This window comes from Natator depressus, chromosome 4 (genome assembly GCF_965152275.1).
Source record: "Natator depressus isolate rNatDep1 chromosome 4, rNatDep2.hap1, whole genome shotgun sequence".
Lineage (NCBI taxonomy): Eukaryota > Metazoa > Chordata > Testudines > Cheloniidae > Natator > Natator depressus.
The window spans coordinates 52,038,413-52,182,591 of NC_134237.1; the positions used below are offsets into that span (position 1 = coordinate 52,038,413).

At 43.5% G+C, this 144,179-nt stretch overlaps 1 protein-coding gene across 3 annotated transcripts; it reads right to left on the reverse strand.

Annotated features, from left to right (window-relative positions):
* Positions 1 to 24,791: 24,791 nt before the first annotated feature.
* Positions 24,792 to 103,980, reverse strand: TBC1D9 (TBC1 domain family member 9). 3 transcript variants are annotated; one of them, XM_074950901.1, is made up of 21 exons: positions 103,707 to 103,980; positions 86,765 to 86,875; positions 71,096 to 71,214; positions 68,699 to 68,927; positions 67,191 to 67,452; positions 65,984 to 66,191; positions 61,935 to 62,141; positions 58,605 to 58,775; positions 57,875 to 58,025; positions 53,510 to 53,724; positions 46,275 to 46,392; positions 44,913 to 45,198; positions 42,634 to 42,763; positions 38,805 to 38,903; positions 38,617 to 38,685; positions 36,776 to 37,016; positions 35,670 to 35,735; positions 32,494 to 32,580; positions 30,600 to 30,674; positions 30,372 to 30,472; positions 24,792 to 27,017 (listed from the first exon to the last, which is right to left on the reverse strand). In XM_074950901.1, the coding sequence occupies exons 1-21, from the start codon at positions 103,831 to 103,833 to the stop codon at positions 26,307 to 26,309; spliced, it is 3,783 nt and encodes a 1,260-aa protein (XP_074807002.1). In that variant the 5' UTR covers positions 103,834 to 103,980; the 3' UTR covers positions 24,792 to 26,306. The 3 variants fall into 3 exon arrangements, with proteins under 3 accessions (XP_074807002.1, XP_074807004.1, XP_074807003.1); XM_074950903.1 differs by lacking the exon at positions 86,765 to 86,875; XM_074950902.1 differs by lacking the exon at positions 38,617 to 38,685.
* Positions 103,981 to 144,179: the final 40,199 nt, after the last annotated feature.

The following is a 144,179-nucleotide window of genomic DNA, read 5'->3' on the forward strand; positions in this document are numbered from 1 at the left end:
AAGGAAAAAACAATAATCAGGTTTGTGCCCTTTTTTGCTCCTTTATGATGTATCATTTACAAAACATAAAATAAAGGCAGTTCGATTGCTGTTGCACAGCAGTACCTTCAGCTTTCCATACTGTTCTGAATGTGAGATTTCAACAACCTTATACTTTAGCTAAGCATTTCCTGGCTTTCTAGTGTTGAGGACAAGGTCTCCCTTCTCTCCAACATCACTTAATAAAAACAAATCTTGTCACCATCATGTCCAGGACACCTTCTGGCCAACAGTCACCAACAGCCGCCTCAGACATGGGATCCTCCTCAAAAATGGCTACTAAGGAATCTCTTCCTAAAAAAGCCACAAAAAGCGGTCTCACTCTTAACCGCAGCGAGATTCGCCTTAAAAAAAAAATGGCGATCTTTGACTGCAAAGTCTACCCTGGCACCAAGAGCGCCAGACTGCAAGGCACCGAGGACGTCCAGTACAGAAACGTCCTGAGGAGCTAAAGACCCGGTGCGGTCTAGCTCTCAGGGAGGTACCAAAGCCAAGCCTCCTAGCTCAGCATCGGTGGAGCCTAAGAAAACCCAGGCACCAAGCAGCGCCATGGCGCCACCTGCTGCACTGATGCAATGCAGCAAGTCTGCAGCACCAGCAGCCCTCACTCTGATTCCCAGAGGTGGACCTCCTGATTACTTCAACTCCAAGGACTCTGCTTTTCAGCACTGACGGCACCCCAGTCAGACTGGGACCAAGCCTGGCTACTACTTCCATTGGCTCAGCCCCTCCTCTTTCCAGCAATGAGGAGGATGTACACCCCTCTCCAGTCCTCACCCAGACCTGGACCCTTGCAGCACCAACATCTCTGGATGGAAGAGGCTGGCAGGCTCCACAATAAGTGCCACCTCCCATGGCCCTCCCACGGGCATTATACAAGACCCAGAACATCAGCCCCCCCCAACCCACCCAGGTCCAGAACAACACAATCACCTTCACCACCTGCCCCAGCCTCCCCAGGAGGAGGAAGAAGAACCTGAGTATGCACCTGAGGGCAATACCCTCCCACCTACCCACATTTCCTCTTCGTCACCAGAGGAATAAACAATAATGTTGCCACCCCCCACATCTGGAGATGACTTTTAAATCCTTTCAGAATCTGTTTAAATGGGTAGCTAATTCCCTTCACATATCACTGGCAGAGCTACCAGAGACACAGCATAAACTAACAGATATACTCCAAGCTTCTCCATCAGATAAGGTTGCACTACCCATTAATGTAGCCATTATGGAATCTGCAAAAATTGTCTGGCAGACACCAGCCACAGCTCCACCTTCTTGTAAAAGATACGACAAGAAGTACTATGTACCAGCTAAGGGGGCTGAGTTTTTGTTCATCCACCCTACCCCAAACTCAAAGGGGGAAGCAACATCAGTCAAGAACCACCCCTTACAATAAAGACTGGAAAAGGCTAGACCTTTTCGGAAGGAAAGCCTACTCATCGGCTACCCTTCAATTCTGTATAGCCAACTACTTGGCCTTACTAGCCAAATACACGCACATGTTTTTTCAGATGTCAACGTTTATTGAACATCTTCCAGAAGACAAAAAAGAGCACTACAAGGCCAACATTGCAGAAGGTTCCCTCATTGCCAGAACAGCCCTGTAGGCTTCTCTCAATTCTGCTGACACGGTGACATGATCCATCGCTAGTTCCATAGTCGTGTGTAGGGCTTCCTGGCTCCCTCTTTCTGGGTTTCCCAGGGAAGTTCAAGCAATCGTAGAGGACCTACCTTTTGAAGGCCAAAAATTGTTTTCAGAGAGCGCGGACGTGTCCTTGCACACCCTGAAGGACTCCCGGGCGACATTAAAGACACTGCAAACAAAAAGAAACAGGGCAGATTCTATAATCAACAGTTTCAGACTTCTCCATACACCCAGCCTCAAAGACACTACGACCAATGCCGGAAACAGAGGCAGACAAGATGCTGACAAACACAAGATCAGTCATCTATGTCTCAACCATCCACTTTGAGGCAAATGTTTTGAAGTGTTGGTCAAAGACACGAGAACCCCATATTCTCCAATCCCAGAGTTGCATCCAATCTCCAGCCCATTTGGAGACCACCTGTCACCATTCTACCCAGTCTGGAAAACCATCACACAGACAAATGGGTTCTGGAAATTATCCTGAAGCACTACGCCATCCCCTTTGTCTCTGTTCCACCTACCCACCCCCCTTCCCCATCCCTTCTTCAGGGAACCCTCTCACGTCCATCTGCCAGAGCAGGAAATGTACGCTGTCCTACAATTAGGTGCTGTGAAACCTGTACCAGCTCAACACAGGGGAAGACTGTTTTATTCACATTATTTTCTCACTCAGAAGAAAATGGGCAGATGGAGACCCATTCTCGACTTGCAAAAGCTAAACAAGTTTGTGAGAACACAGCGTTTCAAGATGGTGACTCTAACAACCATAATTACAGCATTGGAGATTGGCTCTCGGCCGTCAACCTACAGGACCCTTACTTTCATGTTACCATTCACCTAGCACACAGGCGAATCCTGTGATTCACTCTAGGGAACCTGCATTATCAGTACAGAGTGCTTCCCTTCGGCCTGTCCACTGCCCAAGGGTGTTTTCCAAAGTTCTCGCCGTTGCAGCAGCACACCTTCGCAGACAGGGTGTGATCATCTTTTCCTACTTAGACGACTGCCTTCTAAAAGCACCAAGATACCAGGCAGCAATCGATGCCACTCATACCACCATAACCCTGTTTATGGACTTACGGTTACAGATCAACATTCAGAAATCCACTCTGACACCCACCCAACAGTTGAACTTTATAGGGGCACACCTTGACTGTATCGCAGCAACAGCACGACTACCCCAACAATGCTTTCTTACCTTAACAAATCTAATTGCAACAGTAAAAGACAGCCCACAAACTTCCGCCAGAACATGCCTACAACTCCTGGGGCACATGGTGGCTACAACGTTTGTCATGAAATATGCCAGACTCCACATGAGATGCCTTCAGGCCTGGCTCCTCACTGTCTATATTCCACAGAGGCACTCGCTCAACAGATGTCTTACAATGTCCAGCAGGGTAAAAGACTCGTTCACATGGTGGGCAGAACATACGAATGTTTGCTGAGGTGTCCGCTTCCAACAAAAACCTCCAACTGTAACTATCACCATGGACGCCTCTTTGGTGGGATGAGGGGCATGCTTCTGTGACAATACCATCCAAGGTTGCTGGTCCCCAGCAGAGTCCAATCTCCATATAAATCTGCTGGAGCTATGGACAGTACAAAATGCCTGCCATGACTTTCTCCCTCTAATATGCAACAGGACTGTCCAGATTCTCATGGACAACTTGGCGACTGTTTTATATAAATCGCCAAGGAGGCGTCCGACCTTATCTGCTCTGTGCGGAAGCAGTCCACCTTTGGCAGTGGTGCATCTCCAACAACATGGACATCATGACAACCTACCTGCCCAGACACCAGAATGCCACAGCAGACCAACTAAGCAGGAACTTTTCACAAACCCACAAGTGGGAGATGGATCGCAGAATACTAAAAACTATATTCAAACAATGGGGATTCCCCTCAATAGATATCTTTGCAATGGCCCACAGTGCCAAATACCCTCAATACTGCTTCTGGGCCAGACTGGGGCACAACTCTCTGGGAGATGCCTTCCTTGTGAAATGGGAGGCCTCACTGCTGTATGCCTTCCCCCTCTACTGAGCTGTGTCCTTCACAAGTACAAGCAAGACAAATCCAGGGTCATCCTCGTTGCACCAACGTGGCCCAGACAAACATGGTTTCCATACCTGAAACAGATGGCTGTTCGACCACCACAAACCCTTCCTCTTGTGCCTATCTGCTGACACAGGATGCCTCTGTCACCCCAACATTACAATACTCCATCTCAAGGCTTGACTAATCCATGGATGATAGGACTCAAGACAGACTGTTCCAAGGAAGTACAAGACATACTACTGAACACAAAAGACATACATGCACAAGTGAAAACAATTCTGTACCTGGTGCAGGGACTAGCAGATTATTCCACAATCGTCCCCACTACCATAATCCTTGATTACATATGGACACTCAAAAAATTGTGCCTAGCTACTAGCTCACTCAGAGTGCACCTAGCAGCCATTACCTCCTTCCATTCTAAGGTGGATGGACTCACCATCTTCACTCACCCGCTCACTAAACACTTCCTCAAGGGCACAGAGAACACTTATCCCACACTACGGGATCCAACCCCCTTATGACATCTCAATTTCATTTTCCGTACTCTCATGGGCAAATCCTTTGAAACACTAGTGACCTGCTTGTTGTTGCACATATGTTGCCTTCCTTGTAGCTATCACGTCAGCAAGAAGGGTGGGAGAGCTGGGTGCCCTAATGGCACATCCACCAGTGTTCCCTCTAATTTTTTTTATGTGCGCCAATACAGAGGTGATGTGTGACACATCACCTCTATACTGGTGCACATAAAAAAATTCACGTGGTGGGGCCGGGGATGAGGGGTTTGGAGTGCAGGCTGCCTGGGGAATACGGCACCTCTCTCCTGGCCGCAGCAGGTCCATGCCGGGGCTGGGTTCAGTCTAGGGGAGGGGCACCTGCTCCCGCCATGGCAGGTCCGTGCTGGGACCGATGGGGAGGGGTGCCTGTCCCCACTGTGGCAGGTCTGTGTTGGGGGAGGGGTGCCTCTCCCCGCCACAGCCCTGAGCCCCTGCACAGGGCTTAATAGGGGACCACACAGCTTAGAGGGAATTTAGACACCCACCTTATACCACATTCTCAAAAACAAAGTAATCCTACCACCACATCCTAAGTTCAGACCCAAGGTTGCCCCCGCTTCCATCTCAACAAGCCCATTTACTTATCTGTATTGTTCCCCAAACTGCATGCTGACGAGAGGGAGGCCTCCCTTCACACACTGGACATCTGCAGAGCGCTAGTGTTCTATATAGAAAGAACAAAAACATTTAGAAAATCTAAATGGATATCTACATGTATCCAATTATGTTACACAAACTATACTCTGCAAGCTCCCTCTGGACTTTGCACACACTCCACTAGAGCGCTATCCATATCTGTAGCCTCTCTCAATAACGTACCCATCATGGACATCTGTAAAGCAGCTACTTGGGCATCAGCCCATACCTTTACCAAAGACTATGCATTAGAACAACAATCAGCTGCAGATGCTCAGTTTGGACTCTCAGTGCTCTCCACCATACATAAATCAACTCTGATGCCCCTCCTTTCCATTGAGGGGAACTGCTCTACAGTCACCTAAAGTGGAGCATCCACAGGGACAGTCCTTGAAGAAGAAGAAAAGGTTACTCACCTTATGCAGTAACTGAGGTTCTTCGAGATGGTTGTCCCTGTGGCTGCTCCACTATTCCCCCCCACCCCACCCCGTCCCCACTTTGGAGTTTCACATCGATCCTCTGGGGTAGAGAAGGAACTGGGGGATGGTTGGCTGTACATGCTGGGTAACCGCTCGGAGCAGCATGGCCAACCGGTGCACCACTACTACAAATCTCTGATTAGAAGCGGAGGGCGCCAAGACACCTAAAGTGGAGTACCCACAGGGACAATCATCTCTAAGAACCTGAGTTACTGCACAAGGTGAGTAACCTTCTCTTCCCACATAATTCATCACACAATTAACTCCCTCACCCCCTTTGGGGTACCAGAGTAGGAAGACTAAGTATTCTGCAGGTAATGATATTGGAGATCTGTGTGTCACTTTGCTGGTGGAAGAAGTTGTGCCCCCCTGGACTCGGAAGGAGGTCTAGTCCAAACCCTGAAAACTAGATTAAAGTCCCAGGCTGGAGCGGGTGGTGTCACATGGGGGAAGAGAGTCCCAATGCCCTTAAAGAGTCTACGCATTAGTGGTTGAGCAAACTCCAAGTGGTAAGCCATTTTCGCCAAGAGATGTACCTTAAGGGAGCTGAGTGAGAGTTTAAAATGTAGTGCAAAATCAGAGGGAGGAAAGATGAGGTTGGGTCTGTCTGTTTGGAATGGTACAAACTTGGAGTCATTTCCATTGTGTAGACAGGTATATGGAGTGGTCAGCTTGTGGTTGTGTTGCAACATGTGTTTCAGCTTGTCAGAGCATTCTGCTTCTAAGCCTTGGAACAAAGAAAGATCCAAACCCGGAGGCAGAGGACTCATGGGTTGGGGTGCAGGGTCAGCCCATTGTTTTGAGAGAGCAGGTGAGGAATGGGCTGATATCAGAGAAACAGGAGGGCATATTGCCATCTGCATCAGGTAAGGGAGCCAGACTTGTCATAGTCAAGAGGGGTAATCACAATAACTCTCACTTTATTTAGTTGAATTTTCAACAGAATCTTGGATAGGGTAGGGAACTGGGAAAAGACATACAAGTGGGCCCTGTCCACTGGGAAGATGAGGGCAACTGACAGTGAATGTTTCCCCAAAGGGTGGCTATATCTTGAAGCACCTGTGAATTCAGTATACACTCGTTGTCGTGAGAAAATTCCAACTGAGACTGTTGGTTATCCCGTTCTGTATCCCTTGTAGACAGACAGCTGAGATGAGCACATTGTGATGGGTGCATCAATTCCAAAGTTTGAATGCTGTCTTGCATAGGGAGGGAGATCTGGCAGCTCCTTGGCAGTTTATAAAAAACATACAGGTCACATTAAGTCCATCATAACCTTTGTGTGTTGTTTTTGATGAAAGGCAGAGTTTGTGCACAGGCACTCCTGACAGCCTCTAACCCCAAAACAGTGATATGGAAGGTCATTTCTGTGGAAGGCCATTTGTCCTGAACCTTGTTGTTGTGTAGGTGAGCTCCCCAGCACATTAGGGAGACGTGTCCCAGGGTGGTGAATGTGGGTAGTGAGAGGAGCGCTCTCGCTTGTACTGCATCAGGTTGGTGCTGATAAAGTCCAGTCACTGTACTGGGGCTAGCATGCCACTACAATGAAGTGAACCTTGGAGACTACCCTGCGTGGAGCAGTCTGTACCTATAATGATCCTGCCCCAAAGGTAAGCAGTAGGAAATCTCCTGTACGATGGCTGTATTGAGATATGGAAGTAGGCACCCTGTAAGTTCAGGGTTAGAAATCAATCTCTTTGCTCTAGAGCTGGTCCTAACTACTGTGAAGTAAGGTAAGGTGACTTCTGAGAGGCGTGACAGGTGTATAGATGGCAGCTGATGCTGTAAGGTATCATTGTTCAGGCCCCCGACCAGCTCATCAAAGTGCTTATAAGAGGCAGTTTGAGAGGTCATGGACTGGGGTGCAAATTGTTCTCACTTTTGAGCCCTGGGCCTCTTCCACTGTGGCTCATAACAGCACAGAGACGGTGAGTATTGAGAAGATTGCAATCTGTGGTGTGGCTGAGAGGTAGATCTTCTCTTCTGTTCCACAGTGTAGATTCCTAAGGAGTATAGTGTGGTCCGAGAATCCTTCAGGATGTGGAGAGAAAATCGGTCTTCTCCACAAAGAGTTTGGCCCTTCAAATTGGAAGTCTGTAGCTATTTGGGCAATCTAGAGAGGTGTAGCTAACAAAACAAAAAAAAAAAAAAAAAAGCAACCACCCACCTCAGTACCACTGTCATGGAGACTGGGCGGGCAGCTGTAACAGCTACATCCAGTGGTGTCTCTAGGACCGGTCTGGCTATTAACTGACCTTCTCTAAGAATGGTCTGAATCTGTTCTTTTTGTGTTTCAAAAACATCCTGGGTTTCCCAAGATTAACAAAATTGTTTTGGCCATGACAGTTTGGTAATTTATGACTCTAAACAGTAATGTTGTTGATGAATACGCCATCTTGCGAAGCCTGATCACATGGAATTGACTTGGCATTATGTTGCTTGCTTCATGTATTAACCCCATCCACTATGATGGAGTTGGGTTGCGGATGTTGAAAACAAGGTCTGCCTCTTTGGGTAGAGATGTAGGGTTGTTTTTGTTTACACTCTGTTGCTGGTTGGTGCGATGGAGGCTGGCTCTGCCAGATGATTTTGGTAGGATCTAGAACCGGCTCATTAATTGGGAGGACAGTTCTACATGAGAAGGTAGTGTGCAGAATTTCCACCAACTTGCAATGTGTATCTGCCACCTCCTGTAAGGGAATCTGCAGCTCGTCTGCCACCCTCTTGGTAAGATCCAGAAAGTTCTTAAATCTTCACCTCGTGATGCGGGGTGGGCAGCACAGTCTCAGCTGGGAGAGATGAGGAGAAGTGTGCTGAAGAGGTAGCTTCCTCTTCAGATGTGGATTTTTTTTTTCCCCTTCCCCCTTCTTTCCTGTTCTGAAAAAGCTTTCTCCTGTACTGGCTCAGGTGCTCTCCTGCCCTGGCTCAGGTGCCAGGCTGTAGCAAACCATCTGGTGGACTCCCTAAGAGACACCAGAGACGGTCGCGCCACGTGTGTGTCTATACCTGAAGAGTTACAATATGGCCTTGGGAGAGAGAGGCAGAAAGGCAGGCACGGGCGGTTGGCGTGATGGAATTGGGGGTGACCCTTGTAGTGTGGTGGTGGGCCACCTTGAGGGGCCAGGGAATGATCTTCTCCTGGCCAGTGTCAGATTCATCAGTGGGTAAGGGTGCCGCTGACTGGGGTATTGGCAGTATACAGCCCAGTGCTAAGAGCGATTCTGGGTGCCAGAACGTGCTTGATACCAGGATCCTGGTACCAAGTAATGGGGGTTGTGGTTCTTCCCCAATCATCGGGTCTCCAGGGTACCAGAGCTCATGCAGTACCATGGGTTCATTTGGTACCACAGAGGAGGGTCTGTGTTACATTGTCAGTACTGATAGTTGGGCAGAGTACTCCCTAAATGAGAGTTTTGCCCAGTACAAAAAGTTTGTTGGTGCCACATTTTTAGAGACGGTATGGTAATTGTCTCTCCCTGGGTACTGAGGCCACTGGTCTCCAGAGTATCAGAGTACCTGTGTTACCATGGGCTCATCCGGAACCCCAGAGGAGTGTCTGTAGTCGGTATCAATGGTTGGGAAGGTGCAGAACACTTCCTAGATGGGAGTTTCGTTGCATCTGGTACCAAAGGGTTTCTCTATGCCGCTCTTTTAGAGAGGTAACTGTCCCCTCTCCTTAGGGGACAGTAGAAGCCTCTGGTGTCTGGGTGCGGAAGCAGAGTTGACAGCAGGGCTTCTCTGTGTTGCTCTTTTAGCGATGGTACGGTCTCCGTGCAGTAGTTGCCCAGAGTAGAACTCAGTGCAGCACAGAGCTTACAGAAGCCCCTTGTTGGTGCAGAGCTCAGAGCAGGGCAGAGCTCACAGCAGGAAACCCCTTCTCAGGTTTCAGCTTCCAGAGCTTCGGTGCCCAACCGTGCAGCAGCTGAGCTCGCAGCAGGAGGTTAGAATCATAGAATATCAGGGTTAGAAGGGACCTCAGGAGATCATCTAGTCCAACCCGCTGCTCAAAGCAGGACCAATCCCCAATTTTTGCCCCAATCCTTAAATGGCCCCCTCAAGGATAGAACTCACAACCTTGGTTTTAGCAGGCCAATGCTCAAACCACTGAGCTATGCCTCCCCCAAAGGTTCCTCTGCTGGTATTGTCCTACTGAGATGGCCGCGCTGGGGAACACCCCTCTGGCTGGCCAGCTGCTCGGAGGAGCCTTTCCAGGGGGAGTCTGCTGGTGCCTTCTTTCTCTCTCTTCTCCTCTTCATCACTCGACCCCTTTTGAAGTGAAGGGCTCTGGGGATGATCTGGGGTCAGCACCCACCGGAGTCCCCTGCAGACTGAACTGTTTTCTCAAGAGGGAGGAATTTTTACTTGTGCTCCCAGCTCCTGTGAGGCTGCCATTTTAGGTGTGGCAGCTAACGCACTTCTGTGAGGGTCTCCCAGGCACAGTGAGCGTCTGGCCATGACAGGAACTGACTCCTGGCAGGAGAGGCACCGCTTGGAGCAGAGAAAGCCAGGCAAGCCCCTGGGCAGGGGCGGGGGTCATCCTCTAGCAGGGAGGAATATGCGTAAGAACATCCTCTTTACTTTTTTTTTTTTAACTGAAAAATAAATAATTATGAGTCTACTAGATACCTGGGGCGAGGGGGGGGGGCGGGGAAATGCCTCCAGATAGGGAAGGAAAGTGAAGTTCTTTTCCTTTTTCTCTTTTCTTTTTAAACCAAAGGAATAAAATAAAATGAAACAAAACACTAGTCTGAGTACTTTTAGGGAGAACAAAGATAACAAAACAAACACTACTTATGCTAATGACACAGATAGGGGCAACTGCTCCTTCAGTCAGAGGCCAAAGGCGGTAGAGAAGGAAGTGAGGGGGGTTCCCCGTGCAGTGCTAAATAGCCTGGAGGCAGACCATGAGGGAGGGAGAGTACATGCGCGGGCTCAACAGACACTGCTACCAGAAAGAAAAGGAGTACTTGTGGCACCTTAGAGACCAACCAATTTATTTGAGCATAAGCTTTCGTGAGCTACAGCTTGCTCACGAAAGCTTATGCTCAAATAAATTGGTTCATCTCTAAGGTGCCCCAAGTACTCCTTTTCTTTTTGCGAATACAGACTAACAGGCTGCTACTCTGAAAACTGCTACCAGAAGTCTCCGATTAGAGGTGCAGGGGCCCACAGACACCTAAAGTGGAGCACCCATAGGGACACTACTCGGAGAAGGAAAGGCTCATCCTCATTTTTCACATATTGGAACAACTTACCACAGGTTGTGGTGGATTCTCCATCACTGACAATTTTAAACTCACAATTGGATGTTTTCCTAAAAGCTCTGCTCTAGGAATTATTTTGGGGAAGTTCTAGGGCCTATGTTATACAGGTCAGACTAGATGATCACAATGGTAACTTGTGGCCTTAGAATCTATGAATCTGTACTCAGCACAGGATTGAAATACAAAGATGAGCGACAATTAAAATGATTACTAATGTGAGCCAGTGGATTTTGACCAGTCCCAGTTCGGCAGATGATTACTAATGTGACTTGACCCTCCAGCTAAGCCACAGATCCCACAGCTCCAAATGTCACCATTGCCTGGTGGATCAGGATGACCACCACAGAAAGGGTGACGGGTAGAAAGGGCACCAGAGAAAATGCAGGAGAACCAGAAAAAAAAAAAAAGAAAAGAAAGGGGTTGTATCTAGGGCTGTCAAGCGATTAATCGCGCGGTTAAACAATAATAGAATATCATTTATTTAAATATTTTTGGATGTTTTCTACATTTTCAAATATATTGATTTCAATTACAACACAGAATACAAAAGGTACAGTGCTCACTTTATATTTATTTTGGATTACAAATATTTGCACTGTAAAAAACAAAATAAATAGTATTTTTCAATTCACCTAATAAAGAGATTGCAGTACAGTACTTGTATCATGAAAATTAAACTTACAAATGTAGGATTATGTAAAAAACCAAACAAACCCTGCATTCAAAAACAAAACATTGTAAAACTTTAGAGCTTACAAATCCTCTCAGCCCTACTTCTTATTCAGCCAATCACTCAAACAAGTTTGTTTACATTTGCAGGAGATAATGCTGCCCACTTCTTCTTATTTGCAATGTCACCTGAAAAGTGAGAACTGGTGTTCTCATGGCACTGTTGTAGCTGGCATCACAAGATATTTATGTGCCAGATGTGCTAAAGATTCATATGTACCTTCATGCTTCAACCACCATTCCAGAGGACATGCATCTATGCTGACGACCGGTTCTGCTTGATAACGATCCAAAGCAGTTCAGACGGTCACATGTTCTGACTCAGATGATGAAAATGATGCCACCAGCAGAAGGCTGATTTTCTTTTTTGGTGGTTCGGGTGCTGTAGTTTCCGCTTCAGAATGTTGCTCTTTTAAGACTTTCAAAAGCATGCTCCACACCTCATCCCTCTCAGATTTTGGGAGGCATTTTAGATTTTTAAACCTTGGTTCGAGTGCTGTAGCAATCTTTAGAAATATCACATTGATATCTTCTTTGCATCTTTGCATTTTGTCAAATCTGCAGTGAAAGTGTTCTTAAAACGAACATGTGCTGGTTCATCATCCAAGACTGCTATAACATGAAATGTGGCAGAATGCAGGTAAAACAGAGTAGGGGACATACAATTCTCCCTCAAGGAGTTCAGTCATTAAGTAATTAACACATTTTTTTTAATGAGCATCATCAGCATGGAAGCATGTCCTCTGGAATAATGGCCAGAGCATGAAACAGCATACAAATGTTAGCATATCTGGCACGTAAATACCTTGCAATGCTGACTACAAAAGTGCCATCTGAACATCTCTGCTCACTTTCAGGTGACATTGTAAATAAGCAGTGGGGAACATTATCTCCTGTAAATGTAAACAAACTTGTTTCTCATAGCGATTGGCTGAACAAGAAATACGACTGAGTGGACCTGTAGGTTCTGAAGTTTTACATTATTTTGTTTTTTGAGTTCAGTTATGTAACGAAAAAAATCTATATTTTTAAGTTTCACTTTCACGATAAAGAGATTGCAGTACAGCACCTGTCTGAGGTGAATTGAAAAATGCTATTTCTTCTGTTTCACTTTTACAGTGCAAATATTTGTAATAAAAATAATATAAAGTGAGCACTGTACACTTTGTATTCTGTGTTGTAATTGAAATCAATATATTTAAAAATGTAGAAAAACATCCAAAAATATTTAATAAATGTCAATTGTTTAACAGGGCGATTAAAACTGCAATTAATCACAATTAATTTTTTAATCACAATTAATTTTTTTGAGTTAATCATGTGAGTTAACTGCGATTAACCGACAGCCCTAGTTATATCAGTATTCAGTTTATCATCATCTACAACCAAAAGTCTTTAGTCCAGTTTCCCTATAAGATCTCTTACCTCTCAGGCAAGGCACAGCTCATAGAATAATAAAAAATGTAGGGCCAGAAGGGTCCTTAAGAAGACATCAGCCCAGTCCCCTGCACTGACACAGAACTAAGTAAACCTAACCTGTTCCTAAATACCTCCAGTGATGGGGATTCCACAATCTCCATTGGAACCTGTTCTAGAGCTTAACTACCCTTAGCCCTGGTCTACACTAGGACTTTAGGTTGAATTTAGCAGCGTTAAATCAATGTAAACCTGCACCCGTCCACACGATGAAGCCCTTTTTTCGACTTAAAGGGCTCTTAAAATCGATTTCCTTACTCCACCCCTGACAAGTGGATTAGCGCTTAAATCGGCCTTGCCGGGTCGAATTTGGGGTACTGTGGACACAATTCGACGGTATTGGCCTCCGGGAGCTATCCCAGAGTGCTCTATTGTGACCGCTCTGGACAGCGCTCTCAACTCAGATGCTCTGGCCAGGTAGACAGGAAAAGAACCGCGAACTTTTGAATCTCATTTCCTGTTTGGCCAGCGTGGCAAGCTGCAGGTGACCATGCAGAGCTCATCAGCAGAGGTGACCATGATGGAGTCCCAGAATCGCAAAAGAGCTCCAGCATGGACTGAACGGGAGGTATGGGATCTGATTGCTGTACGGGGAGAGGAATCCGTGCTATCAGAACTCCGTTCCAGTTTTCGAAAAGCCAAAACCTTTGTCAAAATCTCCCAGGGCATGAAGGACAGAGGCCATAACAGGGACCCGAAGCAGTGCCGCGTGAAACTTAAGGAGCTGAGGCAAGCCTACCAGAAAACCAGAGAGGCGAACGGACTCTCCGGGTCAGAGCCCCAAACATGCCGCTTCTATGATGAGCTGCATGCCATTTTATGGGGTTCAGCCACCACTACCCCAGCTGTGTTGTTTGACTCCTTCAATGGAGATGGAGGCAACACGGAAGCAGGTTTTGGGGATGAAGAAGAAAGAAGAAGATGAGGAGGCGGAGGAGGTTGTAGATAGCTCACAGCAAGCAAGCGGAGAAACCGGTTTTCCCGACAACCAGGAACTGTTTCTCACCCTGGACCTGGACCTGGTACCCCCCGAACCCACCCAAGGCTTCCTCCTGGACCCGGAGAAGGGACCTCGGGTGAGTGTACCTTTTAAAACACTATACTTGGTTTAAAAGCAAGCATGTGAAAGGATTAATTTGCCCTGGCATTTGTGGCTCTCCTAGATGTACTCCCGAAGTCTTTGCAAAAGGTTTCTGGGGAGGGCAGCCTTATTGCGTCCTCCATGGTAGGACGCTTTACCACTCCAGGCCAGTAACACGTACTCGGGAATCATTGTACAACAAAGCATTGCAGTGTATGTTTGCTGGTATTCAGACAACATCCGTTCTTTATCTCTCTCTGTGTTATTCTCAGGAGAGTGAGATATCATTCATGGTCACCTGGTTGAAATAGGGTGCTTTTCTTCAGGGGACACTCAGAGATGCCTGTTCCTGCTGGGCTGTTTGCCTGTGGCTGAACAGAAATGTTCCCCGCTGTTAGCCACGGGGATGGGGGAGGGTTGAGGGGGTAGCCACTCGGTGGGGGGAGGCAAAATGCGACCTTGTAACGAAAGCACATGTGCTATGTATGTAATGTTAACAGCAAGGTTTACCCTGAAAGACTGTAGCCACTGTTTTATAAAATGTGTCTTTTTAAATACCGCTGTCCCTTTTTTTTCCCTCCACCAGCTGCATGTGTTTCAAGGATCACAGGATCTTCTCCTTCCCAGAGGCTAGTGAAGATTAGAAAGAAAAAAAAACCGCACTTGTGATGAAATGTTCTCGAAGCTCATGCTGTCCTCCCACACTGACAGAGCACAGACGAATGCGTGGAGGCAAATAATGTCAGAGTGCAGGAAAGCACAAAATGACCGGGAGGAGAGGTGGCAGGCTGAAGAGAGTAAGTGGCGGGCTGAAGCTCAAATGCAGCCGCAGCGTGATGAGAGGAGGCAGAATTCAATGCTGAGGCTGCTGGAGGATCAAACCAATATGCTCCAGTGTATGATGGAGCTGCAGCAAAGGCAGCTGGAGCACAGACTGCCACTACAGCCCCTGTGTAACCAACCACCCTCCTCCCCAAGTTCCATAGCCTCCTCACCCAGACGCCCAAGAACGCGGCGGGGGGGCCTCTGGCCAACCAGCCACTCCACCACAGAGGATTGCCCAAAAAACAGAAGGCTGGCATTCAATAAATTTTAAAGTTGTAAACTTTTAAAGTGCTGTGTGGCATTTTCCTTCCCTCCTCCACCACCCCTCCTGGGCTACCTTGGTAGTCATCCCCCTCTTTGTGTGATGAATGAATAAAGAATGCATGAATGCGAAGCAACAATGACTTTATTGACTCTGCAAGTGGTGATCGAAGGGAGGAGGGGAGGGTGGTTAGCTTACAGGGAAGTAGAGTGAACCAAGGGGTGGGGGGTTTCATCAAGGAGAAACAAACAGAACTTTCACACCGTAGCCTGGCCAGTCATGAAACTGGTTTTCAAAGCTTCTCTGATGCGCACCACGCCCTCCTGTGCTCTTCTAACTGCCCTGGTGTCTGGCTGCGTGTAACCAGCAGCCAGACGATGTGCCTCAACCTCCCACCCCACCATAAACGTCTCCCCCTTACTCTCACAGATATTGTGGAGCGCACAGCAAGCAGTAATAACAGTGGGAATATTGGTTTCGCTGAGGTCTAAGCGAGTCAGTAAACTGCGCCAGCGCGCCTTTAAACGTCCAAATGCACATTCTACCACCATTCTGCACTTGCTCAGCCTGTAGTTGAACAGCTCCTGACTACTGTCCAGGCTGCCTGTGTATGGCTTCATGAGCCATGGCATTAAGGGGTAGGCTGGGTACCCAAGGATAACTATAGGCATTTCAACATCCCCAACAGTTATTTTCTGGTCTGGGAATAAAGTCCCTTCCTGCAGCTTTTGAAACAGACCAGAGTTCCTGAAGATACGAGCGTCATGTACCTTTCCCGGCCATCCCACGTTGATGTTGGTGAAACGTCCCTTGTGATCCACCAGAGCTTGCAGCACTATTGCGGTTTATGTACTCGCCGGCTTGGTGCTCCGGTGCCAAGATAGGGATATGGGTTCCATCTATGGCCCCACCACAGTTAGGGAATCCCATTGCAGCAAAGCTATCCACTATGACCTGCACATTTCCCAGGGTCACTACCCTTGATATCAGCAGATCTTTGATTGCGTGGGCTACTTGCATCACAGCAGCCCCCACAGTAGATTTGCCCACTCCAAATTGATTCCCAACTGACCGGTAGCTGTCTGGCGTTGCAAGCTTCCACAGGGCTATCGCTACTCGCTTCTCAACTGTGAGGGCTGCTCTCATCTTGGTATTCATGCGCTTCAGGGCAGAGGAAAGCAAGTCACAAAGTTCCATGAAAGTGCCCTTATGCATGTGAAAGTTTCGCAGCCACTGGGAATTGTCCCAGACCTGCAACACTATGCGGTCCCAGCAGTCTGTGCTTGTTTCCCGAGCCCAGAATCGGCGTTCCACAGCATGAACCTGCCCCATTAGTACCATGATGCATGCATTGGCAGGGCCCATGCTTTCAGAGAAGTCTGTGTCCATGTCCTGATCACTCACGTGACCGCGCTGACGTCGCCTCCTCGCCCGGTATCGCTCTGCCAGGTTCTGGTGCTGCATATACTGCTGGGTAATGCGTGTGGTGTTTTATGTGCTCCTAATTGCCAAAGTGAGCTGAGTGGTCTCCATGCTTGCCTTGGTATGGCATCCACACAGAAAAAAGGCGTATAACGATTGTCTGCCATTGCTCTGACAGAGGGAGGGGCGACTGACGACATGTCTTACAGGGAATTAAAATCAACAAAGGGGGTGGCTTTACATCAAGGAGTATTTTAGGCAGGACTTCACGGAGGGTTCCAATAAGAAATGGTGCACCTAAGTAATTGTTCTTATTGGAACAAGGAGGTTAGCCTGGCCTCTGATTGATACATGGCTAGATTTACCTCGCTGCACCTTCTCTGTGAGTGACTGCAGTGTGACCTAGAGGAATGAGTCCCCTAGACGGGGGGGGGGGGGAGGAGAAAATGAGTACAAAACAAATCTGGTCTATTTCTTGTTTTGAGCCACTCCATCTATCTTTTACATCTTTGGCTGGCAGCAGACAGTGCAGAAGGACTACATGCCATCCACATCTCATGGCTGCTCGGCAGAAGATGGTACAATAGGACTGCTAGCCATCCTCATCTCTTGCCTGCCCGGCAGAAGATGGTACAATAGGACTGCTAGCAATCCGTATCGCCTGCCTGCTCACCATAAGATGGTTCAATAGGACTGACTGCAGGACTAAAGAGAATGACCTGGTCAAGTCACTTCTAATGTAGTTCCTGCACCCATGTCTGCCCAGGCGCTCCTGGCCGACGTGGCCAGGAGCACCTCGGAGACGACAATGACGGCTACCAGTCCTACTGCACCGTCTGCTGCCACAAGACAAGGGGTTGCTGCTGCTGTGTAGCGATGCAGTACCATGTCTGCCAGCACCCAGGAGACATACGGTGACTGTTACCTGAGTGGGCTCCATGCTTGCCGTGGTATGGCGTCTGCACAAGTAACTCAAGAAAAAAGGCGCGAAACGATTGTCTGCTGCTGCTTTCACGGAGGGAGGGAGGGAACGGGGGCCTGACGATATGTACCCAGAACCACCCGCGACAATGTTTTAGCCTCATCAGGCATTGGGATCTCAACCCAGAATTCCAATGGGCAGCGGAGACTGCGGGAACTGTGGGATAGCTACCCACAGTGCAACACTCCAGAAGTCGACGCTTGCCTCAGTACTGTGGAAGTACTCCACCGAGTTAATGCACTTAGAGCATTTTCTGTGGGGACACACACACTCGAATATATAAAAACGATTTCTAAAAAACTGACTTCTATAAATTCGACCTAATTTCGTAGTGTAGACATACCCTTATAGAGATTGAAGCGTTCGCCACTGAATGCATCCGAAGAAGTGGGCTGTAGCTCACGAAAGCTTATGCTCAAATAAATGTGTTGGTCTCTAAGGTGCCACAAGTCTTCCCTTTCTTTTTGCGGATACAGACTAACACGGTTGCTACTCTGAAACCTTATAGTTAGTTTTTCCTAATATCTAACCTAAATCTCCCTTGCTGCAGATTAATCCCATTGCTTCTTGTCCTATCTTCAGTAGACATGGAGACCAATTTAATTGGTCCTCTTTATAACAGCCCTCAGCATATTTGAAGACTTATGAGGTCCTCCCTCAGTCTTCTTTTCTCAAGACTAAAACATGCAAAGTTTTTTAAACCTTTCCTTTTAGGTCAGGTTTTTCTAAATATTTTATCATTTTTGTTACTCTCCAATTTGTCCACTTCTTTCCTAGAGTGTGGCACCTCAAATTGGACACAGTACTCCAGCTAAGGCTTCACCAATAGCAAGTAGAGTGGGACAGTTACCTTTCATGCCCTACATATGACACTCCTATTAATAATATTAATATTAGCCTTTTTTGCAACTGCATCCATTGTTGACTGGCCATATTCAATTTGGGATCCACTATAACCCTCAGATCTTTTTCAGCACTACCACCACCAAGCCAGTTATTCCCCATTTTGTATTTGTGCATTTGATTTTTCCTTTCTAAGTGAAGTACTTTGCACTTATCTTTATTGAATTTCATGTTGTCGATTTTAGACAAATTCTCTAATTTGTCAAGGTCGTTTTGAGATCTACTCTGACCTGCAGAGTGCTTGCAATCCCTTCCAGCTTATCATATGCAAATTTTATAAGCATGCTCTTTACTCCATTTTCCAAGTCATTAATGAAAATATTGACTAGGACCAGACCCAGGACTGACCACAGTGGGATCGCACTAGGTACACCATCCCAGTTTGACAGTGAACTATTAATAACTATTCTTGGAATATAGTCGTTCAATCAGTTGTGCACCCAATTTATAGTAATTTCATCTAGACTACATTTCCCTGGTTTGTTATGAGAATATCATGTAGGATTGTATCAAAAGCCTTACTAAAAAGCAAGATCTATCACCTCTACTGCTTCCCCTTTATCTACTAGGTCAGTAACCCTGTCAGAGAAGGAAATTAGGTTTGTTTGCCATAATTTGTTCTTGACAAATTAATGCTGCCTATTCCTTATTACTTTATTCTCTTTCAAGTGCTTAAAATTGATTAATTCATTCCAGTATAATTCCAGGTATTGAAGTTAGGGTGACTGAGCTATACTTCCCCGATCCTCTGTTCCCCTTTTTGAAGAAAGAGGATGGCTGAGGTCCCAGAAAACTTGAGAAGGGCAAACGTAAAATCTAAGAGTTGTCCAAAATAATTGCTAATGGTTCCAAGATTGCTTCAGCTAGTTCTTTAAGTACCTTAGGATGAATTTCATGATGCCTTGCTACCCTGAATATATCTGACTTATCTAATGTTCCTTAACCTGGTCTTTCCCTAGTTTGGCTTGCATCCTTTCTCCCTTGCTGTTAATATTAATTGTGTTGAGTATCTAGTCACACCTAATCTTTTTAGTGAAGAATGAAGCAAAATAGAATCATAGGACTGGAAGGGACCTCAAGAGGTCATGTAGGTCAGTCCCCTGTATTCATGGTAGGACTAAGCATTATCTAGACCCTCTCTGACAGGTGTTTGTCTAACCTGCTCTTAAAAATCTCCCATGATGGAGATGATATAACCTCCCTAGGCAATTTATTCCAGTGCTTAACTACCCTGACAGTTAGGAAGTTTTTCCCTCATGTCCAACCTAAACCACTGTTGTTGTAATTTAAGACCATTGCTTCTTGTCTTATTCTCAGAGGTTAAGAAGAACAATTTTTCTCCCTCCTCCTTGTAACAACCTTTAATGTACTTGAAAACTGTTATATCCCCTCTGAGTCTTCTCTACTCCAGACTAAACAAACCCATTTTTTTCAAATCTTCCCTCATGTTTTCTAGAGCTTTAATCATTTTTGTTGCTCTTCTCTTGACTTTCTCCAGTTTTTCCACATTTTTCCTGAAATGTGGTGCCCAGAACTGGACACAGTGCTCTAGTTGAGGCCTAATCAGTGCAGAGTAGAGCAGAAGAATTATCAAAAGCCTTACTACAGTGTAGATATACCATATCTACCACTTCCCACCTATCCACAAGGCTTGCTACCCTGTCAAACAAAGGTATTAGGTTGGTTTGATATGATTTGTTCTTGTCAATTCCACGATGACTGTGGGTCATCACTTGATTATCTTCTAGGTGTTTGCAAATTGATTACTTATTTACTCCATTATCTTTTCGGGTACTGAAGTTAAGCTGCCTGGTTTGTAGTTCTCCAGGTTGTCCTTATTTTCCTTTTTATAGATAAGCAAATATAGTGCCATTTTCTAGTCCTCTAGCATCTTTCCTGTCTTCCATAACTTTTCAGATAATCCTAATGGCTCAGATACCTTCTCAGTCTTTTTGATGTCATCACTTATTAGCTCTCTTTTCCTGCTAAGTAGATGACCTAACTTTCCATAGTCTCTCTCTTGGTCCTAATGTATTTAAAGAAACTCTACTTATTGCCTTTTATGTCCATTGTGAGGTGTAACTCATTTTGTGGCTTAACCTTTCGGATTACATGCTTGTGTTATTCTTTTGTACTTCTCAGCAGTCAGTCCTTATTTCCACTTTTCAAAGGATTCCTTTTTGATTTTCAGGTTATTAAAGAGCTCCTGATGGAGCCATATTGGCCTCTTACTATTCTTCCTATCTTTCCTTCACCCTGGGATAGTTTGCAGTCGTATCTTTAATACTGTCTCCTTGAGAGACTGCCAGTTCTTCTGAACTCCCTTTTCCTCCCCTTAGATTTGCTTTCCATGGGACCTTATCTACAAGTTCTCTTCATTTGCTAAAGTTTGCTTTTTGAATTCCACGGTGCATATTCAGCTGCTTTCTCCTTTGAATAATGAAGCCATCATTTCATGATCACTTTTACCCAAATTGCCTTCCACCTTCAGATTCGCTACCCATTCTTCCCTGTTGGTCAAAAGCAAATCTAAAAAAATGGCTGTCACCCTAGTTACTTCTTCCACTTTCTGAAACAAAAAAATGTCCCCAATACTTTCCAAGAAGTTATTGGAAATTGTGTATTTTGGTGTATTCCTTTTCCAGCAGTTATGTGGGTAAGGCCCCTCATTAATACAAGATCTTCTGTGTTGGATATTTCTGTTACTTGTTCTAGAAAGCCTCATGCACCTACTCTTCCTGATTTGGTAGTTTATAGTAGACCCCTACCATGTTGTCATCCACCATAATCTTTGCCCAGAGACTTTTCACTTGTCTGCCTCTCACCTCCTTCTGGAGCATAGCAAAAGTGTATATATATTCATGTATAATGAAGCACTTCCTTCCTTCTTATACTGCTGGTCCTTGAACTAGAATGCTCTTCACCAATATTGCAGTCACAAGACTTAACCCACCAAGTCTCTGTGATGCCAATTAAGTCATAATTTAGTTTATGTACTAATCCTTTCAGTTCCTCTTGATCTGCATTGCATTTGTATATAACCATCCAAGATGCTGGGCAGATTCCACCATCAATTTCCTTCTTGGTCCTATGTCACTACTGTAATTTTCCATAGTCCCCCTCCCCGCTGCAACATCTAGCTCTCTGTAAGGTTGTCTTTTTTGGGGAAGGGGGGCTTACCTGAAGGCATTTGTCACCTGCCCCCTTTGAACCTAGTTTAAAAGTCTCCTCACAAGGTTCACAAGTCAGTGTGTGACTCCCTTTCTTGGTCAGGTGGACCCCATCTCTTTCCAGCAGACCTTCTTCCCAGAGCAGCATCCCATGTCAAGGAAGTCAAAGCCATCCCATTGACACCATTTGCACAGCCATGCATGCATCTCCAGGATGCACGTGTCCCTGGCTGGGCCCTTACTGGGAGGATGGACAAGAACAACCTGCACCCCAGTTCCTTCCCTCTCACTCCTCGAGCTCTGTAGTAACTCTTAATGAGCTCAGTGTCATACCTGCCCATGTAGATCATCCATGCCCATATGGATGAACGGCATGGGGTAGTGGTCAGAGGGATGAATGATCCTCAGCTTCTTTCTGTAACATCCTGAACACAGGCTCTAGGCAGGCAGCACACCTCTTGAGAGATCATGTCAGGTTGGCACATGGATGTTGCTGTCCCCGAGAAGGGAGTCCCCAACCAGCAGCACCCTATGCCTCCTCTTCTTGGGTGCAGTGGCCATGAGCTTCTGAGCTTTGGAGACAGGTGGCGCCTCCTCAGTTATTGAGATCTGTTCCTCACGTCCTGTTGCCAATACAACATACTGGTTCTTCAGCTTGACAAACGGGAACTGGGTAGGGTGTGGGGCATTGTCTACTTTTCGAGGTGGCCAGCAACCTGACTCCCCCCCTACCCCCATAGAGCCACTGGTTTGCCTTCCTCCTCCTGAGCTGCTGTAATCATCTGTGGTCAGCAAGCATCCTCCATCCCAGATGTTTCCAGGTGCATCCTGTCAATGAAGTCCTTGCACTCCCAGATGCTATGCAAATGAACCACCTCTGCCTGCAGCTCTCTTACCTGCTTACTGAGGGACTTCACCAACAGAAACTTCACACCAGGTGGCTTCCAAGGAAGGCAAACCCAGTCCATGCCCAGCTCTCCCCAAACTCAGTGCCTTTTTCCATGAAGTGATTGCATCCACTCATGCCCCTTTCTGGAGCTATTTTTATCTCCTTAGCACTCCTGCAACATCTGTCTTCTTAGGTGTTGCCTGTCCACTCTCTGGAATGAAATCTGGGGTTTACATAAGCCCAGACCAACATTTCTCTCACTTCCAGCAGCCTCTGGGAGGAGTGGTTAACTGGACTTAGGGTGACCAGATGTCCCAATAAAATTGGGACTGTCCCGATTTTTAGTTCCTTGTCCCATGTCCCAACCGATGCACGGTTGGGGAAGCCATTTGTCCCGATATTGTGGGGTTTTTTTTTTGTGCTTCGGCAACTCCGCTCCAGCCGCTTTTGGTTTTTTTGTTTTGCTTCCCCCATGTGACCCAATATTTTGTCCGTTTCATCTGGCCACCCGAACTGGAGTCAGCTACATCTTCTTATGCCAACTACCAATTACCAGCCAACCTTTCTAACCCACTCTTGGCCCAATTACACAGGAAACCAAGGCCCCCCTCCCCAAACAAAAATAAACACAAAATTTCCTCTTACAGGGAAAAACAGCTCATTAGGTAGGAGAAGCCTTTCCCCCTGCTCACTGCATACAACCTTTCTGCAGCTTGCTTCTCTGCTCTCTTCTCTTTTCTCTCCCATTGGAAAAGGTTTCTAAAGGTCACAGGCTGCCCTTAATTAGACTCAGGTGTCCATAATTAACCTGAGATAACCTCTTTCAGGTCACAGGAAAAAGGGCTTTAACCATCTAAGACTGATACACCTGCCTTCAACCACCCTTCCAGGGCTCCTTCACAGAGCCATAAGCATGGGCATGTACCTGGTGCAGGTTATCCCGTTCCTGATGTGGTGTGCGGGAGACCCTGACGCATGTCTGTCTATAGTGTGCCAGGTTGCAGCCCCTATTCTGGCTCCTCCAGAACCTCATTAAGGTTTTGGCTTCACTTTTCTATATATGCACACCCAATCTGTGGCCCCACAAAGTCATGGGACCACCTCATCAACCTCCTGCTAGCCATGGCCCAAGTGGCCATTAATAACACTAGGGAGAGGTTGGCTGAGGTGGGGGGACCCGCGACTGTGGGACCCGTTTTCATTCTTTCATCTGTTCACTCATCCGGGCACAGGTCCTCTGGGCGGTGTCCGCTGGCTCCTTGGATGCTTTTGAGGAGCAGTGGGCACTGTCTGGGGTTCTCTGCTCAGTGTCCCCTTCTGGTTCCCTAGTTTTGGCCCCTTGACCTCCCACACCTGCTCCTTTCCCCCACCCTTCATTGTCCCCTGACTTTAGTTGAGTTCTGGGCTCAGTAGCTCCTCCCCAGGCTGTGAGTGGGCTTATGCCTGCCCATTTCCCAGCACCCAGTAGAAACACCCTTCCAGGGCTCCTCCATGGAGCCATGAGTACGGGTATATATCTGGTGCAGCTTATCCTGTTCTCTATGCCTGTCTCTTTTGTGTCATGAGGGAGACCCTGGCACACGCCTACCTTGGGTGCGTCAGGTTGCAGACCCTATGCTGGCTCCTCCCGGACCTCCTTTTGTGTGTTTTCGGCTGCACTCCTCCCCCTACATTATACATGGACACCCCATCCGTAGCCCCACAAAGTCACAGGACCTCCTCTTCAATTTCCTCTTAGCGATGGCCAAAGTGGCCATTTCTAACACCAGGGAGAGGATGTTGGCTGTGGGGGTCCTCTGCGACTGTGGGGCCTATTTCCATTCCACTCTCCGCTCACTTATCTGGGCAGAGTTCCTCTGTGCAGTGTCCGCTGGCTCCCTTGATACCTTCGAGGAGCAGTGGGCGCTGTCTGGGGTTCTCTGCTCAGTGTCCCTTTCAGGTTCCTTATTTTTGACCCTCACATCTGTCCTTGTCGTTTTGTCTATTGTCTGCCATATTTGTGTCCTGGGCTCAGTGGATCCTCTCCATAGGCTGTGGGGAGAGTCGTTCAGCTGTGGGTGGGCTTGCGCACACTTCCCGGAACCCAACAGGACCACCCTTCCAGAACTGTCAGGGCTGCCTATTTCACAATGCATATGCATACCTGCTCTACTAACAGTCTGACTTTGTAGACAGGCACCTCAGTTTAGCTGTACCTTTTTAAAAAAACAAACAAACTTCATTTTTGTAATTTAAATAGAAGAAGAGTACATATCAACTTGTGCCTTAGAAATATACAGCAAAAAAATCACGTCTGTAAAATCAATCAGGTTTTTTAAAAAGACACAATAATTCTAGCTTTCTAAATTTAAACACAACAGGGAAAATGTTTAATGAAATTCTGCAATGTGAGAAACTTCCGCTGAAAGATTGTTACATCTGAGCATATTCCTGTTACAAACACACAAATATTGAAAAAAAATGAAGTCCTGAAACAATTGACATTTTGTGTTCTGAAATCAATAGTTGGAGATCCCAAGTCATTTGCTCCACAGAATTTCCACTGCAGAACTGTGTATTAAAATACAATCACCTAATTTCCCATTTAGCATGGGTTTAATAGTTTAAAAAGGAACGAAACTCTTTGTTGAGTGTATTTAATTTGTTCACATATATCCTATCTGTGGTTAAAGATCACATCTGACAGTTTTTAAATGATTCTTTTAAAACAAACAAAAAAAAATTAAACAGCAGCTTTGACTAACAAAATATGGAACAGTTACATGGACATAACGTACAGTGGTATAAAAGAAACCCAACAGTTTTCTGGTGAAAATCTTCTGAAGACGGCAAATAAAACATAGGCCTGTAGGAATGATCCTGAACTAAATAACTGCGAATTAGAAAACATCGAACAACATAAAAAAAAAATCTTGAATATTTGTATAAAAGAAGCAAGGATTCAAAGTGCAGGTGCTCCAGCTTTCATTTTAACATAGTCAGTAAATTGATACAGGATTATATATTATATAGAGTGACAGTGTTCTCAGTAAGACTTTAAAACATTCAGTTACATTATTTTGCAGATTTTTTTCAGTTTACATCATCTCTACTTTCCAGTGCTGTAAATGAAGACATAGGCAATACAGGTTTTTCATTTCTTACACTACTGAAGATATATGATTAGGTTGGTGGTAAAGGTTAGTTTTGCGAGCTGAATAATATTAGCTACGCTGCAGATCCAGCTATAGAAGTACTTTTATACTTAATGTTTAAAAACATCTTTTCCACTTTAAAAAAGGGATACTCCCAATCTGTTGAGAAACCTGTCTGTAACTTCCTTAAGCAAAGAAAGGCAGGTCCCAGGAAATCTCTCTGGAGGATGTCTTTTATATATTTAAAACCACAAAATCAAAGCACTCATTAAAACCATTAGCCTCTTAAAAGAAAAAAAGACAGACATCCCCCAGGGATGCTGCATGGCATTTACTTTTCTTTCAGGTCCTATACAGATTGAGTGTCCCCTTTACATTTTAGAGAGCTCTCGTTTCTTGTCAAGAATCAGGCCTTTTTGATAGGTCTGTTTTAGAAACGTACACAAATATCTGTCATTCCATTTAGGAGTTACAAATTGAGAACTAATCTTTACCATTTTTACACTGACAGCAGGGTTAATAATTCACACATTTCACTGACAACTGTATTTTTTCTGTATGTTGAATAAAAGGTGCATTCCTGTAACATTTCTCACAAAAAGTGATTACAATTCAGGGGAGTTACATCTGCACCCCACCATTTTCACTTTAGTGAAAACTATCATGTTTTAAAATACCAGGACCTGTGTCAGGTACTAATAAATATGTAAAAAAAAATTTAAAACAAGAGACCCCCGACTGCCCTTTCATCCCGACATAGTAGAGATCTCATAGTCACTTGTGGAAGTTATTGGCTTGCCCATCATCCGTATGTTCTTTGCATTAGTAATTCTAGCCATCATGGATGCAGGCTTGTCAAAGTACCTCACCAGCGCTGGTTCAGTCAAGAGGGAGGCTAAAAATTGCTCAAAGGTGATGGCCCAATCTCTGTCAATGCTAGTGCTTCTACGCAGAGAAGTGTTGTGGCTGCTTTGCACCAAAACCGTATCTTCACCGATGTCCTCACAGTGAAGCTTTTCCTCCTCATGCGAGCCTGCACTCAGTACTGAATAGGAGGACATGGAGCTGTCATCTTTAGTATCATCATCAGAAATAAGCATGGAAGAACAAGCTCCATTGTCCCTGGGAGAAGAGTCTTCAAGCTTAATGTCTTCCATCTGTGCACTCAACGCGTTATCAGTGCAAACTGTCTCCTCCTCATTAGCAAAGGATTCATGCTGGTCAAAATCATACTGCTGGCTCCCCTCCTTCTGAAACAACATGCTCTGAATAGCTTTGCTGCAGTTGTCACTGCTACTGTCTGTATTTTTTGTGGGCTGAACAGTGAAGAGCTTACCAACTTCACCAATCTCCAAAAGCAAACTTGTCACAGCAGCAGTGGCATGGTATAGATCTTGTTCATTGGGATCTTCACTGAACATGTTGTACATGGTCTTGCACAGTTCAATAAATTGCCCCTAAGTATAGAGGATAAAATTAATTTTAATTAAAGGAATGGCAGCACATATAGTCTTTGAGATTTGGGTATAAATCAGTTTAAAGAAATGTATGTGACACACTGGAGATCAAGTAATTCATATGATGAAGTAAAAGTTAGAAGTAGTCTAGGTATTTTAGAATATTTTCTAGTATTCAAGAAAATTATGTATTTCTCCAAGACATTTCCATCAAATTGCTGGATTGAATTATTCTCCACCTCCCAAGCTAGTACAGTTTCCCCTGCCTTAGCCTCAGGCAACAGTGGAGGAGAGTCAGTGCTTCTGGTTGCTCATTCAGCATTACCCTTCTGACCAGAAGAATAGTGGCACCAATCTTAGTTCTCACCAAGCCATAAAGGAGAGAATTAAAAATGGAGCATTTGTCCTACAGGACTCCCAACAACATGGAGGTGTAGAGGACCACCAGGCACCATTGAGTGTCAGGGTAGCTAAAAATCAATAATTATAAATATTAATTTAAAAAAATCTGATTTTTTAAATTTAAATTAAATAAATCTTTTTTTTTAAAAATAGTCAAACCACTGAGCTGGTGGAAGTCCTTGACTAACCACCCGGAACTAGAATTTGCTGAAGTGCTAAACCAGTTTTGACTGCAGTAGCCTTTTCTGCAGATGCAGAGAGAGTATTTTCTTCATTTTAATTTATTCAAGTAGTTCAATTCAATGTCTAGTCCACTGGAAGTTCAGAAATTGATTCTGAGTTGGTAAGGCAGGATTATTTTCCCTTTACCAATCTATAAATAAAAACAAGGTGTGAGAGGACGACATCTACTAGTTCTAAAAATCTTAAAGGACACTGACCAGAAACTTCAGTTCAATCACTAACTAGAGATAAAACTTTGTTTTCATTAATTAATTAAAACTATCTTAATATAGTGGATACATAAGGATAGAAAAGTAAGTTTATCAAAACATGCTTTTGCATTTAAAACTAACTGGTTTATTAAACAATTTTAAAATGCTGTTTTAGGGCATTTTTAATTCAATTCCAATTTCCATCCAAATGCAGCTTGACATAACTCATGAGTAAAAAATTAACCATCTAGTAAATAAGAAAAGCATCATTCACCATTTTGTAACATAAAAAAAGTAAAAATTAAGAATCTGATTTAAATGTGTTTCCAGGGTTTTCAGAACCCACAGCAGGGGTAACTTAACTGTTTCACTCCATGTGGTGTCAGGAATAAATCAAGGGGAACACAGCAATTCTGTCTGATAAATGATTAATGCAAGTAAGCGTGCTTTATCTAAAACTGCAGTTTGAGATTTAAGCACACACAAACATAAGCAATAGGTTTAGAACATCCCAGATATTTACCTAAAATCTGGAACAGTATTGAGTAATCAACAATAGGTATGCAGTGGCCAGTTGCTCACCCGCTGGGGAGGAAAGGTGTTACGAAAAATGTCTCTCAAGATGACTTCAGAGGACCGTTCCAAAATACACCATATTAGCTAGTCTTTTATAACTTCTACAAAACACATGGGTCATTATGACCCCTACTAAATCATCACTTTTCCTAACTTTTAATAAACTTCTATATCAAAGGCGCTCTGACTCAAGGTCTTCCATCCACCAAGGTTTTCAGTCTCACTTGTTGACTTGATTTTCCCCTCCTCCCATTTTGATTAGCAGAAATTGCAAGCTAGTTTTGACCTTGCCTCTAAAAGCCTGCTTTCCAATTAAACCTTAACTATGTGGTGTTCTATTTTATTAATTCATGGTGGCTGAATGCACATAATATGGTTGCAGTTGGCTTGATCACATTCTGGGGTGTACACACCCCTCAAATCCAGGGTAACAGTGTGTTAGGCCACATAAGAGCTTAAATAAATGAGTATGGATATAGAATATTCTTCTGGTTAGCAAAAGGAATCACCAAATTTAGTGTAAAGACCATATTTAATTGCAAATCAACATATTTTAATAGTTACCAACCAATGAGAATCATCTTTTCTTTAGGAAAATAACTAAAAAAAAATATCAGGTTTCCTGCTTGCTGGTTTAAATCATGATTTAAATTGGTGATTTTAATCACTTTGATTTGAAATTTAAATCAATCTTCCCTATTGATTGAAAATGGTAATCCAGATAAACAGTGGCGTTTCAGTCTTTAAAACAAAGTAATCAGATATGGAGGAAATATATTGCATAAGTCCGAAGAGGGAATAATTAGAATTAATGGGATGAAAAGAATTGTTTAGGCTCTATGAGTGTGTGTACCCTGCAGCTGGGAGCATGCTTCCCACTGTGGGTCGACAGACATGCGCTAGCTCTGCTTGAGCTAGTCTGCTAGCAGCAGCAAAGCAGGTAATGCAGTCGCCCAGGTGGTGGCTCGGTGAATCCGTACCCAAGGCATTGGGCAGGCTTGTACTTGGGTAGCTAGCCCAAGTCGCTGCCCGTGCTGCTGAGGCCACACTAGCTCAATCAGAGCTAGCGCGTGTCTGTCTGTCCGCACGGGGGAGCGCGCCCCTCCAGGTGCACTGTAGACATACCTTTAGACTGTGGAATCCTCTCCCAATGGAAATGGCAGAAGTCTCATCTCTTCAAAAAATTAAACATGGATTGGACAAACTACAGGACAATTTACTGTAGGGAATAATCCTTCACTTCCCCCTAGTGAAAGGAATAGCTGCCCAACAAGGTTATGTCTCTACATGTAAAACACTACAGCGGCACAGCTGTGCCCTGTAGCGCTTCAGTGTGGACACTACCTGCAGCGATGGGAGGGCTTCACCCATTGGTGTAGGTAATCCACCTCTTTCGTAGACCTACTGCTGTGTACACTGTGGATTAGGTCACCTTAACTGCACCACTCAGGGTGGGGATTTTTCATACACCTGAGCGACACAGATAACTTAATTTTCTAGTGCAGACCAGGCCATAGTCTTTACAATCTCAAACTTTAGTGGGTCTAAGGAATGAAACAGTCAATCAGTTTTTCCCCTCACAAGAATTTGTCAATAGAACACAGGGGATCATTATTTTTGAATTTCTGGGATTGGTACTCTCCTTCCAAAGCATCTTTTTTTAAAAATTCCACAGACATACATGAATGATATACCATTTATTTTTATCTTGTAACAGAAGTTTGGATGGCCTGATATTGAATATTACCAATCTGCACCCTTTGTTCCCACCATTCCTCACCCCCAAATAGCCATTCTAATATTTGCAATATTTTTAAATCAAGTTGTCATATGAACCTGCAATTTGAATACTAACATTTGCTCAATCTACTATATATTCATTTTGGCATGTGACCAAACTTCTAGTGTTTATGAAAAATAACTAAATGTCGACAGAATTTACCTGATTCAGTTTGGGTAAATCCTTTGCATTCTTTGCTTTGGATTTATTCTCTTGACTCCATATTCTCAGGTAGTTTCGATTTTCTTGTGAGTTTTTCTTACCTAATGTCAGTGAAATTGGCCAGAAAAGAGGAAGACAAAGTCCATCATGAGGTCCTGCATTAGCATTTTTTCTTTCTTCAAAAGAATTAATCTTTCAAGCAGTAAAATATACAGAGAAAATATGTACCTTTGTCTGGTTTCAGGCTCACTGTAACAAACCCATCGTCTGCCCCTTGTTTGTTCCTGCTGTCAAGGCCAACAACTATTGGAAAATATTTACAAAACGAGAGATTTATTGTAGATTCAAATACGCATGTGAACTGTATTCATGTTTACAGAGCAAAACAAAGTAGAATAAGCAAAGTTTTACATTTGAAAGGACACAGTCAAGAACGATAGGACTAAACCATGACCATTTTTGCTTATTTTTACATCCACTTACAACTTCCATGTAATTAATAAAATAAAGACATGTACAAGGACCATCTTTGTGTACAATACAATGCCCAGGGCCATGATTAAAGATTCCACCAAATAAATATCACCACCATCTGCTTACAGTGATAGCCATATGATAACTTGAATTTATAATGTACATCTAATTGCTTCTCATACACTCTGTCCACTAAGCGATCTCCCAGGAGACCACTTCTAATATTCCAGTCAATCATCAGCTATAGTTTCAAACAACCTTCAGAAAAAAATGTTTTCTTCTTTTCCCAAAAATTAGAGAGGCCCAATGTGCATGAGGGGCAATATTCAATCCTCAGACAGTGACAGGCACTTCAGGGTTGGAACCAGGAGCTTTAAACCACTGGAAAGGAGAGATTTCCCCGCTTCCTAATGGGGGACACAGCAAGTTTCAGACTTCAGAAGTTGTTGTATTATAATGTATTAAAAATATATTTTAAGTAGAGTTAAGAGGTTTCTTATTATAGCTTCTCTCTTCATCCAAGCTCTGTACAGGGATACACATGATATTTCCTAGATTCCAAGGCCAAAAGGGACCATTGTGATCACCGAATCTGACCTCTTGTGTAACACAAGACAGAGGACTTCCCCAAAATAAATTCCTAGAGCACATCTGTTAGAAACAAACATCCAATCTTGATTTAAAAATGGTCAGTGATCTAGAATCCACCACAACCCTTGGTGAATTATTCCTGTGGTTAATTGCTCTCATTGATAAAAATGTACGCCTTATTTCTGGTCTGAAATGGTCTAGCTTCGACTTCCAGCCATTTTATAAGCTGGTTTTTTAGGCAGAAGGATCTAAAATTTAATAGCAACAAAGGATGAACTTTTAAAGGGTCTCAGCATTGGCCTAAGTCAGCTCCTATTGACTTCACTGAAATGTCCACTCAAAGCATCTAAAGACCCATTAAAACACTGCCAAAATGGTTTATCTTTAAAATATGACACACATGCAGATTAAAGAATGCATTCTATGTTATGAAATTTCAGAGACCCTAATTTCTGCAGCTGCTGTTCCATCTTCAGCCCCACTCTTCCAATAGCATTGGATGCTGAAGCCACTGGAACCAAGTAAATAAGATCTGCAGGCTGGCAGTGAAACCTCTTCCGCAGCACACAGGGGATGCACAGGCACTATGCTCATGTCTATCCCCAGTCAGCCCCTGTGAAGGTTCTGCACACCATGGAGAGATTATACCTTATAGCCAGATACAGCCTCTCACTCTCTCAGGGTACTGTCCACATGCATCAACACATTTAAACAAGATTCTACTCCCTTCACAGCCTAACGTACTAATTTTGATCCTTCACAAAGTCAGACATGCTGAACCTGTGACTACCACCACCACCACTGATGGCATTATCCTCAAGAGTAATTCTTCATTACAGCCTTGAAGGGATGCCTTATTGAAAACACAGACATCTTCAGATATCACAGAGAACAAACACTAGTCATATACATTTCTTTTTGCATAGAATATTTTATTTCTTCATTTTAATCCAATGAGAAAGTAGCCATTTAAAAGTAAGGTTATTAGTTAACAAGTATTTAGGGTCTTGAACACTGAAAAGACAAGATAATGCTCTTGCAGAGAAAAGTCACCTACCATGTGTATACTCTGGTGTGATGTCTTCAAAAAAGTACTGAGTTGCTTCAAAAGCAGAGTCTGGCTCTTCTTGCTCAGGAGATGGATCTGTGTGATGAGAGAGAGAGAGAGAGAGAGAGAGAAATTACTGCACTGTTTAATTAGAAAAACAAAGTAGATTTGTGTCAGTGTAGAGTTTCACATTTTAGAAGCATAGTACCACATAATGAGGCTAACCCCACTTAGATAGGATAGTAAAAAAGGCAAATAACCCCTCATGTTTCAGAGAGAAGCCAACCACTACCTGATGTAGTTAGGAAGAAGCTACTTCTGTGGGCAGATTATTTCATAATTGTCCACTAAATGGATTTCTTGTACCTTCTTCTGAAGATTCTGGTACTGGTCACTCACTGGGAGAGACATGCACTAAATGCATCATTGGCCTGAGTCACTAGGACATTTCCGACCTATGTACCCTCAAAGTCAAAGCACTGGTCTGCTGTGCAAAGTGCAAGTAAATGGGTCTTACACAGGAGATCCCTGTGGTCTTAGGGAAAGGAATTGTCTGCTTCTTTAGGGTGCAAAGCAGTTTCTCTGAGCAGGTACTTCAGCCCATAGGTGCTATGAGTGGCTGCTGTGGCTCCCTGCCCCCTATGGGGGAATTGGCCCATTGATCCAGAGTATTGGGTCTTTGCCCCTCCCCTTCCTGCACTACATAGCTGTCATGAGAGAGCTATTCCAAAACACTACTCTGTGACTCTCAAATGGTATGGATTCCTTGCACCCAACCCCACCTCCCCACCGCAGAATAGAACTGTGGCAGTTCTGTTGTGTTTAAGGGATTCCATCTTTCGTTCTAATAAGTTCTTCCTGGGAGAAAAACTGAATGCTTTGCTCATTAATAGAGAGGCACTGAATATCCTAACTTGTGTTGTGCACCTGAAACTATTTCTGCATCAAAGGTTTGGCTTGTGTGCCTGTGTAATTGAGCTTCTCAACTCTAGAGCAGTTGGGATATGAGCTAGGTACCTTAATGAGGGATAAGACACCTATCAGTTCATCACTTGGATAGAGGGCAGTTCCCTCTCTTCAGTGGATACATGTTACTCGCACCGAGCCAGACTGCCTGCCCTTAGTTTGGGCCTGGCATGTGTATTAGGAAAATTGAGAGATATGTAAGTTTGACTCCCACACCCACAAACTCTTTTAGACTTACACTCACACTACTGATGCATCTAAACTGGTGTCGCTTACAACTCCAAGAGATGGCTCAATTGGGTATAGTGCTCTATCTTCTTAAAGGACTCACCTCTACTCCCACCCCTCCTGACCAGACATGCCAAACCCGCAAAACAAAAAAAAAACCCACAGAAATTGGGCTTGTTTTTGGCTTAATTGGCTTGTGAGTTGCTTGTTGGCTAGTTTTTGGCTTCTTTTTTTTGATCTGCTCCCAGCAAGCAGGGGTAAAGGGGGGGCAAGCAAGCAGGGGCAAGGAGGGGGGAAGAGAGTCAGGGGTGCACAGCGGGCCCACCACAGTCCCAGACTGCAAGCCAGGGGGGGATCTAGTCACAGAGTGTTGGGGTTCTTAGGGATTGGCTTGTTTTGGCCTTGTTTTGAAATGGGATTAGCTTGATTTTTGGCTTATTGTGAACGTCGGGGTGCTTATTTACCCCATGAAAGTTGGCAACTGTGCTCCTGACTAGTAAACAGCTGTTTATTTAGACTTTCCTGTATTCTCTTAGAGCCTTACTTGGCCTTTCATCCCTAAACTTTTCTTACTCTATTCATAGAATCAGAACTGGAAGGAACCTTGAGAGGTCATCTAGTCCAGTCTCCTGCACTCTGTGGCAGGACTAAGTATTATCTAGTCCATTCCAGGTGTTTGTCTAACCTGCTCTTAATCTCCGATGGTGGAGATTCCACAACCTCCCTAGGCAATTTATTCCAGTGCTTAACCACCCTGACAGTTAGGAATTTTTTCCTAATGTCCAACCTAAATCTCCCTTGCTGCAATTTAAGCCCATTGCTTCTTGTCCTATCCTCAGAACTTAAGAAAAACAATTTTTCTTCCTCCTTCTTGTACAACCTTTTACATACTTGAAAACAGTTATCATGTCGCCTCTCAGTCTTCTCTTTTACAGACTAAACAAACCCAATTTTTTCAATCTTCCCTCATAGATCATGTCTTCTAGACCTTTAATCATTTTTGTCCCTCTTCTCTGGGCTATCTCCAATTTCTTCACATCCTTCCTGAAATGTGGCCCCCAGAACTGGATACAATACTCCAGTTGAGGCCTAATCAGCGTGGAGTAGAGTGGAAGAATTACTTTTTGTGTCTTGCTTACAACACTCCTGCTAATACATCCCAGAAGGATGTTTGCTTTTTTTGAACAACGTTACACTGTTGACTCAGATTCTGTACATCTGTGTGAATTCTAAACAAAGAGTTTACTCCTTGCTTGCTGGAAACAAAGTAGGCCCTCCATAGCCTATCACAGGCTGGAAGGGCAAACCAAGTGCTCTCATTTTCACAGCTACCAGGACTTTCAGCTCTGTGGTTAGTTTTATTTGACTTGTTTATTTTGACTTGACTATTCAATAAAATTGTGTCCTAAATAATTTGAGCAACTAATGGAGTATCTTCATTCAAGCTTGCCCCAGAGGCAGTACATATTAGAGACGAGGGGCTCCTTACGTATCTTCCAGCACTCAGGCATCTTCAGCAAGGTACTTAAGCAGGTGTGTAACTTTAACCACATGCAGCCAGTGGGACTACGCACATGCTTAAACTTATGCACAGGCTTAGGTACCTTGCTGACCTGGCTTCAGACAGGACTAGTTTCTTCGATGTGATACCCACAGTGAGTCAGTGGAATTATACTACCCAATTTGATGGGCACAACAGCAGCTACTAACACCCAGGAAAACAAGCAAATGTCTATAAAAATGGCCCATTTATGATGAGCAGAGCAGAAGACTGAAGTATGCATGAAGATCCCCTGGACTCATGGTGAGGTGAGGACAGAAGCTCTTCTGTTTGACTGCTTCATGAACTTACTATCGAAAGGAAATTTCACTCTCCCATTTTTTAGCTGGGAAACTAGGGTTTTTTAATTAGGAAAAGAGAGATTAAGGAACTATATTCCAATTTTCTATTTTGACTGAGAAATCAGCTATTTTAAATGTCTTTTACTCACCAGGCAATACATGCATTTTATAGAGCAGCTTCAGTTTCTCTGTAAGATCTCCATGACATGCTGTACCTAAACAATATCCCATTGAACATATTAGTGTTATTAGCAGCTTCTATCAGAAGAGTTCTTAGAGATTTACAAACATTTATGAATTAATCCTCAATTATCCTGTGAGGTAGGAAAGTATCTCCATTTTACACAGGAAAGCTGAAACAGAGAAGTTAAGTGACTTGCTTAAGATCACACAGTAAATCTAGTCTGTGGTAGAACTAGGAATAGAACACAGACCACCTGACTCTGAGTTTTGTGGTTTAAACACTAACTCACTTCTTTACTAGAAGAGTGTTTACATTTGCAGCTCTCAAAAATAGTCATCATCACATTACTACATTGATGGCCATAGGGTTTTCGGTTTAAGAACAACTTTTTTGTGTGAGCCCCAACTGCACCCACCCACAGTGACCAAACAAGGGCATCCTAGGACTTGGCTCAATTAGATGTTTGCTAGAAAAGACCCAGGAAAACAAGACTGTGATCAAAGAGTAACCAAGGGATAAACTATTCTCTGCTATTATGTTAGCCTCAATCGAAATGTTATTTGGCTTGTGGAAAAATGAGTAAAATGAAATTCAAGTACTTTACGGCAATTCACTAGATGTTGGAATTATTTTATTAGAAAAATATTTAGATATTCAATATTATGTATTTCTAGAAAATTAGATAATTTCAGTTAGGTGGAGATTTATTTTACATTACAGTTGACTATGAAAACCTAATGCCATTAAGTAGAATTAAAACAGCAAATATTTCTTGGGAAATATCAACGAGTGCAATCTACTGGAAGCATAAAACCAAAAATGCAGAAAGATTTTAGGCCAGAATACCAAGCCAGCCTTAACCTTTTCCTCTTTGGAAACCAATGTTAGTGACATCATAATGTTATTATAACTATAATTTTAATGTTTGTAACTCTAAATTCCGTCTGTTTATATTAAACTAGTGCCAGTCACAGTCAGAATAATATCAGGGTTTCTGACAGACTGGTTCACCCTGAGTAATGGACTGTACTGCTCAGGTTAATTCACTACTATTGTATAAATTCTCCTTACTTAGCCCAGAGACAAATTCACGGAAGTTGATTAGAGAATCTCCATTGTCATCCAGCAGTCTGAATAAGCGTGCAGCTAGCACATCGGAGTGAGTCCCACATGCCCAAGGAAAGAGGAGAGCAAACATCCCCTTGAACTGCTCAAAATCAATACGGTACTGTTCCAGATATGGCAGGCTGGGGTCATGACGGTCAAAAGCATTGCTGTTCCCTCCCCAGTAGCAGCTAGTCAGATGTTCTGCCTGAACAGAAGGCAAATGCTGTAAGATTACCATTGTTTCTGTAAACAGCTCAACAATATCACCAACACTAAAAATAAATACATTTAAAATAACATTAGCATTTGAGTTTAGCAGATTCATTTCTGACCAGCATTGACATTTCTTAAAAAAAAAAAAGAAAAAAGAAAAAAAGAAAAAAAGAAAAAAAAAAGACTTCCCCTTACACAGTGCAATGTCAAATTCCTTTATGAAGCAGAAAAGAATCCAGCTCTGCTCCCCAGAAAAACATAGTAGTAAAGATTTTTTGGTCAAAGAAGCGAGATGTGACTATATATATACACACACACACACACACACACACACACACACAGAGATGTGATACGCTCAATCTTGTTTTTTCACAGCTACATATTGTTTCAAGTTAGGAAAGTAGCTGATTACAAGATACTTGTAAAACAGAATTTTGCTGTCTTTAGTTTAAAGATTTCCTTGGCATTTGCAGAAATACTTGCTTTGTCTTAGCGCCTAATCCTGCTCCTATTGTAGTCAATAAGGGCTTTAAAATTGATTTCAATGGAGGCAGAAGCAGGGAAATAGGCCCTGATCATGCAGTGTGATCCTGGATTCCTTCACTCTTTCACACAGTCTCACCAATTTCACAGTCCTGAGTATACTTGGGTGCAGGGATCCAGTCTAGAGACTCATATTGCAGGACCGGGACTGTAGTAAGTATGGAGACTAGTTATAGGAGATTCACGAGAAAATATGTTCTCTTTACCAGAATATTCAAGAAACTCAATCTTGACCAACCTACTGCAGTGTGTGTCACCCACGGACTGAGCAAGGGTAAGGATTAACTGTGAGGATAATTAACAATTGAAACATACATCGAGATATGGAGGATTCCCTTGAAGTCTGTAGATCAAGACTGAATGTCTTTCTAAAGGATATACTCTAATTTAACCAAACTTTATGGACTTGAGGCAGGAATTACTGGGTGAAATTCTATGGCCTGTGGTATGCAGGAGATCAGATTAGATGATCATAATGGTCCCTTCTGGCTTTGAAATCTATGACTATTTTTACTCCTCCCCAGCTTTTACTTACTATTAGAACACTACTTCAAGAGAGCCTCTGGACAGGAAATTAAACTGCAGAAGGTTCAGTATCAATTAAAACTATCAATTGTAGCATGTAGCAAGTACCATGCAACGTAAAGTTACAGGCTGTCCAATTTAGCTTAAAGAAGATATTTTGGGGTCAGATTTTCAGAACTATGCCCACAAATCAGGTAGACAGACAAAGAAGTTTTTGGAGGCTGGCTGAAACCATGACCCAGGATGTCGGTCTTTCCCTTACTTTTCTACTAACTGATGTCCTCAGGATAATACATTTTTCTAATCAAATTAGTTTGAAAAATAATTATTTCTTTCGTTTTAAAAAATGGCTCTTTTGTATTTCAATTATATCTAGTTGCAAATTCCAGTTTGTGTCTGGGCACACGACAACACCGAATAACTCACAAATTTAGATCAATTCATTAGCAGACAGAGTTTTCATGTCAAATCTAAATGTTTATTTTTCCTGTATGCACGTGATCTTATCTTGACTACAGCTTTACCTTGAAAAGAGCATAGAGTTCCTCCAGTTCATCAATAGTAAAAGAAGTCTCAGTCACAATGGTTCGCACCTTTGGAAATGTAACATTAACAATTAAAAGCTTCCTATATATGTGCCATTTGAAAGATATTTTTATTTCAGAAATCAATTGACCTTAATCTTAGCAAGAATGTTTTTCCAAGGACCTACCACATTGCGCTTAGTGGTGTCTTCAAGAGTCTGGATCACCTTCAGTCTTTGTTTAAATCTCATCTGTTCAATGAGATCTGCTCGTATACTTCCAAATTTCTAAAAAGGAAGACAAAATGGATCCTTTCAATTGTGTGCTAGTACCTGGAATACTTTGATTTCCTTTTATGCATAAAAAAATAAAAAACCAAACAATTCATTCTGTAAGCGTTCAGAAATTATGTAAGATGAATATCTCGGACAAACATTGTGTGACATTAAAGACATTTTTCTAAACATACAACTTATAAACAACTGAGTTTTCAGGAATTTGTCATTAGATTTTCTTTTCCTCCACCATTTCATTTCCATTTGCCTCCCAAGCATTTCAGAAGGGATATAAACCCTCATGTTTTAGGGCATAATGCTCATCAGTTAGAAGTTCGCTTAGGAAGAAACTTCCCCTATAGGCAAGTTACTCCAGAGCTATTAATGCAGAATTACTTTCAATTTCCTCTAAAATATTTCTTATTTGCCACTGTTGGAGACAGGATATAGGGCTACATGGATCATTGGGTTGATCTGATATAGCAGTTCCTATATTACCAAACAACTGTCCAAATCCAAATATGAGGAATGAAATTCAAATTATGGGTAAAAATTTCAAGAGTGCTTAAATGACTTAAAAGCTTAAGTGTCATTTTCAAAAGTTACCTACTTACCTTTTTTATAGGACTTTTCATCTGAAGAGATCAACGTGCTCCAGAAAGGAGGTCAGTTTCATTATATTCCCGTTTGACAGGTAGGGAAACTGAGGCACAGACCGGTGAAGTGACTTGCCCAAGGTCACTCAGCTGGTCAGTGGCAGAGAAAGGATAGAACCAAGGTCTCCTAGTCCAGGGCTCTATCCACTAGACCAAAGTTCTCTCCTCAATGTATGCACAACTTCCAAAGAACATTAATATGCTACACCTGCATGCCAGGTGAAAGAGAGTGAGGGCAAAAATATAATACTGAGAACAGTACTCATCACTCAATGGACCTACAGCACTGGCTCATGCTCTCACATCCATGAAACTCTGTCCCATAGATTTGTTTCTATGCACTATCAATAGAGATTTCCCCCAACACGAACATCTCTGTAATATGGCCTTTGAAGAAACCCAGGGACAGCTTTTAGCACAAGAAATAACACCAGCCACCTAGGGTGCCACATATAAAAGTCATGGAGAAGCCTGCTGCTGCTAGTGCATCAGATTGTGATATGCATTCCAGAGTGAGGAATTGGGGGGTATCATCTTAAGTACATCAGGATCGGTTAATATATTCTTAGGCAATCAAATAATGTTCAAGCTGTGACGTTCCTATATCATCTGTACGTCTACAAATCACATGAGAAGTAGCAGGATGTTTTCCCTGCTTTATTTGTTAATTTTCCAATTAAAATTGGAAAGCTTTTGAAAGACAGACAGTTAAGGAGCCCGGTTAAATAGTTACACGTATTTTTAAACACAAAAGTGCAGGCGAAAGTATGGAAAATCTTTTAAAAAAAAAAGTCAAGAGTGAAATTTTCAAAAGCAACCAATGACTTTGGAGCCTAGGTCCCATTTTAAAAAATGACAGGCACTTAGGAGATAAAGTCCCAGTTTAAGTTAATGAGTCCTAGAAAATGGGACTTTAAGCGATTTTGGAAATGTTACCCCAGCTCTTTAATTGTGCAACAAGTTTGCAGGATTGCAATTACTTTTATAGTAATACAGAGTAATACCAATCACTGTGGATTGTGACTTTATTACAGGATCAGATAAAACGAGATGTTTTGCATTTTAATAAATCCAGCATCTTCGATAATAGCAAAGAAAGTCATTAGCAAAACAAATGCATTTGTTGATATGTTAAGTGGAAAGTCCCTCTTCCTCTGTAAAAAAAAATTCAACCCCTCCTCCCAGACCTACAGCTACAATGTTCTATTCCTGCCTCATACACCATGCTAGGGCATTGGTTCAATACTGACTCTGAGAAGGAGTTCTACCCACTGAATTGCCAGCACTATTTTCTGAAGCACCTGAGTTTTCAGTAGAGGTTTCTCATCCAAGTGTCCAACCCTCCTTAGCTTATGAGATTGGACAGGATCACAGCAGTGTGGTAAATGGCTAAATATTATGCTTCAGTTAATAGCACTCCCTCACTGAGTTCTCAGATTCATCGTTTCCCTCCTCCCTTCCCCCAAGGCAAGTGTCATGGGATAGTTGGTCAGATAGAGTCTGCCTTCCTTCTGGAACAAAAAGCATATTATATCCCTTACTCCAAAGGAAAAACAGTCACCTTTCACTGTACATCTTGCTATTTTTATACAGCTTTTAATAAAAGGGCAAGTGACAAGGGTTACATTGTTATCCATGTGCCTCTGACAAGCTAAAATACTAAAAATACAATAAATAAATGTTAGCTCAATGGCAGCTGGAGATTTCCTGATATTTACAACACATTTGTCTCTCTTGTATGTTTATACCAAGCCCAACACAATGGGTCCCCAATCCCAATTGGGTACAACAAACTAAAGGCCAGGTACGTAAGGGTCACTGAACAACAGAGGGCCTTCATTGTCTCTTGAAAATTTTGGCCATTTAATACCAGGAAACACCACCACCAATACATATATACTGCAAGCTGATTTAACAGCCTACATTCAAATAGAGTACAAGTAAAAAGATATAATTCCATTGACTTCAGTGCCATTACACTAGGGATACATTTGGCCTTTTTTCTGTAAGTTTCTATTCAACTAGAAAGAGCTATGAACTTTTGTACTACATATGTCCACAAAAGACAGATTGTGGCTCTGCATGAGGCCAGTTTATTCATCTAAATATAGTCAAGGCCACAGAAGCTCTCTTAAATGGTGTGGGATTCAAAACAAGGCAAAATGGGATGGCAGCTTTATATAAATGTCTGCCCCTCCACTGCCAGTTTGTATTCTTACATCACTAGAGAGGGGGGAAATCCTCACACCCTCAGATTTAATTCACCCTCAATGTGGAATTCACTATTGCTAAAGCCTGCAGCAGATTACTGGTGCCTTTTACACAGCTCAAAAATAATTCTTTTTTCTGAGACGTGGAGGACATAGGGAAGGTATCTGAAATACCTGTCAGGGTTTTAGATGGCTAGGATCATTCTACATTTTGATTTAAAATATTCATTAGTTCTACATGGCACAGGAAAGAAAAGAACCAATGAATTTCCCATAAAGGAGAATTTGCGCTCCTGTTGTTGGTCCTGAGTTAGAAATCAGCATTTAAAAATTAAGTGTCAGCGATATTTTCTGAAAGTTTTATTGTGTAAAAAATTTAATTTAAAGATTAGACAAAAATCCTTACTCTTTTGATGTTCAAAGTTTTAGTCCATTTTTCCTTGGACTTTACTATGCACTTTATGAACATTAACTAGTTATTCTGGTATTGGGGCTTTTGCCAGGAGTTTTCCAACTCTGAGTTATTTCTGCCTTTGTCAAAATTAGAACTGGTTGGAAAAACTGACAGAACCATTTTCTGTTGGAAAATTCTGTTTCAACATTTTGGGAACATAAACATTGATTATTTGTTCTGAAGCAATTTTGTATTATATTACATGCTATAATATAATATAATGTAATATAAAATAAGTCTACATCAAAATGAAACATTTTGATTGATCCAAAACAATAGTGTTCAGAATACTCCTTTGGAGAACTTTGAAATGTTCAGGTTTTGCTCTCATTCAAAATAAAACCAAAATTTCAATATCTCAAAATCCTTCATGAAACTGAATTGTTGTCCTCAAGCCAGTTCTAGTCAAAATCCTAAATTACCTCATAGGAAGTTCTGATGAGTCTGAAGATATCCACCTCAGGATAAGGCTCTACATCATCGCTGAGGAGTGAGTGAAGGTGAGGGATTGGTGGCAAAGTACTGTCCTTATTAGTCACACTGTCCAAATACCTGATTGGGAGAGAAGAAAAAAACCTAACTGAGAAAACTTGGGACACATTTTTCCTGAGGATCAATAGCATCAGGATTACATATAGACTGACTTTACATAAGTACGATCAAACCACTCAATTATTCTGTGATTTGGACAAAGATACCTATTTTGCCAACTCGTAACACTCCATTTCTCCCCAGACCTGCATTAGTTGTTTACCTAAACCACATTTACCAAGAAATATATAAAATCCATCTGATCACAATAAGATGTCCACAATCTGCCAGTGATTCCCTCAATAGAATTTTGAAATATTTTTGTTTGAGTGGTCTTACACAAATAAAGATGTGTGGGGCACTATCCACCTCATTCCTGTTGGAACAGGGGATGGTGTACTTGATTCTCAGTACCCCCTGCCTCTCTCATCCCCTAAAACCTAGCTGTAAAGAGTATCTTCTTGCCAGTGTAGCTTACAGCTACAAAAAACTTCCTTTCATAACTTCTCAGCAACGGTTGGGGCTTAGTTCTGAGAGGAGAGATGAGATGACCAGGGCTTTTTTTTTTTTTTTAAATAATACTAAGTAAATTATAAAAAACCAACACACATCACATCAGCACTTATGCTTGCCTATAAATTACCCTGAGCCTCACTTTAAAAAAATTAAAGAACCTGATTCAGCAGCACCTTGAAATCTAAACATTGACACAAAATGTCAGGAAATCAAATGTGTCATTCAAGGTTACATAAAGTGGTCTTAGTTCAGAATGAATGACTCATCCAGGTTTACTAACCTGCCTCACGTTTTTATCCCTTCATGAGCCTTTCTAGATCTATTGCATTCTCTGGAAAGTTTATTTCCAACAATAGTTACCCCTGAATTCAGGTATTTTTCCTACTTGCACTTAAAAGTTAACAGTCAGAAGGATGAAGTAACAGATTCCAGATATCTAACCAAGACCTGCTGAAGATCCCTACAAGACAGGTTCAGAAGAATATTCTAGAAACTACAAAGGAAAAAAAATGGTTTTGTTGAGCCCGGCTAATAGGAGCAGTTGTGCATAATTCCTTTGTAGGCTTTTAAGGTGGCTGTAATTTTCTGAAACTTTGTCCCCCTAGCGCGGTGGTTCCCAAACGTTAACCACCTGCGAACCCCTTTCACGAAAATATTTAATCTTGCAAACCCCCTCCTAAAAATTAATATTTCTAGGGATTTTCTCCTTAACCTGAGCATAAATGATAGAAGCAGTGATCTTGAAAATAATTTGGTTTTTTTATGACATGTTTATTACACATTATTTATTATTACATTATCATCTATCATTATATTAGTAATTTTATTGCATTATGAAAACAGCAACACTCTTCCAAGATTTCACTTTTGTACCTCGTATCACTTCGATTAAGCCTCCTACATGTTTCATCAAGGAGTACCAGACATGAAACAGCATGGAAGTATTTAAGATGACAACTCAATTAAAGAGTTCCTCCCACAAGCATTCGGGTCTTGAGCAGTCCAGACAAACAACGCAAGACTACAACGAAGCTTAAACTTGTTCTGCCAGGAAGTCATGGTCACGGGGCTCGGGCTGCCGGCTCCCAAGCCTGGGTGCCTAGGGACAGCTCTGTCCACCATTAGAGAATTTTTTCCGAGAACCCCCTGATACATATCACAAACCCCCAAGGGTTCATGAACCCCAGTTTGGGAACCACTGCCCTAGGGGTTTGTCTACACTACAGCGGCACAGGTACAATGCTGCAGCTGCATCTGTAGTGTCATCATATAGATGCTTCCTACATCAATGGAAGGGGTTTTTCCATCAATGTAGTTAATCCACATCTCGATGAGGTGGTAGAGCTTCCATTGATCTAGCCGAGTCTACAGTGGGGAATTAGGTCAACCTAAATACATCACACAAGGCGCAAAATTTTTCATAGCCCTGAGTGATGTAGCTAGGTTGATCTACTTCTTAGGTGAATACCAGGCCTAGATAAGGAGATATGGTCACTCAGAAATATATGAAAAGTCTTTTTTGACAAAGGAACACATAGCTCCTATTACAGACAAAAAAGGATTTCAAGCATCTAAAAGACATCATCAGCTTCTTGGTAAATAAGTTACATGCACCAAAACCGGAAGCAGAGCTTTGGTTTTGTTCAATAAATACCTTCCCAGGACTGTCATTGCTTCTCCATCATCTTTACAGTTCAGCAGCTTGTCCACATTAGCATCCAGCACAGCAAGAGCTAACTGGAATATCACCTTTATTCCTTCATAGAAGAAACAATCCACAACCACCACAGCACTTTCAAATGGCATTACACTGAGGAAAAGCGTGAGGAACCAGGACAGTGAAATTGTGGAGATAACACCCAAGTCCTGCATGCAGTCATAAAGCTGTGGAACACAGTCCCGGGCCAGCTCTTCAAAAACACCTTGATCCACCAGAGCTCCTGTTGGAAATAAGTAACATTGGGCACGCACGAATTTAGGATCAAATGAATGCACATTTATACCCATCCGGGAAAAATATTAGAAGAACATTCTCCAAGATGCTTATATACATTTCCTTACCACCAGAGAAAGGATAGATCCTTCTCTGTTATTAAATTGTGATACTCACCAAAAAAAACCAAAAAACACTATTATACAGAAAACAAATGTAATAAACACAGAGCCTAGAAAAAGGAAACAGGGTTTTTTCTTGTTCCGAAACCCGTTCTTTGGCACCTGTAGATAAGGCACCCACCATTAATGGATGAATTCTACTTCTCAGCATCGCAGGAGTGGTGGTGGGAGAGGCAAGATAGGGGGAGGAAGGAGAAGAGTTTGTTAGTTTTTTTCATTTTTAAGGAAAATGTAGTGGTTGTAAAAAGTTCCCTGTGGTGGCACAAAGCTGAAGAGCTTCTACAGAACATGCACACCACACAGGCAACAGCAAACACAAGTATCTCCACACCACTACCTCTGGGATTGAGTGGGTAAGCTCAGTCATTGGTGCCTTTGCTAGGTAAGTAACAATGATTTTTGTGATGGAAGTGGATTGAAAGCATCAACTCATTTCATGCAAGCCAAAAGCCAGTCATATGACAGTAAAGGCTTTCAGTTATTAATGTCCTTTCAAACCAACAACCTAGAGGTGAGTGGTAATACAACCTTCTCCTGTAAACTACCCAACCCTGCCCCTCACCAACATTCATTTGGTAATTATATCATATCCTCTGTTCTCTACACTTAAAATTCTAGCCTCCAACCTCCTTCTGATCTCTTTAACCTAAATCAAGTCAAGTCGAGTCCATTGTAGAATTCTGTTTTACCTCAAGCAGGTGAAGAACTAACACAAGCAGAATATCTACTTAGGTAGCTGCTTCCAAACTTCTGAACTAGCTATTTCATTCTCTCATCTGTTTGCAACAGTTCATATATCATCAGTGCTGACCATCCGATTATTTCAAAATAAAAAAAATTAACAGAACAGGCTTCTGGATATTTAAGGACTTTTTGGAAAAAAACAATCCCCTTAACATACCAACAACTCTTGTATTGTAGTAGTCTGGCAGCATGCGTTCACACAAAGCCACAAGCAGCCAGAAAGCTTCCTCCTCTTTTGCATACAAAAGAAGTACTGAAGTGACAATATTCATGGCCTACAAGAATGAAAAAATAAATCACTAGATGTAATTTCTAAATTCTCTTGCCATATCTAGTGCTACAAAGTCTGAACAGATAAGAATTTATGCAAGGTCAGAAATTAGCCATGGATCTACTCTGAAGAAATTTCACTTAAAAATTACTATATATTCTGCTATATTCAGCAGTCCAAATTCTTTTGGAAGTACAGCACTAGGTCTGTGAAAGAATAAAACGAATAAAATCCATGACCCAGGATTACTAATAATTTCACTCCTGACTGTGAGGGCCAGGGTTACAAGTGTGCTCCTGTTGCTACTATTCCGGTGTTCATTGTCCTACCATTCCCTTTTTTTTTATTATTATTATTATTATTATTAACAAAAGATACTTCAAGTAATGTTGAGTGATTTATTCTTTATGAATTAATGATGATGATGGTTAGAATACTTTGCATCTCCCTCTGTATTTTTCATTCAGGGATACTGAAGTGCTTTACAGTTAGTGATTAAATTAGGCCTCACAACACTCTTAAAAAATCAACAAGTATTATTCCCATTTTGCAATCAGGGAAGCTAAGGCACAGAGATATACAAAAGGAGACTACAGTCTTGTACGCTCACAGTTGTGACCAGATGATGCTTCCAGACTTTGAAGAGAAACTGCTGCTCAATCTTAGCTACAGCAGAGCTGGCACTCTGCTATAATAGCTTATGTGATACCTTGTTGTTTTCCCTTAACACTGCTTGCAACTATGGCAAAAAGAAAGTTTTGGAAGGTTTTGAAGCAACTAAGATATGAAGGAACATTTGAAATACAAGGAGCTTTTTCTTGAAATGGAACGCAAAGTTTCTTACCTGATCATTTTCTGTTAGCAGCTTCTCTCTGAATTCATTACTCATGGGCCAATGCCCCCTAAATGTGGCATTTGGAGGCAGTCCAATGTTGTGCTGGAGGCTCCAAGACTAAGCTCTGCCCTTCTGCTCAAGCTACCAAAAGAGCTCCTCCACAGCTGCAGATAACACTAACAATTGGTTGCTGGAATGTAAGATAACTTGATACACTATATTAATTTAACCTTAAGACAATATATGTATGAATCTCCCTTTGGAGAAAATGTTCAGTTTATATTTTTATTTACAAGACCACCAGGGTGGGTTGAATTCAGGGAGAAGCTGCTAACAAGGAAAATTATAATGTAAAAATTTTTTCATTTTGTTGCACACGCAGCTTCTCTCCTCATTCATTACCCATAGGAAGTAGTGAACAGTGAATCCCAGAAATAGGGACAGAGTTTAATTATTATAGTAGCATAATAGCCAGGAATTGCAGTACCCCGCCCACAAAAAGCAAGAGTTAAACTAAGAAGTTATGTGGAAACCAACCCAGTAGCACCTTTGCAAATCTTCCCCAGGCTCATACACTTCCCCCCCGAGGGCCTCTAGGAATTTCTGTTAATAGTTTCCTAGATGCGTAGCACACTAACGGATGCAGAATTTTTACATCTTGGCTGCAGCAACCTGAGTCCCTAAGGCCTTGGCATTTTGGACAGAGTAAGATGAACAGGGTACAACTGGCATATGTAATCTATACACCAGAGATGAATCTTCAGAGCTCTAGGAACGCCCATTTATGTCACAATCTTCCGAAGGGTAGAACCAAATGACGGGAGACCTATTTCTCAGGAATTGTGGAAAGAGGAGTTCACCTTGAGCAGAAAGGTTTCTGGAGCTGTAAGAATATTTTTTTCCTTATGACAAAGGCATATCTTGTATGGATGTGGGAATTAATTCCAGAACTTGCCTTTTTCAGGTAATGGTGACTAGAAAGGCCAGCCACAGGCTTGTCTAAACTGGTCAGTGTAATTAAACTTGGCAACTGATATTCAAATGGAGGATCCAATGTGGTTGGCTACAAGGCTGGTATCCACATCTCTATGGTGTTTGGTTGCAGGACTCCAAACAAATCTCCTGGAAAAACTCTAGTGTAGCTGAGATCACCAGACCTTTGGGATTATGATCATATTGGTATTACAGAAGCCTCTAGAGGTCAGGGTCTATTGTGCTGGGCAGTAGAGGTACAAAGAGGCAGTCCCTGCCCCAAAGAGCTTCCTGTTTCCCCTCACACCTGAAATGTAAATTTGACCAGATCAATGAATGAAATATCCTGGTTGAGTTCTCTGAATACCAAACTGTATCAGAGGTCAAAGGAGAATCCATGCTGAACTACACTTCTCTTCTGATGCTCAGGCTATTAGCTGTAGATGTTCCCAGTCTGAATGAAGGAGTCCCAGCTTCACGAGGTCTGGTGTTTTCTATAGGTACAATGTGGGGGTCTTGGCTATCTGGCAAGTCCAAAGTGCCTTCTTATGAGGAGGACTTAAACTCTCCCTTTTCCTCTTTTCTGTATGTGTTATGTACGTGGTGTGGAAAGGCAGCAGATTCTTCTCTTCCCAGGCCTTTATTTCCATTGCCAAGGAGCAGCTTTGTTCCGTGGTTTCAGAAAGGATATAAACACTTATGACTCAATTCCAAGCCAACCCCTGATGGGAAGTAAGAGGAGACTTTCTCTGTGAATACTATAATTGCCTGCTATGTGGTTTCTTGCACCTTACTGGTCACTGTCACAGACAGGATACTGGACTTGATGGATTACTGGTCTGACCCCATATGTCCACATGGCCATGTTTGTGGGTTTTGCCTTGTCTTTTTAATTTAAAAAGACACACCCTGATAGAGATGTCAAAATGAACTGAAAGGATACATCTGATAAGATTTTGGAAATCTGTCTTCCAAGTATGCTTGCTTCCATATGAGTACACAAGGGTCTAGAGTTGGGTTGGCTTTCAGCACGTTGTTTGAAATTACCTGCCCACAAAGAGGCACTGGATGTTATCTGAGAATGACAGAACCATGCACTTGAGGCAATGCGAAGTTAAGTAAGTCCTCAGAAGGAATTTAACTAGGTGCATTTTGAGAAATCCTGCTCAGGGGATGAAGCTGATGCATAGCACCCTAACATTTGGAAACAATTGGCTACTGATGACCCCTCAGGAAATGATGGATGCAATGAAGTTTTGGATCTTTGCAAATCTTTACCATTATGATAAAATTACAACCAGGACCAGGACCTCTTGGAGAGCAGTTCTCTGCATTGGGATCAAAAGTTCCTCTGGATTTTCAAGAGCTAATGGCAGTTCTTCCTTTAGGAACAGGTCTGTTTCTCTGGATGTGATACTGATTGGTATGCTGCCTATGCCTGGGTATAGATGCATTACATACAACCTGTGCCTACCACCAGCCACTTATGATTCTGGGTGCAGAAGGTGGATCAGAAGGAAGAGTCCTCCACAGGAATTCTGAACTCTCGCACACAAATGCTCTGTGTCATACTGAAGGAAAATTGATCTAGGTTTCTTTGAAAGCATCTTCTCCAGATTCTTCCCTCTCCCAGGGTAACAATCCTTTCTTGGATACCCTTGGTGTTAGAAGCAACCAATAGCTGCTAATGCTGCTTTCAACAGTGTGGGCTGAGGCCCGTCCGCAATCTCAGACAGAAATTTCTCTACCGTTTCCCCCAATAGCTCCTCTGCACAACATATCCATTTAGGACAAGCAACGGCAATCCAAGGATGTAACAAGGCTTTCTTGTAGCCACCAAGTGAAAATCCACTGCTTGGCACAAATCACAGGACAGAACCTGAGACGTCTTACTCCAAGAAAGGCTCATACCTCTAGACATTTAGCCTCCTGTTTTCCACAAAGTAGGCATTCTTTATTAAACATATGAAAAATCTGTGTTCTGAAAGACTACAGCTGAGGCTTTGAAACTGCTGTGCAATGTATCATCAGTACTATGGTCCATGGAGTCTTTCGGAAGGAAGTCCCCTTATGCAAGTGTGACTATGTCTTTGACTGGTGGACCTACTGCTGCAACAACCTTAGACTCCCCAAATTTATATAAAACAAAGAAATTTCATAAAACATTTTAGTTTAATCAGATATCCTCATTTCAATCTTATCAACAGGAAATGTGTCTAATAATGCTTGAAGAGGAAGATATTTTAATAACATTAATGAGTTCCTTGCAAGCTACTGCCAGACATCCTTGTAGGTTTTTGTGTTTTGTTTTGGTTGGGTTTTTGTGTGTCCAATACATGTGGTACTTCTTCCTTGGCTGTTTATAGGGAGGAGGTAGTACACTATTTATCCTGGCACGGTGACCACACAATAGAGCAGGGGTGGGCAAACTTTTTGGCCCGAGGGCCACATTGAGGTGCAAAACTGTATGGAGGGCCAGGTAGGGAAGGCTGTGCCCCCCAAACAGCCTGGTCCCTGCCCCCTATTTGCCCCTCCCACTTCCCGCCCCCCTCAGAACCCCCGACTCATCCAACCCCCCCCTTGTCACTTGACTGCTCCCTCCTGAGAACCCCCCACCCCAAACCGCCCCCTGGGGCCCCACCCCCTATCTAACCCCCCTGCTCCCGGTCCCCTGACCTATCCACACCCCCACCCCCTGACAGCCCCCCAACCCAGGATTCCCACGCCTATCCAACACCCCCTGTTCCCCGTTCCCTGACTGCCCCCCACAGAACCTCCGCCCCATCCAACCACCCACTGCTCCCTGTCCCCTGACTGCCCCCCGGGACCCCTTACCCAACCCCCCCACCACTGCGCATGCCACCGCCACCCCCTTACCATGCCCCTCAGAGTGGCAGGAGCTCGCAGCCCCGCTGCCCGCGCGGTGACATATCCACATGGCAGGGGGAACAGCGGGGGAGGGGCCGGCAGTGAGCCTCCCGGGCCAGGAGCTCAGGGGCCGGGCAGCAGCGTCCCGCCGGCCAGATGTGGCCCGCGGGCCGTAGTTTGCCCACCTCTGCAATAGAGGAAGGGATACTGTTGATACCGATACCTCAATTGTGGAGGTAGCTTGCTAGACGTCTCCAGGGAACATGAAAGGCTGCCTTGCCTGCTCCCCCAGGCTGCAAAACGTCCAAGTAAGTGCAGTAGGTGCAACTTAGTACAAACTCAGGACTTTACACAGGAAAACAGACTCCCTTTGAACATGGGAAGGGATTTCTCACTTACCCCTCTGTAATCCCCTTGTGGTGCAAGAGGGATGTGGAATCCTCATGTGCCTCTGTTCTGGTCACAGACTGAGTGACCTCCTAAGGCTTTAATGTGGAGCCAGCTCGGGGAGCAGGGGAGAGAGAGAGACAGAGACACACACACCCCTTTCCCTGGCAGAGCAAGGAGTTATTGCTGATGATCAGAAGGCACAACTCCCATTCTGCTGCTGTCTGAAATCTGAGCTCATCCCCTGGCACAGTGCGGGTTCTTGGGCTGAAAGTCAGAAAGCCCCAGGCACACTTTCCATTCGTCTGCAGCTGGAGGCAGAGCTGCACAGGAGGAACAGGCTCCTCTGCAAGCCTCGACATGCTGAAGCGTGTGGGAGAGGCAATGGGAATGATACAGAGCACTATGATCCTAGAAAACAAGCCCTAGCAAACACTCCCTTGGGGACAAGGCCAAGGAGGAGGTGTCTTACCCCTGATTTTCACCTCATTTGTTCATTAACAGTACTTGCAAAGACACACTTGCTTTTGCTTCTTGGAAGTTTCTGGTGTTTGCAAGACTTACCCCAGAGTTAATCCCAATTCACAGTGGGAGGAAGAGCCTCTGCTTCTTTCCCCAGGGAGCTGCAGGGGTGCGGGAAACTCTGGATCCTTTCAGGGTTTTTACCCCTTCCAGCGCAGATCTGTTCTGCGACCAACCCCCTGAGCTGGCCAGATAGCTTCCTCCTTGTCCTCAGATGCTCTCCCCGAAAATTCAGAAGCAAATGATTGGTCTTTTCTGCACTGGAGTCATGGCTTCTCAGGACAAGGTGGGAACCTGACATGCCAGTCTGATTCTGAGCCCCATGCCCTAGCAGTGCAAAGGTAGGCTGGCTGGTCACAGGCAGGGCATCATTCACCCTCTGTAGAACCTGTAAGTGCTGCCTCACAAAGGGAACACGGATTAGATTTAAGGCAGGTGTTTGCAAGACAGCTTTGCCATGCTTGAGTGGGGGCAGAGGAGTCCAGCAGGGAGGTGCTGCAATGGCAGATCCAGGTGGTAGGAACCACCATGCTGCTATTTATCTAATCTGGGGGAAGAGGAGGAGGAAGGTTATAAATCACAACTGCCTGAAAACAAAATAAAGGAAAGGTTTTAAAACGAAATGGTCTGGAGAAACTGAACCACCAATTTGTTCCACTTTTGAAAGGAGAAAATCGGTTGCTTGTCCTGAGCTGAAGGGCAGAGTTTAATCCTGGAGCCTCCAGCAACAACACTGGGCTGCCACTGAATTCCACAGGTGGGAGCAATAGCCCATGAGTAATGAACGAGGAGAGAAGCTGTGCAACAGGCAAAAATGTTACTAAAAGGACTTTCAGGGTCATTCACAGAACATCCCTTATTAAGAGTTCATTCTGACACTTTTTGATTATTATTTTAATTAGATGCACTTGGGGACAGATCCTTAGTCATCCTTACACTGGCCACTATATTTATGGGCACACAAATCTGCATATACAAACCAGTATGCACAACCAGTTAGTGCCTCTGGAACCTGAGCTTGCAAACAGTTATGCTAGCATAGACTCCTGTGCAGAGTCCAACTGAAGCGAAGAGGACTCTGTGTAGATCCAGGGTTCTCAAACTGGGGGTCCTGACCCCTCAGGGGGTCGCAAGGTTATTATATGGGGGAGTCACAACCTGTCAGCCTCCACTCCTAAACCCTGCTTCTCCTCCAGCATTTATAATAGAGTTAAATATAAAAATGTGTTTTAATTTATAAGCGGGGGGGTCACACTCAGATACTTGCTGTGTGAAAGGGGTCACCAGTGCAAAAGTTTGGGAACTTATAGATGTTTGGATATAGTTTGCATTTATAGATGCAGGAGTCTGTACTAATGCAACTCTTTGCAGGATCAGGGCTTTGTGCAAACAAATCGGGAACCTAAATGTTCATGTGCATGATCAAATATATCAACTGTGTACATTAGCATGCAGCCACTGATTGAAAAACCAACAAAATAAATAGACAGGAATGGGAATTCTAGATCTTGAAAAGATGGCAAGACATTTCAATTACCTGACAATATCCTATGTTTGGATTTCTGAAAGCATAAGCTGTTAATACTCTCCTCAGGGCAGCAATACCCATCTCATTCTGGAATGCAGGGTGCTCTGGGAGAGAGCGGTGCAAATCTCTCTCAATCTCTTCTGTGGCAAGGTTATACTTCCCCATAGATTTCTCCACGAGGTCCTCATAATAGCCAGGGTGGGTGGCCATCTCATTAATGGCTCCTAGGAGCAGGAGAGAGCAACAACAATGAAGTAGGATAATTAAGTAAGGGCTAACAGACATAGTATAGTCACATCATTTTCTTTTGTTCCCTTAGTTCAGACATCTTGAATGGAAATTTTAAAATAGAAACAAAGTTTGAAAATACATTTAAAATGTTATAATTTTAAAGAGGATAAATTTGGCCTGGCACTCATAAAAACACCAGCTGGTTGCCTTTTCCTTTGGGTACATTTTAAAAAGCAGTTTCACATAATGATAAAAGACAGAAATAAACCCTTTCCTTCTGCAGGGCAGAAACGCTGAGCATGCTGAACATCAGTGGAGCTTTAACAGCTGCCACCACCACAGTGTCCTTCCCCAGACTGGAACGATCTGTATACTACTGGTAGCACTCCTAGCCTATTGGCTGGCACCCTGTTCACATGCAGACTACCACGAGACCACCACCCACATCTATCTCTAAGTCATTTACAAAATAGCTGCTGGTTCTATAGAGCTTTTCATCTTCAGAGCAATTTTTAAAACATCGTTCAGTCAATTCTCACAGCATCCCTGTGAGCACATAGTATTATCCTTATTTTGAAGAGAAAAAAAGAAGCAGGGAAGTTAACTGACTTTCCCACAGCTACAGAAAGAGTCAGTGCTGGAGCCAGGATTAGAACTCCGGAGATCCAGATTTGCAGCCCTGTGTTCAAACCATTAGACCACACCTTCCTCAACCAAAAAGTCTCTATTTAAAATAACACCAACCTTTTTTCTGTCCAGTATACCTGCTCCCTATCCATGACAAATATCTCCACCTATAGGTCAGTTTTAATTTAGTTATGAAACATGGTTAAGGTTTGACTTACTTCAAAAACTAGAACCATATCTGAAATGAGTTTAGAGGACAACTGTGTTGGTACCAGGAGACCAGGTATAGATGTATTATATTGCACTCTCAGCAAATTTGCAGATGATACTAAACTGGGAGGAGTGGTAGATACGCTGGAGGGGAGGGATAGGATACAGAAGGACCTAGACAAATTGGAGGATTGGGCCAAAAGAAATCTGATGAGGTTCAATAAGGATAAGTGCAGGGTCCTGCACTTAGGATGGAAGAATCCAATGCACCGCTACAGACTAGGGACCGAATGGCTAGGCAGCAGTTCTGCGGAAAAGGACCTAGGGGTGACAGTGGACGAGAAGCTGGATATGAGTCAACAGTGTGCCCTTGTTGCCAAGAAGGCCAATGGCATTTTGGGATGTATAAGTAGGGGCATAGCGAGCAGATCGAGGGATGTGATCGTTCCCCTCTATTCGACACTGGTGAGGCCTCATCTGGAGTACTGTGTCCAGTTTTGGGCCCCACACTACAAGAAGGATGTGGATAAATTGGAGAGAGTCCAGCGAAGGGCAACAAAAATGATTAGGGGTCTAGAGCACATGACTTATGAAGAGAGGCTGAGGGAGCTGGGATTGTTTAGTCTGCAGAAGAGAAGAATGAGGGGGGATTTGATAGCTGCTTTCAACTACCTGAAAGGGGGTTCCAAAGAGGATGGCTCTAGACTGTTCTCAATGGTAGCAGATGACAGAACGAGGAGTAATGGTCTCAAGTTGCAATGGGGGAGGTTTAGATTGGATATTAGGAAAAACTTTTTCACTAAGAGGGTGGTGAAACACTGGAATGCGTTACCTAGGGAGGTGGTAGAATCTCCTTCCTTAGAGGTTTTTAAGGTCAGGCTTGACAAAGCCCTGGCTGGGATGATTTAACTGGGAATTGGTCCTGCTTCGAGCAGGGGGTTGGACTAGATGACCTTCTGGGGTCCCTTCCAACCCTGATATTCTATGATTCTATGTATCTGTAGCATATACAGGGACTTATTGTCCAGAGTTTTTCCCTTAATGTGAATTATTTCCCCTTTTCATTTTAACCCATTTAAACTGTTTTAACTCTGGTAACTAGTGCATGTTAGGCTAACTATCTTCCTCCAGTTGATTTGTTCCCCAGACACTAATGGACATCTTTGCTCATCCACGGGCTATGCTGTCAATCCGTCAAGACACAGAGGGATGCATCACATTTATATAAAATTGAGCAAATTGTAGCTATCCTATCTACAGAGGTCAAATCTGTACAGACTGTATCAACCAGCTCTTTCTGACCTCACTTTAGTTATGATGCAAATGATCATCCCCTCTTACACTGTAATAGCTGTTTAATATATGTTTGAGGGGGTTCTATATTTTAAACCATTAATTCATTTTACACAAGCAAAGTATAAACTTGAATAACTGACAGATAACAAGCAATTACCAAAGGATAAAAGGTCAAGTGGCTGACTGATGTTCAAACTACATGTCGAAGTCTGAATAGGGAAGTCTGCTTTAACTGTCTATGCAAATTGGAACAGCCATCTAGAAGCCAAGATAGCTGAACATAAGAACAGCCATATTGGGTCAGACCAAAGGTCCAGCGAGCCCAAAATCCTGTCTTCCGACAGTGGCTAATGCCAGGTATTCCAGAGGGAATGAACAGAACAGGTAATCATCAAGTGATCCGTAGACTAGGGACACCATCCCTGCCCATCTTGGGCTGAGAGCCATTGAACCAAACTGCAAACCCTGTATATAATGGAAACCACTTCAAGCCAAGGGTGCGACAGCAGCACCAATGGCTCTGCTACGTTTGATCCTCCACCTGCAGGAGTAAGGTTCCTTCTGAGGGACCTTATGTTAGTGGTGTAAGTCAGAGATGCCCCTGTGCAGCCCTAGCTTCACTTGACCATACAGCCCTGAGTTAAGGAGCTGCAACTGGCTCACTGCAGCACTCTCTCCCATCCCTTCCATCTAACTGCAGCTCAGACAGAATGGAGAATCAAGCCATTGACATAGAGTGGTTTAATAATTTAAAGGATCATCCATTTTCTAAGTGCATAAAGATAGTCTGGCTTACAAGACAGAACAAAGGGCCTGGAGCTTGGAATTCCTGAGTTCCAATCTTTGCTCTGCCAACGACTCATTGAGAGACCTTGAGCAAATTATTTAACCTCTTCATATTGGTTTCCCTATCTGTAAAGTGGGAACAATACTTGCCAGCCACACAAAGGTGCTAAGGAACAGAGTTATTATATAGCATGTTCCAGCTGCAAAGCACAAAATATTACTACTCATTATTAAGGAGAAACTTTTGTCACGGAGATCACAGAAGTCATGGATTCCATGACTTTCAGAGACCTCTGAGACATTTTTTGCCTCAGCCCCAGGCCCTGGGGCAGTGAAGCTGAAGCTGTTAGCTGCTGTGAGCCCGGGACCTCTGAACTGTCCTAGGTGACAGGGGCCCTGGAGTTTGAGCTGCTGTGGGTAGTGGAGGTCTTGCAGCTCTCAGCCACCACAGCCAGTGGGAGCCCTGGAGCTCCAAGCTACCTGCCCTGGAGTTATCAGCTGCTGGGTGCGATGGGGCTGCAGAACTGTCAGCTGCCACCACGGGTGGCGGGGGCTGGAGCTTTTAGTCTCTCCCTCCCCCCACCTATTTTTAGTAAAAGTCACAGACAGGTCACAGGCTTCTGTGAATTTTTGTTTATTGCCTGCAACCTGTCCATTACTTTTATCAAAAATAACCATGACAAAATCTTAACCACACTCATTATATATGAGTGACAGAATCAAGACACCCTCACAAGTTAACCTGGTCAAAACGTACAAACAACTTGGCAGTTTCAGTGGGTCCAGACTCAGTGAATACCTTGTTTATAACATTGCTCTGAAGAGACCTGTAACTTCATTGTTTTGACCTGCTCCTCTACTTGCCGAGGGATTTTTAGTTTTCACTTCTGAGGCCTCAAACCACTGTAAATTCTGCTAGGCATGGACTGGTATCATTTTGTGTAGCACTGGGTACACTGGGCCAGATTTTCAAAGGTATTTAGGTGCCTATAGATGCAGGTAGGCACCTCTGGGATTTTCAAAAGCACCTAAATCAGATTAGGAACGTAACTCCCACTGACTTCAATGAGAGTTAGCCACCTAACCTGCTTTAGGTGGTTTTGAAAATCCTACTAGGTGCCTCCCTGCACCTTTCGGAGCCTAAATACATTTGAAAATTCAGCCCAGTGCCATCTCTCATACTATAGCTCATGACCTATGACAAGGTTCTAAACTGGAACCTACCTGAAAGCAGCAGCCAAAGTTCCCCTCTCATGATTTCTGGAATGCCTTTCAGCACAAGGTCTCTTGTTTTCTCTGTCCGATACATGCAGAGACCCTGACCATACTCAGCAAAGTGAATCTTCCAGGCTTGTTCTTTCAAAAACTCTTTTGCCTAAAAATAAATAAGTTCTGAGAAGGTGTAGTAGCATTTTGGATGCATTAACTGTTAGAAGATAAAAGAAAAGTGCCCAAGCCCCATAACTAGCTTTAATTATTAGGGATAGGAGGGAGGAAGTAGTCTAGCTATAACCTGATTCTCTAATTTCATGTTGCTCTCTCCCATTTCTTATTTCTTCCCAGCACATCTTGCTATAATGAATCTTGAAAATAGGTACGAAAGACATAGGAAAAATACTGTATAACAAACTACACAACATACTATTAGTTCTTTAACAGTTACGGAAAGGATGCCCTGAAGTTGTCCCCAAATCTTAACTACATTATCATGTTGCACGAAATGCTTTTGAGTTTTGGCATGCAATATGGGGAAATTCTGCTACTAAAGTACTAGGAGTTTATTTTCTGAAAGATACCATCTCTGCAGGTGGTTAGCAGTGCAAACTCTTTTTGGCCAGCAACAGGGAAAAGTTAAACAACTCATTCTGGAATGTTAACTTTTAAAAAACTTCATTTAAAAACCAAAACACTTTTCTAATCTGGCACAGTTTACAAAAACAGCAGCGAGATCTACCAATTTTGGGTTGAACTCCTCAGGCGACTTCCGTCGATACATCGTCATTAAGGCCTGCGTTGCTGTTGGAATACTGTTACCATTGAGATTGAACTGTCGCTCTCCATCTGCTTCAGAGCTGAGACTTCTTTGAGGGCTGGAGGAAACTATACTACTTGGTCTCGAATACACCTGTAAAAACCAACAGCCACAAGCTGTTCATGGATGAGAGATTGAGAATTTTGCTTATACTGCACCGAAATTATGGAATCCTAAGAGCCAACTCAGTTTGAGCAAATCAAACCTCCAAGGTGCAGCTAAGGGGTAAGCATCTGGCAGCAGCAATTAAACTAATTTCAAACAATGAAATGAATTTTTAGTTTTCCAATCAAATCAGTTCTAAGCATTTACTTCACCACACCAAAAATCTAACCATACTCTTGAGCTGGTTTTAATTTTTCAGTGACTAAGATTATATATTTGAAGTTGCAGAGGCAAGGTTGTTAAAAATTATGCACCCAAAAGACATTCTACGTTAATTTCTACAGACAATAAAATGACTCATCTAACAGGATGTTTTGCACCACTGTATAGAAATACCAAATTACAACAGAATTTTTTTCTCTCTTTCTCTCTCTTTTTCTTCCTTGTTTTTATTAAAAAAGCAGAGGAATTTCACAATGGCCAAGATTTTGAAATGTTATTAGTAACTTTGAATGACCAACCTGAGGCACCTTAAAAAGGAAGTTTTCCAACACAAAATGGTAATTTGACAGAATAAAGATGTTTGGCGGTTTCCTGCCAGCCCACTAGTGGGCATGCAGCTTGACTTCCCAGATGGCCATCTCCCTGCCCAGAATTTTTCAAAAAATTCTGTTTCAGTTCTCTCAAAATAGAATTTTTCAATATTCCATTCCATGGAAAATTTTGCATTTCCAACTCTTTGATCTGATCTGGAATGAAAATTTTTTTTAAATGAAAAATTTCTGCAGAATATAAATTCCAGTTCTGGCACAGCTCTACTGAAAACCTTTACTCTTAAAATCAGCCCCCTTTAAGGGGCCTCATGTTGAACACCTCAAAACGGAGGTATCCATGATCACTAGTCACCTTTTAAAATCTTGGCTAATAACAATGGTATCTTTTCCACAGTATTTGACTCAATGAAAATGTTTACAGAAAACAAGTGTGGTTTAGAATGAATTCCTGCAATCATGCCATTGAAATTCTCAATCATTTAATTAAATCTTAGAAGGTAATTTGATAAAAATATGAAAAATTTGAAATGCTCATAATACACATAGTACTTATCTAGCTTTTACACTGAAAGAGTTTAATATTAAACTCAAAAGCCAACAAAAAACATACAAAGACCTTAAAATTATTATTATTTATATTACAGTGGCCCTTGCATGCCCCAGCCAGGATTGGCATCCCACTATGCAAGGTGCACAAATAGGTTCCAATTAATGTTTTGGTTAGAATAAGTGGAATCATTTGTGATGAAAGGGACTCCATAACTGTCAGCATTCTACAAACTTTACAAAGCTGATTTCATATATACATATACACTAATATATACACACACATATACACTTACACACACTAATATATATATATATACACACACAAAATATATTTATAGGTGTATTACAATTACATATGCACTTAAATTACTTTATATCGATTACTATATATTACTGAAAAGCAGTCTTTAATCAACCAAATATTTTATACAACAGCAAAAAACAAAAAATATATTGGTCAATTGATACTACCTGTGCAGGAGAAATTTTAGATAGAAAGTAATTATCCAGTGGGGACTTGGCCAGGACACTAAAGTTAACAAATCTCCTCTTACCAAAAAAAAAAAAGTTAAATGGGATTTTTAACAAATGACTTTGGTTTTAAGACCTAGACAATAAGCAGCACAGAGCCACTCAGCATCATGTTGTGCCAAGGGTTTAGTATGGATTCAGAGCAAGAGCTCTACATAATTACCAATATCACTTCCTGCAAAGCCCTGTTTTTGTTTCGGAACATTGTGATCTCATCAGATCTGTCAAACCAATCAATCCGAGGCAGTATGGCAGACTCATTTCACATGACGCTAATACTCTGGGTGCTTAGTTTCTGCCTCATTTCACCTTTGATAAAAACTAAAATCTGTATGCTTAAAGTGGCTTACATATCTTTTTAATAAACAATGACTACCTTTACACCAGTAAAAAAGGGAGACAGTTCATAATTGGACCATATGATTTTAGAGCGTTATTTTCTGTTAAAATGTTTAAAAAAGTCTAGTGGCAATGGAGCAGCAATTTAAGATTGCTCAGGTTAAAAATCCTTATTTTCAGAATTAAAATTTAATCTTGGGCAAGTGAGGAGTTATACAGAAGGTGACAGTTTTAGGCAACACCTGTTTATTTCTTCCAGGTGCTACAACAGTTAGAATTCATTTGGAACTCACATAAGTTGACAGTTGTCGTATTTTTACTGAATGTTCCACCACAGTAATTTTAAAACATGGAAGGAGGAATTTGAGCTGCTCTTCTGTACAGATGATGGTAGATACTCAGTGGCCAGTTAAAGGTCTTATTTACAAACTGTATTCAGTATAGTTATAGCTGTGTCGGTCCCAGGATATTAGAGAGACAAGGCGGGTGAGGAAATATCTTCTATGGGACCAACCTCTGTTGGAGGGAGGGAGGGAGGGAGGGAGAGAGAGAAAAAAAAAAAAAAAAAGCCTTCAAGCCACACACTTACTGGACTGGAAAAGAGCTCTCTGTGGCTTGAAGGCTTGTCTCTCTTACTAACAGAAGTTGATCCAGTAAAAGATATTACTTCATCCACCTTGTCTCTCTTATTTACAAGCTTGCAAAACACCCAGCACTAAAAATTGGAGCCTCTAATCATAGAATATCAGGGTTAGAAGGGACCTCAGGAGATCATCTAGTCCAACCCCCTGCTCAAAGCAGGACCAATCCCCAATTTTTGCCCCAGATCCCTAAATGGCCCCCTCAAGGATTGAACTCACAACCCTGGGTTTAGCAGGCCAATGCTCAAACCACTGAACTATCCCTCCCCCACCACACAGCAGCTAACGCCATTGTCAAGGAGAGTTGGCAAGTTGGGAATTTTTTTTCCAGGTTTAACCCTAAAAATAGATTCCAGAGTCATAATATTTCAATCTGTAAGATGAAGATATGAGGGTCTTAGCAGAAATGACTTAAGTTTTTATAAGCGTTAGTCTTTACACAGAAATCTCAAGAAAATGTCTCACACATGGACAAAGAAACTACAGTTAAATTCTCTTCTGTCAGTGAAATGAATTACATTTTTTCCACACACCTCATCATCCGAACTGTTGTAACTTCCAGCAATCTCTTTTTCAGAATATGTTTTTGGAGTAGTTTGTAGAAGGAAGTCAGAGATCCTTTGCACAAGAAAGTCTCTATCCTTCAAGTTGGCAAAGAGAAATGTCATTTTGTTTTTAGTGCTGATGGATAATGGGCTGGGCAACACACTAGAGCTGTCTGCCTTTTCCACTACTGACACCTAGGGAGAAACAATAACCACTGGTCATGGCTTTTCAACAGTTACCTTGATAAGCACCATTTTCAAAGTTGAATCTTATAGATCATCTTTGCAACCAATGCAGCAGTTTCTAGTACACTTTTCTTTCTTTCTTTTCTTTTTTTTGCATTTTTTATAGACAAAATTGGCATCATCATGCATCACTACTCCTACTGGAAAAAACAGCATCTGTAGTGAAACAAAGATCTCTGCACTGAAAACAGAAATTGATGAGAAGCCCTGGTGTAGGTGAACAGTCTTTTCCAACACAAGCCCCTTGCTTTCATGAAACAACTTTGTGGGCTCTAGATCGTCACACATTACTTAGTTTGTTATATATACTTTATCTTTAATAGGTTTTCAGTACAACCGCCACATTTCCACAGTATGTGTCCTATGAGCTCGCTAGAGGCCACACAGTGCTCTCCTACTCAGAGTTACAAAGTGAAGTACAGAATGTGCCCCTCAAGTGCTATTTTTTCCTTACTACTAGACTCAGCAAGATTTCAGAGGATCACAGCCTCATAAGGTAAGCTGTACCTTTGATATTTCAGCCAGGGCCTCAGCTGATGCTGCTTTATTATGCTAGCTCTGTGCAGAAGTGCATTTGGTGGATTTTGTTATATTAAACTAAAAAATGGAAACTTGTTTTGGCTTTAATGGTGAATAAACATGTCTTAGAATCGACCTCTAATTTACTGCTGACAATAAATGCAAAGAACTATTTACAATTTTTAAACACTAAATCACTGGACCAGATACTCCAACCCACTATGAATACAGACATCTATTCCAAGGACTTCTTTCCACAAGATCAAGGAACCTGCATTAAGTAGGGAACTTTCCCCATCTCGTCCTCTCCCCCCAGGAATCTCTTCAAAATCTGGAGAAGGGCAAGATCCTTTTTCTTGTAAGGATTTTGTCTGGCTTTCTGTTGTTAATTATATATTCACTAATCAAACTCCACCCTGTATGCAGTATTCAGAGCAAAACCTACAAAGCGCAGCTCAATATTTCCATCAAGCTTCCGGAAAGGTAAATCGCAACATAGAACTCCCACTGATCAATTATACACAAACTATAAATGTGTGATGTATGTTCTATGCTCGACTGATTATGCAGTTAAAAAAACAAAATCAATCAAGTTCACAGAAAGACCGCTTCTCCAGAGCATACAGCACAGCTGCAAGTGCTTTTAACCATCACTTTTATACATGGATCAGAATCTTCTAGGTAATAAAAACTGCATTAGGCATTTCAAGATAAGAGAGAGCACATTTTGGTTTACCAAGCTTTTTTTTTTAAGTAGCAATCCATGATCAGACATTAGCATAATACCTTAATGTTTCATTAGTTAAAAGGACTAGATAATTTTTTTTCATTTAACATCTCTTCTGAAGTTGTATTCAAAGACTGCAATACATAGCTCAGTCTCAAAATATTTCCCATTCTCCTCCCCAACCAACTTCCTTCTCTTTTTCAATGAGCTATAAATCAGCTCTTTATTAATGCAAAAGAGCCTCATTAACAATATATTTAAGTTAACTAAAGAGAAATATTCCTATATTAGGTTTCAGAGTAGCAGCCGTGTTAGTCTGTATCCGCAAAAAGAACAGGAGTAATTGTGGCAGCTTAGAGACTAACAAATTTATTAGAGCATAAGCTTTCGTGGGCTATAGCCCACTTCATCAGATGCATAGAATGGAACATATAGTAAGATTATATATATATATATATATATATATATATATATATAAAACACACACATACAGATAAGTTGGAAGTTACCACACAATACTGTGATTATCACTACAAAAGTTTTTTTCTCCTGCTGATAATAGCTCATCTTAACTAATTAGCCTCTCACAGTTTTGTATGGTAACTTCCAAATTATCTGTATGTGTGCATATCTTACTATATGTTTCATCCTATGCATCCGATGAAGTGGGCTGTAGCCCACGAAAGCTTATGCTCTAATAAATTTGTTAGTCTCTAAGCTGCCACAAGTATTACTATATTACTTTTCCGTTCCACTTAAAGAGCTGTCTGAGGGCATTCAACACAGCGCCAGACTGGATGGGTTATAGCCAGGATGCTGTAGCATCAGCAGAAGCCACAGCAGACAATCACCTACTCTCCTCTCCAAGTGCAGACACATGCCCACCTAAAGCATTGGTCCTTGAGGCTGTAGCTGCTGACGGGAGTGAGTGGTGCACTCAGAAAATGAAAATTTACTTTCTGACCACTGCTACAGGACAGGTGCTTCTAAAGGTTATTGGGCCTGAATGCCTTTGTGCCTATCTGCAAAGGTGTTTCTTTGCTCTAGTAAGTCACAAAAGGCTGGAACTTAGGGCCTGATCCAAAGCCACATGAAGTCAATATAAAGCCTCCCACTAACATCAAAGGGCTTTAGATCAGGCTCTTACAGTGCTGGAAACACCAAGTTTATCATCGTTTTCAATGTCATAATTACTGAACAATAAACCTCAACAGTTTACACAAAACTTTAAATAGTTAATATGTATTTCCTCTGAGAGGCCATCTGAATCCAATGCTGATAGCTATAGCTGCTGCTATCAGAAACAGCTGCCAGTTCCACATCCAAAAGAAACTACAGTGCTTCACAAAGGCATGTGGATTTTATGCCCACACCCCAAGATATTTTCTCCACTAAACTTCATTGGCACAGTTCATTGCTCCTCTTGAATTCTCTGTAAACAGAGCACTGTGAATTTAAGGTCTGATTGTGAACCACCAGGATTTAAAAACACTGATACATACCACTGAGAAGCTGGATTTTGAAGTTTCCAGTGGAATGGCATTTGATTTTTTCTTAGTGATTTGTGAAAAAATAGTACCTCAAAATAATCAGTAGTTTTTCAGATTAGGCAAAAATATAGGCCATTTCTCATATGGGCTGGGATGCGTTTAGCATTCCAAGCATCCTGGGCCAGCCTGCCCTGGCTATACAGCAAGTTACACTCTTACTTCCCAGTTAAGTCACCATTTTAAACAAACTTCCACATCCCAAAAGGCATGCAAGCCATACAATTTTCTCCCCATCACAACACAATTACACAGAATTTTTAATTACAATATGCTTAAATTACTTTTATTAGGATAATTTTAAGTTCATATTAAAATACAAAGTTTGCGTCTATCAGTCAGGAGTATTCTGTAGCAGTTTATTTTAAACACAAATGCTTCAATGTAGATTTTAAATTGCAGGCAACCATATTTAAAAGTAAAAGACCACTGTGCAAATATGCAAATAGGAAACTAACAAAAAATTGACTAATGTCGCCTACATGAAAACTCTTCCCCACCCCTAAAATACCAACCGAAGCCATTCTTCATAAGAAGCAATTCACTGTGTTACCATTTCTTTAAAACTGGCCAGGCTGGCCCAGGATGCTATTAAGCATTTCTGTTTAAAACGGACATTCAAATCTTACCATTTGACAGTATTTTTATTGAAATATGTGCTGTTGGTCACCTCTAAAGAAGTTTAATGCCCCACTTGGCTGGAAGGACAAAATCCATGCTGTTGCCCTTAAGTATAAAGAATATAAACCAGGGAAGATAGAGGAATCCTGAGGGCTGGAAGGAGGAATAGGAAAGAGTCCCTGTGAATCATAGTAGTGTGAGCATAAAACTAAAGTTGCTACTAAATTGGTGCTACTTTGTTTACCACACTACCATGATGTGACAACAGGACAAAGGGATTAAACAGCTTCCCAGCATAATGAAAATGAATGCTCAGATCCATCTTAAAAGTAGACAAGTAAAACAATTTACTGTAGATATTCAGAATTGACACTCACCTCTCGAAGGGGGATAATGAGGCTACATAAGTTCTCCTCCTTACTCGTAAAGCAGATGTAATTTGTAGAAACAAACATCTGACCCAAAATGTGCATTTTATTAAATGGAGTCCACAAGGTGCAATCTGTGTGTCCATCTAATTTCTCATCTTTGGGAAGTCGGAATAGTGCACGGTATCTCTCACTCTTTGCTCTAGCATCAAGATCCCTAAAGACAGTGTTTTAAGATATACAATATTTACATAAAAATACATTTCAGACATGTCTTTGCAGGTCACATAGTAAATATATACTTGGAACCCATTTATTTATGTAGCTGTACACAAATGTGAAAAAAATCATTAGGAAAGTTATTTCTATGAGACAGCTTTATTAATATCTTGGTGCAGGTACAGCGTTGGAATTTCTTAATCGTCTATAGATCCATTGTAGGTCTTTCTAATGTGCTACATATATTCTACCACTGTTTAACACGACGGAGTAGTGTTAAAAAAAAATTAGAGTGAGACAATGCACCTCAATTGTCACTATGTAACAAAAGAAATGCAACTAAAATATAAGCTAGACTACAATACGTTTCATTAATATATTTAAAATGTAAAAATAATTAACAAGGAGCAATTCAGCTACACTGTAATAATACCATGAGAGAGAGAGAGAGAGAGAGAGAGAGAGAGAAAAAAATAGAAATACTTTCTGTATTGTATTTGGCACTTTTGACTTTTCTTTTTGGCTCTGTTTTACTGTCAGATGTAAGAGTTACAAGCAATAAGTTCTGGACAGAACAAACTAACTATACCCACATCTGTTTGCCAGTTATAGGACTAAATACGCACAAATGGGCTTGATTCTCATTTATGTTAAGACCCCTTTACATGGCTCTGGCAGGGTAAAAGGGCCTTAAAGTGGGTATGCGTATCCATTGTAAGGCCCCTTTAAAATGGTCATAGCCTTTTAAATGTTACTCAGTGTATATGAGAATCTGGCTCAAATGTTCTATTCTTATTTTGGTAACATGCCTATAAGGCCTAGGCAGATTTTTCAATACCCACCTTCGATGGCAGACCAAACAATGGTGTTTAAGTTACTCTCCATCTCTCACTACCACTACAAAACAATAATGCATCTTGAATTAAAAACTACTAGACAAAATTTGGAAGTAAAAGGGTATATGAGGGCCTAATGATTAGAAGTCAGTGTTACCAACCGTTTCAGTGCAGATACTTTTTTGGGAGATTTCTTTTTCAGTTTTGGTAATGACTTGTCTTGTTCAAATCCTTCATTATCCAAGAGCTGTCTCATAGCTATGTTGGCAAGCTGTTCCATTAATTTGAATGTCTCACTGATATTGAGGAATACCGAGAAGTAGTGTTCACTTGACCTTGTGCTCACTTTGATCATGTCAGGAAAAAGCAGCGTAGCATTCTTCTCAAGCTGAGTGATATCAACCCAGCGGATCACTAACTTTGCTGAACAAAAAAGACCAGAAAAGATTCAGCACAAGAATGAATCATGAAAAAAGATTGGCACCCCAAAGCATTTTTCCTCTTCCGTGTGAGAGGGAGGGCATTAGTTCACCAATTTGATATTGTGTGTGTCACAGAATGAATTCAGATTGGATTTTCTTCTATCTTGGCAAGGTGGAAGAACAGCAGAAGCAGAGCAGCCAACTTGGCAAAGCAAAAAAGATAAAATTTGGCCTCCTTGTTACCTAATGTTTCAGTGTGATTTATTTATATATGAAATATTACACACAGACACGTGCACCATCATAGTGAGGGATCACGAAGGCCATATTTACCTCTTTTCTTTGCCAAGATGTCTGCCCAGACTCTGATCTCCCTCTGCCCCACTATGAGGTCAGCAAATGCCATCTGGGCACACCAAATCGGCTGCTTACTACACTGCCTCTAACGTGCATAGAGGTCAACTAATAGAATCATGTTTTTCAAAAAGTTTGTGAAAGGCCTTACTTTAACAATGATTCAGTGTACCAACAGCTGTGACAAAAATAAACTGAACTTATAAAAAGACTGTAGGGATATTCATATAAATCTGTATGTAGACAGCATCTCTTGCCATGGAAGCAATTGTTTGTCAATCATTCAATTTCAATTGTCAGACTGCTTTATTTTAGGATTACATATGAGGCAAAATGACATTAATTGTAATAAGTTATTCTGCGCTTTATTATAACTTTAAATGGTATCTTCACTGTGCTTCGGTCAATAGCATCGGGTATCATTCAATTTGTCAGAGAGAACCATTAAGTTTTGCTTTATAGTAAGACACATATATGGTACTCTGTATTGTCCACAGGATATTTGAATCTGCTCAGAGGTCTGGAGTATTAGTAGTCATCCTGATGGAGATGTATTTGGGGGCTGAGCGACAGCGAAGCAGTCAAAGGCGCAGGGTACATGCAATTTATCATGAGGCTCTTCAACGGATTCCACAGATTCTACCATGTATATGATTTTTATATTTATATATTCATAGAAGTATCAAAACAATGTTGAATTCTCTGTGTACCTGAACTACACGATTGGTGTGGTTCAGAAAGTTAGCTCCCTGGGGTAGGGATTACGTTTATTTAAATTTTTGCACAGGACCAAGCACTCTGTCAGCATCCAATAAACTAAAAATAATAAACTGCAGCAGATTTCCTATCCATCCTCAGATGGCCAGACTGACCTGCCATTATTAAAAACATACCTTCTCTTCCCATGAGAAAGGAATAAAAGCAAAGGTGGTTAATGCTGAGGTGCATCCAGCCCTGACGGGGGACCTTCCCCTTCCAATAACTACAGGAGTAGTAGTTCACCAGTTTCTCTTCCTCTGGCATCCCAAACAGCTTGTGGAACTTCACTATGGCTTCTTTAAACTTCTCTGTGTCATCATCCTCTTTGATACCATTGATTTTGTTGTACTCTGCGATGATGCCCTGAAGAGGAAGAAAACATGAAGGATGTTCGCCACCAAAAGATATTTGACATCTTTATCAGACATTAAACTTTGAGTTTAAATGCCATGACCCTTACTCTGTTGTCAGAGAAGTCAGTTTCCCTCACCCTTACCTTTTCAGAATGTACTACCCACCTTCTGTTCATCAGTTATCTTCCATCCTACAAGCCAGACTTTCTGATGTCTCGACCTCTTACCTTGCTTATGTCCCAGATAACTAATCAATCACACTCCTGCATATCTCAGTAGCACTACCCCGACTATTACACTAGTAAAGAGGTTAGGAGGAGTCACTGCAACTTGTCAAAAAAAGTTCACAAATATTGCATCTTCATTTTTTCCATCACATTTTGGTGAAAAATTGTAGAAAAACTGAATTTTGGAAAAATGTCAACCAATCCTGGTGAGTGCAGAGAGACTAGGTAAAAGAGACAAATGTGACTTTGATTGTAAGCTCTTTGGGGCAGGGATTGTCTTTCTGTTCTTGTTTGTACAGCACCTAGTACAATGAGGCTCATGTCCATGACTAGGGCTCCTAGATGCTACAGTAATACAAACAGAACACTATAGGAAAACAAAATGTTGTTACTTTCAGAACAAGGAGCAAGGAGAGAGGTATGGTTATCTCCAAGAAAGCACCTGGTCTTCTTTTGATTATCCCAACAGAATATGGGAAACACCACATGCTATTTCATTCACGGTGTGGTGAGGGGATCAAAAACACAATGAAGAGCACAATTCAGATGCTGGTAGAGCTGTCCACTGGTTGAGAACAGGCTAATGGCAGCCCTGAAAGTGCTTTCCAATTGTCCTGTTTTAAGCCACTGAATCTACCTCAAATACCCCCAACTTGATAGGGCACCCATGTCCTCTTCCCCATCCCATCCCAGGCACAAATATTGTTTGAGTAAATAGGAACGGACTTTCACTAGAGCAGAGGAGTTTTATTCTAAATAAAAACAGATCAGGTAGAAACTCCACCATTGCTACTTTCTTAGTGACAAAAAATAACTTATGACCCTTCTTAATAGGTGTTAAATGAAAGGCTAGTACTTGGTAACTGAAAGGATAGAAAATTTCTTGTTTACTAATTGAACTATTACAACATGGAAAAAAAACTAATAATCTAGAACATATCCCTTCTTTACCTTAAGGTTAAAAGGGAAAGTGATTTCATCCCTTCAGGTTAGCATAAACTACTTCGGGGAGCCTAGTGGGGGTGGTGAAGCCTTCTTTGTTGTGCAAACATGCAGTTATACAGGAGTTTAAGTAGTAACACTCTTCTTAACAAAGCTGTGTTTGACACAATAGCGGTCTCATGGAAATAGGTATTTTAATGCTACAGGTTTAAACCATTTATAAAGGGGGTCTATTGTATTTATTTCTGATCTGCTACTGAAATTTACTGAAGCACAGCTGGGTTTTTAAGAGGTATAATTATTACGTGAGAGGTTGGAATGGAATCAGATGGAGCCAACAGGCTTCACCGACACACAGTTTATGTACCAGTATAAATATTTTGCTTAGAAGTGACATTCTGTGCAGAACTAACTACACTGGTAACCAGCACCTTTATTTCAATATGACTGCATCCACGCTAAATATACTGGTGTAATTAAAGTGGTCCAATATTTGTGCATAGACAAAACCTATGTTATTCTTCTAAGTTTCTGCATGTAATAGAGGAAAACATTATTCATTCTAGACAGAGACAGAATTATCAGTTGTTTTAAGTGCTTAACGTTCTATTGGTCAGTAGCGTTAATAAACAAGTGCGTTTATTTTCAAATATTCATAACACATTTTTAAAATTTCAAAGCATGAGTGAATCACAGAAATTTTTTGGATCTAAAACCAGCCAAAACATTTGTTTCCTTTAATCTACTTTAGATGTTGAATTAAAACCAGAGGAGAGAATAGATGAAGTGGGGACTCCCACATATAAATTATTTTGATTACACTGATATAGATATTTATGCTCCAGCAAATTTCCCTAATCTAGATATGCACACAATATCATTTGGAATGTTGCTTTCCTTTCAAGGAACACAGTGGTGTATAGATCACTACGTCAGATGCGATGAGACATTACAGTTCTATAGTCACATCTATAATCAACAACAATTTCTATGTACATATATATGCTACCTGTATTTTTCCTCTGACAAATGTGTTTATGTCATTTTCATTTTCAAAGATTGAAAGAGTTTGCAACAGATTCTGTTCAAGCCATTCCCAGTGTTCAGTGATTTCCTTCCTTGAACAACCTGCACAAAAGAACAAAGTAAATAATTCACTGATGTCTAAAATTTGTTCATCATGATTCCCAAAAACAAACAACATTTAAAGCAAAATGAAAGAGGTAAAATGTTTCACACAATGAAACAAATGTCATAACCTCAGTAAATTGAAAAATTCTCCCCTAACCCCCAATTTCACTACTAATGATTGGTGGTAACTCCCAACATGAACCCACATGGGTTATTTTAAAACTTTTCTGTATCAGTACTTAGTTTAAATATCAATGAAGAATACTACATTAAAAATCCTAAACATAAGGACCTAGTATATTTGTGGAATTGTAAATGACATGCTAATGAGATCTAATTACTGAAGGTGGTGGCTGCATTTGTTAGGAGCAAAACCAAAAGATAACTGTACATTATACAAATAGTTCTTGACGGAGGTAAATCCTAATATAGGATACACTTACCAAACTTCAAGATCAAAATCATGTTTGAAACAGGCAATCAGTGGAATTTGTCAATAGGTATCTCAGACCATAAAAGAAAGAAATTTTCAAAGCTTCAGATGGAAGAATATCTTCATCAAAAGAATGTGAATTTTGACAGCACTCTAAAGAGAGGCACATCTTTTGTAAGGATGTCACTTTTACAGTGAAATCTGAGACAGACAATATCGGGCTTGGTTTCTAGGGAGCCGGAAGGGAGTCAAACAAGATTTCTGCCATGGAGAAACACATACACGTACATTCTGTAAATAAATATAGGGCTAGAATGAAGGAACTTTTCATGGATCAGGCATTCAATAGGCAACATTTTACTTCGGTTTCCTCTGCTGTAAGCTTCCACTAAACACCACTTTTCCTTTCTCTAGCTAGCACTGGTTTTGACTGTTATACAATATTTTCAGAAATAGAGATGCTTGTGCTGTCAGAGATCTCTCTGTCCTGATATGGAAGGCAGGAATAAATCCATAAGTACTAGTTTTAGGCACCAAGACACCTGCACAGGAATGGCAGGATTTTTCTACAGACAACGGCTTAAACATTATGGGTAGCCTAACCTGCTACACCTTGATAACACTCTGACATAAGCATGCTGTTGTCATGCCCTCCATCCACACTGGAGCTTTGTCTGGCTGTCATAAGCAATACAGCTATCTGGGCATAAATACAGAGATTCACAGCACCACAACTCACTGCACCACTCTATGCTCTTATTCACAGGTGTTGTAGGACAACTTGTCTCCCTGCTCTACGGATGATGAGTGAAAACGGCCTAAACCCTGGAAATTCTCATCCTGGCAGGACCCAAGATGCTATGGTGGTGTGCTGTTATATGCCAAATGCATCAATCCTGCTCAGTCTAATAACAGACAGATGCTATTTTTTATGGAGGCAACGTTTCTTTTTTGTGCCTCTGAAGAAGCTGCTGCCGAGGGACAGTGGTGGGTATCTTCGGGTAGGCCTACACTGCAATGTAAACCCAGGGTTAGCAGACCATGAGTTCTTAGATCCTGGGTTTGTTAACATAGGATTTGAGCATCCACACTCATTTGTAACCCCAGGTTAGGAATTGTTGAACCCTGGTCCCACCCTGGGGCTCCAGTGTCTACACTGCATTATGTGGGTCTGAGTCCAACTACCCGTATCCCAGACTTCCTAGCACCCTCCCAAAATGTTGCTGCTCTAGCTCAGGGGTGGGCATACTTTTTGGCCCGAGGGCCACATCGGGGTACGAAACTGTACGGAGAGCTGGTAGGGAAGGCTGTGCCTCCCCAAACAGCCTGGCCCCTGCCCCCTATCCGTCCCCTCCCACTTCCTGCCCCCCTCAAAATCCCCATCCCATCTAACCCCACCCTGCTCCTTGTCCCCTGACTGCTCCCTCCTGGGACCCCTGCCCCTAACCACCCCCCGGGACCCCACCCCCTATGTAACTCCTCCCCCATCCCCTGACTGCCCCCACCTCTGCCCCGTCCAACCGCCCCCTGCTCCCCGTCCCCCAACCGCCTCCCCCAAACCTCTGCCCCATCCAACCGCCCCCTTCTCCCTGTCTGCCCCCCCCAGCCCTGGCCCCCTTACCATGCTGCTCAGAGCGGCATGTCTGGCCTCCGCAGCGCCTGGCTGGAGCCAGACACGCTACCACGCTGCCCTGCATGAGCAGGCAGCCCCGCAGCCCAGAGCATTGCCCGTGCGGCAGTGTGGCTGCAGAGGAGGGGAGACAGCAAGGGAGGGGCCGGGGGCTAGCCTCCCGGACCAGGAGCTCAGGGGCTGGGCAGGACGGTCCTGCGGGCTGGATGTGGCCCACGGGCCATAGTTTGCCCACCTCTGCTCTAGCTCATTGTTCGTGGTGCAGTGTGGGAAAGCTTGACTGTCCAGAGGACAAAGGATATCAGCCCATGGGATTATGGAATACTTTTGGCAAACTCCCAGAGCATGAGTCCACTGTGGCTGCATCTACATTGCATAGCATTAGAGCTTGAATCCTGGGTCCTGGTTTACTCGGGCTCAGACTCTCCACCCCGTGGGGTCCTGTGACCGATCCCTGGGTTACTGTGATTTGTTTGTAGATGGAGATGGGGTTCATTTTGAGCCAGAGTTTGAATCCTGGGCTTACATTGCAGTCTACATAACCTTAGAGGCTGCTTTTGGCCCGTGCAAGGTGAAGCCAATGGTTTACCAGCAGAAGCACAACAAAAGAAAGGGACAATGGGGTGGGGGGCGGAGGCAGGGACCAAGCACATGTCTCTCACGGAAGATCACGGTTTTCTGCTTCTGGATCTGAACCACAAGCACACTATGGTGTGACCACAATGAGACGGCAACATTGGATGACCAGCAGTGGGTCCAGAACTTTCATATGAGGCAAGCCCCACTCCTGAAGCAGAGCACCCAGATGACTGAGCCAATCATGCTCCAGAAGCACGCTGCTATTGCCCTGTGGAAGCTGGCAACCCCAGTCTGTACTAGATTTGTTGTTAATCAGTTAGAAGTAGGCAAATCCACAGCTACCGCAGTGGTCATAGAGGACTGCAAGGCAATTAATGCTGTGCTATCTTCCAGGTTGATAAAAATAGGAAATATTCCTAAAATAAGTGTGGGTTTTGAATGGATGGGCATGATGCCATGGCGTTATAAAGGTCTGTTTTGTTTCAATGTGGCGAGCTGGTATGTGGTTCCCCTGCCCCCAATAGCACAGTCACTGATGGGAGGTCAATGCCACCTGTCATATTAGGTGACACAGTGCACCTTTCACTGCCGTGGTTGACAAAAACCTTATCCTGATGTGTGCCAACTGGACAAAAGGCAGTTCAACAACTCACTGAGCAAGTTCAGGATGGTAGCGCGATGTGCCACTGGCTTGCTGGCAGTGCTTACGGGCTCATGGAAGTCTGTTTAATGCTATACCCAGGAATCTCAGTGGCCACTGGGAATATTTTAATACTTTCTAAAAACAACAATAATAAACTGGTTTCTGCACTAGTGGGAGTGTGCCTTACCACGGAGAGTTATTTGGATGGTAGTGCCTTTAAGGAGTGTATTACAGCAAGTTACATTTCGCCCAGGCTGGCTACTGCAAAAGAGCCAGGTGAATGCATGCTGATACACAGGCTTCTTACTGAGCATTTTTCTGCTTTATCTAACAATGGATATGGGTAAAGACGGAGATAGCACAAGGACGGTCGGACCAAGGACACCAAGCAGAGATATATGAAGGTAGATCCCTTATGGTCAGGGATCAGAGCACAGACAGATGGCAAGATTGCATACAGGAATACATTCCCAGAGGGCTTGGGGGAGGAGACTGGAGAACGATCATGTATTGATTCTTTGGACTGGCTGTGGCAGCATGTTCTCACTGCCATTATCTTAGGTTAGCAATACACAGCATAAATTAACTTGGGAGTTTGCCCTATATATCGGGGTACAGTGGCTGCCTTGCCACGTAGCACAGATAGAGGTGCGTGGATGTGTGAATGTCAGATGTGTTAAGGGGAAAACTATGGCTGAACCCAAGTTAGGTCCGCAATGAAGACAAGACGAAGATGAATCTTAAGCAGATATTTGCAGAACACAGGTTTTGAATGTGTGAACATTAATATCTATACCCAAAACCTCCTTCTAAGATTACGTTCATCCAACCAGAAGGGAACAGAATCAATACCCACATGACCTGTATTTCCAATCACAGCTAATCAACAGCTCAAATTATAACTAGCAAATAGTTCATGAGCAGCTAATTGAATGTAACTACAGAATTCAAGAAAGTCAAGCTGCTCATGAACTGACAATTAGAAAGAGACTAACCAGAAGTAATTATTTGCTACCAATTATTTCAGTTTTAATATGAACAAAGATTAAGGTTATAACAATATATTATAGCTGTGTTACAATATAAAAGCTTTTGTAGGTGATCTTGATGCAACCATGCACAAACCAATTATTTCCTAACCCGTCAATTATAAATGTGATGTGAATACTAACCCAGACCTCACTGACACAGTTTTAGTGAAAGCAATGGAATGAGATCATCTATGCAATTCCTAGGGAGTATGACAGATATGGTAATTTCCTGCAATATCCTTGAAAAACCTTATTTATTATTGTAGGCCAGGATTGTATGTAGCAGGGAGATGTGACCAATGTAACATTTGGGAGTTCAAAAGACTACACTGAAAACGTACCAGACAAGCACGGACTTTTGGCACAATGAGCGTTAAGTGGATTTCCTGGGGATTCCCTAGGGAGAGGGTAATGCAAATTACCCAACTCTTGTTACGCAAAACCCTACCCTTTTGAAACTATCCTCTGAAGAGAGGGTCTTGGTCTGCTAATTATCTGTTACTGAAGGCCAAGATCAAAGGCCTAAGTTGTATAAAGAAACAGCTGCTCTGCCCAGCCTGGGTTCTGGTTCTGAAACTGAGAGACAGTTATGAACTTGCAACCATGGGAAACCCAGTTGTGGGTTTTGAGGAACTGACATTTACGAAAGTTCGAGGCTGGAATCATTATGACCCAGTCTGGTAAGCTCTTTAGCATGCACCTAGGTTCTTTTATTGTTTTTTAAAAGTTTTCCCTGTAATGCTTTCACTTCGAGAATAAAGGTGCTTGCTTATAAAGAATTGTATAGTAAATTTTAACTGTGAATAATTATGCTGTTCATAGCCTCTGGAGAGGAAGCAAAGTGCAGACACTAGTCTATTTACAGTCTGGCTTGCTGGGAATATAACTGTATAAAGCAGGGGACTGTGGAGCCTTGAAAACTCCTGCTTAGGATGGAGAGATTAAGGTCAGCAAAAAGCAGTGACAAAATTGTAAGTTATGGACAAAAAACTAGACCACCAGCAGCATGACTGCTCTTCTCCTACACTGCAGTGAGGTACAGTTTGGCCACACCATCATAAGGGCTCTGCACTTCTTTTCTAAGGGCTTGTCTACATGGCATGGCAATACGCACCACAACGGTGTGAATTCTAATGCACACTGTGTTATGCACTAACTGACCCATGTAGACCCTGCTGGGAAGAACTAGAAGTTCCCTAGCGTGCGTTAACATGCACTAGGGAACTTTTAGTGCATGCCAGCAGGGTCTACTTGAGCCAGTTAGCACAACAAGTTGGTGTGCATTAGAATTCACATGCCTTTGGTGTGTATTGTGTAGACTGGTCTGAAGTCATCTATTTCTCATTTGTGGCTCATCAAATTTCAGGTTATTTTCATCGCTTCTGTAGAGTTTCCTATCAAGTCCTCACCTCACACACCCCTCCATCTCATTTTTACTTTACTTTGTTGCCAATATCTCGTGCTTTACTCCTCAAAACATTAACTGGTCTGCCACAACTCTGTATGAGAAATGAAAGCAAAATAAACAGCAACTCCACCAACCTCAATAACCATTTCAATATAATTATGGGCATTAGAAAAATGTGAGTCAATTAAGAGTTCTCAGATAGGTCTCTGCAAGTAGTGTAAGAGAAACAAATGAAAAACATTCTCATGAAAGTGCCACCTGGCAGTAAACTCAAACACGGGCAGACGAGGTCATAAAAGAGACACTATCCTAATCTCGTAGCCCAAATTGTTTACCTAGTGAGATGGACCAGTTAATCCACCCACAATTCACATTTAATGTTGAATAGAATATTTGATGTTGAGCAGAATTAATGAGCAGGATGTGCTAACAACGCACCTTTTATCATAGTCTAGATCAGTGATTTTCAAACTGCGGGTCGTGACCCAGTACTGGGTCACGCAATGTAAGGCACTGGGTTGCGGTGGCTCTAGTCAGCACTGCCAACCGGATCATTAAAAGTCCTGTTGGTGGTGCTGCCTGGCTAAGGCAGGCTAGTCCCTACCTGTTCTGACACTGCGCTGCTCCCCGGAAGCAGCCAGCAGCAGGTTCGGCTCCTAGGCAGGGCGGCCACGGGGCTGGCCAGCGGGAGCTGCAGGGGGAGGAGCGGTGCCTCTGGGCAAGAGCCACATGGAGCCGCTTGCGCACCTCTGGCTAGGAGCCAGACCTGCTGCTGGCTGCTTCCAGGGAGCAGCGTAGTCCGTGGGGACAGGAGAGGCAGGAAGCCTGCCTTAGCAGCCCCACTGTGCCGCTGATTGGGAGCCGCCAGAGGTAAGTCCCAACCCTGCGCCCCAATCCCCTGCCCCAGCCCGGAGCCCCTTCCTTCACCCTAAACCCCTCATTCCTGCTCCACCCCAGAGCCTGCACCCAAAGCCCGGACCCCCTCCAGCACCCCAGCCCCCTGCCACAGTCCTGAGCTTCCCCCCCAACCCAGAGCCCCCTCCTGCACCCCAAACCCATCATCCCCGGCCCCACCCCACAGCCCTCACCCCAAACCTCTGCCCCAAACCTGAGCCCCTCCCGCACCCCAAACCCCTCATCCTCAGCTCTGTTGGATTACAGGCATCAACAATTTTCTTCAGCTGGGTCACCGGAAAAAAACGTTTGAAAACCACTGGTCTAGAACAGAGCTCTCCAACCGTTTTACTTACAAGATCACTTTTTGAATTTAAGTGTAACCCAGGACCAACCCCGCCCCCTTCCCCAAGCCCCACCCCACTCACTCCATCCCCCCTCCCTCCATCACTTGCTCTCCCCCACCCTCACTCACTTTCACCAGGCTGGGACAGAGGGTTGGGGGTCGTGAGGGTGTGCGGGTGCTGGGCTGGGGCCGAGGGGTTTGGAGTGTGGGAGGGGGAGCCAGACTGAGCCTGGGGCAGGGGTGCAAGCTCTGAGAGGGAGTCTGGGTGCAGGAGGGGGCTCCAGACTGGCGTAGAGTATAGGGGTTCTGGCTCTGGGAGGGGGGGTGGTCAGGGCAGGGGGCTTGGGGTGCAGGAGAGGGTATGGGGTACTGGCTCTGGGAGGGGGCTCAGGATGGGGGTTGGGGTGCAGGCTCCTGCCAGATGGCACTTCCCTCAGGCAGCTCCTGGTCAGCGGCACAGCGGAGCTAAGGCAGGCTCCCTGCGTGCCCCGGCCCCACGCCACTCCCAGAAGCGGCCAACACGCCTCTGCGGCACCTGGCGGGGTGGGGGCAGCACGTGGCTCTGCATGCTGCTCCTGCCTGCAAGCACTGCCCCCACAGCTCCCATTGGCTGCAGTTCCCTGTTCCTGGCCAGCGGGAGCTGCAGGGGCGGTGCTTGCAGGCAGAAGCAGCATGCAGAGACCCCTGCCTCTCTGTCAAGGGCCATGGGGGCATGCTGACTGCTTCCGGGACGGCGTGGGGCTGGGACAGGCAGGGAGCCTGCCTTAGTCCTGCTGCGCTGCCGAACTTTTAGTGGCTGGAGATCACGATGGACTGGCAGAGGCTCCAGGATCGACCAGTCGATCATGATCTACAGGTTGGTGATCACTGGTCTAGAAAAAACTTATTCTACCCTGTCTACACTTGGTTTTAAAACTTATTAGCTACCACATATTAAAACCATGACTTTTCATGCCATGGACAAGCTTTGGACCAGCTTAGCACATTTTAAAGTATGCACTGTCTTATATACACTAGACTTAAAAGGTAACACATTTCAACACACCTTTAAATTCTAGTCAAGACTAACACTTAAAATTAAATCAGGTCAACTTTTTATATAGAATAAGGCAACAGGGAAGAGAGAGGATGTTAGAAGATAAAGGGGACAATAGCTACTGTGCACAGAGCAGAGACTATCAATCACAGTTCCCCTCCCCAAGGTGGTACACTTGATCACACATTACATGGCTGAAATGCGGATATAATCTCAGCCAGTATGCTTGATATGCTAATGAATTCTGTCATATCTTCAACATCAGAACTGTTTGCGAAGTATGATGGACTGGGATATAAGAGGAAGGGTGAGGACAGACGGAAGAACTGTACACTTGAAAACAAAAAGGGACATTTCCATGGGTCTGTACATACTGCAAAAAGAAAAAAAGGGGGGAAAAAAAGCAGCTGTCTGCGGCAGTGAGTCTCAGAACCCAGGTCTACGGATTCGGGCTCATGCTATGGCGCTAATATCATCAATGTAGCCGTTCCTGCCCAGGCTGGAGCTTGGGCAGGGAACATTTACGCTATTATTTTTAGCGCCAGAGAGTAAGCCTGAGTCTGTATACCAGGGCTCTGAGACTTGGTGCCATGGCTTTTTTGTTTTGTTTTTGAAGTGCACACATACTCTGTAACAGTTTGAGAGTTTTCATGCATGAGGAAATTTACTAGGAGAACTATACCAGCATAATTATACCACTACCATTACACGGACATAACTCCCCATGTGAGCACTCCCATTCTGGAATTAACACACTTTAAGCTTCTCTAGCAAAATTACCAATAACATCTGTTCTGAGCCTGTTCAACAGAGAGGACTCTGACCCTCACAGTCAGTGTCAGATTAGAAACAGTGATTTTACATAAAGTTGCATTATATGAATCCATGTTAACAAGCCCCCATTACAGAGCTAAACAGCTTCACACATAACCAACTAGCATGCGATTGTAGACAAGATCATTGGGTTTCTTTTCACCTGTGAAAATGTTATGCTGCTGAATAAGTAAGCCAGGAACCAAACATGTGATTTCCACAGCTCTGTAAAACTATTCACGGGAGCCAAGGATTAATGCATTATAGAAGGCAAATGAGGCTGTAATGAGTTTCAGTAAAAATGGGAGAGTGCAAGTGCCAAATAATGAGTGGCACACTTGTAAGAGAACAGTAAAGAACAACTGTGAAATGAGAGATGGAGTTACACAGCTAAACACTGCAAAATCCTTTGTATCACATGTGACAGGGTCGGTCACAGAGACCCTCTTGGGACTCTCACCTGATGTGCTAAGACTACCTCTGACCCCATTTTCTCTGCCAGGTTGGGCCTTCAGAACCCTGCCTTGTTGAGCCAGATATGCTAATCTGCTGCAACACAGACCCAGGGTCTGAACCACGCCCCCAAAGCTGCAGACTTAACTGAAAACGGCTTAACACCCAGACACCCAATGGGATTCAAACCCTACATAAATCCATTTTACTCTGTATAAAGCTTATACAGGGTAAACTCAAATTGTCCATCCTCTATAATACTGATAGAGAGATATGCACAGCTGTTTGCTCCCCCAGGTATTAATTACTTACTCTGGGTTAATTAATAAGCAGAAGTGATTTTATTAAGTATAAAAAGAAGGATGTAAGTGGTTCCAAGTAACAACAGATAGAACGAAGTAAGTTACCAGGCAAAATAAAACAAAACAAAGTCTAAGCCTAATACATTAAGAAACTGACTACAGATAAAATCTCACCCTCAGAGATGTTCAAATAAACTTCTTTCACAGACTGGACTCCTTCCTTCCAGGAGACTTGACCCCCAGTCTTCCCTTAAAACCTGATCCACAGGTGAGGGGTCTGGCATTTCAGATGCAGATTCTTCATCCTCCTCCTGGGGAAAAGCCACCTTTTGTAGGGAGGGCAGACCCTCCTGTCCCCCCCCTCACTTCCATCTGGACTTCCCTCTATGGGCTCCCCTCTGAGGCAGACACTCCTGTGTCCCCCAAAAGGGAAGGTGACCCTGGTCCAGCTGTGGGCTCACAGCTACCAGCTATGACAAATCCTTCACTGGTCAGCAAAATCCTCCCCCCCCCCGCCCACCACTTCACTCAGGTTGGGCTTGCTTCCAGCTACAGAGTCCGTGGGGGTCTGTTCCCACTGTAGTCACTGGGACCCCAACTTTCATCTCCAGGATACATGTCTCTGTGCACCTCAGGGCAAGACCTGTCCCCTGCTGACCTAGATTCATAGATACTAAGGTCAGAAGGGACCATTATGATCATCTAGTCCAACCTCCTGCACAACGCAGGCCACAGAATCTCACCCACCCACTCCTGCGATAAACCTCTCACCTATGTCTGAGCTACTGAAGTCCTCAAATCGTGGTTTAAAGACTTCAAGGAGCAGAGAATCCTCCAGCAAGTGACCCGTGCCCCATGCTACATAGGAAGGCCTCTTCCAATCTGCCCTAGAGGAAAATTCCTTCCCGACCCCAAATATGGCGACCTGCAACTTCCTGGCAGTCAGCAACTGGGACAGCCTCCCTGTTACAAGGTGGAACTTTCCCCTCCCCCAGGGAGATGATTATAGGACAGGAGCTGGCTTTATCCAGCCCTTCCCATAGGGATCTGCCTTGAGCCTCTGGGCTACAGGAACTGGTTACGACCATCCCTGCTCCCAAAGCTGCATTTTTCACTGCTCCAGAGGAATTAAAGAGACACTCCTCTATTCCCCCCTGCAGCCCATGCGACTTCAGCCTCCCCACTGGGGCTTTTAGCACAAGATTCCTTCTTGCTGCTAACAAACCCTGGGACAGATTCTGCCACATCAAGGAAATCATTCCCTAGTAGAAACAGTACAAAATTGTGCCACTGCTGCAACAGTCAGCTCAGCCTGCATATCACCAGTTTCCATGTGTACCTTAGCTAAAGGCGCAAGGACTTCGTAACCTCCCGCCAATTCTAATTCTGCCATTTTCCCTGGTAACAAATCCTTCTCGTGGATTAGGTCCCTCCTGACTACAGAAATTTCTGCACCAGTGTCTCTCCATCCTTGGAGCAGTTTGCCATTAAGTTTAACAGCATGCATATGCTCACTGCTTGGTTGTGCAGAAGCAACCTTTACAAATCCTGTGTGGAAAGAGGCAGCAGCCTGGGATACTCCCTGTGCTCTGAGAAGCAGCAGCTTCATGTGTTACCTGCTCTCTGTTCCCACTCAGCCAAGGACATTTATTCCTCAGGTGCTCAGTGGACTTACAATGAGAGCACCTTCTGGGCTCCTCTGCTTGTACAGGAGACTTGGGACGAGTAACAGGGGAATGGGGAGATGAACGCCCAGCCTCCTTTACCCAGGGGTAAAATGGTGATTCTGCTTTCCACCAACCTTGTACCCCTCTGCCAGTGGTTTGTATTTAATTGCAGCTTGTGACTGCTCATAAGAGTCTGCAAACTCAGCTAATTCCCCCACTGCATCCACCTTTTTGTCCCACAAATACTGTTTTACATCATCACTGCAATATTCAGGAACTGTTCCTGAGTAATTAAATTATACATTTCTTCCAAGCTTGTAACGCCTTTTTCCCTCACCCACTTGTCTAACAAATCTTTCATTTCATTTCCATAAGCCACATTACTCAATCCAGATCCCCTCTTGACACTCCTGAATTTAACCCTGTAGGTTTCAGGTGTAATCTGAAACTGTTTCGAAACCAGTTCCTTAAAATTTACCAGAGTTTGAAGCATCATCAATAGGCATCTTATTGAATATGTCCAGAGCTCTCCCCGTCAATTTGCAACTAAAGTGGTCATTTTTTGATCTTCAGGAATCACATGGAGAGTGCACAGTTTCTCAAAGATGATGAAATAATCAGCAATATCACTGGATTCAGTATACTGCGGACATAACTGCTCTCATTTGTGGATTTTTGGGAAGTGGAGTCAGCTGTTGAAGGGTTTTGTCTCTTCCACTCCATTACAGTCAGTTCATGCTTCTGGGTCTCAATCTGGGCCTGTATTTCTCTGTCTTTTAACTCCAAGGCTCTTTTGTGATCAGTTTCCTCTGCCTCTGCCTCCATAGCCCTTGTGTGTGCAGTCTCCTCCCTGGCTGCCTCTGCTTCTTTGAGCCTCATTTGAAACTTGCAGTCCTTTGCCTTCTCCTCTACTTCCAGTCTCGCAAACTCTAGTTTTGTAGCTGCCTCACTGGTAGTCATTTTCCTGCTTTCTTGTGCTTATTTCCCTCACCCGAAATAAACAAAGAAAACAACAAACCAGTAACCACTGTCTGTTCTCTAGCCACCACACTCAAAACTCACTTAAAATCACTACTAGTGTCTCAAAGCAATCAGCTGTGCACAGATCCTGCTCAACTACGCCACTGTGACGGATTCAGTCACAGAGACCCCCTTGGAACTGTCACCTAATGTGCTGAGACTACCTCTGAGTCAGTTTTCTCTGCCAGTTTGGGCCTTCAGAACCCTGCCTGTCGAGCCAGACACGCAAGCCTGCTGCTGGATCCAGACTAGAAAGAAGTTCTGTCTGTGAAAGAAGCTTATTGGGACATCTCCGAGGGTGAGATTTACCCTTATTCAGTTTCCTACTGTATTAGGCTTAGACTTGCGTGTTTTGTTTTATTTTGCTTGGAAACTTACTTTGTTCTGTCTGTTATTACTTGGAACCACTTAATAAAAATCACTTTTGCTTATTAATTAACCCAGAGTAAATAATTAATACCTGGGGAAGCAAACAGCTGTGCATATCTCTCTATCAGTGTTATAGAGGGCGGACAATTTAGGAGTTTACCCTGTATAAGCTTTATATAGAGTAAAACAGATTCATTTGGGGTTTGGATCCCACTGGGAGCTGGGTGTCTGGGGTGCTAGAGACAGGAGCATTTCTTAAACTGTTTTCAGTTAAGTCTTTAGATTTGGGGGCGTGGTTCGGACTCTGGGTCTGTGTTGCAGCAGGCTTGTGTGTCTGGCTCAAAAAGGCAGGGTTCTGAAGCCCAAACTGGCAGAGAAAATGTGCTGAGACTACCTCTGAGCCCATCAGGTGAGAGTTCCAAGGGGGTCTCTGTGACTGAACTTGTCACACCATGTAGAACAGTGAAAACTTTGAAGAGGTTAAAAAAGAATCACTTTCTTCTCAAATGGTCACAGAAAGACACAAAATAATCATAGTGCAGTGTTCTCAGAGGATACACAGATGGCCAATTTCAGTGCAGCACAGATGAAGAATCTGCACTCAGGAAGATAGATTTTACTTCTCTTTATAGGCCATACTATTCTCTTTAAGGGGTCAGACTTGAGCTACTACAGTCATTTAACAAAAAAAACTTATAATCAGTTAGACATACAAAACCTAAAACTAGCTGAAACTCAAGAAGCAATCAATAAAAGAAACTAAGGCCAGTGGGTACATATTCTAATATCTTCATTGTTAAAACTTGTTAAATTTTTCTAACTAGGAATACAAATTCTAAGGATTCAAAATAAAGTAAGAGTATTTCTTAATCCAATTAAAAATGTGAATTAAGTAACATCTATAGAAGCAACTGGAAAACCAGTTCTTTTTCTTAATGTGTGAGCAGTGTTATGGTCTTTGAAGAAGTGCTGTACTCTTGTTAGTTTTGTGATATAGGTTCTTGTGGGGAGGGGGAACACATAAGCAGCAGGAGAGCATGCTCTCCGCCTCAATCTCTCCTTTTAGGGAGAATGTTGGGGACAACTTTGGTTCCTGGGAACCAGGCATTAGTGTTCAAGCTGAGAAAAGAGGGGCTTATTTGTATGGTGTTTGTGACCACTTATATTCAAGGAGCAGTAGATAGAGTAAACAAACATGTTACACTAAGAAAATTCCCTTCCTCCACATCACTGGTTTCTCCTCCCATTGGAAACCAACCTGCATGGCCCTGCCGTCTGCTGCACCATGATGGAAGAGGGGACAGTAAAACAGCAGGTTAAATGAGAATTCCAAAAAGTCTTTAGTAATAAATGCAGCCATTTTTATAAAAGGCAAGTTATACTACACCGATTTTAAATTAAAATCCACTGGAAGTTTGTACTAACAGGTGTGTGTGTGTTGGTGGGAAATCAACAGTTGATTACCTGAAACCCTCTTTCAGTTACAATTATCATCAAAAGTGCAAGAATATCTGAATAAAAGCTATACAAAAAATTCCAGAGTCGATTCAGAGCAGGACATAGCACTGAGATTACCCTGGTCAGACTCATGAATCAACTATTTCTAAGGATACACAGGGAGCGCCTTTTATTAGATCTACTGGCAACATACAATATAGTGGTTCTCTACACCAGGTGTGACTGCCACTCATACAACAGTGAAGTAGTTTAGGTCAGATCCAATGGAGAGATCTGAGTCAGTGATGGTGGATGAATACTCATTGACCTCTCCAGGAACTGTGTATGGATCCTGCTCCCCAATAGTTGGGTTTTCAGTCCAATGTTCTTTAATAGCTATGTGCTATTGAGATTTGGTACTGGATTACAAGGTGGCCAAAAATGATCCCAGCAACACAGAAGTATACCAACTGGTTTAGGAAGGAGGTGTAAGGAGAATAAGACTTCCCCAAGTCTCTCTCAATTTTTGATAGAGAATATTCAGAGGCAGCCAGGAAAGTCTAGGTGTGGTCATTAAATAAGGACTGACTTTATAAAACATCAGCAGCAAAGGTTAAGGATATTTTTTACCACATTAAGGCCTGGTCTACACTAGAAAATTAAGTCAGCTTAACGACATCAGACAGACATGTGAAAAACCCACATCCTGAGTGAAGTAGCTAAACCAACCTAACCCCCAGTGCAGACAGCACTAGGTTAACTGAAGAATTCTTTCATCAACCTACCTACTGCCTCTCCCGGATGTGGATTACCTATGCCAATGATAGAAACCCTCCTGTCGGCATACTTAGTGTCTACACTGAAGCGTTACATCAGCGCAGCTGTGCCACTGTAGCATTTCAAGTGTAGATAAGCCCCAAACATGTCACCAGATGGCAAACTTCCCTCTCAAATTGTGGTCTAGTAACCAATTGAAAATTTGCACAATCAATATGCAGTATTATCGGATTAGTAATAGCATTGCTGAATTATAGCAATGTGCTCTATATTCAGATGCTACTGTTATGGTCAGGTGTGGTCAAACAGATTCACAACTTATTTGGTGCTTCATATTTCACACTGCAGGCCTTAGAATTACATGTTTACAAAATGTTATTCCTGCTGAAAATCCTAGTTATATGGTAAAATAGCAATCTAAACAAAAACTCTAATGATAGAAGAAATGTTTTGCAGTAGGTCCTAAATTTTGAAAATCCAACATCAAAAATGCTTCAAAGTAATCATATCTATTTAACAGTGTTTCATGCACATACATTATGTGGCTTGCCGATTTCATAAGTACTTCCCCCATCAACAGACTTTCAGTTCCAGTTGATTGATAAGGTATCACAAAATGACTGCACTTAGATGACAGTAACATTCCATTTGTTACATAGCACATGCCACTATCACCAATATAATTCTGTTTCAGTGTATTTGTTCTTACCACAGGCAACAGTCCAGTAAACCAAGGAGTCTGGCGCCTGGTAGAGGATTCGGTATGGTGCTACCCTAGCACTGGAGTCCAGCACAACATCCAGAGTACCCACTAGGAGACCTGTGGAACAGGAAATTCTGTTGGTGAATGTTGCCTGCTAGATTATCTGTGGCATATTAAAATTACTACATGACAGATCATTTTTGCCAACAGGTAAAATATCTATAATCAAAATAGATTTCAGCTTTTACATAGGAGTTGATGTTAGTTTAAAAAAGAAAAAAGAAGAATAAAAAAGTCTTGTTTCCTTTTTAAGAAAAAGCACATTTTAAAACTGTTATTTAGCTGTAGCTTCTCAGTTCCAAATTCTTTACGCATTTCCTTAAGACCCCACAAGAGTTAAAATTCGGAATTGCAGGTAGGAAAAGAATAATCCAAAAATTTCCAGCACAAGTCATCTACTACATTCTCTGGAATGGCTGTTGAAAACAAGCCTGGCCAGGACTATACTTAAGGGTTATTTAATTGTGGTGTAGATGTTCAGGCGTGGGCTCAGGCCTAGGACCTTACAAAGTGGGAGGGTCCCAGAACTCACGCAGCAGCCCAAGTCTGAATGTTTACCCCGCAATTAAACAATCCCTTAGCCCAAGCCCCATGAGCCCCCATCAGCCAGCACAGGCCAGGGTCTAATTGCAGTATTAGACACACTCATACAGTCAAACTCTTTTCAACAGCAAAGAGGAGAACAACTTATGAACATATCAAGTAAGCGACATCAACAGTTGTGTATCAAGTTCTACTGGATGTCTCCCTGCCCTCAGGGTAGCTAAAGTTCTTCTAATCCAGGGGTTTTAGAAGCTATTCTGCAAAGGAAAGACAAAAACAAAAGCAAACAAACAAGAAATGGAGGAATTGTTTTTATATTCTTGATTACATATAAAGAAGACATGGAAGATTTCCCCACCCTCCACAAGTTGGATTTCATCGGTTTTTGCTAGATGTTTTGAGGAAGGAGGAGAGGGTGTCTCAAAGAGCAGTACTGTGAGCGCTCCTGCATCGTAGCAAAAGAAGGGTAATGTACCACTACCAGTGGCATCCTTTCTCCAGGTATTCATTAGATACTCTACTGAAACATCAGTCAAAACAACAAAAAGCCCCAAAATATGAACACTAACATTCACTTCCCCTTTTCAAGTGCTCATTTTCAGTTTTGTGATGTCATCATTGTACGACTTCTCCATTGTGCTTTCTTTCCTGGTAGACAAAACTGGAATTTCTAATGTGAAAAAAGAAAAGAACCCTTTCCTCACCCTTCCTCTTTTCTGGGACAAAGTATCCTTTCAGGCTCTCTTTAAACATCAGAAAGATACAAAGAGCACAAACCGATCGTTTTCCCTTTTGAGTTGCTTTTAAGTCCAAACGTCAATTAACATTTGGAATTATCCCACCCACAGTCTATGTACAGTGATTAGGAGACTTTCATTTGATGTATTTCAAACAAACTCATTTATAGTTCTTCCTGGGCCAGATGGGCTGGGAAGTAATCTTCTCCTCCCACTGCATTAATGTCCATCAGCCACCCTTTTTGTTTAAGGAGTCTCAATTATCTTGCTGAAAACAGACCTGGATATGTTACCAGAACTTTGGCAGGCAGTGCTCAAAGGATGCATGCCTATAATAGAAGCTGAAAGAGATACTCCATATTAACTGGACAAGTTGGCCTCATTTGACACACTTTTGCTTCACAAAGTCGAACTTCTTATTTGACTTTTTGACGACTACTGTTTGTTGACCAGATGGCTTCCCCAAACGTTCTACAAAATACTCCTAGATAAGTTTCGACTCCATTCAAAAATCAATGGGCAAGAATAATTTAAATTGTTCCTTTAAAATGTGCATTATCTTGCAACTCATCTACATTAAACAATTTTGCCATTACAACAACAAGGCCCCGATCCAATAAAGCCCTTAAGCACATGCATAGTTTTAGGCATATGCATGGTCCCTTACAACCTTAAAAGGTAAGCATGTAAGTGCTTTACTGGACTGGGGTATAGGGCAACATTTTCTACAAGCAAAAGTGAACTACAAAGGGGCTTCTGCTCTGTATTTGCATTAAATGTGTTGAAAGAGTTGTAAAGCATGAAGAAGCTTGAGTGTAACTCCATGAATTTGCAGACAGTATTAAAAATGCAAGTCATGAGGCAATAGCCAAATAAATTATTTGTAGGCCATGTGTGCTCTCACTGTGATAAGCAGCACCGTTAAATCTCCTGATTTGGGCTGCAAATTCCCAACTTCGTGAAATTAAAAATTTCTCAATTTCTTTCCTGCTGCTGCGCTTCCAAAGCTTATATGGTGCGAGTGTGGTCCTGAGAAGTCTGCTACCACCTCTACAAGTATGTCACAGCTGAAATCTGAGGACACTGGAGGCAGCACAAACCCATTGACCTGCTCAGAGGTGTCAAGTCAGGAAAATATCCTCCTCTCTAACTCATTCTCACTGAGCTGTTGGAGATGGGGGAAAGAGAATAAAAATTATGGCGTAGGGGTGCTGAATCCTTTTTAACTGGAGAAACAGATTGCAGAGATGCTACTGCTGGTGAGGCGAGGGGAAGGAATATTCCTAACACTCCACAAAAAAAAAACAGAGGATTCCAATGAATCTCTTCTTTTCCAGATCTTCACTCTTAACAGGTATTTTTTATGGTTTATTTATAAAACTGAACACAGTATTTTGATAGCAAGAAACATTGCTTAGAAATTTGTTTTTTTTTTAAATAATGTGGTTATTCAGATGTTATGAAGCCAATTAATATTGCCTGTTCAAATCTTACAATTACCCTTGAAGGCTGTCCTTAAGGAACTGCTCCATTTTACGCCATAGGTCAGTTTCTTTAGTGCAGGAAGGTGATGCAAGCAGAATGAAATAACTGTTTAAAATTGATTCTCTCTCTCTGAAGAGCCTTGGAACGGAAGTGATTGTATTAATTGTTTATTAAAAAAAAGTCTATTTTAACCATCTCCCAGTTTAACAACTCATGACAGAGCAAGTATATTCTGCTACATAATAGCAATGAATAGATTTGAGAGTTCAAACGAAAAGATGAAATTGAAAAAAAAAAAATCTAAAAATATACTTCTTAATTCACATTAAAACCCTCATTTACCCAAAATAATGTATTACCCTAATCATGGTTACATCCTCTTGCATGAGTTAATCCTTGAATTACACAGCCATTTTTATATCCATGAAAAGTTATGGACAAACATGACTACTGTTTGGACTTTTGTATAGTATTTCAGAATGTTGTCTGTTAACAGAAACCTTACAACAAAATAAAGAGATTTCAATTTCAGAGTACAAAAAACCTATTACCCTTATTCATATGACTAGTTTTTGTTGTGAGCAAGAACTACTCGAGTAAGGGTTTATAGGCTCAGCCCCATAGTAATTAAAATGAGGGCCTTGATCCTGCAAGCACTCACACAGGTGAGTAGTTTAATGCACAGAAATAATCCCATTAGACACAGATGTTTACAGGATCAGAGCCTGAAATACTACACTGATTCTGCAAGTTACTCTGTGTGGGCAGACTGCACTTGCATGAAACCTCATTAATTGTAGTTGTCAGTCTGCCTGGAGCCAGTTGTGGGTCAGAGCCCTAATTAGCATTACAGGACATTATTAACTTCCAAATAAACATATAAAACCACACACTCACTCTCCTGAATATTTTGATCTACTATTGTTCAAAGTAACTTCTAAAATAACTACACATGAAAGATACTAGAGGAAAAACATGTTTCTCTTTTTTCAGTTTACTTTATGCTCTTGACAACACGCTGCAGCTTAAGGCCTTGTCTACACCTAGGCTGAAATACTCAAAGACACCTGAGAAATGTATTTAAGACAACTTAAGCCCCAGTAGAGTCATCTATAGTCACCATCACCTCTTGATGCGGGTGGATTCACTACAGGGACAGAAAAAGCCCTTTCATCATTGTAGCAAGCGTCTACATTACACTACAGTGGCGTCAGTTTCCTCTATTTGTGTAGCTCTCTCACAAAGCAGGAGGAGAGGAAAAGCACTTACAAAAAGCAGAAAAATATAGTTGTAAAACCAGAAAAATTGGCAGGGGGAGTCAGGTGAGGCCCGAGCTTGTAAAGTGTCAAAATATACCCCGCTGGCCGACACCCTGAGAGCTCAGGGCTACAAGGTCCAGATCCACGCCCTGATCGTGGGAGCCTTGGGCGCGTGGGACACCCACAATGAGCCAGTGCTGAGTGTGTGCGGAGTTGGTCAGCGCTACATCCGGCTCATGAGACAGCTCATGGTGTCCGACACCATCAGGTGGTCCAGAGACATCTACATGGAGCACATCACAGGACACAGTCAGTACCAGGTCAAGTAATTGAGACCGCCAGCCAGAAAAATAACCCACTTCCTTCCCTGATGAACCAAGGGATGCACCCCACCAATGTACTTATGTGCTACACCAATACAGACTTGGACTCTAAATACATTCTATGCGTGGTGTACCCGAGCCCACCTATCCACTGACGTTTTAAAAACTCCCGCATCCCAATCTGGGTCTATGCTGGTTATGTACGATGTATGTATCTTATGAACCTTGTAACCAAAACTTGTATATCTTTTCATAATTTAAGCCTGACCCCAAATGTACAGTATCTTCCTTCCTAACTTGTGTACATTTGATTTTAAACATTAACTTTAATAAAAAAATTTCAATCCGAAACTACTTTTAACTTATAAAAAAAATATCAAGGAAGAGATCTGACATTGTCCTTTTAAACTATTCTCGTACCCAAATCTCTCAAAATGTCCCTTAGTTTGAGGGATGTCGGTAATTTTAGACTCCCAGGTTCCCTGCATTCTTCACAAATTTGGTGCCCCTTTTACTTTTATTGCTGAAAATTACTACATCAGAAATAAAGAATCATGAAATTGAGGTTATAGAAAGAGTTATTGACACTAAAGGAAGGAATTCTAGAGCATTTTACATTTCCTGCATGAACAATGTGTGTGCCCACTGCACAATGTGTCTCACATTTGGGCCTGGCAGGTTGAGAGGCATGCTAATACTATCATGGGAGACTGACAAGATACAGAGATAAGAGACTAGTCTGTACTGGCTTATTTTATTGCACTTGTGTCCTTTACAGCCAAATAAAATAATTCATTTTCATAGATTTTAAAGCCAGATTAGATTATCTGACGTTGTGTATACCATAGACCATTAAATTTCACCCAGTTACTGCTGTACTGAGTCCAGTAACTTTTATTTCATTAAAGCATATCTTCCAGAAAGACATCCGCTCTCGATCTGAACACAGCAAGAGATTTAACAGAGACAATCCTGATTTCATTGTGACCCCCTCTTTCGTGGATCTGTAGACACTGCTGGCTTGGTTTTCAGAAGTGCTGATCACCTACCTATCCCATAAAAACAAACTGGAGATGCAAGTGCTCAGTACCCTGGTTGGGAGAAGAAGAGAGAGGAGGGGACAGGACATGCACGTCTTATACTACTGCTATATGTATAAAAATAATACCATTAAGACTAAAGCTTGATAGGTCTTCTGATGTTTGGATACTCAAATATGCTAACACCTATTACAGCAGTTGAGAAATTTACAGAAATAAAAATTATTTGCATGTTATTAAGAGAACAGAGATCAAACCACAGTCTTCTTTAAATGTTTGCCATGGACAATGTTTCTAAGCACCATTTTTTGCCTCTCTTTAAGTATATTCAATAATTACATTTTTCAGTAAAAATAGCTTCTGCAGATTTTGGTGCAGCAATTGGTGTTTTGACTGAAAGCATATTATATTCCATCTAGGCAAGTTTTTAAATACAGTCCTATAGAGTAATCCTCCGTTTGTTTGGTTTTATGAAAACTTTATATTTGATGATGCATACATGGGCGCAGACAGTCCTCTGGCCCTCTCCCTGTCTGAGAGAAACCACATCCACATGAGCGGACACTTGTACTTGCACAGAGCCCCTTAGACAAAGAGGGTTTTGTGGGGTAGAACAAAGGTGACTGCAAGATCAGGGACTTAGATAACCAAAAAATGTTGCCAGAGAGTCCAAAGCCAGGTTAGACACGTTCACCTGGATGATGAAGCACAGTAGCCCTTCAAACCTTAAAGTCATTGCGCGATACAGCAACAGCTGTCTATTACACAAGCTATTTGTCAAAAAGCTGAGGACAACAGCAGACTGTGAAACTTCCAGTTCAACTTGCAAGTTTTAACTCAGTGATTTTTTGGACTTTTCCATTCAGTCCCAATGATCCATTACTCCCACAACATTCAGTATAATAGGCAACCTGCACAAAGAAAAACTGACTCTTACTGAAGACATACTGAGCTGCCATGACTGATTTCTCACTGAGTATGGTCACTAGGGCCTTTGTGGAGCCATGATCGTAAACTGCCATAGTAACTCTCTGCAGAGGATTCGTTTCAGGACTATGCAGAGCTCTTCTTAATTTGCATAATTTTACATGTGGCCTACCAAAATAAAGATAACTCACATTCTTCCTTCTTAATATTTATTTTAAAAATTTCCATCCATTATTAAAAAGAGTCAGAATCAGTCTACAAAGAATAACCATAGTGTACAATCAAATGGACAATTTTCAGGTCATCTTCAGTCAAATATTTATTTTTTTCTATTGCAGTTTAGCATGTAAATCTTTAAGACATAAGAGCAAGTCCAGCACTACATGTTGTATCAACTAAACTCGAACAGAACAAAGATTTAGCCAGATTGCGATGCTCCCCCCTCACCCCTTCCATCACACTGATGAGCAGCTACTCAAACAAACAGTCCCATTGACCTCATCGTGCCTACTCACAGAACCACTCGCTTCTATGACTGGGGAGGAAGGGGAAGTGTCCCAAACTGACCCTAGGAGAGCATGCAAAATCATAGCACTTCTTAGTAATTTTTCAAAACATTCATATTACTTTTCAGTGTGACGTTTTAAACCCTAAATAAAAGACGTACAATCAATGGCCTCCCAATACATGAAGTGTGTTGATGGTCCCCTTCCACTATACATCGTGAGCCCATAATGGATACTTCTGTAAATAGTAATTGTTAAAGACCCTGTCAGAACTGAGGACGACTGCACCTGTATTTCCCCCTCCATGGCCAGCAAGGGCACCCACTTTTAGTCTTCTGGCTCCCCCCAGCCATCACCTCTCTTGGGCAGAGATTTACATCTCGCTCCCGATGATTGGTTTTTTTCAGGCTACACAATTCCATGCCTTCACTGTAGCAGCGAGCCAGAATGCCTAGACAGGCCAACTTCAGTGTTTTGCTTTCTCTTCAGAGACTATAAGCAGTGTAATTGCCCAAAGTTACAAGTTACCACATAGCTCTAAGCAAACATTTATTAAGCTGAAAGCATTAGAGAGAAAACATTAAAAACAGTAAAAGAACCTACATGCATGTTAATAAGACCACCAGAGATCACCCACCCAATTCCAACAAAGGGGTTATTCTGTGGTCATAAGTTCATAACAGCTTTATCTCAGGACAGTGATCCCTCAGGAATGGGTTAGGGCTAGTCTACACTGGCAGCGCTTTAACGTGGCTTGTGTGGTCGTGGCGCAGCGCTGGGAGAGAGCTCTCCCAGCACTCTAAAAAAAACCCACCTCCACGAGGGGCGCAGCTCCCAGCGCTGGTGCACTGTCTACACTGGCGCTTTACAGCACTGAAACTTGCTGTGCTCAGGGTGGCATTTTTTCACACCCCTGAGCGAGAAATTTGCACCGCTGTAAATTGCCAGTGTAGACAAGCCCTATGTCTTTCCTTTATACAGCTTTGGCCTTTGATCTTCAGATTCCAGGAACAGATAATCAGCAGAAAAGGGGCCCCTCCTCAGGTCACAGCTTCAAAAGGCTGTGTGCCTGCGTAACTGGAGGTGGGAATTTGCATTCACCTCCCCCTAGAGATTTTGCAGGCAAACCACTTGACACTGTTTTTTCAAGTCCATTCTTGTCTGACCCATTATTCAAGATAGTCCTTTGAAGTTCACACTTCAAAGTGCTCAAAATAATATATTATCTTTGCATTCAATACAGTGGACTCCAGAGATACTTAAACTTAATTCAGTAAGGTTTTTCAAGGCTATTGCAGGAAATTGCCTTGTCACACTCCCAGTACAGTTGCTAAAGATGTAGGAAGCTCCACCAAAGGATTATGTAGGTCTGAAGAACTAACTACTTTGTCACCCCTAGAGGCAATCTTTGATGAAGCTATGCTGATTTACACCATGACCTGGCCCTAAGAATTAAATTTTGTACAGATTTAACAGGCTGTGAAGAGTTGTCCTAAAGCTTGGATGTCATTAGCTAGGTTATAAAAATAGTGACTCACAACAACAACAAAAACAAAATAGCCAAGATATTCAGTATGAGAAGATAATTTTAATTTTCCTTAGTCACAACAATGAATCATTATTTTCCCCTACTTTTGCAAGGCAGTCCTCGTGGTTGATTAGGTAATCAGCTCACTCATTTATTTTTATTACAGGAAGAGGTCCAATGACATACCTGTCAAAGGCCAGCGTAAACAACACTCAAAGCTCCATAGTTAATATTATGATACAAATCCAATTTGCCTCACTCGTGTGAGTAGTTCTATGGACTTCATTAATGACACTAGATCAGTGGTTCTCAACCAAGGGTACACGTACCCCTGGGTGTATGCAGGGGAGTCTTCCAGGGGGGCATATCAACTCATCTAGATATTTGCCTACTTTTACAACAGGCTACATCAAAAGCACTAGCAAAGTCAATACAAACTAAAATATCATACAATGACTTGTTATTGTATACATATACTCTGTACATATATACTGAAATGTAAGTACAATATTTATATTCCAATTGATTTATTTTATAATTATATGAAAAATGAGAAAGTAAACAATTTTTCAGTAACAATGTGCTGTTTTGTATGTTTATGTCTGATTTTGTAAACAAGTAGTTTTAAAGTGAGGCGATACTTGGGGGTACGCAAGACAAATCAAACTCCTGAAAGGGGTACAGTAGTATGGAAAAGTTGAGAGCCACTGCACTAGATTAATACATTGATGCCATTCTCAAAAAGTTAAACAAACTTCTACTAGTTGGAAAACTGAACATTCTAGTCTGACAATAGTGCCGACAGTGTGGTCTAGAAGCAACATCCTGTTGATGAAGGTGGCAAGGGCTGGGTTTAACTTTTGAGAAGCAAGGAAGGTGCTGGGATTTCTACCAGAGTGCCATTCCCACATTCTGCTTGGAGAGGAAGTGTCGCAGCAACTGGCTAGGTGACTGATAGATATGAAGATTCTGTTTGAAGAGGACTATGTTAATGGGAACTAGGAATCTTTCAGTTCCGCACCTACAGCATCCACGGAGCACTTTGGTGCATGGGCTCACACCCCATAGTCCAAACCCTGGGGCAGTGTAGACAACCCCTTAGAGAAGAAGAAACCCTTAGATTAGCAAAGTCTATGTCTTCACTAGCAACATTAAAGCGCTGCCATGGCTATGTATTGCGGCTGTAAAAAAAAAAAAAAAAAAAAAAAAGACCACCTCCACGAGGGGAGTAGCGACCACTGCTGGTGCACTGTCTACACTGACACTTTACAGCGCTGAAACTTGCAGCGCTGAGGGGTGTGTTTTTTCACACCCTGAGCAAGACAGTTGCAGCCCTGTTAAGTGGCAGTATAGACGAGGCCTAAGGGCTTGCCTAAAAGGGAATGTTTTACCAGTAATTATACATTTAGCTTGAATTTCTTCCCAGGCAATATCAACTAAGCCCAAAAAAATAAACCCCACGAACACAAGAATAAGAGAGTTCACATGGGGGTTATACAGATCTAACTATATCCATTTAAATTCACACCTTAGATTATACAAAACCAAAACACACACCCGCCTCCCCCACACAACATATTTTCTAATGTAGACAAGATCTAATCCCCTCTCAACCTTCTGTTTTAAAGTCTTCTACCCACGTGAATGCTTTCAGTGCCCGCCTCTGCTGCTGTTCACACCTTTTTCCCAAAGCAGTCTTAATATGAAATTGACATGGCTCAACAGTTTACTTGATGACCACAGGCTTCTGAATATCCAAAATGAAACTGACCTAAGCCTAATTATTTTCACTCTGCTGCTGTTTGGCAAAGCTACTAGCAGCACTGGAGCAGTCTGGCTGCAAACTGAGAAAGACAAAGCTGAATTTACGTCCATGATCGTCTTTGTCAATGCTAGGTGCTACGCAGCATTTTAAAATGCTATCACTTGTTTCCCCAGTGCAGACAAACCCAGAATATGTATAGGCACAATAACTGTAGATGCCTTTAAAATTACATCAAAAGGGGTGTAAGAAGGTCTGGTGGTCTTTCCACTGAGCCCCCAGGTATCTCCAGTTTAATAGACTCTGATGCAGACATTAAGTCATGAGTGATATATTAGAAGTATATGGGTTCCAGACGAAAACCCAACAGACCTGCTAAGTTTTTTTTTTTTCCCCCTTTTACATAAGAAGTGGGGAGGGATTGGGTGGAAGGAGTGACGAAAGAATATGGCAGAAGACGGAATATTAGTCTGGGTGTGTGAAAGTTGACAGCTGATTAAAATCAAGGTTCCGATACTTAAACACACTCATATGCCTCAAGGAAATAAATGGTGGCCTACGTATGTTCAATATGTTATTTGCACAAACTGTATTATTTCATTTCAAGTTGCATAAAGCACATGTTCCTCATCAAAAACTATGTACCTACTGAGTTTGAAATATAAAATCCTAGCAGTCTGTGCTAAACAGGAATGAAAAAAACAGGTGCAAAATTTGCAAAAGCATGAAACATCTTTCATAGAGTCAGGTGACAAGTTGGACTAAAGGGTGATTTTTCAAAAAAGTTTTCAGTATCTACAAATAAAGGTTTATAAACAATGCTTTCCTCAACCACAAGAAATCCTTTAGTTGTACTTGGGAGGAAACCGTATTCCTTTTCCAAACTTGGGGTATCATCATCATCTTGGCATAAGCTCAACAGTACCACATAATGGTACTGTGCACGGTAACAATGACACTTTCATTTCATGTCACTTAAACTTGGCATTCACCAACAAGAACCAGTCTCTTTCCATTCCTACTTTCCAATGGAACAGCAACAATCCTCATTCTCCACCACAAAGAAATATTTGGTGAGAACAGACAGACAATGTTACACCAGCAAAATCAGCCATCTACCAATTAAGTACTAGAAAGATCTTTGGCAACATTTTCTGGACTTACAGTACTACTTCGCAGCTTGCAATGAGCGCTTTCATACATGGGGTGATCCAGCTGCTAACAAAAATACTTGATTTACAAAACAATTCATACCACAGACATGACTCTTGAAAACAAACACAAAATCTGCTACTTGCCTAGAGATCCAAACATACTTTAACAAGTGGTCCCTTTAAAAAAACAAAAACAAAAAGCAACCACATTTCATATCAAGCAACCACATTTTTAGCAAAAGGAATATGCTTCTCCTCTTTTTTGTTTATACAGATCAGTCACAGAAACCACAACCCCGGACTTTCTACCTGTGCGCTTTATATGAATGTGTTCGATATCCAGAGACTTCTCTTTAATCTATTTGTTGTGTTAAAATTAAGCACTACATTTGAAGGAAAAAAATCTGGTTATTTCATTTATAAATGCCTAAGGCATGCACAGGAATTTTATATCAAGGATTGAGCTCTGTGCCACCATGGGGAAGATCCAAGTTCTACTTCATCTCTCAATCTCTCACTGCCCAAGGGTGAAAATCCCATATAGACATGTGACCCTCACAGGGAAGGAGCACTTTGTGTTGCCCAACCACAAGCACTTTGTATCCAACTAGGTCTGGCCAAAGATCTCTTAGGTCAAGAGAACTGGTTGCTGTCAAATTGGGAGAGGAATGGAAATCTGAAGTGTGGAAAAACAGATGTCATAGGGATATGGGGGATCCCTACCACCATAGAGGAAGATAATACAATAAAGGTCTTTGCCATATTGATAAACAGAGAGAATATCAAACTCCATGTCTGAGGGTTAGACACTTCATAAGATATACCGAAAAAGCTTGCAAGCCTAGTATAAAAAGTGACATGTGATTTTATTACGAACAATGTTAATCAAACACGGAATTTTTTTAAACCACAAAAATAAGCTTCTAGTTTTATCCTGAAATATTAATGAAGTGATTCAAGATAAAGGGTGAGTTTACAGAGCGGCTATTAAAACCCAATTTACCAAAAGCCATTTCCATTCCCCCTCCCCCCCCGTATTGAAATAAAAAAAACTTCAACAACTCCTATCTTCTATTAGGGCTTTTCTGCAAAAGAAAGTTGCGGTGGTATAAACTAAACTGATTTTTAAACCAATATAGTTACACTGCTACAAAAAGCTATGTGGGTTAGTATATGAGTTCAGAAGAGCAATTTTTACTAAACCAAAATAATCAGTTTAAGCTATTAAGTTATTATAATTTATTATTTGTATTGTGGTAGCTCACAGGAGTCCCAGTCCTTGACCATAGCCCACTGTTCCAGTCACTGTGGGTATGCCTAGACTGCAGCACACCTGCAGCTGGCCTGGGTCAGCTGACTTAGGCTTGTGGGGTTTGGGCTGTGGAACTATAAAACTGCAGTGTAGACACCTGGACATGGGCTGGAGCCCAGGCTCTAAGGGTATGTCTACACTGCAGTTAAAAACCCACAACTGACCCAGGTCAGGTGACTTAGGCTTGCGGAGCTTGGCCTAAGGGGCTGCTTAATTGCAGCATAGACATTTGGACTCGAGCTGGAGCCGGAGCGCAAAGTCTACACCGCAATTACATAGCCCCTTAGGCCAACCCCCATGAGCCCGAGTCAGCTGACCCAGGCCAGCCTTGGGTGTCTAACCACAATGTAAACATACTCTTTGCTAACATAACAAAAAAAGTGGTCCCTGTCCCAAAGAACTTACAGTACAAGTATCAAGCTAAACCAAAATAAACCACTCATACCAAAATGGAGTACCAAACAGGGGTTTGCAGATAGTTAACATTCACACCTTTAGTTATAGTGGTACAACTTTCTTGTGTTAACAAGTTCTTCTTCTAACTAGTTTGCAAGTCAATTGCCATTTTAAAACCTAAGGTAAAACTTCCTCGTGTGCCAGTACTGGGGAAAACAGGTCATCAGAAGTCATCACAAGAAGGAAAAACAAAAAATGTTTGCGTCTTCAGGACACATTTCTGAGATAAACTGTGTCTCCTTTTTAGCACGAAGAATGCAAATAACTCTACCATGGTGAAAACCTTACATACTTAAAGACAACTGAAAATATCGTGTATGAATGATCTGTTTTCCCACAGTGACCACCTCAAATTTTACAGACTGTTATTTGATGCCATATCCACTGATGGACTATATTTTCGGGCATGTAAATGGATAATCTAACCAACCTAATTTCAGAACTGTGTCACTGCAAACAGAATTATGAATGAAAGAAAATATTTCTTTAAGCAGTACCATCCTGCTAATTACACTTGCATGTTTCTTTAAACAGGGTCAGATAACTGCTCTGAGAGTACAGCACTATAGTCACAATTTCCAGGATTTCTAAGGGACCATCCCAAACGTGATCAATTTTTCAAGATGCATCCCCTATTGACTGTGTAAAGTTTCAGTGGAGACTAGGTGGGTGAGGTGATCATTTTTATTGGACTTCTGTTGGAGAGAAGCACAAGCTTTTGAGCTTACACAGAGCTTTTCTTCAGGTTAAGTTTCAATAGTTTAATACTCTAGGTAGGGGGACACTTAGGTTTCTAAAAGCAAAAAAATTTTAAGAATATTTTAGTCAGGTTTACCTAAGTATATGACAAAGTTAAGTGGTGCCAAGTGTTCTCTCAAGATATATACACTAGAAAAGTTTCATTTCCCCCTTGATTGGTTCTAGATTGCAAACACTAAATTATACTATAAATTCTTTGGAGTAAAGACTATCATCTTCCTGAGTGGATCTACAGCACCTGTCACACTGGGATCCTGTTCCTGATTGAGAATTGTGGGCATTACCACTAATACTAATGATTTTATGAAGGCTATTTTTATATACTATACATATTTGTTTAGGTATGATCCTATCAGCAAGCAGTATTCATATCACCTCATGGAAAAGGCTACAAAAATATTTCTTGCTAAACAAAAACAAAAAAATCAAAAGCCTAAAGATAATATTTCAAGTGTGAAGAACTGCTAGCAGTAAAGGAAAGATTTAGTTACTTATTACCATTACCACATTCCCAGGTGAAGTGCAATTCAAGGCAAGGCGCATATACAAACAAACATAATTGAACAGCAGTTTACAACAAATATACAGGACTGTATAGAAGTGTTTGTCATAGGACAATATGCACTATATATTGTATATTATATACACTGGTGTTCACATGGTTCACTTACTGGTATACAATACATCTCAAGAATCAAAACTCCAGAACAGAACATCTAACTTCAATACCCATTTTTTCATGTTCTCTGTGCGTGTATCTATCTTCCTAATGTATTTCCACCGCATGCATCCGATGAAGTGGGGTTTAGCCCATGAAAGCTTATGCCCAAATAAATTTGTTAGTCTCTAAGGTGCCACAAGTACTCCTCGTTTTTTTTCTGAACTTCAGTTTCCTATCCGATAATGTGGGTCTATCAGACACTGAGAGAAGAGGATGCAGTGGCCTGGTTTACTCCAAAAGAATGGAGCAGTCCTACCCCTACCCAACGATGTAAGTATAGCCTCAAAAGAATACATTTTCAGAAGTGGCCACTAAATCTGTACAGTTATATCATCACCCACATACACAATTGGATATGTATGTATGCTGCATTTTTTTTTGTAGGCCAGTTGAGAATAAAGCCCCAAATGTTCACAATAACTGTTCCGCTGACTGGAAAGATACTGCATTATTAGGATAATGGAAAGAAACATAAGAAGCACTCATGCAATCCAGGGGATTGGAATACGTGATGAATTCTTTGCCAAATTTATGAGTAGCAGACTACTGAGGGGAGAGAGTCATTTAAGATGGATTTGTCACTCGTGTCCATAATTTCCATGAAAGGAAATGCCAGCAGCCAATATGGAGTGATTGCAGATAACTTACCAGGGCCAAGGAGAAGCAGTATTTCAGCCATTCTTTATGAAGAAAATAGGTAGGTTCAGGGGTGCTAGAACAATTTATATAGTGGGGGTGCTGAGAGCCATTGAACCAAACTGTAAAACTCTGTATATGATAGAAACCACTTCAAGCCAGGGAGTGGAGTAGCACCCCCAGCACCCTAGTTCCAGCACCTCTGAGTAGGTTCATCAACATACAATGCTGATGGCTGAAGAATGAACAAATATCCCTGAGTGTGTCACTATAATTGGAAAATCACCCTGCAAAGGCACTTATTAGATTGTAAGTTATTTTCAAGCAAGGACAACACACCAGGCCCAAAGAAAAATGAAATTCTCTAATAAAGGTACACAGAGCCTAGCACCAAAAATGCAAGCACTCCACAATGCTCACTTTGACTAGTTTAGAGGAATTTCATTTCAGCATACACAGATTAAAAAACAAAAATCTTAAAAGAATAAGTTTCACTTATTCAGAGATTTGTATTGATTCAGGAAGAACAGCTGGTAATAAAACTGAGTTGAGTTCTACATTCTCAATTCATGTATTTTTTTAATCTAGAAAAATTCATAATTTTCAAGACCTTTTTTGTGTTATACACACACCCATAGGTAGGGAGGGCACTGTTGAATCAAAATATTAAAGGTGTACGTTACATAATATTTAAATAAAAATACTATCAGGGTGAGATGATCCCAGTAATGTAAAGCTTTCAATGCTGGTGGTAATAATTTATACTGGTCAAAATATACTAAATATTTAGAGAACTCATACAATCATAATATGAATGAAAAAAGTTACTCTTCTGAGAACACATACATCATCTAGGACATCCCAAATGGGACATACAGTAGAGATTCAAAAGCAAAACTGTTCCCTTACTGCCAGATATGTATACATGATTATGGTTTTTTTCTAAAATCAATATGTACTAATAGAAAAGCAAGCTCATCAAAATACGTCTGCAAATTGCACTTGAATGTATCAAGAGATCAAATACCACTATTTTATTTTCTAGATAATATTATGCAATTACAGATATCACAGAAATTGTAAAGTACCAGGGAAACCTTTACAGTATTTACAAATAAAGACATTATTTTAATGCTACCCTAATACTACTGCACTCTGCTAACTGTCAAGTAATAACCCTCCACTGGAATAATATTTTCCCTGGCAGAGAGATAAGAACTCTTGTGAATGTGGTGAAAAATAGTTACAGCTCCCTAATCACAAAACTTTATGATTACATTTCCCCCCCAATACCATTATTTTCATTCACACAGTTCCCCTCACCTGAATTCACCCTCTCTCCCTTGACACCTCTACTGTCTTATTGTTACTGATGTGGGAAATGATACTCCTCTGACAAATCATTCAAAAAAACAATAACTGAACAGCTGCAGCACTGGATATATGACTCCTATGATTAAATAAGCGATGATAAAGCCAAAAAGAAGAGAAGCAGGAGGGGATCTGGTGTAGCAGTAGAGGCAAAAGCACTGTATGAGAGAAAAGACGAGTTTCCCGCTTACCTGTGTCAGGCACATGCACTGCCTAGATGGGGCACACTCCTGTTCTAAATACAGTCATTTCACCAAGTGCTAGATGCTGAGCTCAAACAAAATTAAGACTGGGCCAAATCACCTAAAGGCAAAGTAAGCTTGAAATGCACAGTATGGCTACATAGAGAGGCGCCCTCTTCTCCCTTACCAGCCAGTCCTCCGCCGCCTCCATCTCCTCCATGCCCCTTCCTCCTCTGCAGGATGAAGTAAGGGTTGGCCCTCTCCGTGACCCACAGGGCGTTTGCCAGCAGCACCTCCCCGGGATTCACCCACATGTTCCCGGCAGAGACAAAAGGCAGCTTGATGGGGCTGGTTTTGAAGGTTTAACTCATTCACGGAGCCGCGGGGCCAGGAGGATGCTGGCGAGATGCAGGTCACATTCAACGCGCCGTCCGACCCAGCTGAGAGACAACAAAGCCCCAGACAGAGCGAGCGAGCGAGCCAGGGGATGGAAAGGAAGCAGCGGCCCCTCTGTGACCGCCCCACCGCCTACTCACTCACCCACCCACCCACCCGACCGAGCCCGGCCGGCCGCTCCCGATCGGCGCGGTTACACTCCTCAAGCAAAGGCAGCAGCAGCGAGAGGCGGCGGCAGGATCAGCAACGCAGCGAAGAGAACAGCGGTGACATCAGCACCAGCGGCCGCGGAGCCCAGCCGCGCTGCCTCCCCTCGCCCAGCCCTGCCTGCGCCATGCACCAAGCACCCTCGCGGGCAGCAGCGCCACAGGAAGGCTCTGATTGCAGAAGTGGCGGGCGTCCCTCCCCACCCGCAGTACAAGCACAGGCTCAGAGGCGACTCTGCTCGCCACGTACAAGGTGGGCACAGCACCGCAGCTGCTACTCTAATCCCCTGGGGCACACCCCTCTCCAAACATACACGGGGCCCGCCAGCCAATAAGCCTGGACTGGCGTGACGAGCTGCACAAGAATCCCAAGAGAGAGACCCTCAGACGTCGGGCGGCGGCGACAGCCCTCAGCACGTTCAGCTAGTTGGGAGGAGCACTCGGAGCTACGCGGATGCCTTAGGGGACACGCAGCGCCCTCTCCATCCCACACAGCTCATGCATTAACTTCGCGGCCACCAACAAGCGGCGTATTCGCTGCTGCGCAAGTAGGCAGGTGACGGGGCGAGCGCCCCACCCAAGCAGCGCAGCTTCCTCCCCAATCCCAGGCACGCACCCAGAGGTGCCCTGGGCAGAGCTCCGCAGAACAGCACTGCCGGCCTTAAAGGCTGCACTAATGCTTCGGAGCAGGCGCCAGGCACAGACGCGCGCGACGAGCTACTCCCAGTGTTAAATGCACCAGAAAGGCCTCCGAGGCGCGCGCGCTGCGGGCTTCCAGCCCCTACCGGCCCGGCTGCGGGAAGGACGGGCACGGCACCTCCCACTGCACCTGTGTGCGCGCGCGCGCGCCCCCTCTCTGCCCTGGCGCAGCGGCGTCTCTGGCCCCGGGAGGTGCATCAAGGTTCTAAGTGGGCGGAGCGGACGTAGCAGCGACCAGCCTAAAATTCTATTATGGGCGTTTCTTGCTTCCTGCAATCCCCAGTGACAGTCACGCGCCGCACCTGTCATCGCGCCTCGCAGCCGGGGAGGCTCCACTCGCTCCATCCAGCTCCTGCTGGCGGACAAAAGCCCCGCCCAAATGTACCTCACGTTCCTATCCCACCCTTGCTCCACCTTCCGCTGTGCTGAGTGTGGAACTGGCTCCACAACACCCAGGGAACTCAACACAACCGTGCCTACAGCAGCCACCACTGGTTGTATGGCAGATTGAAGGCACTTGATCTGTATTTTGCATTGGAGCCAGGACCCCATGTAGCACTGATCTGTTTGTGTTAGGCTACAAGATTGTGGGGATGAAGACTTTACGTTTTCCTTCAGCTGCTGCAAAGAGAAAGTGAAAAAACTGAGATTTTCCCTCTTCGTGAAGACTCAAGCTTTCCCCTTTCTGCCACTTGTGTGTGTGGGGGGGGGGGAGGAGGAGGAGGAGGGGTATGAGAAATGAAATGAAATAAAGTTTTTGCATTACGGATGAGTAAAATAAAAGGATAAACTAGCTCTATTGGCTACAATATTCAACTGCCCAAAGGGCCCATTGTGTTAATCTAAACTGACCCCCCCATATGATAGAATTACTGGCCTGGTGGATTGGGGGGAAGCAATAGATGTGATATAGCTTGTTTTTAAATAAGGCTTTTGACACAGTGACACATAGGAAAATCTATATAAAGATAGTTAAGCTCTAGAATAAGTTTCCCAGAGAGGTTATGGAATTGCCCTTATTCAAGGTTTTCAAGGACAGGTTGAAAAAACACCTGTCACGGATGATCTAGGTTTACTTGATCCTGCCTCAGCACCAGGGGCTAGATTTGATGTCTCAAGGTCCCTTATAGCCCTACATTTCTATGATTATATAACACACACCATAAAGCGCCCTCCTCCCCCACTTCCTAGATCATATCTTTAAGAAAAACAGCCAGTTAAAAGTGGTCAGTGATGGAGAATCCAGCATGACCTTTGGCGCCAATGGATAATTACTCTCAATTAAAAACTTAGACAAATTCAGACTGGAATTAAGGTGTATCTTGGTTTTAGATAGATAGAAAATAATCTATCCTCAAGTTTAAATGAACCTCATCAATGAGGGGGTTTAAACTGTCTTCCTACTTCAATCTCTCTTGATATGCCCATTCTCTCTATTGTGCTCTATTGTAGCCAATGCCATTTTCATGGCTGTCAGCTGCACTAGTCATAACGCATTGCAGAGATTTTGGATACAATTTTGAGGGACTGAGAAGTCCCTACATGCTTGACCTTAAAGCCAATAGAATACTTCCCAAATATTAGGCTATGTATACTTACAGCACACTATAAATAATTATACTATCCAGTCTTCCAGGCTGTAAAGTTTCATTCTTATTGGGAGAGAGCAATGTTGGTATTTACACAGAGACACTTAACTCCTAGCCTCATTTATTGATAAAGAATATTATTGGGAAAATGAAATTAAGGCTAAAACCCCCCCAGTAAAACAGTTCTGTTCAAACCTTCACTTTGCTTCTTACTCACTGGTCAATAATACCAGGGTGAAATGTATGTAGCAACATTATATGTAAAGTTACGCTACCATCCTACAGGGGGAATTCATATGTTCAAACCCACATAGCCCCAAGTAGGCAGGAGTGGTTAAGCAGGTCTATCTTAAACAAAAGAATGTGTGGTTAGCACCAATTTACATATAAGTAGTAAACAAGATCCTTGAGAGAGCAAGAGGGAGCCAAGGCAAATCTGCATTTCACTATACACAGGGGATAAGAAAGAACACGGAGGCATCTTCACCCCAAGACTCCATATCACCACTTTTACTGTTTGAATGAACTTTGCTATGAGAGGCAATCCTCAGAAGAATTCACTTCAAATGGGAACTGGACTATAAAGGTGAGGAGCAAAAAGAGCCCCAGGTATTCTCCCTATTGCTGTAGCTCACATTCCTGGGTGCAATCCAGACTAATGTGTCATTACTTGCCCTGCAACCTTGAGTGCCTCACAATGCTTTGTTAGGTTTCAGAGTAACAGCCGTGTTCGTCTGTATTCGCAAAAAGAAAAGGAGTACTTGTGGCACCTTAGAGACTAACCAATTTATTTGACCATAAGCTTTCGTGAGCTACAGCTCACTTCATCGGATGCATACTGTGGAAAGTATTGAAGATCTTTTTATACACACAAAGCATGAAAAAAATGGGTGTTTACCACTACAAAAGGTTTTCTCTCCCCCCACCCCACTCTCCTGCTGGTAATAGCTTATCTAAAGTGATCACTCTCCTTACAATGTGTATGATAATCAAGTTGGGCCATTTCCAGCACAAATCCAGGGTTTAACAAGAACGTCTGGAGGGGGGGTAGGAAAAAACAAGGGGAAATAGGTTACCTTGCATAATGACTTAGGCTTGAATAGAGACTGGGAGTGGCTAAGTTAATTGTTTCCAATTTGCAAATGAATTCCAATTCAACAGTCTCTCGCTGGAGTCTGGTCTTAAAGTTTTTTTGTTGTAATATCTCAACTTTCATGTCTGTAATCGCATGACCAGAGAGATTGAAGTGTTCTCCGACTGATTTATGAATGTTATAATTCTTGACATCTGATTTGTGTCCATTTATTCTTTTACGTAGAGACTGTCCAGTTTGACCAATGTACATGGCAGGGGGCATTGCTGGCACATGATGGCATATATCACATTGGTGGACGTGCAGGTGAACGAGCCTCTGATAGTGTGGCTGATGTTATTAGGCCCTGTGATGGTGTACCCTGAATAGATATGTGGGCACAGTTGGCAACGGGCTTTGTTGCAAGGATAGGTTCCTGGGTTAGTGGCTCTGTTGCGTGGTATGTGGTTGCTGGTGAGTATTTGCTTCAGGTTGGGGGGCTGTCTGTAGGCAAGGACTGGCCTGTCTCCCAAGATTTGTGAGAGTGTTGGGTCATCCTTCAGGATAGGTTGTAGATCCTTAATAATGCGTTGGAGGGGTTTTAGTTGGAGGCTGAAGGTGACGGCTAGTGGCGTTCTGTTATTTTCTTTGTTAGGCCTGTCCTGTAGTAGGTGACTTCTGGGAACTCTTCTGGCTCTATCAATCTGTTTCTTCACTTCCGCAGGTGGGTATTGTAGTTGTAAGAATGCTTGATAGAGATCTTGTAGGTGTTTGTCTCTGTCTGAGGGGTTGGAGCAAATGCGGTTGTATCATAGAGCTTGGCTGTAGACAATGGATCATGTGGTGTGGTCAGGGTGAAAGCTGGAGGCATGTAGGTAGGAATAGCGGTCAGTAGGTTTCCGGTATAGGGTGGTGTTTATGTGACCATCGTTTATTAGCACTGTAGTGTCCAGGAAATGGATCTCTTGTGTGGACTGGACCAGGCTGAGGTTGATGGTGGGATGGAAATTGTTGAAATCATGGTGGAATTCCTCAAGGGCTTCTTTTCCATGAGTCCAGATGATGAAGATGTCATCAATATAGCGCAAGTAGAGTAGGGGCGTTAGGGGACGAGAGCTGAGGAAGCGTTGTTCTAAGTCAGCCATAAAAATGTTGGCATACTATGGGGCCATGCAGGTACCCATAGCAGTGCTGCTGATTTGAAGGTATACATTGTCCCCAAATGTGAAATAGTTATGGGTAAGGACAAAGTCACAAAGTTCAGCCACCAGGTTAGCCGTGACATTATCGGGGATAGTGTTCTTGATGGCTTGTAGTCCATCTTTGTGTGGAATGTTGGTGTAGAGGGCTTCTACATCCATAGTGGCCAGGATGGTGTTATCAGGAAGATCACCGATGGATTGTAGTTTCCTCAGGAAGTCAGTGGTGTCTCGAAGGTAGCTGGGAGTGCTGGTAGCGTAGGGCCTGAGGAGGGAGTCTACATAGCCAGACAATCCTGCTGTCAGGGTGCCAATGCCTGAGATGATGGGGTGCCCAGGATTTCCAGGTTTATGGATCTTGGGTAGTAGATAGAATATCCCAGGTCGGGGTTCCAGGGGTGTGTCTGTGGGGATTTGATCTTGTGCTTTTTCAGGGAGTTTCTTAAGCAAATCCTGTAGTTTCTTTTGGTAACCCTCAGTGGGATCAGAGGGTAATGGCTTGTAGAAAGTGGTGTTGGAGAGCTGCCGAGCAGCCTCTTGTTCATATTCCGACTATTCATGACAACAGCACCTCCTTTGTCAGCCTTTTTGATTACGATGTCAGAGTTGTTTCTGAGGCTGTGGATGGCATTGTGTTCTGCACGGCTGAGGTTGTGGGGCAAGTGATGGTGCTTTTCCACAATTTCAGCCCGTGCACGTCGGTGGAAGCACTCTATGTAGAAGTCCAGTCTGCTGTCTCGACCTTCAGGAGGAGTCCACCTAGAATCCTTCTTTTTGTAGTGTTGGTAGGGAGGTCTCTGTGGATTAGTATGTTGTTCAGAGGTGTGTTGGAAATATTCCTTGAGTCGGAGACGTCGAAAATAGGATTCTAGGTCACCACAGAACTGTATCATGTTCGTGGGGGTGGAGGGGCAGAAGTAGAGGCCCCAAGATAGCCCAGCAGAAGCAGCTGTCCTAAGAGTATAGTTGGATAGGTTAACAATATTGCTGGGTGGGTTGAGGGAACCATTGCTGTGGCCCTTGTGGCATGTAGTAGTTTAGAAAGTTTAGTGTCCTTTTTCTTTTGTAGAGAAGCAAAGTGTGTGTTGTAAATGGCTTGTCTAGTTTTAGTAAAGTCCAGCCACGAGGAAGTTTGTGTGGAAGGTTGGTTTTTTATGAGAGTATCCATTTTTGAGAGCTCATTCTTTATCTTTCCCTGTTTGCTGGAGAGGATGTTGATTAGGTGGTTCCGCAGTTTCTTTGAGAGCGTGTGGCACAAATCCATTACAATCTACATACCACACAGACTATGCTGACCCCCCACCCCCACCCCCAGACGTTCTTGTTAAACCCTGGATTTGTGCTGGAAATGGCCCAACTTGATTATCATACACATTGTAAGGAGAGTGATCACTTTAGATAAGCTATTACCAGCAGGAGAGTGGGGTGGGGGGAGAGAAAACCTTTTGTAGTGGTAAACACCCATTTTTTCATGCTTTGTGTGTATAAAAAGATCTTCTATACTTTCCACAGTATGCATCCGCTGAAGTGAGCTGTAGCTCACGAAAGCTTATGCTCAAATAAATTGGTTAGTCTCTAAGGTGCCACAAGTACTCCTTTTCTTTTCACAATGCTTTGCTGCTGTAGTCCCCACCAGGGCCTCTCACAAACAGTCTTCCAATATGCAAGTAACATCCTGAGCATGATCTGTGTATAGCTGTAGCCTGCTAGCCATACTCCATTTACACTCTGGATTCAGCTAGCCATGGTTACTACTTGCATGGTGACCCCAACACACGCCCACTCTCAAATTTCCCAAAAACGTGTTCTGCACTGTCCAGCCCTCTCCTGGACAGTTCAGATATGCTGCTTTACAAGGGCTCAATGTACAACAGCTTGCTACTTTAATTGAAGTTACCAAACAATTCGGTTTAAACACAACACTGGATTAATTTTGATTAAAGAATACAACAAGTTCAATTAACTACAAACAGGTAGAGTTTAAGTGAATACAAATATTAGGCATAAAAGTCAGAAATGGTTACCAGAGAAATAAAGATAAAACACTTCCTAGTACTAAAAAAAACAAACTAGACTTGGTTCAACGTAAAATCCTTACCCCACATTACCAGCAATATTACTAAAAAATTTAGGTCAGGATCTCTCTGTCCAAAGTCAAATGGCTGGTTCCTTTGTTTTCTTAGATGAGGATGAAAAAGAGAGATGAATTAATGCATGACTGACTGACCTGAGGTGTTTTGCCCCTCACTTTTACAGTCCAGTCACCCTTTGAAATGGTTTCTTCTGCGGATTACCCCTCAAAGCAAAGTTTATCCAAACAGTAAAGGAGGCGATGTGGAGTCTGGGGGTGAAGGTGGCACCATGCTCCGCCCAGTGGTGTAGCTAGGTGGAGCAAACAGGGGTAGCAGACATAAAAAAAGGTGCCACCCGCTTGTACTCACTGGGCGGCACGCCGGGTCCTCAGCGGCACTGAAGGCCCCCACCGCCGAGGAGCCGGAGCGTGTGAAGGCCTCTGCCACCAATGACCCGGGGCGCTGCCGGGTGAGTAAAAATTTAAAAAGTGCCACTTGTGCTCAGAGGGGGAGCAGCTGCTCCTCCTGCTCCCCCCCCCGGCTATGCTACTGGCTCCGCCTTCTCCTGTGTGTGCTGAAAAGCAGATTTACCTTGTTTCCCTCTTGATGTCTCAAGGACCCTGTTTACTACTTATATGTAAATTGAGGTAAAACACACACTTCTCTGTTAACTACTCCAGCCTAGACAGGGCTGCATGGGTTTGAACATGAGTCACCAACATCATACAGGGGGGGAATTCATAACTTTACATATAGCGTTGCTACATACTTTTCCAGTAGCTGTACTGGCCGCGAATGCATCCCAATTCTTCAGGACAAATCAAACATTAAACACTATTGCTTTTAAACCCTGTACTGTAGTTACAAATGTGCACTCACCAGAGGTACCTTCTCCGGCTTCAGAGTCCAAAATCCTGACTTGGGAGGGTATTGGCTCCAGGGTGATGAAAAAGTCCTAGCTGCCGGGGAGAACAGATTCACCGCTTGCCTGCTGCGCATTCTCCTCCTCCTCCTCATGCACAAAAATCCTCCTCCCTGTTGCGTGAGACTCCCCCCTTGCAGGTGTCCATGGACAGTGGTGGGGTAGTACTAGGGCCCCCGCAGAATGCCAGGCAGCTGATCATAGAAGCGGCATGTATGGGGCTCTGACCCGGAGCGACCGTTTGCCTCCTTTGTCTTTTGGTAGGCTTGCCTGAGCTCCTTGACTTTCATGCGGCACTGCTGTGTGTCCCCGTTGTAGCTTCTCTCCACCATGCCCTGTGTGATTTTGGCATATATATCCGCATTTCTTCTTTTTGATCGGAGTTCGGCCTGCACAGATTCTTCTCCCCATACAGCAATCAGATCCTGAGTCTCCCTTTTGGTCCATGCTGGAGCTCGTATGCGATTCTGGGGGGACTGCATGGTCACCTGTGCTGCTGAGCTCGCCATGCTGACCAAACAGGAAATGAAATTCAAAATTTCCTGGAGCTTTTCCCGTGTACCTGGCTAGTGCTTCAGAGTCCAAAGTGCTGTCCAGAGCGGTCACATGGGAGCATTCTGGGATAGCTCCCAGAGGCCAATACCATCAACCAGCAAGGTCAATTTTAGCGCTACTCCCCTCACCGGGGAGGAGTATAGAAGTCAATTTTAAGAGCCCGTTAGGTCGACAGAACGCGGTTGGTTGTGTAGACGCATTCATTTTAAAAATTGACCTAACGCGGCTAAATTTGACCTAATCCCGTAGTGTAGACCAGGGCTTAGAAAGTGTAATCAGTTTCACAGGATTCTTTTAAACAATGGATTAAGAGAAGAACATTGAGTAGGTTTCCTTGGAAATACTTAACATGAGGGGAATGCAAATGCTTTACCTTACCTTATTTTCAGAAAAAAATATGCTTTTTTAGAAATGGCTGTGTGGTAACTTATAACTGTGGGCAATTACGTTGTTTATACTGCTGAAGAGAAAGCAAACCACAGATGCAGGTCTTCTTATGCAGTCTGCCTTGCTGCATATAACACAGGGTAGGTATGAACTGTGCAGCCTAGAAAAACCTTGGTCAGAAGAGAGTGAGACACGTGTCTCTGCCCAAGAGAGATAATGTCTGGGGAGTTGGAAGCCTAAGAGTAGGTTCCAGTGGTGGACCAGTGAGGAGGAATACAGGTATATCAGAGGGATAAATACAGGGAGGGAGAGGAATTATTTAAGCTCAGTATCAATGTAGACACAAGATCAAATAGATATAAACTGGCCATCAGGAAGTTCAGACTTGAAATTAGACGAAGGTTTCTAACCATCAGGGGAGTGAAGTTCTGGAACAGCCTTCCAAGGGGAGCAGTGGGGGCAAAAGACATATCTGGCTTCAAGACTAAGCTTGTTAAGTTTACGGAGGGGATGGTATGATGGAATAGCCTAATTTTGGCAATTAATTGATCTTTGACTATTAGCAGTAAATATGCCCAATGGCCCGTGTGTCTGGCTGGTCAGTGGGGGGATGGGGTAGGAAAAAACAAGGGGAAATAGGTTACCTGTTCCTCAGACGTTCTTGTTAAACCCTGAATTTGTGCTGGAAATGGCCCACCTTGATTATCATACACACTGTAAGGAGAGTGATCACTTTAGATAAGCTATTACCAGCAGAAGAGTGGGGTGGGGGGAGAGAAAACCTTTTGAAGTGATAAACACCCATTTTTTCATGGTCTGTGTGTATAAAACATCCTCACTGCATTTTCCACTTTATGCATCCGATGAAGTGAGCTGTAGCTCACGAAAGCTTGTGCTCAAATAAATTGGTTAGTCTCTAAGGTGCCACAAGTATTCCTTTTCTTTTTGTGAATATAGACTAACACGGCTGCTACTCTGAAACCTCTACAAGTGTAGACACTCTTATTCAGAATTAAAGCAGCCTGAATTTGGTTTAATTTAATTTAATTTAATTCACTTCCAAAGTGAAATAAACTAGACCAAATTAAGACCACTTGAATTCTGAATGAGTGTATCTACACTGGGGTTTAATGTGGTTTAACTATAGGGCTTGGCGACACTTGCAATTTAGAGTGCATTAAAGCGGCCCCGGGCGCCTAACTCATGACGCATTCACACTGGCAAGGAACGTGGAGTGCCTGGACTCTGCAACTGGAGTGCTCCTGGTAATTCACCTTGACGAGAGGCATAACGCTTGCTGTGCCCTGGCTGGAGCGCCGCAGCGCCAGTGTGGACGCCCTGGTCTGTTAACGCGCTCTCATCGGCCTCCAGAAGTGTCCCACAATTCCAGTTCCAGTCACTCTGGTCATCACTTTGACCTCTACTGCCCTGCCCTCAGGTGACCAACTATCAGACCCGCCTTTTAAATTCTCTTGGAATTTTGAAAATCTCCTTCCTGTTTGCTTAGCCAGGCATGGAGTGCTCTCAGCAAATCTTTCCAGGTGACCATGCCTCCACGCGCCAGGCGATCCCCAATATGGAGCAATGGCAAGGTGCTGGACCTCATCAGTGTTTGGGGGGAGGAAGCTGTCCAGTCCCAGCTGCGCTCCAGCCATAGGAATTACGATACCTTTGGGCAGATATCAAAGGACATGATGGAAAGGGGCCATGAGTGGGATGTACAGCAGTGCAGGGTTAAAGTGAAGGAGCTGCGGAATGCCTACCACAAAGCCCGCAAGGCAAACCGCCACTCCGGTGTTGCCCCCGCGACCTGCCGTTTCTACAAAGAGCTGGACGTAATACTGGGGGCGACCCCACCTCCACTCCGAGGACCACCATGGACACTTCAGAGCCCTGTTCAACAAGGCAGGAGGAGGAAAGCAGGAGCGAGGGTGCTGAGGAGGAGGGAGACACCCCGGCATCCCTAGATGCACGCAGCCAGTAGCTGTTCTCAAGCCAGAAGAAAGGTAGCCAGTCACAGCGGCCAATGCTTGGGGAAGGACAAACACCAGAGAAGGTGCTTGGAAAGCGGCTTTTATTTTGGGAAGGAAGTTGTTCGGTGCAGGCTCTTGGGGCGAGGAGGGTTAGGGCTGCATGCATGCATGCCTAGATGCAGAATAGGATGTTGATGTGCTCTCTCACATCACGGTAATTGGCCTCAGTAATCTCTTCAAAGGTCTCATGCAGAAGCTGGGCAATGCGCTTATGCAGGTTCCTTGGGAGAGCTACTGTACTCCTTGTCCCAGTGAGGCTAACATGTCCATGCCACTGTGCCGTGAGGGGCGGTGGGACCATTGCTGCATACATGCAGGCTGCATATGGGCCAGGGCAGAAGCCACATTACAGTAAAGGACTCTCCCTTGCTTCCCAGGTCATCCTCAGCAGCGAGATATCTTCTAGGATGAACTCCTGTGGAAAATGTGGGGACAGTGTTCAGTATAGGGGCCCGCTGCACCTGTAGCTCTCCCCAAGGCACAGAAACCCAGAGGACAGTACAGCCATGAAACAATCAGTCCCCCTTGCCCCTGTGCTTACTCACCATTTTGGGGCTCCTGTGGGTTATGTGCACTCACTTTGGGACAGGCAAATTAAGCTATTGTGTAGACTGTGCTTGTCTTTAAGTATGGGTGAATCATTGCTCTGTCTGGTATGAACAATGCTGCCTCTGTTAAGTGTTGCATTTTGCCTTTACAGATGCAACCTTGAGATCTCAGCCATTCGTGTTATCACCAGACGAAAGACTCCAAAGAATTAGGAAGAGGCCATGTAGAAGGAAAGAAGACATGCTGCATGAAGTAATGCAGCAGTCCCTTAATGAAAACCAAAAAGCACAGGAGTGGCAGAGTGAAAGGAGGATCTGCCAGCAGAATGTGGATCGCCGGCACCAAAGCACGGAGAGGCTGCTAAGCATTATGGAGCTCCAAGAGGACTCAACACAGGTGCTCATAGCCATGCAGGCAGAACACTACTGCAGGGGAGTGGGGGGGGGGGGCTGCAGGTGCAGCCCTTGTCCCAAAACTCTTTTCCTTGTGCCCCCATGTCACCTCCACCCCACTTTCCCCAACATCCGGATTCTTATTGCCACCAGCTGCCTCAAACACCTGTAGCTTCACCACCCAGCCCTGAAAACTACGACCCTTACCCACTGCACTCAACCCCCATCACCAGCCATTTTAGCCAGCTTGAAGTGCAGCACTCATTGCACAGTACTCCAGACGGAAAGGCTGAGTATGATAACAGGACATACTCAAATCTGTGATTGAACCGTTCCCCACCTCATCCCCTTGTCCTTTGTGTTTCCCAAACAGTTGTGTTTCTTTTCAATAAATGCATTTTCTTTTCATTAAATGGATTTTTTGCTTTGAAAACGTTCTTTATTATTGCGTAACGTAAAAGATACCTTAGCTCAGGAAAGAAACAGGCACTGCAAGTCAGTATATCATACGTAGCAAACACAGATTCCTACTAACTTTGGAACGACTGCACTTCACTCCCGTTCAGGGCACCAGACTTTACTGGTGGCTTTCAGTCCCAAATTGCTCCCTCAAGGCATCCCTAATCCTTGTAGCCCCACGCTGGGCCCCTTTAATAGCCCTGCCCTCTGGCTGTTCAAATTCAGAGGTTCAACACCTGGAGGCTGAGTTCCATGCCTGAGTGAATCTTTCACCCTTCACTTCACAAATGTTATGGAGAGTACAGCACGCGGCTATAACCACGGGGATGCGGTTATCGGCCAGGTCCAGCTTCCCGTACTGAGAGCACCAGCGGCCCTTTCAATGGCTAAAAGCACACTCCACAGTCATTCTGCACTGGCTCAGCCTGTTGTTGAATTGCTCCTTGCTGCTGTCAAGGCTCCCTGTGTAGGGTTTCATGAGCCATGGCATTAAAGGGTAAGTGGGGTCTCCAAAGATCACAATGGGTATTTCGACTTCCCCTACAGCAGTGGTTCCCAAACTTCTACTGCCACTTGTGCAGGGAAAGCCTCTGGCGGGCCAGGCTGGTTTGTTTACCTGCCGTGTCAGCAGGTTCGGCCGATCGCGGCTCCCAGTGGCCACGGTTCACTGCTCCAAGCGGTACGGGCTGAGGGACATACTGGCCGCTGAAGACAGCGCCACCACCACGACCAGTGCAGACGTAAGGATGGCACGATATGGTATTGCTACCCTTAATTCTGTGCCGCTGCTTGCGGAGCTGGGCCCTTGGCCAGCAGCTGCCATTTTCCAGTCATCCAGCGCTGAAGGCAGCACAAAAGTAAGGGTGGCAATACCGTGACACAACCCCTTCCCCCAATAACTTTGCAACCCTTCTGTGACTCCCTTTTGGGTTGGGAACCCCGGTTTGAGAAACACTAGTCTCCACTGTGAAGTTTTTATAGTACAGGGTAAAAGCACACAAGACTAGATTTCATGGGGGAGACCCCATTTCATGGTCCATGATGCATTTTTCACGGTCGTGAATTTGGTAGGGCCCCACTTATGAATCACTGGAACTATTTAGCAAGGGTCATGGTGGATTCACCATCACTGGCAATTTTTAAATCAAGATTGGATGTTTTACAACATTCTAGTTCAAAAAGAATTATTTTGGGGAAGTTCTATGGCCTCTGAAATATAGGAAATCGGATGCAACAATCACAGAGGTCCTTTCTAGCCTTGGAATCTATGAAATCAGATAAATCAATTGGTTTGTACTCATTTCCAAATGAGCCCCATAAATAAGTTATCAATGTTTGACTGAAGAATGTTGTGATATCTTTTATGAACATTCATTTTTGTACAGGTCTAAAAGCCCATACACCACACTAACTAAAAATGGAGAGTGAGTTGGTCATGTCTGGAAGGGGAAGAAATCAGAAACACCATCAACCTCACCTTAAGCCTCCTAGTAGTTTGGGACACTTGTTTTTCCCTTACCTCTGATTCTCAGCTGTCCCCAAGCTACCAGGAAGAGTGGTTGATATTGATATTCGCTTAATTCAGTAACAAAAACAAATTAAACTGATACCAGCCATTCTTAAACCAACGTAAGAGTGCCCACACAAGGGGGTTGGGCCAATTTAACTAAATCAGTGTGGAACCCAATTTAGTTAAATCATGGCAATTTCTAGGTGTAGATCAAGCCTGAAAGTCACAGAGGGAGCACATTACCAACATCCCAGTTTACATTATGATAGATGTAGCTTTGCAACAGATAAACATAGAAATTGCATGTTTGTAAATGAAAGGCTGGAATTGGCAGAATATTCCAGAATGCACCAGAAATATCATGGAATCTGACTACCATTATTTTTGTGCCCATTGTTTTCTCTTGCTCTCGCTGTTGATATAGAATTCTATTGCTCTGGGTAGTTCAGAGGGACACCTGATGATCTGCCTCATGTAAATTATCTCAGCAACAACTTGAGACCAGCAGCTCCTGATGGCCCCAGCTCCCTCCTTAATGAGAGCAACAACCTCTGTACTTGTGGGGCTGTGCAGGGAGAAGGTGGTGCAATGATGTCACAGGGAGCTCCACTTTATAAGGCTCTCGTAGAAATCTTAGATGGCCCCCTGAGAAGGCTTCAGAGTGATTTCTCAGTTCATTATAACCATCTTCCCCCTCGCTCCCCTCAGCCTAGCTGCACCTCTACTCTACACATTAAGAACTATTCGCCATATCTAAAAAGTTTCAGATTGATTGGTAGTTTCCCCCCCCCTCACATCTTTCTCTAGAGAAGTATAATTACAATTTTGTTCCCCAAATGAGAAGTTTTTGATTTTCCCATCCCTGCTGACCTCAAAAATAGGTAAGTGGAATTTCTTGACATTTCCTTCCACCTGAAAAAAAGCCTTCTGTGAGTTGAGACCACTTATAAGTTTCAGCTCAGAAGGAAATGTTTTGGGAACATTATAAACATCTGAAAACATGGAGTTACCATGCCAACTGGTTTTCAACCTGATCTCTATAATTATACTATGAAACATGACTGATTTACTTGGAAACTCAGGCTGGACTCAACAACAGCATTTCTAGAATTTGTTGGGTTACTGAAAATAATTCTCCCAGCTAGATGCTTCTCTCTACTCACTTATCCTGGTGCAGCAGAACAAACATAGGTGGCAATTGTAGAAGGGGAACAATAAAGCTGTGTGGCAACCAGAATCCCCCCTCTGAAAAATTTTAAGACATCATCTGTTTTTGTTCCTAATCAGGATTAAAACAATTTTTTAAAAACATTTTTCCACTAACTTGAATTTTTGTTTTGGCTCAAATCAGCATGTTTTGTTTTAATTTTGACTTTTTTAAAATAAATACAATTTAAAAAAATTCAAAATGAAGACATTTCAAGACAAAAAATTGGAATATCCCCTTCTCAAAATGTTGAAACAGAACATCAAAACGTCATTAAAAGGCTTTGTTCCGTTTTTGAAACAAAATTATGTCAAAAAATCAACATGTTCCCACAGAAGTTCTGCTGGAAAATTTTTCAGCCGCTCTAGGGAACAGGATTTCTCTGACATTTGCCTCAAAGCCCTTCTAGAGACATTTCTTTTTATCATCACAATCCAGGAGAGAGTATAGTAAGGGCAGAATGAGTGAAGAACTAGTCTGAGTGGAATGCTTGCTTCCTAACTGGGTGGATTCTGAACAGGAAATCTGTGTTGGAGTTGATTCTTCTGGAAGCATCCTGGGGGATTTAATAGGGTTTATGTTTTACAGAGACAACAGGCCCTTTTTCCACAATGTTAATATACAAGTATTCTTTATCGTTATCATGCTAGGAATTATGGCCAACCTTTTTAACTTGAGCACCTAAAGTGAAATACTTAAATTTATATGTAGGCCCCAAAGAGACTGATTTTCAGAGACGCTGAGCGCCCACAGCTGCAATTGTCTTCAACTGGAGCCATGGGTCCTCAGAACCTCTGGAAATCAAGCCATTTATGTTGGACCCTACATATGGGTTTAGATGCTTAATTTTAGGCACACAATTTCCAATTTGGGAACAGTTGTTTGAAGAATTATGGACCAAATCCTCAGCTGGTATAAGTCTGTGTAGGTCCAATGGAGGGGGGTAGGGGGAAGAGAGAGAGAAACATTTAACAATTAGTATAAACATTAATTAAAAATAAATGTAGCATTTGTTTCTAAAGAATATACTTAACAGCAGTCAGTATAAAAAGAGGAACAATTCACAGTTTAGATTTGAAGGGAAGTTGGCAAGAAATATACTGCATATGCTTTCACATGAAAGAAATGCTGCACAATACTAAGTTGTGACACAGTTCAGGGAAGCTCATATCTTGCTGTTTTATTTATTTAAAAAATAATCAAGAATCTTTACATTCCTAGGAACCAATCATTTTGCAAACAGGAAGGTCAAAGGTCAGGGCTAAGCAGCAAAGAGATTTGAGAATCTGAGTCATAGTCATCCTTGATGTAAATCCATTGAAGCCAAGAGAGTTACAACCAGGGTACACTTAACCCTGTGATTTTAAAGAAAGTCCTGTTTGAAAGGCTAACAAATTGTCTGCTCAATGTCCAAGTGTGCCATAGAGTCTTGACCCTGAGTAGGGGGTTGTTCAGAGCTGCAGTCCCAGTAGCCTAACTCCTCCTTGTATCCTTTACAGTAAGGCACTAAGAGGGAACAGCTTCCGTACTCACTGTAGTGCAGTGAAGACTCACCACTGCAGCACCTCCTGCTGGTCATCTCAGGAATTAGCTCTCCAGCATACAGAGCACCTTCTACTAGCCAGTGTCTTGCCTGTCACTGGCCTCGTGTCCCTCCCAGATCCTGGTGCCCTTTTCCTCAGGGTTCTGCCGCCACAGTACCCCACCATGGTCTGGGTCTCCCCTTCCAGGGGAACCCCCAACCCTCTAAGCCCACCTTGCCACAGTGGCTACTGCCAGTCATCATCTAGCCCCTGTTCTCTGGGGCAGACTGCAGCGTAATAGCCACTCATCACTGGCAAGTGGGTTGGACCAGCTACCTCTGCCTATTCCCAGGCTACCTCTTTAGTCCCAGTACCTGCCTTGGGCCTTAACCAAGGCCTCAATCTGGGGAGTTCTAGCCTGGTCTTTCCCTAGCACTGGTCAGTCTCAGGTACCCTGTGTTCCTTCAGGCAGCTAGGTCAAAACAGAGACTAACCCAGCTCCTCCCTGGGCCCTTATAACAGGGCCAGGTGTGGCCTGATTGGGGCATGGCCCCAGCTGTGGCTGCTTCCCCAATCAACCCAGGCTGTTTTCTAGGAGCAGGGTAACTGCCCTGCTTCACTCACATACAAACTGTGATTGTCACTGGCCCTTGTGCAGAGAGGTGTATTTGCATGAACAAAGTTGCACCAATGCAAGAGGCAGCCACAATCTAATCCATACAATGTAGTCCAACACGCACCAAACAGAAGTGGATTTACCTTTATATGAAAATATAGGAAGAAATTGGGGGCAAAGAACTAACAGAATGATGAATTTATAATTAGAAAGAAGAGTCTATTCAATTTGATTTGGGATAAACAAAACCACTTTGAAATAAAAGATATACATTTGAAAGAGCCCTCAGAGCCTGCACGACTAGTGAGAGAACCCCACCGACTGCTGAAATCACTGAGAGCTGGGTTAAGTGGTGGGACCTCAAGATGTGGCATTGCTGTAGAAGTAGAAAGGCAGGTGGAAGCAGAGTGAACAAAGGGAAAGGGAGTCCTTTGATTGTCCTTTTGCCCTTTGAAGATTATTTTTTAAACCATTCCCAGTCCCTGGTGTCTGACATCTCCCCACTCTCAGCCATGCTGCATGCAGAAGCTGGGAGAAGCACAATGGCTGAAGGATCCACTCTGGCAGTTGCCCGAGTAAATGCAGTGTCCCCTTGCAGTGGAGAGGCAAGCAGCTTGTGGTATTGATCGGACAGTTCGGGGAACAAAATAAAGTTGCTGTCTCTCTTTCTTTCCCTTTCACCACTGTTTGCTGGACACAGGGGCTGGATTTTCTGGAGATGCAAGGGGAGGGGTTGGGTGGTTCAGGGATATGGAGAGGGGTGACCATTAGCAGAAACATCTCTCTGGCATAAATTGCTGGTTCACCTCCACAGGACTGGAGGCACACCTCCCTTTTCCATTCTGGTAAGTTGAAAATCTGTGTGTTCTCTAGATGATGGCCAGCTTTTAAAGAAGAAATTGATAACTGGCAACGTAACCCCTGGAAGGAACTGAGCCCCCCACCAAGTGCCCTCTTAAGACACTGTAAACATTATATATTTTTATAAAACATCACTACAGGTGTCTTACCATTATTAGCCTCTGCTCCTTCCTCAAGGGCTGCAAAAGTGGTCTGAGAACCAGGGATAGTGTAGTAGTCAGTCCTGAAATGCTAAAAAGTATCACTATTGTGGCCCTCTGCAGCACAGTCATGTTATGTAGGGGGATTTCTTAGCTTCTTTGAAAGGAAAAATACAACTCGCCTTGTCTTTGAAGTGGTAGGACCTTTGGCTGCCTAGAGCGAAACCATTCCAATGGGAAGGCAGGAGCAGCACCAAAGCAGAAACAGATGGAGGATGACTCTGGAGGTCCTGGCCATTGTTATGGATAGGAGAAACCAGGAGCAGTTTGAATCCCTCAGGGCTCAGAAGGACTGGGCTCCTCAGCAGGAGCATGCACTGCTGAATCGGTTCCTGAAGCAGGACATATGCCAGAAAATATGGCATCAAGGGATCTTCCCCTTCCCTTTGGCCATCAGTAGTATGAGTGACTGCCCAAATAATTTTGGGTCTGACCTGCTTCTGTGGCCATTGCTTCTCTCGAACTGGCACCACCCCCTTTTCCTGCTACTTCTCCTCCAGCTGCCACCATGGGTGCTGCTGAGGCAGAGGATCTAACCCCCAAGTGACTGGGAGGAACCTGCAGGATTCCTGGGACAACACGCACCCTCTGTTAGGACTCAAAACCCCTTCAACGGGAATCCTCCTGAGCATGCAGGTGGGGAATGATGAGCCCCATTCAGTTTCTGAAGCCCAGCCTGTGTTTGGCCCCCAAATGCTTCACTGGAGATGTCCCTGTTTGTCCCATTGGGCAGTCCCCTGTCAGGGTGAGTGGGAGAGGAAGGGCAAGAAGATGGGCTCAGAGACATTGTTTGCACGTTGCTCAGGGAGTCAGACCCACTGTGTTTTCATTTGCAGTTCCTTTATAATAAATAAATAAATTAAATAAAAATAAAAGAACCTTCACTTTAAGTTACATGTATCACTTTTAATAAATATTACATTTCCTTGACTTGTGTGTGACCCTTCCTGACTTCCAGGACATTTTTGTCAGGTGCGGCATAAGGCCCTATGATTCAGAGCACATGATTTTGATTTGTGTAACTCTCTGGTGCTGTAAGACTGCAAAGAATTCTCTGTCCCTCCCATGCCCATTTGACCCCGTCCTCCCAGGTTCATAAATATCCAGATTCCAAAGCATACACCCGAGGGATGGGGAAAGTGAAATGCGCGCAGAACACACTGGTAGTTTTAACAGCCACAGAAGTCACGGAACAGAAAAAGGAGCTTATTTTTGGCTTGGTTCATGTACAGAACAAGGAAGCACAATTAAAGACATTAGACGTTGAACAGTGAATGAGGTCATATCTACACACAGACCTTATAGCAGCACAGCTGTACCACTGCAGCTGCACTGACGTCAGGTCTCCCGTGTAGCCGCTCTAGGCCAGCAGGCGAGAGCTCCCCTCATCGGCATAAATTAAACCACCCCCAACAAGCGGCTGTAGCTATGTTGGCGGGAGATGCTCTCCTGCCGACATAGTGCTGTCCTCACCAGTGCTTCTGCCAACGAAACTTATGTTGGTCAGGGGAGTGGTTTTCAGTTAAAGCCTGCAGCTTTGGGGACGTGGACCAGATCTGGGTCTGTGTTGCAGCAGGCTAATGTGTCTGGCTCAAGAAGACAGGGTGCTGGAGGCCCAAGCTGACAGGGGAAATGGGCTCAGAGGTAGCTTCAGCACATCAGGTGACAGTCCCAAGGTGGTCTCTGTGACCAAATCTGTCACAGAGGTCCCCCAAATAACTGTTGGCAGGCATACCAGAGAGAACCATGTAGTGTCTGTGGAATAAAGTTCCTTCTTCCCCCCGAAGTACAATCCTGATCTCATTAGCACCCTGGCATCATGAAGCTTTCATATGTTTCCAACGTATGTGATCATGAACCTGTCTTTGTGGCCTACCAAGCCTTGCAGAATGACTGAATAGTAACCTTTTTGGTTCACATACTCACTTGCCCTTTTTAGTGGCCAAAATATTGGCATGTGGGTTCTATTGCTGGTCCCTGCTTAATTCAGAAAACCCGTCCTTTGAAATCCAGCTACAATTTCTGGTACTCAGGTTATGGCAATTACCTTGGGTAGATGACAATATTGATTGCCTCACCAACCCGTACAACCACAACAGTGGACTTCCCAACCCTGAACTGTTTTGCAGCTGACTGGTAGCTTTCAGGTGTTGCTAGCTTCTACCGGGCAATAGCCACTTGCTTCTACACCGGTATGGCTTTCTGAAACCCAGTGCTCTGACGCAGGAAGGTTGGGGGCAAACTCTTCACAGAGCTCTGTGAAAAAAGTCTGTTCTCTCATTTGGAAGTTCTGAAGCCACTGCTCATCATCCCAGGTTTTCAAAATGATATGATCCCACCACACTGTGCTGGCTCTCCTGGACCAGAAGCAGTGGTCTACCCCTGGGCATACATATTGGCAGTCACCATATCTGTTCCATGGAACTGGAGTAGATTGTCAGTCACCTTCTAGGTCACCAGTCTTCAGCATGTCAACAAGTTCTGTCCTGAATCTCAAGGATCGAATACTGCATTGCAAGAAATGTTTATCATGCAAGAAGGAGAAGGAGCAGAAGCAGAACCACATCATCATTCGCTTGCTCATTGTCTTCCACTAAGTATGGCAGGAGGGAAGAGATGAGCAGGAACTGCTGTCAAATGTGTGAAGGTGGCAGATAGTACCAACACAGAGCAAGGGGGTTTCTAAATTGTCTCCTGTGACACACAGAACCCTGGGATACTGCCCCTGAAATGATAGTGCTAATGTTGTATACCAAAAAGAGGTAGTGTGGACACAGGTATGCATATGGACACAGCAAATACCTGTGTCCAGTGCAGCATCTGTGGACACTTGGCATGGGTATGTGGAACGTGCGTGAGCATGTACATGGGCAATTACCTGACCATGCTTGCTAGTGTAGAAGTAGGATAAGTGAACCACTCATCATTGCCTCCTGACATCAGGGCACAGATCATAGCTTTGTCTTTGACCCATCATACTAGTTTCCCTTCAGGGGCTGGATCAGCCATTTCCTTTAGGATAGAGGGAGGTACTATTCTTCCTTCAACCAGGGCTCATGAGGGTAGAAATTAAAGAGAAGGAATGGGAAGGACTGGAGAAGGGGGAAGAGTGGAATAGAAGAGAGAAGAATGTGGAGGAGTCTAGGAATAAAGAGAAGAGATGGGGAAGCAGAGAGAAAAAGTGATGAGGAAGAAGATAGAACTTAATGGAAGTGTGTGTGTGGAGAAGAGAAAAATGAAAGCAAAAATGGACAGAAGGAAGCAGCAAGACAATATATCCAGCAAATTTAAGGTTGGTTAAATCTTCTGTTCATACTAGTGTCTCTCTCTCATTGGGGGATTGACATAAATTTTGCATCAGTTTGTAATGTACATGCAAAGCAGTTTCTGCCCTCGGGCTCTAGGCACAATGCTCGTGCTGCTGTCAAGGTTGTGTATTACTTCTCTTTGCAGAGCTGACTTTCTGTTTGCTCGTAGCCACAAGCTTTTCTCTCTCCTACCACTTCCTCCAAGGAACCGTCTTTTTCTAGGGTGGTTTTATTCTGGTTTAGGCTTTCAGCAAGCGCATGGCAAGCTAGTCTGCTATAGATTCACACCCCTGGCTTGCCACACACTAACTCACTCTGTAGACAAGCCCTCAGTTGCAGGACTCCTTCTTGTTACTTCCAGCAGTTGCTATATTGGACCACTGCTGTGAGAACCTATTACTGGGGCCAACTAGTGCTACTGCTTCTCCACTCTCTCTCTGTTATTTTATGGGTGGGTGCGTGCATTAATGTGAATGGGAAGGGGGGGAGTGTTTATGTGACAAGGCATGGAAACTCTATTTTACTAATGAATTCATTTGTTTTTCTATTTTTAATACTAAGTGCATCATTTGTCTCTGGGCACAGGTATAAATATAAACAATATGACGTTACTATATCAAATGACAACTGAAAATGAGATTTCCCTCATAAGAGACAGAAGTACAACTATATCCATCTCAAGCAAAAGCCTGAATAAGCGGATAGGTTTTCACCAACCCTTGAAGGTTAGCAACTCGGAGACAATGATCTTCCAGTAAGAACACCCACCTCCAATCCCTAGACATGTACATCTGGACTGTTAGTGAAAGCACATCAGAGGGCCTCATGTACACAGGGAAAAGGTAGCTAGGACTCGAACCATTTAGGGCTTTACAGATTAATAAACACCTTGAATAAATTTGTAAACAAATATCTTCATTAAAAAAGAATTGAGTTTGAAAGTGAATCACCAGAGTCCAGTGACACCCCAAAACCAACACCCCAAATATCAGAATGTCTGGACATGAACAATTAAAGGATCCAGCCAGCTCCCCACTGCCACAGAATCCTTCATCTCTCACTCTAACCCCACCCCAAACATGCACCACCCAGCCAGCCTGCTTTAGCTCTGCCTTCTAATACAGCTGGAAAAGATCAAAACAATAACATTTAGAGGATAAAATCCTGTTTCCAATTCAAGGGATCCTCCAATAATTTACATTTCCCTGAACCAACATTCCATGCCCTCTTTTCCCTGATTCCATCCCATGTCCCCTCTCTATCATTCTCTCTGCTCCTGGAGTCACTTTCATCTGCTCATTTTTAGTGTCCTGCAAAAAGTGTTCAGCAAGATTAGTTTATTTTGGGGGAAGTTAGTGGTGGTGATGGGAGCAGTGCAGTGATTATAACAAACAAACAAACGGGACTTTTGATGGGGGCAGGGCTAGCTTTAACCTTACCTAAAGAGCATCATATTTTGTATTTTGATGAAGGAAAAATAAAGGTCTGTGTGAATTATTCATAGGTTCTGATTAACCACAATCTTCAATTCACTCAAGCAAAATTTGTGAACACTGTTGACAGCGGTGAAAGTCTTCCAGCAGAGGAGAGGGACAGGAGGTAAAAATAAGGCCCCAGTCCTGCAATGAGCTCAGGGCAGGTGGACCTTAAGGGCCTACACAGAGCTGACTGCACAATCAGGGCCTATGTTTTCCATTTTCTTTTGTGCACCTGATTCTGAACTGCACCTGCAGGGTGGTGAGTGTCCTGGACTCCTATTGATTTGTGATCAATGGGAGTTCAGGGCTCTCAGCACCTCACAGGTTTGGGCACCAGACAAATAGATTTTACATTTTACTGTGATATTAATTCAGCAGCAATATATCTGGCATCTGCACAAAATAGACTAGACACTGTTAAAAACTTTAGTGCCAACTAAAAAAGTGTGGTGGTTATTTTAGCATAAGAATGAGTATTCTAAGATTTCCTCCATGGAAATGTTTGAGGTATGTCTACATTGCAGTTAAAGACCCACAGCTGATCTGGGTCAGCTGGCTCATGCTTGTGGGACTCAGGTTGAGGACCTACAAAAATGCAGTGTAGACACCTGGGCTCAAGCTGGAGCCACAGCTCTGAGACCCTCCTCCCTCACAGAGCTGTGGCTCCAGCTTGAGCCCAGGTGTCTACACTGCTATTTTTAGCCCTGCAGTCCGAGCCCTGTGAGCCCGAAACAGCTGACCTGGGGCTCAGACTTGTTGCCACAGGGTTTTTCATGTCAGTGTAGACACACCTGAGAGTCACAAACTATAGTTCTGTGCCACCCTTTCATATATTGGTAATACCATGTCAGCAGGGAGTTGGGGCAATGCAGAGATGAGTGCTCATTGACAAGGAAAATGGAAACTCACCACATAAAACCCACATAGGACAAGATAGTTCTTCTTATGATTTGTTGTTGTGTAAGCTAAGACAATCCATTTTAAAAAAAACCTCTGTGAGAGTGTGTTTGTGAGATACGCTCCTCTGGATTTTCCCTGGGACTTTCCAAACTGCATGTGAACATGAATAGAGGCAGTCAGGAAAGTGACTACAAGTAGTATCATTGGCTTCCATATTATTCACTGCCGGTGACCTTCATGTGTTATCTGTTCAATTTCCAAATCAAAAGATGACTTTTCAAGCTTCTGGCTCTACAAACGAAGCCTGGGATTTCAAAATTATGTCAAGTTCTTTTCTGCCTGTTACATCATCACCAGTGCAAACCAAGCTTAGCCGACAAGGCAGAAGGCAGAAGAACCTAGCACAGCCACCCATATACTGGCTTTGTAGTACTAATAGCATATGGGCAGCTCCACTCCACAACTGACCATTTATAACACTCATCTAGTCACAGCAGACATGGTCAACCATATGTCAACTGACTTTGTGAGTGCACACCTAGCGAACTTCCATTAGATCTTAACTTGTAGCTGGGTCATTAACTGCACTTCTGCCACCTAATGCAAACAAAGCTGTGTACCAAGCAGGGAGCACTGGGATCCCTTCAAAGCTGGCTGTTCATCAGCGGTGCTCCTCACCTCCCTTAAATCCTGCTAGGACAGCTCCTCTCTGCTTCGTGTAAACAAAGTCCCTCCCTCTGTCTTAGGGGTAGGTGAACTAGCCCTCAGGAGCAGACAGGCTACGTCTGCACAGCAGCTGTAAGCTGGGTAGACAGACTCAGGTAGTGGGGCTTCAGCTAGTGCACTGAAAATAGCAGAGTGGACATGGCAGCTTGGGCTCTGAAGCCCAGCTGCGCCACTCGGCTTGAGAGCCCAAGTCACAGCGGCCATGCTGCTATTTTTAATATGGCAGTTCAAGCCCTACTAGCACAAGGATATCTGCCTGGGCGGTGAGGCTCATTCCCAGCTGCAGTGTAGACATACTCTGGTTGGCCAGCCCTAGCTCCTCTCCAATTTATGCGGGCCTCCTCTTCTGTACCTGACTTTGGGGTTGTGGGTAGGGAGAAAATTGCCTTATCTAGGGCAAAATAACCTCCTCTGGGGGAGTAAAGTTACTTTCCCCATGTCAAAATTGGCCTCTCTCCTCTTGGGAGCACAAAAAGGTCCTGTCTTTGTCCCTGCCCCACCCCCACACTTTCTGTGGGACTGTCCACCTCCATCCCCTGAAGGTGAAAGAAGAGACATGAGACTGAAGGAGAGAAAAAAAAAACCCAACAACCCTGCTTTGACTTGGGGGGATGGAAATCTTTTAGTTAAGATGGGAGAGGGAAAATGGAGAAGACCCACTTCTGGAGAGGGAGAACGAAAGTGTGGCAGTGTGTTTAAGCATGGCAGAGTGTGTGTAAAATTATGGCAGGGTGAGCAGAAGAAGCATCAGGAGTACAGAGAACTAAGGGAATGAGAGTGGAAGGGTAGGTGGGGTAGAGTTTAAACCTATAAAGGAGAAAGAACAGAACACAGGTGGGGAAGGAATGAGAGAGAGAAAAAAGAAAAGATTAATAGCACAGAGGAAGATGGTGTTGAAAGGAAATAACACAAACTAGGAAAAATGGGGTTCAAGGTGGAAAAAGAAAAGGGAACAGTTATTACAGGTACAGAAAAGTACCATGAAGGAGAATCATCACATAAGAGAGAAAAGTAAACTAAGGCATAGTAGAAGGAAAGTGGGATGGAGGAGGGAAAAGAAAAAACAAGTGTGGTAGAAAGTGTTCTGTAACTTAATAATAATAAAACAAAACAAAAACCAGAACGTGCCAAGCCCTAGGATTCTGGTAGTGAAGGAAACATTTATCCTTAAGAGATTCGCAGTAAGTTAAACGGCTTTGTCAGAGCCAATAAATGTGTCAATGTGCAGACCAGAGATTTGCTCCTGAAAGACAAGTTCTCCTTACTCTCTACCACCTTGCCGTGTAAAAACAAGGGGCACTTACTCCTTCCAATAATCTACCACAGAAGTAGTAGTTTTGTAATAGAGTTATATGCCATATATAAACACAGCAGGGACTGTACTTCTGAGTTTGTTCTGTATTCATTAGAGTGAGTGGTTAAACTTGTTTATGAAAGTATAGCATATTTTTAGAAAAATTAGGTATGTAAAACCCATCTATTGTTATTTGTTATATGCAGAGTCCCATAAGTGTGCAAACATAAAAAGAAAGCCCCTATTCCAAAGGATTAATAATTTAACTCTGATAGAGCAGCTAAGTTACCAGTTTAGATGCAAGATACTGAGATTCTCTTCCATCAGGAGTTTAGAGCCTACCTACCTTGTAGATTTTTCCCACTTTTGTAATAATTTAGTGACAAATCTGACTGCATGTGGTTTTTGGTCACAGTTATAATTTTGTTTGTCCTCCTAATGCTAACACTCTTCCACTGATGGGCCATACTGTTTTATCGGATGTTACTAGAGCTCATATACCAGTCATTTAAATGACCCTGTGGAGAGACAGTTTAATTTGTTCTCTTGGCATAAGTGGCCATTCCTTTACAACGTAAAGAGGGGTGTGTATGTAAAACTAGGTTTTGCAGAAATGCTTAGCTAGTGGATGAAGGGCTAAAATCCATACGCTGTTTATGTTACAACCTGATATATAGACTGTGTCCGCTCTTTTTACAGGCCCAAAATCCAGAGTTTGGTCAAGAAGACAGAGGCCTAGTAAATAGTGAACCATATTTGCTAAGAAGCAGAACAAACAAAGGACAGCCTTGCTTTTTGTTAAGATAAGCTTGGTCAGCAAGAAGCCAGGTGGAAATTATAATTGGGGGCTTTATCTCAAGGTTGAGAACAGACCATGGGAATGAAAGGGGCCCTGTTTCTTCTGTAGAAGAGATGCCCTCCTACACACCAGCCTTGAGTTTATGGAAGAGGTTCAAACATATCAGTATGAGATAGGATATCCTCCCTCTCACAGATGTGCACCTGTTCTCCAAGTGATTGCCAGTACCTGTCTTAGAAACACAAACGAATAATTAAAAGACAACCTTTATTGCTATATACTTTTCATTTGTCCTTTTGCTTCAACTCCTAGGTGTGTACCTGTTCGACAATCAAGGGAGCTACTTCATTATCTATGGATCCCAAATCAGAATTCAACATATATTATACTAACACACTTTATATATTGTTTAATGGAAAAACTCCTGTGTACTAATTAAGTGTCATGTGTTAATCTGAAACCACGGGCGGAGACATTATGTAACCTTTTGACCATTGGCTACTGTGCTTATCTTGTCTTGCTGCTAGACCTATCCATATAATCCATTGCAATCTATTGTTTGGCAGTGTTTCTGAGCCTAATAAGCAAGGTGACACTCCGTCAGCACTGTACGTAATAAACCCACGTGCTTGATTCTACACGATGTCCATATTTGTTCCTTCAGGGAGTGCCCCTTTGAAATCCGTAAGCTTCATGACATAACCATTCAGGGACACATTGTGCTATCAGGGAACGATCCCTCCCCACACTTTCTAGTGTGCCGGCTGCACCATTCTTGTGGTAGTGTGAAGGGTCAGACAGCACCACAAAGAAGAAGCAGGGACTGTAATTGTGACTCCATCACCTTCCTGCATGGAAGATTAAACAGCTTGCTGACTCCCCCTGCTTTTTGCACACTAATGTCACAATTTGGCCTTCAAGAATGAGATTCTTGCATGTGTGCCTTCCAGTATTAAGAATTGAGAAGGCTGGTTAACACCTGTTCTGTTGAAGCCATGCTGAACTGAGCTGTGTGCTCAGATACTCTGGTGTTGGGTACCACACAAAAAATCTTAAGTGTGGTTAACACATTATCACAGCATTCAACTTTATAAGAAGGGCTGTAGCTTGTCAGGCTGCCAATTGGTTTTAACATAGTTTTTCCTAAGGTGTAGGTGGGACTGCTTAGTTGTGTTTGTGTAACCACCTCAGCCTGTCCTCCTTCCACCCAGGACTTGGTGTGGTTTCTGAGCATAAGTGAAACCTCTGTTCAAGACTTTATACCATACATACATACACAGTGAATGTCTCAAAATTCAGCAGCTTACAGTTTATTTAAAAAAAAAAAATCAGTGAGAACACTGACAGCGTTAAATAGTAAATTATGGTTGAAAATATTTATCCATAAAAATAAACTACTGTGAAAATATTTTATACACAAATGACTTTCACATAAAGATCAAACAAACTGGGTCAAAGCACACATCCTGTATTCAGTGTAGGAATGATGCCTACACAAATCAAAAGAAGAGAAATCCACTTGTGCATAGCACTATGAAAAGAGACTATTTTTTAGTGGACTACATTATCCATTCAGTTACACTGTTAACAGCAGAGCATCTGCACTATCTGATCCTGCAGGTAAGAAAGAGTGCTTTTTTGGATAGCTCAAGAAGCAGCAGCAGAGTAATGATCACCAAGAGCCTCCTAGTGGAGGGAGGGAGTCAAGGACCGAAAAACTGGCAGTCCACTCCAGCAATGCTTGAGTACTGCTAAAATTAAGTATTGACTTAGTTGTGAGTCAGTGCCCTGCTTCATGACAACCTCTCTTGAGCACTTAAAAATGAATCTGAAGGGCTTCTGTCAGCACTAGCATGTGTAGGTCAACAAATTGAGAGAGAAAGAGAGAGACAAAACCAGGGACTTGGCAATGCAAAATAATTTCCAATAGTTCTGGCTTCTCAAAGAACACATCTCCTTCCTTACTCCCTGTATTATGCCCACCCTCCGCCCAGTTTTGCTCATATCCTATATCTTAGAGTTTAGGCCAATTAACAATGCTAAGTCAGATGGCCCTGCCTTCTGAAATCCACTGTCCCCCACATGAACTAAAACAAAGGGCCGTTTTAGGGCAAGCTGGGCCTGGAAGGGAACATAATTGCCCAGCTCAGTGTAAACATGCTTTAGCTCCATCTGTTGCCGGCACCCAGTGCCGAGAGGCTGAACAACAGCTTGAGTTGGTTCGTTACCCGGTGTGCTACACCCAATAATCACATCGGGGTGGAGAAGCAGAAAAGTTTATTTGAAGCTTCAAATAGGTACAGGGAGATTTGAATCTCAAATCCTGTACACAGAGCAGGAAGTTACACAGGCTTTTATACATCCTTTTTCCCAGCATACTTATCCAATAGCAAGCTGCCCCAAGTATCCATATAGCCAGCCAATCCAGTTCCCAGCTAGTTCCCTGATTCTCTGTATCATTTGTTAAACTATACATAAAGCTGCTTTATTCAGCATTGTTCTTCCATATCTCCCCTGTTTGGCCTTGCTTAGTTTCAGGCAGTCTGACTCTGCAGCATATTGTTGCAGATTCTCAGCATAACTGCTGTGTGTGCCTCCAGGCGGGGGGGGGGGGGGGCAAGGACACTTGGGCCTAGTACGCAGAGCTGCTGTGAGTGCCTCCAGGCGGGGGGGGGGGGGGCAAGGACACTTGGGCCTAGTACGCAGAGCTGCTGTGAGTGCCTCCAGGCGGGAGGGGGGGCCAAGGACACCTGGGCCTAGTGCGAGGGGGCTTCATCGACACTTGTGGTCTTCCATCCCCTCGAGTTACCTAGTGGCCATGCCCCAGTGTCCCCAACAACTCCCCCCTTTGAGAACACTCAACAACCTTGGCTCTGAGTTTTCTCACTTGGGCTACTTATTTCTTTACAATAGGACTTTGCATAAGCACTTTGTAATACTTATTAACTTTTGCAAAAGGGCCCTGACACATGATACTGCGCAGCATAATACCAGTAATACAAGCAATACAGGAAAGAGAAGTTTCAATAGCAGGCTAAATAAACCACCAAGCCAAGACGACAAACCCCAGCCTGAAAACAAGGTTTGCAACCAATCGCTCTCTGGGGCAGTATAGGCAACCTGTGCTCCAGCTCGGGCATGGGCCTCAGCCTGTACCACCTTTTCATAGATCTCATAACTGCTATCATTTACATATACCCAACATCGGGGCCCGACGAGGGCACAAACCCTTCCTTGGGATGCCAAGAGATAGTCCAAACCCAGCCTGTTTTGGAGGGAAAATGTCCTGAGCTGCTGTACCTCTTTATTTAATGTTTTTACTGCTGACCCTAAATCAGTAACCGAGTCCTCTAACTTTAAGGCAACTTTTTCAAGTACCATTTGCAGCCTTACAGTATAGCAGCCTATGCATGCCATGGCTGGTTCGGAAACCAGTGGCGCTATTCCCAGTACAGAGCACCCTACAAGCTTCTCGGTTGTGAGGAGATTCTTCATATTGCCCTCCAATGCCGTAGTCAGTCACCGCAGGGTCTTTTCTCGTGACTCAACAGAGGTGTCTCGGGCATTTCTAATCTTTCCTTTGGGCAGCGTGGCAGTTATGGAAAGATGAGGAACTCCATGAGCTATATAACAGCTACCTGTCCAGTTGGCTGGCAGCACCTTGTACGCCTTTTGGCCACATACAAAATAGTGACCCTGTAGGGCCCAGTAAGGACTGCTTCTTAGGGGATTCCTGGGATATTTAAGGCTGCTTTGGCTGCTTTTTTAAACAGTTCATATGCCCATAGGGGGGCATCCCATCCTCCTGATTGGGTACAAGTGGGGGCGTTTCTAATTGTGCTGTTCAAATTACACTCGCCATAGGGACCACTACAAACCCACCATTGGCTTGCTACATTGGAAATGTTAACTGGACGGCAAGTTACATTTCCAAACCCCTTTTTTTGTGGTAAGATTATTTGTAAGAGTTTCCCTAAAAGGGGAGGAACCATTACACCCACACTGTTGGCCTCCCCTGTTGGTCTTTATCCAATACCCATCAGCCCACTGTGTAATAACACAGGAGCTTTTTCCCACAGGACGCCCATAGTGATCAGATTGGTTTCGGGTAAAACATAACACTCCCTCAGTGAGTACTGCAACTGAATACTCCTGGTCCTGATAGGTGGCCTGCTGTAAAGAGGTCTTATTCCAGAACGGCGAGTCCGTTCTTTCCTGCTCTTTGGTGGCGGCTAATTCTGCTAGGGTCAAGGGCGGCATGTCAAAGGGCATTCCCGTTTTGGGGGACAGTGGAGTTGGAGCACATACCCAGCAATCAGTCTGGTTTGTTAAAGTAGCAACATGGTGCGCAAGCGAAACAAAGGAGTTATGCTCCCGATATGCACAATTTGGAAATACCAATACAGAGAATAACAATGTTACCCAATTAATTATCACCAGAGTCTTCCCAACCCAGGGTCTCCAGTACCTGGGTGGGTCCATTTTAGCGTTAAGGTGCCCGCTATTTGTGTCTTTTAAACAGTAGCTTTAGCCCGAGATCGTCACTAGATGAGGAGTCAGCAGGTTGGACGGTCCACTGTTCTGCTGACGAGGGGGTGGGTACTGCCTTCAGACGAGAGTGATGGATCCAGTTCTTGTGTCCCTCGATCTTTGCCGCTGTATGGGAGACCAGCAGGACGGTATAGGGTCCTTTCCACTTTTCCTGGAGAGGCTCGTCTTTCCAGGTACGAACAAGCACAGAGTCACCGGGCTGTAAGGAGTGGACGGGAGTGTCCAAGGGGAGAGGCTGGGAATCCTTGGTATACCTGTGAAGAGACAAGAGAACAGCAGACAGAGAACACATATAATGTGACAAAAAAACCATTACCCAACTCCCATTTCCCTGACAGAACCGGGGTGCCATTCATAGGCCATGCCCTTTTAAACATAATTTTAAAGGTACTGAGCCCTAATCTACCCTTTGGGAGAACACGGATACGGAGTAGGACGAGGGGCAAAGCATCAGGCCACCACAGTGAGGCTTCTTGGCACACTTTTGAGAGATGCCGTTTAAGGGTCTGATTGGTACGCTCCACTACCCCACTGGCTTGCGGTCTCCAGGGCATATGGAGTTTCCAGGGGATCTGTAAGGCATGTGAGATGCTTTGAATGATTTTTGACGTGAAGTGTGTCCCGTTGTCAGATTCCATCCACAGGGGGAGTCCAAAGCGAGGAATCATCTCCTTAACAAACTTGAGGGCCACTGTTCTGGCAGTGCAGTTATGGCATGGGAAGGCTTCTGGCCATCCGCTGAACCGATCCACTATAACAAGGAGATATTTGAACCCTTGGGTCCGGGGAAACTCAGTAAAGTCTATTTGCCACACTTGTCCAGGGCCCGGAGTGGGTTCTAGGGCAGCTGGTGGCACAGGATGTCCCAGTCGGGGGTTATTCTTTTGGCAGACTAAGCAGTCCGCTTGTACCTGGGCAGCCAGGGGTCGGAGTCCGGAAGTGATAAAGTATTTTCCCATTAGTTGGATAAGTGCTTTCCTGCCAGCATGAGTGGTTTGATGTAGTTTCTGCAGCACTGGCCGGATTAGGCCCTTTGGTAAGAGGACCTTCCCTTCTGGGGAATGGAGCCATCCCTCCTTTTCCCGGAGACCGAGTTTGTCAGTTAGCTGTCTCTCCTCCCCAGAGTATTGAGGGGTTGGAAGCTCCCCTACTGATGGGATAAGGGCATGCATATGGGCGTTCTTAGTCTGAGGGGATGGCAGGGTGGCAGCATGCTTAGCCTCTCTATCTGCCCGGGCATTACCTCTGGCCACATCTTGATCCTCCCTTTGATGGGCTTTACAGTGTATCACCGCCACTTCCGAGGGAAGTTGTATGGCTTCTAGGAGCCGGATGATTTGGGGCCCATACTTGACTGGGGAGCCTTGGGCTGTCAGCATTCCCCTTTGCTTCCATAGGCCAGCATGAGCATGCAGCACACCAAAAGCATACTTTGAATCAGTAAAAAGGTTGACCTGCTTTCCTTTTGACAGTTCAAGTGCACGGGTCAGGGCTATTAGTTTGGCAAGCTGGGCAGAGGTCCCAGCAGGCAAACCTTCAGCTTCCACAGTGTCATGGAGGGTCACAACAGCATAACCCGCCCTCCTTTGCCCATTCATTACAGTACTGCTACCATCAGTGTACCACTCATAATCTGCAATTAGGAAGGGTACATCCTTTAAATCCGGACGGCTGGAGTACTGGACATCTATGATCTCTAAACAGTCATGTTTCTGTTCCTCTGTTTCTGGCAAGAGAGTGGCTGGGTTAAGGGAAGGGCAAGGCTGTAAGGTGACTTCAGAGTTCTCTAACAGCTTAGTCTGATACCGAGCAATCCGAGCCTGGGTGAGCCAAAGCCCTCCCTTTGCATCCAATACGGCTCGGACCATATGGGGAGTATAGATTTGCATAACCCCTCCCAATGTTAGCTTCTCGGCTTCCTTAAGCACTAGGGCAGTAGCTGTGACCGCCCGTAAACATGCCGGCCAACCCTTTGCAACCTGATCCAGTTGCTTAGAAAAATAAGCCACAGGACATCTCCATGCTCCTAACAGCTGTGTGAGCACTCCTAGGGCCACCCCCCTTCGTTCATGTACATACAACTGAAACGGCTTAGAGAGATCCGGCAGGCCCAGAGCCGGGGCTTCCATCAATTTTCTTTTCAGGATTTTAAATGCCCTGTCAGCCTCTGGGGTCCAATAGAAGGGGTCATGATCTGCTCCTTTTACACAGTCGTACAGGGGTTTAGCCCACAGTCCAAACTCTGGGATCCATATCCTGCAAAAGCCTGCCATACCCAGAAATGCCCTGAGCCGCTTACGGTCACTTGGGGTAGGAACTTGACAGATAGCTTTCAAGCAAAAAAAAGGAAGCTGACGCTCCCCTTGTCGTATGTGAAACCCGAGGTACCGTACCTCTGGGAGGGCAATTTGAGCCTTACTCCGTGCTACCCGATATCCCCGGAGTCCAATAAAATTCAGGAGGCTCATGGTGGCTTTAAGGCAGGGGGTTTGGCCCACAGTGGCAATTAACAAATCATATACATACTGCAGAAGGAGGGCCTCCTCATTATCCCACTCCTCTAGGTCCCTGGCCAGAGCCTGGCCAAAGAGGGTGGGGGAGTTTTTAAATCCCTGAGCCAACACTGTCCAGCAAAGTTGCTTTTTAACCCTTTTTCGGTCCTCCCACTCGAAGGAGAAGATCTCCTGTGACGGGGTGGCAACTGGGATGGTAAAGAAAGCATCTTTCAGATCAAGGACTGAAAAATGGGTATACTGTCCCCCTATAGAAGCCAATAAGGTGTATGGGTTAGGGACAAGAGGGTGCAGAGTCTTAACCCGTTCATTGACTGCCCTTAGGTCCTGTACCAGCCGATACGTGCCATCAGGCTTCTGTACGGGTAGAATGGGAGTGTTCCAGGCTGACTGACATTCTCGGAGAATACCATACATTAGGAATCGATCTATAGTTTCCTGTAAACCTTCTCTGGCTTCCCTCTTGTTGGATACTGTTTTACTTGCACTGGGCCTTTCCCTGGTATGAGCTGAATAGTAATGGGGGTCTGGTGGGTGGCCTTTCCTGGAATCCCTGATGCCCACACGAGGGGGTACACCTGGTCTTCCCACGGGCTCCATTCTGGGGCTTGCATGGCTGAGGGCTCAACTGCAAGGGTCATGATCCATGCATTCTCAGAGGGTAAGGTAAGGGTTATTTCGTCCTCAGTAAAATGCAGGGTGGCACCGAGGTGACAAAGTAGATCCCGTCCCAGCAGAGGCATTGGACACTCAGGGAGGGATACCAGCTTGGGGGATATAGTCCTGTTTCCCAAAGCGCATTCCGCTGGGGCATACACTGGGCACTTGGTGTCCCTTACTGTGGCTCCCACCACAGTAAGGGAATCTGCTACTGCCAACTGAAGAGGCTGATTTACGGCAGTTCGTGCTGCTTCAGAGTTCACTAAAAAATTTATTTCTGAGCTTCCCACCCGCATCTTTACTCGGGGTTCCGGGGGTAGGGTGGTCCATCTCCCGTGACACCCTTATTCCTGCTCCGCCATCGCCATCATAGGGGCACCCCCCTTTTCTTTCCTCTTTGGGCACTCATTTTTCCAGTCTCTCCTGTCAACACAGGGCACACTGGTTGCGACCCAGTCGTCTCTCCTGCGGGCCCGGACGGTCGCGTCCACGGCCCCTTCCTCCCCGGCCACTTCTCTTAGTGCCGGCCTGTACCGCTGTTACCATCACTCTCACTTGCTTTTTCTCCTTCTCTGTCTCTTTCAGACTATAAGCTCGGTTTACAGTCTCTAAGATTTGTGCCATGGCCATGCCCATTAAATCCTCCTTTTTTTGTAACTTTCTCTTAATATTAGGGGCTGCTCTGCTCGTAAAAATTCCCTTAATAATTGACTCAGTTGCCTGATCATCGGGGTCTGCATTAGTGTTCTGTAGAATGGTGTCCCGAATACGCTGTAGAAAGGCCCCTGGGCTTTCTTTTAAATCCTGCATTACTTCATATGGCTTTGCCCAATTATTATGTCGGACAGCTGAGTGACGGAGTCCATGCAAAAGCAACTCCTTATAGGAGGTAAGGCGGGTCATATCCCTTTCATCATTTGGATCCCACCTGGGGTCTGCTCGGGGGACTTACAAGGTGTGGGTGTAGGGGCTGAAGGGGACACCGGCTCTGCCATTACAGTGGGGGTGGGGGTCTGGGGACTAACATTAGCTGCTACCGAACCAGTCGGAGTCAGATTACAGTGCTGTAAAATATCTGGTCTAGTACATAAAGTCAGAAACAAATGCACATACATATGTTCATTCCATTTACCCATTTACTGACAAAACAAAACTAATTGGAGGATCGTGTTGTAATTAATTGACCCTCCTGGTGGCCACCACTCCTGGTCCTCTAGTTGATATTGAGGCCAGTCAACTGTACAGAATTGTTTTAATTGGCTCTTAGTCATCGGATCCACACCAAATACCTTCCAGTTTGCTAGAATGCACTCTAGGGGCGTACACCGTGCCCTAACCCCTGAGCTCTGTTCCTGTCCCATACCTACAGGGTAACTCTGGGCGTCCCCAGGTTCCAACAGAGCATACAATCCGGATTTCAAAAGGTTCCTACCTTATCCAAGGGACCGGTTCTTCACCTTGGCCTGCAGCTGCTCCTCCCCCATGTGTAAGGGACCGGTTCTTCACTGCCGTCCACAACTGCTTCTCCACTATATGAGTGCGTTGCACCGTTGTGCCCTCCGGGGTCGATCAAATCGCGTCTCCTCCGAGGCCCCGGTGAACTCACCGGTGCGCACTGGGCGTCGGTTCTCGCCGCAATCCTTGACCTCCAGGAGGGGTCCGGGCAAGGCTAAATTGCAGCCTCTGGCCCACCCAGGGACGCCAAAAGCTGTTGCCGGCACCCAGTGCCGAGAGGCTGAACAACAGCTTGAGTTGGTTCGTTACCCGGTGTGCTACACCCAATAATCACATCGGGGTGGAGAAGCAGAAAAGTTTATTTGAAGCTTCAAATAGGTACAGGGAGATTTGAATCTCAAATCCTGTACACAGAGCAGGAAGTTACACAGGCTTTTATACATCCTTTTTCCCAGCATACTTATCCAATAGCAAGCTGCCCCAAGTATCCATATAGCCAGCCAATCCAGTTCCCAGCTAGTTCCCTGATTCTCTGTATCATTTGTTAAACTATACATAAAGCTGCTTTATTCAGCATTGTTCTTCCATATCTCCCCTGTTTGGCCTTGCTTAGTTTCAGGCAGTCTGACTCTGCAGCATATTGTTGCAGATTCTCAGCATAACTGCTGTGTGTGCCTCCAGGCGGGGGGGGAGGGGGGCAAGGACACTTGGGCCTAGTACGCAGAGCTGCTGTGAATGCCTCCAGGCGGGAGGGGGGGCCAAGGACACCTGGGCCTAGTGCGAGGGGGCTTCATCGACACTTGTGGTCTTCCATCCCCTCGAGTTACCTAGTGGCCATGCCCCAGTGTCCCCAACACATCCTTGCAGGCTGACCAAACCAGACTTGGATTGAGTTAGCCAACATATAACTGTAATGAATGAGTTTAAAAGCAGATTAGGGAAACTCAGTTTCTAGGCCTTTGCGGACTGGGGCCTAGATACCGAATTCCCAGAGCTCCCAAGGCTCTTTTCTTATTCCATACCAGGGTGTTTCTAAGGGAGATGGAGAACCTAATGTTTAGAACAGTTTTGACTGGCTGCCACCCTGAGCACTCTCTGGAGAGAACCCAAAGTTCTTTTTCTTTAGCCAGTGGGGTCCTGTTCTGCAAGGTGCTGAGGGCACAAGCAGCTTGCAGAATCTGCCAAAGCTTCTATTTTCATTTAAAAACCCTAGAATGGTGGGAAGGTAAACTGAAAGCTTTGCCTCCTCACCAGCTGCACCAGCCACATTCCCTGATCAGAGAGTCACTGCTACCTAAAACGGGCTTCTGTGTATGGATATTTTGGGAAAACAGATGGCAGAGAAATCAGATTTTTTGTAGGTCTGTGCAGTTTTCTGTGTATGTGTCCTCTAGTCACTTGAATGATTACAATACCCCGAAAGTCAGATTCTTGCCCCTGCTCCATACCCTTTGCACCTCACTGGAGGCATAAAAGGGATGGGATCCAGCCCAATCTCCCCTACTGAGGATTCCCTGGGCACACAGGAGGTTCCAAGAGGGAAAAGCTAGTTCCCATGCCACCCTCCTTCACAGACCTTAGGACAGGGGGATGGGACTGGGAGGAGGCATGGTTGGAGAATGCTGGACTCCAGCTATGCCCAAGGGGTAGACAGTCTCATGAAGGCTGTTGCCAGCTGGCACAGATTACAGCAGGTTACTCTAACCTACAGTTCTATTCTCAATATCTTCATAAGAGGATTTGGATAATAGCATGGAGAGTATACTTATAAAAGTTTGCAGACAGACAATACCAAACTGGGAGGGGTTGCAAGTGTTTTGGGGTGGGATTAGAATTCAAAATGATCTTGACATATTCAAATAATAGGATGAAATTCAATAAGGACACATGCAAAGTACTCCACTTAGGAAGGAACAATCAATTTGCACAAATACAAAAATAGGAAAGGACTGCCTAGGAAGGAGTACTGCACAAAAGAATCTGGGGGTATAGTGGATCAGAAATTAAATGAGAGTCAACAATGTAATATTGTTGCCAACAAACATGCAACCATCATTCTGTGATGAGGTGTTCACCCCACACGAGGCCTGAATAGGTAGACAGGGTCAATTTACCCTGTGACGTGTTGAACCTAGAGGAGAGTCCAGGCTGATAAGCTTTAACTGCTGATACAGCTCAGCTGGCTCATAGCATGCAAGAAACAACACTACAGTCACTCCCCTTTCTGGATATGGGATGAGGAGGAGTCCTGGGGGAAATAAATCCTGGGACCTGCCTGGGAATATAGATTCCTGCAGGAACCTGACAGAGGGTTAAGTAGCCACAGGGAACAGACAAGGTTCCAGTGATAACCCAGGAGCAAGTCAAAAGACAGAGAAAGGAAGGAAAGGGCCCAAGGAAACAGCAGTAGGTTCTGGGAATGCTTAGGTCAAGGGTACCAATCATAGGGTCCCTAGACTAGAACCCGGGCCCATTCACTATTCCAGGCTCCCCTACCAGCCACTGGGGAAGTGGATTGGAAGACTACTGGAGACCGTTTATCCAGTGGGACTCTAGTACCCTGGAAGGGGGAAAACCCTAGTGATGTGGCAGGAAGGCCAAGCCGCAAAGAGGGATCATGGTGAATTATGGGGAGAATGACAGACCTTTGGCAGGGAGCTCCATACAGGAAGAATGCTGCCATGGCATGCCCTTATGGGGAGTGAAACCCCTGTTACAGATGTATTAGCAGGAGGGTTGTGAGCAAAACAAGAATTCTTCCACTTTACTCAGGACTGATAAGGCCTCAGCTGGAAAACTGTGTCCAGTTCCAGGCACCACACTTTGGGAAAGCTCTTGACAAATTGGAGAAAGTCCAGAGGACAGCAATAAAAGTGATTAAAGGTCTAGAAACCATAACCTATGAGGAAAGTATGAAAAAAAATGGATTTGTTTTGTTTGGAGAAGAGAAGACTGTGGAGAGACATAAGTATTCAAGTACGTAAAAGGTTGTTATAAAGAGGGTGAAAAATTGTTCTCCTTATCCACTGAGGACAGGACAAGTAGTAATGGGCTTAAATGGCAACACGGGAGATTTAGGTTAGACATTAGTGGAAAACTTTAACTGTAAGGGTAGTTAAGCACAGGAACAAGTCACCTTAGGAGGTTGTGGAATCTCTATCACTGGATGCTTTTAATAAACAGGTTAGACAAGTGCCTGTCAGGGATTGTCTAGATAATACTTAATCCTGCCTCAGGTCACTAAATGACCTATTGAGGTCGCTTCCACCCCTACATGTCTGTGATTGGAACTTGACAAAGAATCAGAAATTACCTGATTACGAACAGAGCTCTATTACGAACAGAGCTCTATTGCAGGAGCAAATCTGAGTAGATTGTGTAGCTCTATTACAAAAAAAAATTGAAATATGTATTTCATACCATAATTAAGCATTGCACATCTTTTAGTTCACATGGAACAGTTTAGGCTTCTCATGACGACTTCAAAACAAAACAAAACATCAGAATTCCCCAACTGAGCCCCTCATGTTTGCATGCCCTCCAAAAATATCACCCCCCCAAGTTTTGGGGAATCACGTTTTCATACTCAAACTCAGATTTGCATACAGATTGGCAGTTTGTGTGCACAAAAGTGAGACTTTTGTGGGCATAACAATATTTTAATTCCAAAGAGTTGATCATACAGTTTGGACTCCTAAATGTAGAGGCCACTTTGAAAAACAAGTCTCACTAAAGAAGAGCTTTCAGTACAGCTAAAATGTTCACTGAAATGGGTAGATTGGTCTGATTTATTTTTTTAATGTATGTGTTTCAAGGAGTAAAACAGAAATCACTGTTTAAAATGCAAGAATGGGGATGCAGCCAATACTCTGCACTCTCCTTATGGCTTCATTGTTCATTGTCTTTGGGAACCAGGCCTTGTTACTGGATTCCACTCGTGGCTCTGAGGGAATGAAATGCAGTTCTTCTTGAGACAAGAGAGGAGGTTGAACTGCAATCTGTTGGATTTTGTTCAGTCATTTTTACTTCCTTTAAAAGAATGAATTGGGAGTGGGGAGGGGTGGAAAATGAGGGAGAAGCCCTGGACAGTGAGGCAAATAGCTGTACAAGAATAAAAGGACAACAGTTTTGAGTAACTGAAGATCCCCCTGCTGCCCATTCAAAGTACTGCCCATTCAAAATTGAAGTAGCTAAAATAAAGATGTTGATGCATTTATAATTTGTTTACATAATAGTCACTGTAAACAAAATAAACCTGTTTTCTGAAGACATGCTAATCCTTTAAAATGATAATCAAATTTTGATTCCAGCACAGAAATACAGAAGAGAGCACTACCTATGCTGTCTCATTATGCTTATAAATGTCTATCCCTCTGGTTATAAAACAAACAAACAAACAAACAAACAAAGAAAATCCAACCAGTTTTCTTTCTGACTATTCCAATTAGAGGCAGTTTACAAAAAACAATAACCAACCAAACCAAAATAAAACAAGACAACCCCCTCCGGTTATCTGCTTCATCAGCTGG

What these genes read in the sequence shown, in the direction of transcription:
- TBC1D9 (XM_074950901.1), bottom strand. Translation starts at nt 103,833, where the DNA reads ATGTGGGTGAATCCCGGGGAGGTGCTGCTGGCAAACGCCCTGTGGGTC. An exon ending in AGGCGGCGGAGGACTGGCTG is followed by an intron (nt 86,876 to 103,706) that starts GTAAGGGAGAAG and finishes CCTGTTCCACAG; the next exon opens with GTCTCCTAGTGGGTACTCTG. An exon ending in TGAATTTGTCTCTGGGCTAA is followed by an intron (nt 35,736 to 36,775) that starts GTAAGGAGAATT and finishes GATATTGTTTAG; the next exon opens with GTACAGCATGTCATGGAGAT.